Source organism: Eumetopias jubatus, unplaced genomic scaffold, assembly GCF_037043125.1.
Source record: "Eumetopias jubatus isolate StellerSeaLion01/CBP00866 unplaced genomic scaffold, mEumJub1_p1.0 scaffold_7, whole genome shotgun sequence".
NCBI lineage: Eukaryota > Metazoa > Chordata > Mammalia > Carnivora > Otariidae > Eumetopias > Eumetopias jubatus.
Window position 1 is genome coordinate 113822866 of NW_028274813.1, and position 142782 is coordinate 113965647.

Here is a 142782-nt window from a genome sequence, read left to right on the forward strand (position 1 = left end):
GAGTATCTTACTCAGGTTTTTTCCCTACTGTGCAGTGAACATGCCTGGCAGATTCATAGCCAATGGACAACAGCTTCTAAAGCTTTTACCAATTTGAAACTGTGGACCTCCTCCCCTCCCAAGGCTTTATTGTTTGGCCCTTACATAGCATGTCCCCTGGGATGCCAAGAAAGCAAGCCAAGCCCTGGCCAGGTAGGGTTAATGCCGCAAGGAGAAGCCCCACTCTGATCTGGCTGTAATGGCAGTGAAATCCTACCTAGCCTGGGTGGCTGTCAAATCTGTCTCCATCTCCCTCCCTACTACCACAGTCCCATGGTCCCATTGATGAAGGATAGTTGGAAGGCAGGTAGGCAGGGACAAGCCCCCTGCCCCCCAAGAGGAAACCATCCTTGAAAGGATCTTACACCACCCTGGAAGGAGCCCTCCACCCTTTCCCATGTGATAGGTAGATGACAAAAACCTGATTGGATGACAGGCGCAGGGAAGGTTCATCAGATGAAAACAGCCCCCGCTAACAAGCCCATAAAACCCCCTAGACTTAGAAACTCCAGTGGCAACTCTCTTGGGTCCTGTCCCTCTTTGGGAGCTTTGTACTGTCTCTCAATAAAGCTGCTTTTCTGCCCACCACTCTGCCTGATCTACCTCTTCATTCTTCAAAGTGGCGTGACCAAGAACCACCGCACTGAAGAAAAAGAAATCCTGTAACACCATCTCTTACCTCCTTGTATCCTCGGGGATCCAGTCAGGCCCCTTCCAATCCACCACCCACTTACACACTTACAGATGCCAATCAGACTGGGGCACTCCCTGGCTCCCACCGGCCTCCCACTTACTTCAGGGAGGCTTCCAGGACCTGGCTCCAACAGGGTACTCCAGCCCCACCTGCCTCTCGCCAGGTATCCTTCAGATGCTTATGGCTGCTGCAACACCAGGCACAGCAACACCTCTCTGCGCTCTGCCGGGAACTGCCTGTCCAGTCCTGTTCTGCTGGCTTCTGATCCTCGGGGAACCACCTCCATCAGCACCTCTGGGTGCATTAAGTGCCCCTTCTCAGAGCTCTCACCTTCTCCCACTATCATTGCATTGTGTTGTAACTTTCTTTACTTTCTTGCCACTAACTGGGACATCCTTGAGCAGGAACAATGTCCGATTCTACTGTGATCTCCCACCCCCCACCACCCCGCCCCACCGTGTGCCTAGACTAGGATCTGGCACAACAACGGCCCCGCTAGAGATCCACTGCCCATCTGACCACGAGCTCCGGCCTTGGATTATATATACATTTATATTCCCAAATGGATTTTGATCGTGTGACCTGACAATTTTGTGAGTGTGAGCCTTCACTGCCACCCCTAGCCTGCAAGTGCCCCAAGACAGGGCCCAGAAAGCTCTTGGATAGAGGTCACTATTGGAATGATGGGGTCTCACAGAGCAGCTTCTGCTCCCTCCCATTCTGCCCGTAGTCAGTGAGCCATCTCTGAGGTGCTCCCGTAGCCACCACCCCACCTCACTTATTCCAACACATCTCAGGTTCCCACCTCAGTCTTGGGGGTGGGGGTGGATAGGGATATCGGTCACCTTCCTTTGGAGCCTGCTCCTGGGTCAGTAGGGCCAGAGGATCAGTAAGGCAAGGGTAGGGTGCTCATGGGTGCTGGATTCCACTGGCACCATGAGCACCTATCAAAAACCTGGGCACTCAACCTGTTGGGGTGAAGTGGGGGTGCAGAAAGGAAAGTGTTTCATAACCTGCCTTCTGGCATGGGAGGTGGAAGCTCAGCCCATCAGGGCAGGTTAATGCTCTGAAGGTGGGGAAACAAGCCCTTCTCCTCCCCATACTGCAGGATCAATTTCTAGGCAGGAAAGGGACTTAATCTGTTCCCTACCATCAAGAAAAGAAAGCCTCTGCAGCCTCCCCTGACAAGCTGCTGCTTGCATGGTCCTGCTGACAGGGCAATCAGGACTTCAGATCCTGGTTCTGGAAAGTTGGCCCTTTTCCAGAACCAAGATCAGTCTTCTGTAAGCATCTACCATGCAGGACCTCTTCCGAGTTTTATCATTTGCTTCAGATGCACAAGCCCAGGACCAATCCAGGGCACCTTAGCTGTCAGGATAGTGCGTTTTTCTGGCGCCTGGGTGGCACAGTCATTAAGCGTCTGCCTTCGGCTCAGGTCATGATCCTGGGGTTCTGGAATCGAGACCCGCATCAGGCTCCCTGCTCAGCGGGAAGCCTGCTTCTCCCTCTCCCACTCCCCCTGCTTGTGTTCCCTCTCTCGCTGTGTCTCTGTCAAATAAAGAAAATCTTTAAAAAAAGGATAGTGCAGGGGTGCCTGGGTGGCTCAGTCGTTAAGCGTCTGCCTTCGGCTCAGGTCATGATCCCAGGGTCCTGGGATCGAGCCCCGCATCAGGCTCCCTGCTCCACAGGAAGCCTGCTTCTCCCTCTCCCACTCCCCCTGCTCGTGTTTCCTCTCTCACGGTCTCTCTCTGTCAAATAAATATTTTTTTTTTTTTAAAAAAGGATAGTGCATTTTTTCCAACCTTCTTGGACCACCTGTGAGAGTCGGACAAGCACACATAAACCCCTTGGCCCTTCGCAGGGACTCATCAAGAACAAGAAATTGGGGAGGGCAAACAGTGCCAGAGTCTGGATGACAGGGCTCACTAATCCAAAGCTCAAGGGGATATGGGTAGGGGAGAACTCCCTAAAGAGCCCCTCCTGTCAGCTGCCGAAACTCACCTCTTGTCGCTGGAAGGATTTATTTCAGGGTTCTGCTAGCAAAGTGACTTACATTCTTTCCCATCTCCTTTCAGAGGTGCTGTTGAGTTGCACGTGGTAGGGTGAGATCCTGGGGCTAGGTGCCCCCCTGGCTCCCCCCCACCCTTACCCGCTAGAGTCCTTCTAGCACACAGCACTCCTCCCCCACCCCCAGCCCCAGCTGACTTGGACAAAGAGGCTTATGAGGCTGTTATCTCTCAACAGACAGCTGTGCAGGGCCGGAGGCTGCAGCTTATCAGAGAGTCTGCAGTGATTCACAGCCCAAGTTCCAGCTTCTCTGCTGAATAGTAATTTCCAGCAGTGGATTTGTGCTCAATCTCTCTCCTCCCCCTCTCCCAAGGGTGTGCTGTCCTTTCTGAGAGAGAGCAGTGAAGGGGAGATCCTATGGATGATGAGGGGTTTTGTGCCAGCTTTCTGGATACGGCTGTCAATTGGCAGGAGGCTGCAGGTTTAGGGAGCCCAGTGGGGTGTGCCTCCCTTGGCAGTGACCCCCAGGAGAGTTCATTGGTGCATGCCTTCCTTCCCTCCCAGAAAAGCAATGTGCTCCTCCCTTTCCCTCAGTGGTAATGCACCAGGGGACAAAGGCCCCCTCTGGCCACAAGCCCCTGAGGCCAGAGCCAGACAGGGAAGGCTGGGAGAGGGAGAAGCCAGGGACTGGGCAATGTGCCTCTGGTTCCAGTTGGAAGCTGTCCGGTCTCTGTGCCTGACCCTGAAGATTCCAAAGGCCAAGGACTCCAGGCTGGAGGGGACTGAGACACAAGGGGGCAGGCCAAAGCAGTTTCCACATAGGTTAAGTGCTAAGGAAGAAACCTGGGGCCAGAGCCATTTTTGTGTGTTTTACTGGAAGCAGGACTCCAGCTCTGAGACTCAGGGGAGAAGGCAAAGAGCGTTCTGGGTCTCTCCTTCTGGGCCAGTGCGGAAGGGACTGTCCCTGCACCACGATCTCAGGATGCTCCTTAACAGCACGATAAGGAAAACTAGAAAGGAAGTGGTCTCCCGGGGTGAGAGGCAGAATAGAACACCCCCCTCCCCAACTCAGACTCCCTTGCCTTCAAACAGTCTGTTTCTCACCCCTTGCCCTCAGCCGCCAATAGTGGAGGTGATTCCAGGAGCTCTCCTCCGGTTACACACTGGGGGGGAGGTGCTCCCCTCATGAATACTGGATGCCTTTAACCCTTGGGGGTCCTGAGCAAGGCTCAAGAGTCCTACTGCCAACCACTCCCTCCCTGAAGAAGGTTCCAGTATGGCTCAGAAAAGCTGAAGGTGGAGTTCTGCGTCTTCAGGCAACACAAGTGGTGGAATGAAGCTTCCCTGGGGTCACTCTCTTGTTGCGTTGGGGTCCATGCTGACCATCTGAGGAGCTATGTCCAGAGCACCGAGGCGTGAAAGGCTGGAGATGTGTCTCAAGGTCGAGGCGCCGGGGGTGAGATCCAGAGCGTCTACGTGGCCCAGACCCACGAGCTCTCAGGCCATCCGCTCCTCTTCCGCAGCGCTTGGCCCAGGCTGTAACCGCTTCGCAGAGCCTTCTCCAGTCGCGGGTTCCCCTAGGCTCCTCTTGGATGTCGGTGCAGTTGGCTGGGACGAGGGTCCAGGATGGGAGTTCGGGGGCTGGTAACCGGGTTGGCACGGATCCAGTGCATCCTTGGAAAGTAGGATGGCGAGGCTGGGCACGTTCTTAAGTACACTGAGACTGGCGGCCGGCTCGCCAGGCTTCTGACCCGGTGTGGGCCCCGGCGGTAGGCTCTGCCACACTTCGCGCACGCTCCGGTAGCGCAGCCGCGTGACCTGATGCAGGCCCGCCAGGCGGCGCTTGAGGATCTCCGCGCACGTGACGGTTTTGGTGGTGGCCCGACCGCAGCCGCTGAAGACGATGGCGCGCGTGGCTGGCTGCGCCATGCTGGCGGTAGCGAAAGCCAGCAGGTTCCGGATCTTGCTGCCCTCTTTGACTCGCATGTGCACAGCGCCCGGCGCAAGGTCCGCGAAGGGACTGGAGCCCGGGCCGCCCCCCTCGGCCCCACCCCCCACCGGCGCCTCCTCCGAGCGCACCTTACGGAAGTTCTCCATGCGCCGTCGTTGCCCGGCCCGCGGGGACGCGGGCTTCGCATGGGGCCGCCTTAGCCCTGGGGCTGCATGGCCGCCGGTCGCGCCTGGCAAGGGCGGGCAGGGGTAAGGGTGCGGGAGCGGCGTGGACGCTGGCGGGCTGGGACGGCGCGATCCTCCGCTCCGACTTCACTCCAGTGGGCGCTGCTCTACGCAGCGCTCTCGGCGCCGGGTGCTCCGCGCCTTTAGCGGAGGCCCCGCCTGGGAGCCTGGGAGCCCCCGCCCCTACCGCCAGGCTCCGCCCCTAACTCGGCTCGGCCCGCCCGCGCCCTGCCTTCGGCCGCCTACAGGATCCAGTCCCGAGTCTAGACACAGGGGCAAGGGAGCGGTGCGCACAGGGGGTGACCTGCCGGGAGAAGTTCCTCCTTAATTGCTATCTGCCTTCCCTGAGCCAATCCTCATAAACGGGCGACCTAAATAAAAACTGTGTTTGCGATGCAAAAGCCGCTTCAAGCCGGGTCCTCGAGCCCTTGCGCGTTCCAACGGAAGGCCGCCCCTTGTCCCCTCCCAAGGAGGGCTTTCCGAGAGGCCTGCTGGAGCCTCTTTCCCTCACTCCTCAGGGGAACCCTCCCACTCCGTCCCTCCCGCGCCCGAGCCGCTCTTCTCGCCTCAAGGACAGCCTGTGCACGGTCAGCAGAGTGCGGAGGCGCTGGCTGCCGCTGCGCTCCGCGCTGCCCTCGGACGACTACGTCGCGGCGTGGTCCTCGCAGGGCGGCGGGAGACTGAGGCCTCAGCTCGCCGCGCCTGACCGGAGCTGGAGGCTCCCGGACCCCCGTACACTCCTGGGCCAGGCTGTCCCTGAGGCGAATGGAAAGAGAACAAGGAGAACCCTTCCCAAGGGGAGTTAAGCTCCCTCCACCCATGGAGTGGCCACTATTAGAGCTGCATGCTTTAGGGTAAGCCAGGCACTGTCCCCTGGTAACGCGGATCCCCCTTCTTCCCAGGTGGAACTCGTTGTCAGTCAGCCTTGGCCCCCTGAGACCCAGTGAGGTAAAAAGGAGGCTGGATGAAGGCAGGTTCTGAGGGGGAGAAGGGAGGAAGGTGGTAAATTGAAGCCTCGGGGGCGTTATGAAGCTACTGGGAACGCCACCGGACTGGGAGGGTGGCCCGGACATCCTGCGGAGAGAGGTGGACGGTGAGGGTGAGGCTGGGGTTGAAGGGCTGATGATGGGAGGGAAGTTAGAAGGAGCTGGACCCTCCCAGAACTGCCCTAGGGCTTCGCCCTTCACCCTTCCACGCCCCTCGCGCAAGCGCACGGTCAGACAGACGGAGCGGTGCAGACTTGATCCGGGTGGGGGTGCCTAGCACCTGGCGGGGCGGGGAGGTGCAGGGAGAGCTGCAGGGCGCGGGAAACCTGAAAGTACGGGCGGCCTGACAGTGCCTGGGGGGAGCTGGGTCCCAGTCCTGAGACGGGGCTGCCGGGGTGCCCCTCTCCCTTCTCCCAGCTGTTGTGGCCTCCTCGGCATCTTGTTTGTCCTAGCTCTCGGCCCCTGCTGTTCAGAACCCCGGCTAACCCCATTACCGCCCTTTGGGAGGAGCTGGTGGACTTTGCGCCCCAACGTCTGAGTGACCGACTCGGTCCGGGATCTCCTGCCCGCACGCTAGGCTCAGGGGCCCTCGGGGTCCTGTTCCGTTTGGATCCGGGACTTCGGCTCTGCCCCAGCTCCCGCGGGCCTCACGAGGAACAGCCACAGTAGCGGAGGCACAGCGGCCTTGAGAGAACACAAAGACTGACTGCAGCGCGTGGCGGGGCGCAGGGAACCTCACATTCCGTAAGACCGAGATAGTTGTGGGACTTAAAGGGCAGCAGTTTCGGCTAGGCCTGGGAAAAAGTCCTGGAGCGGGTGGGATCTACGTTAGAACGGGTTGGTTAGGGAAGAAGCGAGCTCTCCACCAGCAGGAGTATGCAAGCCTAGGCCGAACCTTCACTTGGCAGGGATATAGGCCGGGTATGCAATTTGGTGGAAGGGGCCTGGGAGCTCCCGGTTTGCGTCCGGTTAGCACGCGGCTGTTCTGCGGCCGCCTGGGTTGGCTCTCGAAGCACCCCCCTCCCGCCCCTTCTCCTACCTCCAGCTGTAGAACACTCGGATTCACTTCGCTCCCCAGGGAAGGGAGAGCGCGGAAAAGGCCCAAATTCCCTCCCGGCCCCCCTGCCCTTCCCCGCTCCCTCTGCAGCACTTAAAATGTAAATGTACATCGTGATTAGCCGCCGGGTCGCTAATTACCGCTGAAGCCATTCATTACCCTGTCAGCGCGCGTCCCAGCCTGCCGGCTGTGCGCTCCAGCTGGGCAGTGGGGGTAGAGGGAGGGCGGGAAGGTTCGAGGAGTGGGGCAACTGTGAGTAAGGATGAGGAGATTGGCTGGGAGGAAGCGGGGGCGGAAGAGGGGCTAGTGGGGGTGAAAAAACGGGTGGGCGGTGATGTACCGGGGCGAGGCAGGAAGGAGGGAGAAATGCGCAGGCAGCTAGGATTGGGGACGGAGCGAGGATACTCGCGGGGGAGGGGAGGGGCGAGGTGAGAGAGCAAACAGGGACAAGGAGGGGGGCGAAGGGAGAATACGCGGGGAGGCGGCTAGGAACCCCAGAGAAGGGGCGAACGCGGTTGGGAGGGGAGTAGAGGGCTCGACTCTGGGAAGGTGGGCAAGTACATTTGCGTCTGGGTGGCGCAGACCCCGCGACGGTTAGAAACGTGGAAAGACAGTCAAGGCTTTCTGTTAAAAGAGCTGGGTAGGGCCACAAGTATTTTTTTTTTTTAAGGCGCGCAGGTGGGGGGAGGATCTATTTCCATATGTGTGCGTTTGTAGATGTAAATGTATTTTTAAAATATCTTTAAGAAAAGAGCATACTGCATCTGTTACCTCTGAGGCAGCATCCAGTTTTTGTGAGCCTCTTTAAGAAAAGAACTACTGAATACAGAATTAAGCACAGAGCCTTGGAACAGCCTGTGTACATGAGGTACTGACCTTGGAGCCTGAACTTCATTACCGCCTTTTCGCTTCTATGTGACCTTTTGCAATTTACTTAGTTCCTGTGCCTTGGTTTTCTCAGCTGTGAAATGGGGCTGACATAGGAACCGGTCTCCTAAACTGGTTGTGAGACACATAGCAGTCTTAGAAACTTGGCTGGCAAATTCTCAGGAAATGTTGGCTAATATTTTTCACATATTATTGGAGATTTTAAAAGATTTTGAAGGGAGGTGAGGGGGAAAGAAAGCTAGTGAAAGGAAAGGAAAATGGGCAAAGCCTTGGCAAAAGCAGTTTTCCCAATATGTTAGGGACTAGTTAGTGGCAGCTTAGACTCCTTTCACTCTCAGAGGAGGTGGTAGGGTGGCTGGGCTGGAGCACCAGTCCCTCAAATGATTTGAGCTGCCTATTAAAAGTATGAGTTGATTTTGGGGAGAGCAGGGGTTCCTACAGTGGGGAAGATATATTGGTTATCTATTGCTGCATAAAAAATTATCCCCCAAAGTCAGCAGGTTGAAACAAAAAATTCATATCTTACAGTTTCTGAGGGCTACAGACCCAAGAGCAGCTTATAAGGGTGGTTCTAGCTCAGGGCCTTTCCTGAGGGTGCAGCCAAGATGTCTGCTGGGTCTGGCGGATCTGCTCCCCTTCTTACTCACATGTTGGTTAGAGACCTCAGTTCCTTATCACATTGGATGTTTCCATAGATGTGTTCATGACATAACAGTGGGCTTCCCCCAGAGCAAGTGATGAGAAAGAGAGAAAGAGAAAATGAGCAGGAAGCCACAATACATTTTGTAGTCCATCTTCCTCTGAAGAGGAATTAAGTTCTACTTCTTGAAGGGAGCAGTGTCAAAAAATTTGTAGATATTTCAAAACCACAGCAGAAGGGGAGTATTTGGGAGGCAAATTTAGGAGGAGAGGCAATCAGGAATCAACATATTGAAGCAAATATGTGGAAAGACCTTGAATCAGGAAAGCCAAATTTATTTCCTGGCATACAGAGAGCACTTAATAAATGTTTTTGTTGTTGTTGTTGTTTTTTAAGATTATTTATTTGAGAGAGAGCATGCATGCTAGGGTGTGAGGTGGGGGGGTAGGGAGTGGGGCAGAGACAGAGAATCCCTAAGCAGACTCCGCCCTGAGCACAGGGCCCAAAGCAGGGCTCCATCTCAAGATCATGAGATCATGACCTGAGCTAAAACCAAGAGCTGGACGCTTAACCCACTGAGCCACCCAGAAGCGCCAATAAATATTTGCTAAACAGCTGCATGAATGACAACTGTTCTAAGATTGTTTTCAAGTCCTTGGTCATTGAGCATAAGTGCAGTCACCAATTTACAGGGCTTTCTTGAAGGCTGAGTAGGGTTATAGCTATCAGAGCTCCTTGTAAATTTAACACTGCTAGGCAATGAAGCTTGGTGGGGGAACATGGCCTGGGAGAGAGCAAGAGCTCAGTCATGGAGGAGTCCCTGCCCAGGCCTGACATCTCTTCTCGCAGACTGAGTCCCAGGCCCTAGGGAGGTGCTCTGATTCTAGCTCCCCATCTCTGTCCCCACCAGCCCAGCCTCCTCACCATGTCTCACTTCCAGTTACTCCTTTTGCCAGGAGCCAGCCAGGACAGGACCCATGAGTCCTAACACCAGCCAAGCTTCAGCCTTGAGGCGGCTCCTTCTCCTGTGCTGGCTCTGGCCCCAGAGATGGAAAATAGGGGTTTGCAGTGTAGACCCAGTGGGCCAGCAACCTTGCATGAAATTCAAGTGCTTTCCTACCATCAGCCCAAGTCACCTGAGTCCCAAGAGGAAGAAGAGGAGAGGGGATATGTGGGGCCTAGAATGAGTGAGGAGACAGAACTGTAAGAGGGGGAAGGAGAAGCAAAAAGCCATCAGAGCTCCTCCTCCATCTCCGCAAGAAATGGGTGTTGCCACAACCCCCCATCTTCCGGCCAGACACCAGAGACAGGTGTAGTAAAAAGCTACTCACCTGGGCAAAGTTAGAGTTCCCAGGAGAGTTCTGGTCCCCAAAAGACTTTCTAAGAGCCTTCTGTGATTCCTGAAATTTCCTATTGCTTCCACTTTTGGATCAGCTTTGCACTCAGAAGATAAGATTATACTTCTAAATCTAAGGTGGGATTTGACCTAAAACCAAAGAAACAGGATGTTTGAGAACTTTGGGGTGGGAGGAAGGTATAGAGCTGATAAGGAGAGGGAATAGTTATCAATTATAGCTGGCATTTACTTAGCACTTACTATGTGCCAAGCATTGCACTCACCATGTACTAACTCATTCATACAAACACTATTTAATAGCTGCCACCCATTTCGTAAGTAAGGTAGAGCCAGATCCAAAGTCAGATAGCCTGTCTTCAGCATCTGTTCTTTTTTTTTTTTTCTTTAAGTGAGAGAGAGGAGCGCGCATGCAAGCCTGGGGGGTGCAGAGGGAGAGAGAGAATCTTAAGCAGGCACTATGCTTAGCACGAGCCCCATGCAGGGCTCAATCTCACAACCCTGAGATCATGAGTAAGCTGAATCAAGAGTTGGATGCTCAACCAACTGAGCCACCCAGGTGCACCCCAAATCTGTTCTTAATCCTGGCACTAGCCCCCCTAGAGGAGGAAGGGGCAGCAGGGTGAAAGGCATCAGCTATAGGCCTCTCTAGTTATCTGGAACAAAGGTCCTGGGACTCCAGGGTAGAGTTCGGCTCTGCCAGTGCTTACCTGGGATAGGGGGCACCAGGGCTGCACTGACCTGGGGCAGAGTGCTTAGTTTATGCCTTCCCAGAATTAAAACTATCCTTCAGGGGTGTCCTGAGTTTTTTGACAAGTTATAAAATGCTTGCCCATCCAACACCCAGAAGCAGCTAGTGGGGTGGTTAAGAATATGGACTCTGGAGCCCATGGCCTGACTTTGCATCCTAGCTCTGCCACTTGCTACCTGTGCCCTTGGTCAAGCTTTGGAACTGCTCTGTGCCTCAGTTTCCTCTCCTGTTAAATGGAAATGGTGATGTAAGTGCTTACCTCCTGGTTATCCCCCCCAGTACTGCCATGGGATCATCACTCCCACTTTTCGGAGACAAGCTTGCCCTTGCCCATTCAGCTACTGAGCAATAAAGCTTGTGGGCAAACAGAGGGTGGGGTAAAAAAAAAAAATAGGCAGAACAGAATGTTAACCTCCTTGAGGCCACCAGAGCTGTTGGGCCCCAGCTGTTTGTTGACAGGCAGGGATGCAGGCCCAGTGGTTTTATTTTGCTCGTGTGTGATTTAACAGTTTTGGCTTTGTTTCAGTGGGAGTGGCTATATCAGCTTTTCTGAATGTTACATATAGCGACAGTCTTTCTCCCATCACATCCTGTTGGAGTCAGGCTTATGAAGAACTGTGTCATTTTGTTCCTGTAGAGCCACATAGGGCCTGGAGCACTGGGAAGCAGCCAGGAAACAGTTCTCTCTTCCCTGGATCACCTCTCTTCCTGGCAATTGCCCCTTCCCTACCTCTCTATGGTGGTGAGACTAGAAACAGGTCTTTTTACATAACACCCCTATCACCCCATCCCCCATCCTACCAGTCCAGAACAGAGCCCCCATATCAAGCTGGATGAATTGGGGCTCCTTCCAGTTCAGGTTGCTACTTGGTCAAATCCCGTTTATGGCCATGAGAATTCCCTGTTACCACCAGGTAATTCATTATGTCTTTCCTTCTTTTGAGGAAAAGATGAAGTTAACCAAGTGTGCCTGCCATCTATTGTTCTGAAGTAAGTCACAAGGTACACTGTACATACTGTCCCAGAAGATAAATTGTATATATTTCAACAAGGGAAAGAACATGTTTTGTTTGCAGAATTTCTGGGAGGACTCTCTGCCTAGAAATTATGTGTATTTGCTGATTAAAGATCTTCCTGGTGAACCTGCCTTGGAATAGGTAATAGAGTTATGAGTGGATGTCACGAGCCCCCATCATTCCTGCCTCCAGGAGAAGTCATGGAGAGAGGCAGATCTCTGAAGTAGTTATCTTTTTTTTTTTTAAGATTTATTTATTTGACACACAGAGAGAGAGCACACAAGCAGGGGGAGCGGCAGGCAGAGGGAGAAGCAGGTTTCCTGCTGAGCAAGGAGCCTGATGTGAGGCTTGATCCCAGGACCCTGGGATCAGGACCTGAGTTTTGAAGGCAGACGCCCAACTGACTGAGCCATCCAGGCACCCCAGTAGTTGTCTTTTGTGCCCACATATCTTCATTGTGGGTTGGGGATGCACACCTTTCAGATTCTGCCCTGAAGTCCAGCTGTTTTCAAGAAAACATGTTAAAACATTTCATAGTTTTGCATGACAGTTTCATGTTTTAAAATGTTAACCTGTTTCAGGTCCCTACTGCTGGGTAACAAATCACCTTTAAAACGTCATGGCTGGGGGCACCTGGGTGGCTCAGTCGTTAGGCATCTGCCTTCAGCTTGGGTCATGATCCCGGGGTCCTGGGATCGAGCCCCTCGTCGGGCTCCCTGCTCGGCAGGAAGCCTGCTTCTCCCTCTCCTGCTCCCCCTGCTTGTGTTCCCTCTCTCACTGTGTCTCTCTCTGTCAAATAAATAAATGGAATCTTAAAAAAAAAAATTCATGGCTGGGAGTGCCTGGGTGACTCAGTTGGTTAAGTGTCTGCCTTCGGCTCAGGTAATGATCCTGGGGTCCTGGGATCGAGCCCCACATCAGGTTCTCTGCTCAGCGGGGAGCCTGCTTCTCCTTCTCCTGCTCCCCATGCTTGTGTTCTCTCTGTCAGATAAATAAAATCTTTAAAAAACAACAACAAAAAAACACATCATGGCTACAAGTAATAGTTTGTTATTTCCAATGCCTCTGTAGTTTGGCTGGACTCTGCTGGGCAGTTCTTCCATACCACATGGTGTTGGCTGGGGTCACTCCTTTGCATTCAGCTGGGAGCTTGACTAGGGCAGGAACACTCAAGGTGGCTCCATTTACATGTCTGGTGCTTGAGCTGGGCTGGTTGGAACAGCTGGTGCTGCTGGCTGCGCTTTTTTCCACAAACTTATTTCTTGAGTGACTTGATCCCCAAAAGATGAAAATGGGGGCTGCGATGCCTCAGAAGGCTTAGGTCTTAAAGTCACACATTATTACTTCCCCTGCATTCTGTTGGTCAAACCAAGATAAATATCCAGTCCAGATTCTAGTAGGAGGGAAATAAGCTGCACCTCTTGGTGGAAGGTCTGACCTGTATATACAGGCATGGGAGTCTTTATAGAGTTGGTAACCATTCTATGGATAGTCTACCACATCAACTAAGTCATGCTTTAAAACACACATATCTTCAGGTGGCTTAGGGTTGCAGTTTCTACTTGAAACTTTTAAGGAATTCACCTGGAAATCCTTTATGACCAGGACTTTTTTATGGCAGGAGGAAAGGGTGGGGCATAGCCAGGGAAGCAGACCCTGGGCTTTCTCTTGTGTTTATGTGGTCTGTGTTCATTGGAGAAGAACGTCAAGAACTAGGCACTGCCCCTGCCAGACTATTATCACTTCCTTTTTTTTTTTTTTAAGATTTTATTTATTTATTTGACAGAGAGAGAGAGAGCGCAAGCATGGGGAGCAGGAGAGGGAGAAGCAGGCTCCCCGATGAGCAGGGAGCCCGATGCGGGGCTCAATCAACCCCAGGTCTCTGGGATCATGACCTGAGCTAAAGGCAGACGCTTAACCATCTGAGCCACCCAGGCGCTCTTTATTACTTCCTTCTTATTAACTTGCTTTTGGGACTGCTTCCATCCATCAGCCTGAACCCCAAAGCTGCCCAGTCATAACCTGGAGGGAAGAAGGCGGAGTGATTGCTGAGATCTTTTTTGATGCCTTAGTGGGATCACCACCTTTGACTTTAGCCTAATAAATCATTGCAGGATTTTAATCAGGCCTATATTGATTAGATTAGTACTTTGGAAAGGTCACATAGAATGCCAAGAGAACTCTGTTCTAGTTACCAATTGCCGCATAACAAATTATTCAAAATTCAGTAATGTAAAACAATCATTTGTTATGCTTACAGATTCTGTAGGTTCGGAATTTAAGCAGGGCATTTCGAGGATGGCTTGTCTCTTTTTCCATGAGACAAGCTGGAGAACTTGAAGGCTGGGGACTGAAAGTTTATTCACTTGCTTGTCTCTTGGTTCTTGCTGGCTGTCAGCTGAAAGCCTCAGATCTCCATGTGGCCCTCTCCATGTGGTCTTTCTGCTTGGATTAGTTTGGGCATCCTCACAGCATGGTGACTGGATTCCAGGGTGAGCACCCAATGACAGAGAGAGAACCAGGCATAAACCAGATTATGCTTTATGACCTAGCCTTGGGTGTCACAGTGTCACTTCCGCCACATTCTGTTTATCAAGGAAGTCACTAAGCCCTTGCCCAAGTTCAAGGGGAAAGGAAGTACACTTCTTGATGGGGAATGGCAACATTCTGGGAGAGCATGTGGGGCTAGAAATATTGCTGTGACCATATTTGGGGAATATAACCTGCTGCAGCCTCAAAGAGAGACATGGATTCAGTGAAATTATCACTACCCCTTGAAAGTATACCCAGAATCTGAGCACCCCTCCCTTCTCTGGCCTCATCTCTCACTCTTCTCAGTGCTTCCATTCAAGCCTCACCAGCTTCCTCGCTTTTCCTCAAACACGGTGAACATACCTGTGCCTCCTTCGGCCTGGAAGGCGCATCCCCCCGACTCTGTCTCATAGTCTTCAGGCTCTGCTCAAATGTCACCTTTTCCAAGAGACCTCCCTGACCACCCTAAAATAACACTCCTCCCTCTTCAATCTCTGTTCCCTTTTCTGGTTTTATTTTTCTTCATGGCAGTTATTATCACCTGACATAACCATATTTGTTTATTGTTTACTTTTCTTCTCATTAGAATATAGGCTCTGTGAGGGCAGGGACTTTGTTCTATTCCCAGCTGCATCTCCAGCACCCAAGAACAGTGTCTGATACTCAGTGCACAGTATTTGTTGAATGAATGAATGATGGGCTTCTTTGAGTGTGAAAAGTCAGCATCCCACTCCCAGGACATAGTCTAGAACAGTGAGTGGTTCTTAAAGTGGGATTCAGGGATCTTCGGAGGTCCCTAAGACCCTTTCTTAGTGGGGGTGGGGGCTGTGAGGTCAAAATTGTTTTTATAACAATAGTAAGACATTATTTGCCTTTTTCATTCTTATTATTTCATGAAGGTACAGTGGAATTTTCCAAGGGTTTCATGATATGTGTTATTACAACAGATTAAATGCAGAAGCGGGCACCAGGGTGGCTCAGTTGGTTGAGTCCAACTCTTGATTTTGGTTCAGGTCATGATCTCAAGGTTGTGAGATCAAGCCCTTGTTGGGCTCAGCACTGGATGTGGAGACTGCTTGAGATTCTCTCTCTCCCTTTGCCTCTGCCCCACCCCCCCCCACCAAAATTAAAAAATAAATTCAGAAGCAGATATGGGACTTAAGCTGTCTTCTGTTAATCCAGATATTAAAGAGATCTGCAAAATTGTAAAGCAATGCCACATTTCTCACTACTTTTTTTGTGTTTGTTTTGGAAAATGTAATTATTTTAAGTAAAGATTTTTTTTTACATTAGCATGTAATGAATTTATGTTTATTATTATTATTTAGAGAGAGTGAATGAGCAAGGTGGAGAGGAGCAGAGGGAGAGGGAGGGAGAGAGGGAGAGAGAAGCAGACTCCCCACTGAGCATGGAGCCCCACATGGGGCTCGATCTAATGACCCTGAGATCATGACCTGAGCTGAAATCAAGAGTTAGTCGCCTAACCAACTGAGCCACCCAGGTGCCCCTATTATTGTTATTTTAAATGAAATTGTAGAGAAATATTTTAATTTATAATATAGTAAATATTGGGAAATAGCTCATGTTTACAAAGTTCTATGGTGTTATGAATAATTTAAAAAAATGTAAAATCGTTTTCAGACTAAAATGTTTAAGAGAGTAGAAAGTGGAGGCTAAACCATTCTTCATGCTATGGAATTGGGGATTTTGGAGCTGATCATCAGCAGTTCCAGAGAGAGGTGAGGGTTGGGAAGAGGCGAGGGACCTGGACCCAGGGAAGAGTTGAAGTGTGCAAAGGAGCCCAGCATCCAGTGGCCCATGCACCCTTGGAAGACAAGGCCAGGGCAATAAGTCTCTGAGTTTGGTGATAACCAAAAATGTTCTAGGGACATTCATGTATGATATTTTTTGTTGTTGTTAAAGATTTTATTTATTTATTTATTTATTCATTCATTCATTCATTCATTCATTGGGAAACAAAGTACAAGTTGGGGGAGGGACAGAGGGAGAGGGAGAAATCCGATCTCAAACAGACTCTACACTGAGCATGGAGCCCAATGTGGGGCTGGAACTCATGACCATGAGATCATGACCTGAGCCGAAATCAAGAGTCAGATGCTTAACCGACTGAACCACCCAGGTGCCCTGGGATAGTCATGTATGATAGTAACTACTTATTGTTTTAATCAGCCCGAAAAGATTTAATTTTTTTGGAGGAATATGCATAACCATGTTTTTATTTTCATAGTAAGTTGCATATAAAAACAAAAGAGTAAAGCAGCCAAATCCTTGAAATCAAAAGTGAAAAGCATAATACTAGTGCTGGAAGCAGCTCATACTGGTCCATGAGAGTCAATTATTAAATTTTTCATTTTGTAGTCTGGTTGTTAAACTACAACCATTATTAAAAATTTAATTATATCAGCTTATAATTAAGTATGCTGCATTAAAAGAAAAGTAATAGTCAACTCATCATTCAAAACTCATCACGTTATAATAACTTTATGGCATTTTACTATTCATGCTCTTGAATTAATTTAGGCTTCTTGTAGTTGTGTGGTGGTAATACTATGTAAGGGTGTGCTGTGGGACATCTTTGCCCCATGCAGCATTCAGTAACATCACATTGGTAGCTTGAAATCAGCCATGGTGGAAGTACTTACATCACAGAAATTAGCAAACACTACAGATACAGAGCTTGATTTATTGTTATTTATTTTTTAATTATCTATGCTCATTCATCAATTGTAACTGTAGGCTATGCAGGCAAGAGTAAAGGAAAAACTGATGAAAGCATTCTTTGAGAATCAACTGGCTATATGGAACTGACAATAAACTGTATTGTATATTTTATTATGTATACGTTGTGTGTTACACATCCTTTATATCAGTAAAACTTCTAATAAGCATATATATATGTACATTTTTTCCCCGAAGAGCCAGTTGTAGCCAAACACACTACTCAACCAAGTTCCCTTGTCCCTGAGACTGGCAGTGGGGTGATGGTGTGTAACACAGATGTAGGTCTGTTCCCTCACCCCTGGCCCTGAAGTCATTCTGATGGGGAGACAGATACCTAGTTAACAACATACCATGGTGTGGCAGGAAAGGAAGGCATTGAGGCATCTAGTCCAGGGAGGTATCCAGAGGATCTGAGACTCATGTGGGCACTCAAAGGATGAGTAGGAATCAGCTAGCCAAAGGAACACCATGAGCAATGCCCAGCTGTTGACAGGAACGATAGGGACAGAGGATGGGAAGTTGAGGGACCCGGGGTGTGCTGTGCCTGCAGTTAGTGGGAGCAGGTTTGGATGGACACTTTTGTTCTAGCTCAACAAGTAGTAAGCAATGGGTGTTGCATGTTCGGAGCTGCTGGCTAGGCTATGAGAGGTGGTGGTGATGAAGATGAGCTGTGTAGGCCAACGGGCTACACAGCAGCACCCAGACTTCTAGCTGCCCCAGAACAACCTAGCTGGTGGAAAATTAGCTCCTGCAAATATTAGCCGTGGCAGGCGTGGCTGCCCCCAAGTGGTCTGTTGTAGGCACTGCTGATAGAAGGGAAGCACTGCGGAGTGGCCATCGACAGGGCTTGTTACACAGGCGAGAGGTTGGGGGTTGGGAATTGTACTTGTTTCCTAGACTCAAGCTGTTCCAGTGATCCCGATCTTTTAAAGCTAACAATACTGAGTTATAATTTACAAACAATAGAGGACACAGATCTGAAGTTTTCAGTTTAATAAGTTTTGATAATTTTATATAACTTGTAACTACCACCCAAAACAAGATCTAGAGTATTTCTATCACCTCAGAAATTTTTCTTCTGTCCCCTTTTAGTAAGTCTGCCCACCCGCCTGCCCAACCCCCAATCAGCAACCCCTATACTTGTTTGTATCACATTAATTTTCCTGTTGTTAAACTTCATATAAGTGGAATCATATAGTATGGTTTTGTTTTTGTTTTTGTTTGGTCTGGCTTGTTTTGCTTAATATAATGTATTTTAGATTCATCTATATTGTTGCATGTATTCATTGCTCATTCATTTTTCTCCTTGAGTCATATTATATTGTATGAATATATAATAATTTGTTTATCCATCTCTTGTTGATGGCTGTTTCCAGTTTTTAGCTACTATGAATGAAGTTGCAACAAATTTGCTCTTTTGTGAACCTATGTTTTTATTTCTCTTGGGTTTATACCTTGCTAGGTCAAACAGTAACTCTATGTTTAACTTTTTGAAGAACTGCCAAACTATTTTCCAAAGTGGCCACACTATTTTACAATCCTATCAGCAGTGTATGAGGGTTTCAATTTCTCCATGTCCCTGTCAATACTGAGTATCTCTTTTTGGTTATGAACATTCTAGTGGATATGTAATGGTGTTTCACTGTGGGTTTGATTTGCATTTCCCTGATGACTAATGATGGTGAGCATGTTTTCGTGTGCTTATCAGGCATCTATATATCTTCTTAGGAGAAATTTTCCTTTCCTTTTCTTTTCTTTTTCCCTCCCTCCCTTCCTCCCTCCTTCCCTCCCTCCCTCCCTCCCTCCCTTCCTTCCTTCCAAGTAAGCTCTATGCCCAATGTGGGGCTTTAACTCATGACTCTAAGATCAAGAGTCGTATGCTCCACCGACTGAGCCAGCCAGGCGCCCCTCGTTTGGAGAAATTTCTACTCAGATCCTTTGCCCATTTTATTATTTTTTTATTTTTTGGCTTTTTTTTTAATTTAAATTATGCTTAGTAAACATACATGGCAATATTGGTTCCTGGAGTAGAATTCAGTGATTCAAATATTGGCTTTTAAAAAAATTATTAATACGGAGTCAACTGCTTCCTTATTGGAGATCTCTAGTCAAAGGTGAGCTCAAATTTGAGGTGGGTGCTCCAGGTAAGGCCCCTTTCTCCCTAGACCATGCCTCTACTCTTGAGGGTGTTTTCAAGAGAGGTGTGTGCCTGAGAATCTTTGGTCCTAATTCTTTGCTCCTTCCTCTAACCACACCCTTTGCCAGGTAACGTGGCTAAATGCAGATGCAGGACCCTGCCCTTTGATTTGGGGCTCAGACATGGTACTTGTTTTGGCCCAAGGGTGTGTGGGCAGAAGCCGACCTTTTTCTACTGTGCCACTTCCAAGCCTAGGTTGTAAGGTGGCTTGGGTGTTTTGCTTGCCCTCTTGTGCCCCTGCGGTCATCATGAAAAGAACACACCTGGCTAGCCAACTGGTGAAAGATGGATGAGAGACACTGCAAACAGTGTAGAACAGACCCATACCTGACCTTCAGCCTGGAGCTGCCCATCTATGCCCGTCATAGCTCAGCTGAGCCAGGCCAGGATCCCTTTGCCCATTTTATTTTATTTATTTTATTTTTTTAAGATTTTATTTATTTGACAGAGAGAGCACAAGCAGAGGGAGAGAGAGGGAGAAGCAGGCTCCCTGCTGAGCAAGGAGCCCGATTTGGTACTCGATCCCAGGACCCTGGGACCATGACCCGGGTCGAAGGCAGCCGCTTAACCGACTGAGCCACCCAGGCGTCCCCCTCTTTGCCCATTTTATTTATTTATTTATTTTTAAATGTTTTATTTATTTATTCATGAGAGTCAGAGAGAGAGAGAGAGAGAGAGGCAGAGGCAGAGAGAGAAGCAGGTTCCCCGCCTAGCAGGGAGCCTGATGCGGGGCTCGATCGCAGGACCCTGGGATCATGACCTGAGCTGAAGGCAGACACTTAACTATCTGAGCCACCCAGGCGCCCCTCTTTGCCCATTTTAAAAGTGAGTTATTCTTCATTGTATTATTGAGTTTTGTGAATTCTTCACATATTCTACTTGCAAGTCTTCTATCAGATATGTGATTTGTCAATACTTTCTCCCATTCTGTGGGTTGCCTTGGTGGAGTTTCCAGTCTGATTGGGGAGAAAAGACGAACACAGGGAAATGGGTGGTAGGGAGGAGGTGTGGAGGGGAGAGGCACTGTATGGGGAGGCCTAGGGTGAACTCTCTGAGTTTCAGGGTTGTCCACCTGAGTAGTAAGTGGACTGGATGAGCTGCTCTGACATTGCCATGGTTCTGCAGGCAGGAATGTATGTCATTGTATATGCAGTGCTATGTGATCAGGCATATATGCTAAGTGTCAGGGACCTGGCATCTTACAAGACCGGGAGCATGGAGTGGGATGGAGGGAGCAGGAGGTTCTTTCTTAAGAAAGGAGATTCCAATTGCAAACTTCCACAGGACTAATGGGTTACCTTGGAGGCAGCATGATGTGGCTTGAAAGCCAGATGGATTTGGGTTTAGATCTTGGTTGTAGTAGATGCTACTACATAGTGCTCTCTCCATTCTTCCTTAACCATTCCTGATGACTTCTGCAAGCCCCTGGGATTTTCTGCCTGAGGGCTTTCTCTGCTCAGAAGGCACACAGGAAAGTCTGAAAGTGCCAGGAGCAGCTCTCAACCCTTAGTTTCCTCATTTGTTTGGTGGGACAGCTGTGTTGCACTCTGCACTGTGTCCCAGGGGTCCCCAGTAGGATGCCCTCCCCCCACCATTGTCCACAGTGGTAACCTGCTCATTATTGCACCCCAAATTGTTTTCCATTCATTTATTTGTTTCAATTTCCTCCACTCCTCTACTAGTGCTTCCTGAGATGATTTCTCAAAAAGACCATTTGTACTCACATCCTTATTCCAGTGTCTGCTTCTGGGGAAACCCAACCTAAAAATACTGGTTCTTCCATTTCTTAGATACATCCATTTCATTTCCTTGGGCAGAGCACTTTACCTTTTGAACCTCCCTTTCCTCGTGTACAAATTGGGGATAATAACACAACTTCATGGAATAGTCATGGGGCTTAGCATCTTACTCAGACATATTAAGGGTTTAGTAAATGCTAGAAAAATCTTCTTTTATTTTCAGTTGCTTACTGGCCTATAACATAGAGACTATCCCAGAGACCCTTTGGTGGACATGCCTCATTCAACCATAGCTAGGCAAGAAAAGACAAGCAGCCTGGAGCTGGTCCTATGAGTGACTGGATTCTCGCTCCCAGTTACTTGCTGTCTCCCTGCAATTAGACATCCCCACTGTTTGTCATGCCTTGCATCCTCTAGAGAGAGCATGTCTTCTGTCTTTCATATATTAGCCATATGACATGCTTTGGTGAGTAGCATGTGACATTCGCCACATGTGAGAAGAAGTTCTAAATATATTATTGCATGGTTTGTCTAAGGCTTTTTCATTCCTGCCCTTAACCATGAGAAAGACATGTTCCCAGGGCTTAGCATACAGTATAAACAAGCACTTATTAACTGTGTAAGAGGCACTGTCCTTGTGTTACATGTGTCTACATGTGTTAATTCATTTCATTGTCACAGAAAACCTAGATACAGGTCGTGTTATCACCACCCTTGTTTTATATATGTGGAAAACTAAGGTTCAGTAAGAATGAGTACCTTGATCAAATTAACACAGCTGGGGAAAGGCAGGCAGTCTGCTTTCTAGGTCCATATTATTATTTTTTTCTAGGTCCATATCCTTAACCACTGCATTATGCTCTTTCTCATTGTAGGTGATCAGCAAATGCTTGTTGTCTAAAAGTTTGTTTAAATGATTGTCATCACTGACAACATTGTTCCTTTCCATTTACCCACACTCTGAAGGTGTAATCTACTGGACAAAGATGGGCTTATGACTTTGGACCTGGATACTTTTCCTGCCTTCGTTGTTGGACAAATAAGAGGCCCTTCTGATTCACCTGACTGGGGAAAAGTCATCTGAGGTCATCAGATGGAAACCCAAACATTTCTCCTGTAGGATCCACATGAACCACAAGATATCTTCTGTGAATTCTATGTGGATCCCAGACCTTGTAAACTTCAATGTGGACCTCAGACCCCTCTTCTAAAGGCTCATGTAAACTCCTATATCTTTCCCGAGGCTCACATGGACTCCCAACATCTCTCCTGGAGGAGCCATGTTTGACAACGTCCTCAGGTTCCCATTCCTCCTCTTATTGGGTCCTCCCCAGAGCTCTGTAAATCAGCTAAAGCTTGCATTATAGCAGGGACAGAGAACAGTGACCATGTGAGTGAACCAGGGACAGGACTAACAGCAGAACCCAGGGTCCTGCCCTGTAGCACATGATTCTCCCCTCCTGATTGGCTTGGTAGCTAGATTATACTTCCTACTCAAACTTCCATAACCCCTGAGACTCCCTTCCTTGTCTTCCCTCTCCTTCACTATTTCTGGTCTGCCTTTCTTCCCTCCCACCCCCTTTCCATCCCAGCTGTGGTAGTGCAGCCCCACTCCCAGCAGGCTAGAGCCAGACAATGGGCCCTTATTCTGGGCAAAGAATTCCCTCAGTGTCTCCCACCCACTAAGGCCCCCTTCCAGGCCCAGGATGGTGTGAGTGGAGGGCACTGTGGAGGGCAGGAGCCATTGGCTGGGAGGACAGAGGGTGGCCCTGGTTGTTGAGATCCCACAGGAGGTTTGCAATGTCAACACCGTTCACAATAAAAGCTTGTCTTTCACTCCCAGCCCCATCTTTCCAAGTGGGTCTCTTAACTGTCATTAGTTCCAGGTTTTTAAATATTTACCCTGGTCTCTACTCTCTTTAGGTGTTCATCTCTGCCTATCACAATCTCTTTCATTCTTTTTTCTGTGTCTCTCTAAACTTGTCTTTCTATTCCTTTGTGTAGTTTGCCTGTCCCTATTTCTCATCTCTTTCTCACTTCATCATGTTTCTTTTTCTCTCTCTCCTATTTCCCCATGTCTTTTTTCTTTCCAAATCTTGATCTCTCCGTGTCTCTCTATCTCTGTCTCTCCGTGTTTCTATGTCTCTGTGTTCGTGGCTCTCCTCTCGTCTTTCTATGTCCATCTTTCCATGGATCTTTGTGTCCATTCTCCTTATGTCTTATCTCTGTTTCATCTATGATTTTCCATCCTCTATCCTCTCTCTGTTACTTCGGGCCTGTGGATCTGAAGGACCTTCATCAGGTATCCTGCTCACAGAGCTCTTTCTCTCTCTTTCTTTCTGGTACGGTCCCAGCAGCCCCTAGGATCGGCATTATTCTCCCCATTTACAGATTTGGAAGCTGAGGCTCTGGCTACTGGTACCAGGCTCCCATCTCTGGGTCTTTTTCTCCACGTTCTAGTTCTCTGTGTACTCTTGTCCTCTCCGTGCCCACCAACCACCTGATCGGGCTGTGTCTGGGAACTTAGCACCTCGGACAGTTCCTGTAAGGTGAGGGGTGGCCAGGCCTTCCTTCTCGCGAGCGCAGGAGGAGCGGCCCTAGAGGTGGCGCGGGAGTCTCGCGAGAGCGGCTGCTGCTGCGGGCGCGGGCGGCGCGGGCGCGTGAGGAGCCGGCCCGAGGAGCGCGCGCGCGCTCCCTGCCCCCAGCCCCGGAGCGGCTCGCGGCAGGCTCCGCGCCGCATCTCTGGGTGAAGCGCAGCGCAGCGCGGCGGCCTTTCGGCAACCGAGCGGCAGCGGCGGGTGAGTCCTGGGCCTGAAGACCGGGAGAAGGGCTTTCGAGGGAAGCTGGGCGCAGGGCGAGATGTGGTCACCCACTCTCCAGCTTTGTGCCCCCTACGCTTCACCTTTACATGCAGGGGCAGGCCGAGCTGCTGGAGAGGTGCGGAGTCGAGGTGACCTTCCCAATTTGGGGCGGGAGAAGATCGTCGCACGTGCCCCCAGGTCCCCCAACCCCCACCATCCCCATTCCTGGCTCCCGCAGAGGGAACCCGGGTCTTGGGTGACGTCAGACCCCTGGATTCTGGAGCCTGGGCCTTGGGCCCTCCTTCCCCCCAGCCCCACCTGGTGTTCCCTGGAAACCAGCCTCCTCCTCCTGGGGATGGCGCACGCGACTGGTGGCGGGATGACAGTGGCCTCCTTTGGGTCCTTCCTCACAAGAGGTGCCTGCAGGTGGACCCAGGCTGTGTCCCCCGTCGCCTCCCTTGGTTTGCCGACCTTTAGTCGGCGGGGGATGGGTGCACTGGCTTGACGGAGCCTGGGCTCCCCTAGGGTTTTGGGGTGGTGAGTTGGGAGTGCCGGATGTAGCTCGTTCCAATATTGGCAGGAGGTGGCTATGAGGATGGGGGAGAGGTGTTTGGGAATCTATCCCTGTCCCTGCCTCGAGGAGCTCCTGGCCTGGGGGTTGGGGAAACCAAGTAGAGACTCCTACTGAGAATTCACCATCTCTGGCGGATCAAACCGGTAATGCCTCAGCTGCGGGATGGGGAGATCAGCTAGGGCCTGGCAGACTTTCCCAGGGAGAGAAGGAGAAAGGGAGGCAAGAGCCAGTGAATAGACTTTCTGGGGGAGGGGAGATTTGGATGGGGGAGAGTCAAGAGGGCATTCCCTGGGAGTGGTATGGGAAAAGAGGTGGGAATTAAGCACAGCTGTTGGGGAGGCGCGCCTGTGACCCAGCCATGTGACTGTGCCCATGGGGTAGGGGAAGTCTGGAGAATTTTGCAGCCTGTGTTTTGCCTGCTCTACCTGCACAGGCGCAGGGGGAGATGGTTCTTGCAGGGGCATGACCGACAAGAGATTTTGCTTGGGGCTACACAAATCTTACTAGTTTAGATCTGACCTGGGCTTACTTGGTGGGCCTGGAGGCAAAGTCCCTAGAGCTGAGAGAGGGTGTCTCTGGTGAATGGGTCACAGAAAGAGGGTCTTAGGTGTAAGAAACCCTGTGGAGAGTTAGTGGGGTCCTGGGAGGAGAGCTCTGGATAGGGGCCTCTGAACAAGTTGATTCCCCTCTTGGGCGGCTCTTTGCCAGCACCTTTCTCTGGGGACGAAATAATAGGACTAAGTACTGTCCTCCCTTAAGGAAGCTGCTTGTTCTAGTTTAGAGTGTCCCTCCCAGTTCTTTCTTTTCCTTTCCTCCCTCCTCCCTTTGCGTCCCTGCCCCCTCCCCACAGCATTTCCTCTACAGGCTGCACTTCCTTCGCTGCTGACAGCCTGGAATCTCTGAAGGCTGCCTGGAGGAAGTTTGGTACACGCAGGGTTGACAGAAGTTGTGGGATTAGCCTGACTGGGGGAGGGCAGCAGGTGCTCCACTCGCACCCCCTGGGAGGGTTTTCCAGTCTTAAGCAAGAACAGGGATTGACTGTGCTCTTTGCCCTGCCCTGTGCTGGGTCCCTCCTGGAAGTCTCATCCATCAGGGAGTGAGGAGAAGATTGGATGAGAATGAGTGAGCACTTGCTGCCCAATAACTGGTTCAGAATTTAAGCAGTGGGATGTATGGCATGGTTGTCTGGAAAGGCTTCCCAGAAGAGGTGGGATGTGAGCAAATAGTAGGACTTAGAGTTGACAGGGTTTAGGGGCACTGGAAATCGAGGGGGTGGCTAGACATGATCTCCTGCATGAAACTGGGTTGTGTGGGAAGCAGATCAGCCAGTGGTAGAGAAGCAAAGGTGGTGGTTTGGGAAGTTTGTAGCTGATTGACACAAGGCCTTGAATGCCAGGCTCAGAATCAGCAGGGGTGCTGAAGAGTCATCATAAGACAGTGATAGCAATGCAAGGAGAGTGCTGTTTTCTGAGGATGATTCATAGTTCTGGGACTCCAGGACTGGGGATGTGTGGCTTGGGGTGGGATAAGGGGACCAGAGGTAGAGCAAGAGTGGGGAACTTCCATCTTAGCAGCCTTACTTTGTGCTCTGGCTTCTCCTGCACTGAGTCATCCATGCTTTGCTACACTGATTTCTCTGTAACCGTGGGCACACCTTTTGGAGACAGCATGGGAGCAGGATGGGGGTCAGGCTGGAGCAGGGTTAGAGTCTCCTCCTTTGAGTCTTCCACAATCTAAGTTATTATCTGCAATCCCCCTCCCCCCGTCCCTCCTTATTTTCATGGAGGATTTTATTTTATTTTATTTTAAAGATTTTATTTATTTGACAGAGAGAAAGACAGCCAGAGAGAGGGAACACAAGCAGGGGCAGTGGGAGAGGGAGAAGCAGGCTTCCCACGGAGCAGGGAGCCTGATGCGGGGCTCGATCCCAGGACCTTGGGATCATGACCTGAGCCGAAGGCAGATGCTTAACGACTGAGTCATCCAGGCACCCCTCATGGAGGATTTTAGTGCTGGACCACGGTCTTTCAATTCATTGCCTCCCTTTACCACCCTTTCTCCCAGCCACATTTGAGTCTGGTCATCACTGGCATGTGACTGCCTCTGAAATCTTAAACTCCAGTATTCTCTGAACACAGTCCAACTTCTGTTTTATCTGCTTTGTGACCTCAAGGAGACCTCTAGTTCTCTGGCCCCTCCATTTCCTCTGTCCCATGAGCATGCCACTTTCCTTGTCCTTCCTGGACCCCATGGTGCAGGATTTTAACCATTCTCTGGCTCATGCCCTCAACAGCCATACCACTTTGCCTGTGTGTCCCACTCCAGCAGCAGACCCCTCATTTCTGGATTCTACACTCAGAATGCAGAAGTTTCTGGGGGCTATCACATACCAGGGCAGTCTGGTTCTACGTCTGTGCCTGGTCTCCGGCTTCAGCTGTTCTTCTATCACTTGTAGAAACCCTTGCCCTCTTCCCATCAGCTCCCCATTCCATTTTGTGGGAGAAGTATCTCAAAGTGGACTACTCTCCCAAAGCTCTTTACTCCCAGGGAGGGGGGGTTGGGTGGGCGTGTGGGAAGTGAAATTACACCCAGGTTTCCCCTTTTCTTAAATTCGATTTCCTAAATCACAGTGGAAGGAGGGCTCCAGTCTAATGTGCCTACTCTGTGCTATGGATGCCAGCCCTTCCTGTCTCCCAGGGTCCCGGGGCCCATCAGCTGTTTCGCCTCTATTGTAGCTTCACTCTCCACTGTTTTCCCTAATGCCTTCCTCCCATTTCTAAATATATACATATATATTCAAGGATTCTACCTCAATAAACTTTTCTAACCCTATGTCCTCCTCCAGCTACTGCTGTTTTAAACCTATTGCTTTGTCCTACTGCAAAAGTGATATGAGACCATTGTAGAAATTTTAGAAAATAAAGATAAAAGGAAAGAAAACAAATAACTTACAATCTCATTATCCAGAGATGACTACTATTCATCTTTTGGTACATGGTGTTTCAGTGTTGTCACTGATATTCTGTGTGTGTGTGTGTGTGTGTGTGTGTGTATTAAAATTTCAGCCAATTTTTTTTTTGAAAGATGAGTCTGCTAGACTTGTCCCTTCTTCCTCTCCCTCTTGTTTTCATTTCTTGGCAGCTGGCCTCTACCCCACCACTTCTTGAAGCTGTGCCCTCGGAATTGCCAGATCAGCCCGTGACACACCTGGCCACTTCACAGCCCTGATGGTGTCGATCCAGTTGATCAGTCACTAAAAATATTGAGATAACCTGAATCACTGGCATGAAAAAATTTTCGAGAGATATTGTTGAGTGGAAAAAAACACGTTATAAAACAGCATGTATAAAACGATCTCATTTTTGATGTGCCTGGGTGGCTCAGTTGGACTTCATGCTTCTCCCCTTTTTAGGGGCTCGCTTCATCGGTTAACCTCTGTTTCTGTTGTAATCGCACCTTTTCCCTGGATCTTTCCCACCTCTAGCTTATTTCCATCTTAAACAAACAACCATCAACTGTAGCCCTCCCTGGACCCATATCCCACCTAGGTAGTATCTGTCTCTGTTGTCTTCCTAGGCAGGCTTCTTCAAAGAGCTGTCTGCACCTGCTCTCAGCTTGCATGTTCAACTAGCTCTAATTTGACTTCTACTCCGGCTCCCCCTCCCCCGCCCCCACTCTGTGGCCATCAGAACCATTCTTGCTGCGGTCGCAGATGACTGACTGGTTGTTCTTGAGTGTTACACACACTTCAGTGTTCAGCCCTTCTTATGCCAGACCTCTCCGTGGCATCTGTCATATTTGTCCATTGGCCACTCCTGGCTTTGGAGACTCCATGCTCTCCTGGTTTTCCTCCTGCCTCGGTGGCTGCTCCTTCCCATTCTTTGCCAGCCCATCCTCTTCTGCCTGGTTTGTTTGTTTTGTATTTTTGAACAGGTAGTACATTTACATGATTTTTTTAAATTCAGGAAGACGTTCCAAGTTTCACTGATTCTAAGATCACCATTTTGATATTTCTGAAAACGTTTTAATATGTGTCTTAAAAATCTTTGGCATCTGAACAAATAACAAGTTGGCAGTGTATTTTCTTTCTTTTGGTAAATAAGATAATGATATATCTTAAAATTGATGGTGTCTTGGATTAGCTGGTATAAAGATACATGGTAAAAATTATTCCTCCCTCCTGCTCCATATCTATTCAGTTCTTCTGTCCCTCGGGGAGCCACAATTACTGCTTTTTAAGTAACCTAAGAATTGTTCCACCCACTGAGCCAGGCAGGTGCCTGTGGATGTTGGCATTTTTTAACAGCCCAGGCCAGTTTAGTTTTTATTTATTTTTATTAATTATTATTTTATTTTTAATAGTCACTCATTTTCTTTATAGATTTGTTTATTTTTTTAAAGATTCCATTCATTTATTTATTTTGAGAGAGAGAATGAGAGAGAGAAGAGAGCATGAGGGGCGGAGGGTCAGAGGGAGAAGCAGACTCCCCACTGAGCAGGGAGCCCGATGTGGGACTCGGTCCCGGGACTCCAGGATCATGACCTGAGCCGAAGGCAGTCGCTTAACCAACTGAGCCCCCCAGGCGCCCTAGATTTATTTATTTTAGAGAGAGAGCACGCTCACATGAGCAGGGGGAGGGGCAGAGGGAGAGGAAGACAAGCAGACTCCCTGTTGAGTGGGGAGCGTGTCGTGGGGCTTGATCCCAGGACCCTATCCCAGGACCCTGAGGTCATGACCTGAGCTGAAATCAAGAGTCGGAGGCTTAACTGACTCAACCACCCAGGCGCCCCAGGCCAGTTTAGTTTTTAGAATGCTCCACAACTTGGATTTTTCTCCTTGTTTCTCATGATTGGATTCAAGTTAAACATTTTGGGGCAGGAATACTACGTAGGTGATGTTGTGTCCTTGTTGGTGCATCATGCTGGGAGGCCATAATGTCTGTCTGTCCCGTTATCGGTAATGTTAAGTTTGATCACTTGGTTAAGGTTGTATCTGCCAGGCTTCTTCACAGTAAAAGTGCCTGTCCCCCTCTGTAGTTAGCAAGTCATCTTTGGACTGGTACGTTGAGACTGTGACTCTCCTCCGCACAGCCTCTGGTCCAGTGGTTTTGGCAGCCATTGATGATCCTTGCCTGAATCAGCAGTTACATTTGTGACTATGGAACTGGGAGATTTTTTAATTCTATCACTCCTACATTTATGGCTACCTTTCTTCTAGAAAGACGAGCTCTTCCCTCTCTTTTTAAAAATAAGAGTGTTCCTTTGGAACTCATTGATTTTTTTTTTTTCACAAAATAGTGATACTTATTTTTGACTTTTACATTTTATTTTTTATTTTATTTTTTTTTAAAGATTTTATTTTTTTTGTCAGAGAGAGCACAAGCAGGGGGAGCGGCAGTCAGAACAGCTAGAGGGAGAAGCAGGCTCTCCGCCCAGCAAGGAGCCTGATGCGGGACTCGATCCCAGGACCCTGGTATCGTGACCCAAGCCGAAGGCAGACGCTCAACCAAATGAGCCACACAGGCGTCCCTGACTTTTACATTTTAAATAGCACTTATTATTCATCTTATTAAGAAAGTCATGTATATTCATTGTAGAGAATTAGGAAAATACAGAGGAGGATAAAGGAGCAGATTAAAATCACCTGTGATCCCTGCCGTCAAATGAAAATTCCTGAGAGCATTTTGGTGTATCATGGATTATTGTTTAACATTCAGGATGTCATATGTTACTGTCATTCATATTTTTGAGACTCTTAATTGTCTCAGATTTGGCTGGTGGTAGCTCCTTCAAACTGGTGTCCTTTTGACGTGCGTCCATTTGTTGAATACCTGCTTATTTCTGGTACCACAAGATGTTCTAGGCTATCCTGGTATTTCCTTGTCCTGGCTTGAGACCAGCCATAGATGTTTTTTAAGCCATGGGTTCATACTGACTCCTCCATTTCAAATCCAACAGCGCAGGGCTCTTATCATCCCACGTTGCATATTCTCTCCCCATATTTTAACAGTGAGAACCCAGGTCCCAACAATAAACCGTACACTGCTATGTCCTCTCCTATGGGACACATGACAGAGTTTCAGCGTCACCACACTATATAAACCTGCTTATATTTAAGCTTTCTTTCCAGTTATTTTTATCCTTGAGATATATCCTTTTAAGAGAACACAGAGTGCTCTGATCAAGTTACTTGGCCAGTTCTTTTTTCTATGTGGTCATGTTATCAATGTCCTGTACAGTTAGTGTCATTTGCTTTTGTTTATTTCAATTTTAGGGTTTGCTTTTCTTTCTGGTGTAAGTTCTTGAGTATGTAAGATATTATATGTACAAAAGTGTGTGTAAATCTTTACCCAGGGAAGTCTCACTAGTCATTGTAGCCCTTCTATCACGTAGGTGACCATTTTATAGTGTCTGGTTTACTTTTCCTGCGTTTCTTTTGCAAACATAAGCAAATTCGTATGCAGGTTCTTCTCCCCCCACTTTTTTTTACATAAAAAGTAGCATACTATTTATACTTTGCTTTTTTTCCATTTAATCATTCCACAGCAATTAATAGAGATCCTCTTCATTCTTTTTTACATCTATGTAGTACTCCATTGAATGATATACCATAGTTTATTCAAACAGTTGCATTTAGGTTACTAACAACATTTTGCTATTTGCAAAATAGTATCACGTTGAATGACATGTATTTATTGTTTCTTATTTGTGGGTAAAAAAGTAGAAGTAGGATTGTTGGGTCAAAAGGAAAAAATATTTTTATTCTCCTCTCCTCTCCTCTCCTTTTTTTTATTTTTACTATGAAAGATTGCATACTGTTTTGACTGTTCTATGTCTTTTGTTGCCTATTGTCTAGGTTGTTCTATATCTATGTAGTTTTTTCATTGACTAGTAATCGTGGAGATCTTTCCACAGCAGAGAGCATTTTAAAAACTGCAGAACAGCCCATTGTATGACTGTACTGTTTATTTCATCATCCCCAATTGATGTGTAGATTTTTCCAGTCTTTCGGTGTTACAAACAACGCTACAATTAATGCAGCTGTGTAAGGGGATCATTTCATGTAGGTTTCTACCATGCCTGTCTTTTCCCCTTTTGTGGTAGATGTTGTTGGGTTTTTATATCTACATTTGATTTCATATCACAAAGGGGCCATAAAAGATTACAACTGCCCAAATCTTTAGTAGGATCCAGAGAAATTTGACTGGGAGGGTTTTGTTTTTGTTTTTTTAATGCAAACTTTAAAAAAAAAGATTTTATTTATTTTGTTTGTGTGAGAGAGAGAGAGCACGTGTGTGAGAGAGCATGCATGAGCCCAAGCCAGGGTGGGGGTGGACAGAGGGAGAAGCAGACTCCCTACTCAGCAGGGAGCCTGATGTGGGACTTTCTGGGATCATGACCTGAGCTGAAGGCAGTTGCTTAACCAACTGAGCCACCCAGGTGCCCTTAAAGCGAACTTTAATTGAAGTATAACACACAAGAAAGTGCACAAATTGTAATCTCATGCTTGATGAATTTGCACAAAGTTGACACTGTGTAACCAGCTCCCAGACCCAGGAATAGACCATTACCAATACCTCAGCTTCTGCTCCCTGCTTCCTCAAAGTTAACACTATCTTGACTTTAATTTTTTTTTTTGCTACCCCGCATATTGACTTTTAATACCTTGCTATGTATAATGCATATTTTCATGATAGCCACCCTTCCCTTTTAGAGTATGCACTGCACAGGTTTCATGCAGAGGGCAGGAACCACATCTGTCTTTTTTTTTTTTTAAGATTTTATTTATTTGACAGAGAGAGACACAGTGAGAGAGGGAACACAAGCAGGGGGAGTGGCAGAGGGAGAAACAGGCTTCCCACTGAGCAGGGAGCCCAATGCGGGACTCGATCCCAGGACCCCAGGATCATGACCTGAGCCGAAGGCAGACGCTCAACGACTGAGCCACCCCGGCGCCCTGGAAACCACATCTGTCTTACTTACGCTGCCTCCCCAGTGCCTGACACATTACACATCCCCAACAAATGACTGAAGGCAAAGGCCAGCGAGAGGGGAGGCCAGCCTGTGACTGATGCTAGGTCTGTCATGTTCAGGGTCAAGGTTCTCTTTCAGGGGTCTCTAGTCTCCTTAGGCCTTCTCTGTCACTTGCCTTTGCCTCATGGGGTCCCTTCCCAGGTTCCTTCCCCACCCTTGGATAGGGTTTTCTGAAGATAGACGCTGTGCCTTGAGGTAAACGGCGGGAGGTCCTAGAAGGAGGTACCCGGTGGAGCTGTCTCCACTGGGCTCATCCCACTGTGGGCGTTAGAACCAGTTTCTGCCCCAGGGAGCTTCCAGCCCTGCAGGGGCTGAGAGAGGGTCTGGGTTGCACCGGGCCTGATCCTTATCCTGCTCGGGCTTTTCTTTCCTTCCAGGTCAGGACAAAGAGGCGTGGGCAGGCCGCTGGGCCGGCTGGTGCCATCCGTGCCATCATGGCAGGTAAGGACAGTGTCATGTGGATAGGACATGCAAGCAAGCAGAGGGTGGGTGGCCCCCTTCCTAGTTTCCTTATCCCCTTTAGTTTTTGGAGGTCACGTTTGTTCTGTCCTCCTGCCCCCAGGCTTTCCCCGGTCCCCCACTGAGCCCTGTCTATCCAAGACCCTCAGCCTGACACTGTCTAGCTCTCTGTCAGGTCTCTGACTGTGGGAACCAGAGGTTGAGCATCCTGATGCCCTGGTCCTGCTGGCCACCTGACTGATAAGCAGTGCAGGTGGCTCAATCCCTGTCTCCTCTGTCCCCATTGCTCTTTAATACTCTGAGACCCTTTCCTTCAGATTTCTGAGTTGTTGGTTTCCAAAGGCTCAGGTACAGAATGCCAGAGCTGGAGGGACCTTTAGAGACTATCTAGCTCAAGCCCCACGCCACCGGCTGAACGGATAACATGAATATTGGAGTGGACACGGGAACCCCTGTCTCCAGGCTCACCCATCCTGCTTCATCTGCCTGGAACTGGACAGCATTTATTATTTTTCCTCTGAGAGACTGCAACACTGCTTCAGGGCCTTTGGTTACTTTGGGAACCTCAGAGCAGACTTGAGGAAGCAGGGATGGCTGGGTGGGGTTAGCAGTGCAGCCTGTGACCTCGGGCTGGGGGCAGCTGAAACCAGGGCAAGAGAATCATACTGGGTTGTCGGGGAGGGGAACATTCAAGGTGATGCCATGCCATATGCTTCACCCACAGAGAAAGTGAACAACTTCCCACCGTTGCCCAAATTCATCCCCCTGAAGCCATGTTTCTACCAAGACTTTGAGGCAGACATTCCTCCCCAGCATCTCAGCATGACCAAGCGCCTCTACTACCTCTGGATGTGTGAGTGCTATGTGTTGGGGGTGGGCCATGGCGGGCTGGGAGAGGAGGAAGGAAGGCTGGTAGGTGCTGGGCATCAGGGTGGGGGGCCTGTAGGCCTGGCTGCCCCTCAGCCACACTTGCAGTATCTGCATGGGCCATCTCCCAGCAGCCTCCTCTCATGGGCTGATCCCCAATCTGGGCCCCAGTTTCCCTCATCCCCCACCCTCTACTTTCCATTCACAGAGCATCTGGATGAGGGTCTCTGTCCACAGGATCATTTCTCTTTTCTTGTTCTCCCTTCCCCTTCCCACTGGGGTGGTTTTCCAGGGAGCCTCTGGTGGCTGCCAGGACCTCGGGATTCTGGATTCATAGAGGAATCCTTGTCTCAAAGCCACATTTGTCTTGCTTTCTTTGTAAAACTGCTCAGAGAAAAGAGCATTAACTGGAAGTTGGGAGATATAGGATCAAACTGGGTTGGTTGTCCTACTTCCCAAGCAGCAGGTTCCTCACTTATAGAAAGAGAATGTTGGCTTAGTGATCACTATGGTTCCAAGGAGTTCTGTGTTGTGTGGTCTGTACTTCTCTAAGAATCTAGAGTTCTAATGTTCTACAATGTTGAGGTCCAGAGTGTCAAGGTCCTAGTAGCTGATGGTCGGTGGCAGGTTGGCAGGAAAGTGTCATCGTAGAGAGATGTGACTTGGTTGCGCCCAGGCTAGTCAAAGGTACCTCTTAGTAGTGTACAGGGAGGGCAGGCTGGCTTTCCCGTGCTGGGTATCAGCCTCAAGGACTCTTAGACCTGCAGTGTAACCACAGCCAGGGTCTGTCACAGATGATGTTGCCTTGAGACAGCCCACACTTAGCTGCTGACTTGGGGAGGTGATTGCTTGTGCCCAGAAGGAGGTAAAGGATGCTGTCTTTGCAGGTTCTTCATGGGGTGGTAGAAAGAGTGTGGGGGTAGACAGACTCTGTTTCAAGTCCTGGCTTGGCCTTTGAGTGGAGAAGGCATCTTTCCCCATGTAACGTGAGGGAAGGAAGAGATGGGGGCAGGTGCAGGTAGGTCTATAGATTTTGGGGAAGAGAATGAGGAGGTCGCCTCTGATGGCTTCTGTTTTTTCCCATCAAATGTGTTGTAGAAGTGGGGATGGGAGCTTTGAGGAAGGAAAGTGGGATTAGAATGAGAGCACCTTTGTGGACAGAGGGTGAGGACACTATCCAAAGACATGTGACCCCCTAAGATTTCTGGGCCATGCACAGGATCCATTCGATGTTGGCTGAATTGATAGTCCTACCGGGCTTTTCTGTAGGCTCCTTCTTTCCTAGAAATGTTCAGCTCAGGTACAGATGGGAGTTCTGTTCACCCAGGGGGAGTGTGAGCAGAAGATGAGGCAGGGGAGAGCATTAGAAAACATGTAATGATTTATGGAATCTAAGCTGGACAGGAAGAGAAGTGGAGATGGAAAAAAACTGAGTGGCCATGTTAATAGATGTCTGTTCCAAACAGGGGGTAGAATAATTACAATAGAAGCACTAGAACCAGTGAGCTGGAAAGAGATGGGACTGGAAGGAGAGATATAAACCAATATAAAAACAGGTTAATGTCTGTTCTATGTAAAGAGCAAATAAAATCAGTTCTGGGAGTTCCAGAGCTCTGGGACATTGGAGGGCAATAAACAGAGATGGAGGAAATGCAGCTGAAGTGCAGAGGAAGAAATGCTCACCCCCCCCTTTTTTTTTTTAAAGATTTTATTCATTTATTTGAGAGAGAGAGAATGAGAGATAGAGAGCACGAGAGGGAAGAGGGTCAGAGGGAGAAGCAGACTCCCTGCTGAGCAGGGAGCCCGATGCGGGACTTGATCCTGGGACTCCAGGATCATAACCTGAGCCGAAGGCAGTCGCCCAACCAACTGAGCCACCCAGGCACCCAGAAATGCTCACCCTTGTTATGAGGGGCTCTGAGATGGTTGTACCTGCACAGGTGACAGCATTGTCCCATCAGACTTGGGAGCACCCCATCTGTCCCAGGGCTCTGGGAACTCTGCCCCTGAGAAGATCTCATCCAGGAGCTGGATTTAAGGGCTATAAATACCTTCCTAAGTCCTCACTAGGCACCTGCCAGATGCTTTGCTCCCAAGGAAATGCATATGACCCTTGAGATGCTTAAGGGCTCTATTCAGAAGCCACGAGCAGATGCCTGGTTGTTTGAGGCCAAGATTGAGCCCCCCTGCCTTTGTTTACTCAGCAGGTCTTTGTGGAGCCTTAAAGGGACTCAACCTAATGTTTGAGGAAGGGAGCATCCTGATGTCAGAAGCCCTGGGTGTGTGTTAGTGCCAGCACAAGTCTTTGAGGTTTCTGCTGGCTGTGACTCGGTGATCCTGTGATTCTGAGTTCAACTAGAGTATGTGGGCACAGAGAGGTGGGAGCCGGGTTCTGCTCTTGGGGAGCTTCTAGTGTGGTTGATGGGCTGGGATTTGTACTTGGGGAACCATGCATGAGTGCAGCCCAGGTCTGCAGGAGGTCAGAGGGATGGGACATGAATAAGGCTGCAGTAGTGAAGGAAGGCTTTGTGGAGGAAGCGACATGGTAGTTGTGTAACAAATGAATTAGATAAAGACTGAAATCCCGGCCATTGTTTCCTGCCCCATTTAAGAGCAGGGCAGATGGTACAGTGGCTTGAAGAGATGTTTCTACAAGGCCTTTTACTTTCCACTTTTCGTGCCCCTTGCAAGAGAAGATATAAGGGTTTCTTGTGCCTTGGGCTTGGTGATTGCTGTGAGTCTGGGAGGGCCAGGGGCTGAGGCCATTCTTATAAGGAGAAGAGCATTTCTACCACCTGGAGGCTTTGGGGCCCTTTGGTGGGGCTTGTTGGACTGAGATTCTGGGTTCCTGCTCTGGAGACTCTCTTGTTCTCTAGATTTCTTAGATCCCTTGGAGTGGGTGTGGGGAGGGGAATTGGTCTAAGCTCCCAGCTTTCTTTCTTACAGTCTGTACTCCTTCTGTGTGTGTATGTATGTGTGTCTCATGTATCTGTGTGTGTGTGTGTGTGTGTATTCACTGATGTGGGTTCTGGGTGCAAATATCTGTAACTGTGGTTTTCATGTATGTTTGTGTGTATCTACCTCTCTGTGCATTGTGCTGTTTGCATGTGTTTGATTGTGTGTCTGTTGAATTATGGGTGTGTGTGTCCATGTCTGGGTGGTCACATGTCTCTGCATGGGCCTGGGTGTCTGTGTGCATGTCTGGTGTTTGTCTCTCTGCGTGCATGTGCTCCTGGGTCTGCAGTGAACAGCGTCACGCTGGCCGTGAACCTGGTGGGCTGTCTCGCGTGGCTGATCGGAGGCGGGGGAGCCACCAACTTTGGCCTCGCCTTTCTCTGGCTCATCCTCTTCACACCCTGCTCCTACGTCTGCTGGTTTCGGCCCATTTACAAGGCCTTCAAGTAAGTGGTTGCTGCTGACCCCAGCTCCTAACCTTGTCTCTTTGCCCATCTGCCCTGTTTCTTCTCTATTTTCTCACTTTTTTTTTGACCACCCCCCAAACTCACTTTCACTTGCTCACCCTCAGCTCAGACTGCCAGGTAGGAGGTGGGCTTCCTGCGAATTCAGTGCTGGGGATGAGAGAGCTGGGAGTCAGAGCCTTGGTTCCCTCCTTCCTCACTCCTCCCTTCCTTTCTCACTTCCTTGGGTGGGCATAACAGAGATGAGGCTTATCTTAGTTCTGCCTTCCCCAGGCAGCTGTATGTCAGATTTGCCAGTGGGGCCACCTGTCTCAGTGGAGCTGCCTATCTTTGCACCTGTGGGGCTACCTGATTTGGTACCAAGTGGACCATTTATCCATGTGCTAATGGAACTAGTCATCCATGTACTACTGACACTGTGTGCTAATGATGTCATCCAACTCTGTGCTAAAGGGACCACTCATCCATGTACGAGTGGGGCTAACTGTCTTGGGGCCAATGGGTGTCTACCTTGTGTAAAATGGATTTTCAATTTTGGTGCTAATGGAACTACTCATCCCTGTACCAACAAGGCTATCTATCTTGGTGCCAATGGAGATTCTATCTCAGTGCTAACGGGGCCTCAAATGTCTTTGCCAACCAAATCATCCATCTGTATGCCAGTTAGGCTACTGTTTGGTGTCAGTAGGGTTCCATTCTTATACCAATGGGACTTTATGTCTCTTTGTTTATGGGAATGTCCATCCATGTACTGGTGGAGCTAGATATCTTGGTGCCAGTAAGGTTGTCCATCCCCTTGACAATGGGGTCATTTATTCTTGTCGTAATTGACCCAACTATTTCTATGCTTCGGGGCCAACCATCCATGTACTGTCCATGTGAGTGGTCCATTTATGAGGAGATCTCTTCCTATGTAATGTTGCTCACACAAGACTAACACATGGAAACTTGCAAAGATTCATGTAAACACTTCCATTTTTGCCTCTCAATTAAGGCCTTTAAGTGTCTCCTGTCCATTGCTTACTCATTTAATCTTGGAAGGGCTGGGGGCTCCTGAAGACAGGGGAAGCGTTCGCCCTCTGCCCAGGTGATGAGAGTCATTTCCTCTGCTACAGGACTGACAGCTCCTTCAGCTTCATGGCATTCTTCTTCACCTTCATGGCCCAGCTGGTCATCAGCATCATCCAGGCCGTGGGCATCCCAGGCTGGGGCGTCTGGTAAGAGATTGGGGTGTCTGGGATGGACCCAGGGCTGGCATGGGTGGCACCTTGGGTATGTCCTTTGTTTATGTCTGTGTGTTAGCTGCTTGGCCTGCAAGAGGATCCAGGGTAGGGTAGTAGACACAGGCACAGCAGCAGAGGGGAAGGAGAACCTTGCAGTAGTTTTGGGGGGCTTCCGGGGGTGTCAAGCATCATGGGAGAACCCAAGGGAAGGAAGCCTTATGTCTGAGGAGCTTGTCTCCTGAGCCATGGGAAAGGATTCTTCTGAACCACTGCCACAGGCCAGTTGGCTCATCTCTTTGCATCCGATGATATGGCCCTTCCCCGGGACAATGAGATGGCTCCTGGCTGTGGTGGGGGGGCTCCCGGTTACCCCTCAACATGCCGGCAGCCCCACAGCTGGCCTCTTCCTGCAGCGGCTGGATCGCTACCATCTCCTTCTTCGGAACAAACGTTGGCTCAGCAGTGGTGATGCTCATTCCCACCATTATGTTCACGGTTGTGGCTGTGTTTTCCTTCATCGCCCTCAGCATGGTATGTGCAAGGTTGAGAGGGTGGCTTCGGGAAGGGGCTACGATCTGTAACAACCCCTCCTCCAAGTTACAGGAGGACCCGGAGGTCTTCCAAGGGACTCACTCTAGAATGGCTTGGTGGACTTTGCTCCTAATACACAGGCGGGTGTGGGAGGGAGGATTGGCACTTACAGGGACTTGTCTCTGGTGTCCAGGTCTTTCCTGGATGGGCTTGTCCTTCCCTTTGATTAATCCTTCCTTGTGCTTCTCCTCCTACAGGTTCATAAATTCTACCGGGGCAGTGGGGGGAGTTTCAGCAAAGCTCAGGAGGAGTGGACCACAGGGGCATGGAAGAACCCACACGTGCAGCAGGCGGCCCAGAATGCAGCCATGGGGGCGGCCCAGGGTGCCATGAATCAGCCGCAGACTCAGTATTCCGCCACCCCCAACTACACATACTCCAATGAGATGTGAGCCAGCCAAGCCTACCAGGAGGGCAGGGCTGGGGGTCCGTGGGACAGGGACTCAAGCCACATTGTCTGTTGTGGTGACCAAGCAGGGTTCCTTCCTCCCTTTTCTCCTCCCCAACTTTGTACAAAGAATCAGAGTTATATATATATATATATATATATATAATTGTGTGTGTGTGTATATATATATATATATGTATATGTATATGTCTTCCCCCTTCCCCCGCTCCTTCGGATTCTGCTCTCAGTACTCTGAGAGCTGTGGGCTGCACGTGGAGCTGTCCCGTGCGCTGGTAGCTATGTCCGTGTCCCCTTGTGAATAGTATGCAGTGGAGGTCTCTGTTGTTGTGGTGCTAGATGTATGTTTAGAACTAAACCAGCCCCCACCCTCCACCAGGGTGCCCCCTCTGACCTTGGCCCAGGGACTCCTCATGGACCAGGGGGAGGCATAGCAGAAAGCCTGGCCCCCTCCCCAGGGTTATGAACTGAAACTGTCTCCACTTTTGGTCTCACTGGGAAGCAACAGTATTTAGCACTCATGGGGGTGGTAGGTAGGAGGGTGGGGACAGGCCAGGGATCTTCCTTTGCTCCTTCTGATCTGGTTTCCTCCCCCTCCTTCCCCTCCCTCTTCTCCTCTTGGTGTCAGATTCCCTGTGGCTTCTTTTCTTGCCCAGGGTCTCTCTCTTCCCCGTGTGGCTTTTCTTTGTCTTCCCCAAGGCTGAGTGTCCCAGTTGTATATGCTTCTGAGACTGAGCCCATTCTCAGATCAAGGAAGTAGACAGGAGCTGAGCCTTAGGTGTGATGTGGGAGGGCACACAGCTAGAGATGCACAGCCCATCTCGGTACCCGACTCCCAGGGAGTGGAAATGCAGGGTCATCTCAGAGCTTGGCCTGCAGGGGAAGGGGGGCTCCTCTCTTTTCTGTCCTGCTTCCCCTCCTCTTCCCAGAGCCCCCTTGAATCCCTCTGCCGATGTTCCTCCCCATACCCTCAGCTGCTAGCCTACCCGCATCCCATGCTAGGTGGCATCTGCCATCTGTGAGGGCTGATTCCACTGCCTTCTCTGAAGAGCTGGGTGGTGTCCACGTAATTTTCAGGTATAAAGGTACAGCTCGAGCAGAGAGTATGTAAATAATTATTTGTCCCTGAGTGAGATCTGACTGGCCCAAGCCCACTGGGCAAGTACTGGGTATCTCTGAATGACCGACCTCTGGATTCCTGAGAGCAGATAGCTGTTCTGCTTGGGTCTGGTGGAGGGGCAGGCTCAGAGGGCTGGGCCTGGAGGGAAGATTGGGGGAGAAGGCAGGCAGGGCCCAGGGAGAGGAGAGCCTACCTCCTCCCACCCTAGCTTGCTTTTGGTCACAGAACAGTTCTGGGCACTTGAACTCGGCCCAGGAAGAAGCACATGCCCAATCCTATCCATAAGCACAATGGCTGGAATGGGATTTCAGGTTAGGTGGGGTGGGAGGGGAAGCCTCTGACTTTTTTTTTCCCCAAATCAAGATTACCTACTCCCATCTGCCTATTAGACTTGGTTTTTGGCCCTTCCTCACCCTGTCAGAACCCCCTTTCCCCTGCAGGATAGTGATTTAAGGCCTGTGGGGCTGTTCTGTTCCAAGCATTGTGAAAATGTCACTGGTAGAAGTCCTGGCTCTTTCTGAGGCCCGGAGGGAGTGGATTCTCACCCAAGGAGCAGTTGCCTGTTTTTCATCTTCCCTTCTGCCTGGGCTATTTGGCCTGAAAATTTTGGCCAACCTCGCTTGGTCACTCTGGGCTGGCTCCAGCTTGGAACCTAACACCTGGGCTTCCAGGTGCCATCTTGAGCTTTGAGCTCCAGGCACTTCATTTTCCTGTAAGGGGAGCCAAGTCCTCTGAAAAGTTCTCTTCCTAATGGTCCCTTACACTTGGGCCAGAGTGTGATTGACTCTCTGCTCTACCACTTTCTCTCCAGAAAGCAGTTATCTCAGCCTCTAGTACCTAAAAAGAGACCCTAGGTCTAGGTTTTCTTTACCTTTCCTTTCCCCTACCCTAGACCTCTGGCTCCCTTTCTCATAGTGTGTCTGGTAGCTCCAGGAGGCCTAGTGGTAGTGCTCACTCACTCCTGTTGGATGCCACCTGTAGTCAGTTTCCTGTCCTACCTGCCTCTCTTTCCTGGCCTAGACCTATATGGCCATGCCCTAGCTCTGCTCTTGGGAAGGCCTGATACCTGTATGTGACCCAGCTTGTCCAGGCCCTGGGATGCTGCATCTCCAGGCAACTATGCACTTTCCTAGGGAGGGAACCAGTATGAGAAGTGGGGGCTGGGCATGAATTCATCTCCGCTGGATGGTCTGTCTTGGGGGTGTGGTGGAGGAAGGCCCAGGTCACTTTTGGGAATCCTCAGGTCTGGCCAGCCAGTGACCTGTTTTCGCATTTTGCTGGTGCCTCCTGCTCCCCCTTGTTTCTAGGAGACACAGACCATTGTCCAACTGGCAGTTGACCTGCCTGAGCTAATGTCTGTCTGTGGTAACTGAGTGAACCTTAATAAAGGGGAACATTTGGCCCTGTGTGTCCTGCTGCGTCATGTGTCTTCATGTGGGCCTGTGTGGAGCCTCACTGTGGGCTGTGGGGCTTGGAGGTAGGGTAGGGTGGGTCAAGTGGGTCTGTGGCCTGTCATTCCCCGGCGCCAAAAGTCACACACCTCTGTGTGATTCCTTCTGAGGCAGCCTTGAGTCGGCCTCCTGCCACAAAGGCTCCTGTCTGTTAGGAGTTCTGAGTTGCCTGAGGAGGAAGTAGAAGGCTGGATTAATGGGTGAGGGGTGGTTTGGTCCAGATGGTCGCTGCAGGCAAGGGCAAGAGTAGAACACAGAAGGCCCCCACCTCAGCTCTCATTGATGGAGACTGGCAGCAGATTCAGCAGCCTCAACAAACACAGGGCTTGTGGGGGTCTCGATGCTGGAGAATGAAGAAGGCAGCGAAGTGTACCCAATATGCTTTCTCCTGCTGCTTTCCTTTTGCCAATTCTGTGCCCTCCATTTGTATTGCTGTGCTGACCCTTTAAGCTTCTGGTCATCCCTCAAGATTTCAGCTTGAGTGACTCCTCTGAGAGGGCTTCCCTGCCTCTCGTTTGGTCCCTCTGCTCCCTCATGGAGGATCTATTCTGTAATTTCCTGTCCCCCCGGCCAGGCTGAAGAGCAGGGAGGAGTCTGATTTAGCTCCGTATCCTGTGCATTTAAAACATAGGAGTGGCTCGGCAAATGTTCAGTATAAAGTGTCCCAATGATGGGCATTGTGTATGTGTGGGATGAGGGTGTGGGGTGAGGAGGTGAGACAATTAGGCTAGACCCAGAAGAGGGCACCAGCACTAAGAACGGCAGGATTCTCCCGAGTGGACTACAACTACCAGGAGGCAGATACGTAGACTACAGCTCCCAGAAGGCTGCGCGACATGTAGGCAGCCGGGCGCCCTCGTGAGACTACGTGCTAGGCGGAAACGGCGGAAACAGCGGAAGGGGCGGCTGAGATATCGCGATATTTGGGGCTGCCCGAGACGCGCCAGGCGTGGGTGAGGAGTCTAGGGGACTTTGGAGGCTGTGTCCTCTTGGCCCGGCGGTAGGGAGGCCCTGGGAGCTTCGCCGACTGTCGGTCCGCGACTATTTATGCGTGACCTCACTTTGGCCCGCGCGCGCGTGTGTATGTGTGTGAAGGTTGTGGGTCCGTGGGGGTGTGTGACCTCAGTTTCCTATCAGTGCCCGTGAAGCTCAGCTCGCCGCTGTGGGTTGGCGGCTGTGTCTGTGTGGGGACTGTTGCGCCTTTGGGACTGTACTCACCTGTGTGCCGGCGCATTTAGGACCGCTTCCTCGCTCGAGTCTGGAGTGGGGGATTTGTATCTGTGTGTTCCCACCCCTGCTTTGTGCTGCCCTGCGATTGTTCAGTGCCTTTTTAAACTAGTTTAAAAGGTGGCCCCATCAGTTCCCCTTATTTTAAAAACGGTAAAATAGAAAAAAGAAAGCCTTGGTATGTTGGAATTGTATCCTCTAGATCCGCCTAAAAGTGCTGATGGTTTTTAAAAATTAGAATGAGGCTAAATTTTACCAGAGAAAAACTTTCTCTTGTCCTTTAGAGGCCTGTACCAGGCGATAAACAGGAGAGATTGCTATAGTCGGAGAATTGGTGAATGTTTTGGGAGTCGGGTGTTTTCCCCACGTTTCTCGCAGTGGCTGTAACTACCTTGAAGTAGCCAGTGTGTGTGCATGTGTGTGTGTGAATATGATACTTAGTTAACATTTTATATGGTATATATTAGTATATAATATATAATATACAATATATAATACAAATATGTATAAAATATGTATAATATATGTATATATCCCCAACATGTGGGCTTGAGGAGGAGTGCCTAAGCTGCATTGCAGAAGCTGCAGAGTCAAGCATGCCTGCCTCTAGCGAGAGAGGAGCAGTTTTAGCAGAATGCCAAGGTCTTGAGCTCTCTCCTGAGTTCCTTGCCTTACCTTGGGGACAGGGATTTAAAGTACCCCGTGGCCTTTTAATGTCTTTGGATTTGGGGGCAGGGTGACATTTTGGGGAGCTAGAAGTTCCTCATTATTAGGAGGGCAGAATAGAGTGTGTTGACTGGTGGAAGATAGGGCCAGTGCAAAAGCCTGGGCCAGGAGTGAGGGGCTTTAACGTTAGGCTAAAGATTATAAGCTCTTATTGGATCCTGGATCCCTGTTCCCCCACCCCCCCATGTTTGGTTCTGCTTTGTCCTAGGCCCCAGGCCCTCACTGTTCCTGTGTTGGGCAGTGTTTGTACTGTCTGGCCCTTTTTTAACCCTGGTTCTGTGTGGCTTCACACATGCCCCTATTGTGACTGGCAGGTATTCCTGAAACCTTTACTTAACTTTGCCCTAATTAAGCTCATCAGAGGAGGTTTACACATCGCAAGCTTGCCACAAGCAAGCTCTGGCTCTGCCTTTTTTTTTTTTTTTGAGCGCACACGCATGAGCAGGCAGGGGAGGGACAGAGGGAGAGAGAATCTTAAGCAGTTTATGCTCACGTGTAGCATGATGTGGGACTCGACGTGGGGCTCGATCTCGCGACCCTGAGATCATGACCTGAGCCAAAACCAAGAGTCCCACACTTAACCTACTGAGCCACCCAGGAACCACTGTCTGGTCCTGTCTTTATAAGGAGTAGAGAACCTGCCATTTTTCTGGCTGTGACTTACCTGCATGACTGGTGTCCTGGGAGCTTAAGGCTCAGTAATCATAGCCTTCAGCCCTTATAACCTCTCTGCATGCTAACTCTTCCTGCTGCTAAAGAGTTCTCCAGCAAAGCCCAGAAAAATCAGGCACTATCTACAGCACCTTGGCTGTGCAAGTAGGCGGTTCTAACAGGAACGGCCTAGAGTAACAGACTTAACTGGTTTGGGATTTGATCTTTTTTGAACGTAAACATAAAGAACTGCCAGCTATCACACTTCACAAGACTGTTAGGTTGAACCAATTTGACCTTGCTTTCAAATGTTTGTTAGATTACCCACTTTTTGTTACTCAAGTACCTATGTCCCCCACCCCCAACACCCAACCCACACTCACTTTTCTCTAAAGGTAGGTAGGCTTTGGTCCTTAGCAAGTCTTGCTCATCAGGCTAAGTTGTAAATCTTGGGCTATATCACCTACTGTGGGGAAGTAATTGCCCTAGGTTTTTATTTATTTATTTATTTATTTATTTAATCGAGCGCCCGAACAGGGGTAGGAGCAGAGGGAGAGGATGAGAGAATCCTCAAGCAGACTCCCTGCTGAGTGTGGAGCCCGACTTGGGGCTCGATCCCAGGACCCTGAGATCATGCCCTGAGCTGAAATCAAGAGTTGGCTGCTTAACCAACTGAGCCACCCAGGCCGCCCCGTGCCCTCAGTTTAACTGATTGCTTTCAGTAACCAGTTCCTTAGGAATGATATCAGCTTGATGTAGAGGAGATTTAGGGCCTGCAGAGATGAAGTTCAGCCTCTGGTTTGGCAGGAATCTCCCTGTCCTGGCACCAGTTAGCTGGGGTGGGATAGGGTCAGGGTTTGAGCTCTGGTAGGTAGGTTTCCCTGGAGAATCAAGAATATGCCTCCCTCACCTACTGAAGGTGCTAATCAGCATACTGATCTGGGAAGGGGCTGACTGGTAGGCCCTCTAGATCCTGCCAGTTGCCAACAGGGCTCACCAAGCCCTGGAGTAGACTCATTTGTGCTCTGGGCAAGCATGGCCCTGGCTGAGGCCCTGATGTAGAGCAGAGACTGAAACGGAGCTGGCAAACAGAACTTTGGGGGAGTCTTGCTTTAGGGAACTGGTCTGTGCTTAACTCCTGCTGATTGTTTCCTGGGTCTGGGCATCTAGGATCTTTCCGGGTAGGAGTGGGAAAATAGATCCAAATAGGATCCTCAGCTCATGTGGATGTGTGCCTGAGTCTTGAAGGCAAATACTGGGCAGAGAGGCCCTCGGAAACCAAGGAGCCTCTGGAGTGAAGAGGAAGCCCTTATGGGTGTGCAGCCACGGACGTAGCCACTGGGTGATTCACAGATAACTTCCTCCTTGGGGTTTGCCTTGGTTTCCCCTCCCACTGCTGATTCTGCCCATTTTGAGTGCATCTTCCAGGACTCTTGTACAGAGAGCTCTTAACTGGTGTCTTTCATACATTGACTCAGAGGTTTCTACTGGAAGGAGCTTCAGAGATCACCTGGTCCTACCTCTGTATTTTTCAGATGAAGAGACAGGTCCAGGGAGGGAAGTACCCTGGGCCAAGGTCACACACCAGCTCAGGAACACAACCATGGACAGGGCCCAGGGCTCCTGATGTACCAGCCAGGCTTCTGTGCCAGTGTCTTGTGCCCCACACCTCACCCTGCTTCAGAAGGTACAGTTTATTATTCCTCCAGCAGAGGTTTAGGACCCACCAGGTGCCTGGCTCTTGGTGATCGGACCTGGTCACACATTCAGGGAGCTTGCTGGTGGCAGTGGTGGTGGTGGGGAGGTGGAGAGGGAGAGGCAAGGAAACAGGAACAGTGGAATCACTTATTACCAGACAGTTGCATCCCAGAGAAGGGCCCATCTCAGATGATTTTAGGTGTGACTCTTCACAACTCATATACAGATACCCCAAAGACAGTGGCATGTCTTGCACAATTCTTTGCCCAGTGCTAGATGTCATTAGTCCTCAGTGATTGTTGCTGATGGAGTAGGTACGTTTTGCTGACCCAGCTTGCAGAGTGTAGGTTTTGGTGTGTCCGTCAGCTATATTATCTCGGGCACTCACTCCTAGCAACATCTGAGGGCCAGAGGAAGAAACCAAGCATCTGGTCCCATGGGGGTGTCCAACATCCCCTTTAATGCTTGTTCCTTCCTGGGCTTGGATTTGCAGAGTGGTGTCCAGTTTGATCTAAAGGGACGGTGACAGAGAGGCAAATGTTTCCACTCCCTGGATCACCCAAGTCCTGTTGCCTAGGGTTTACCACCTCTCAGGTGTCCCTGAACCCGTGCCATCCTGCTACTCCTTTCAGTCAGTCCAGCCTCCTCCCATCTCCACCTCCAGGGCCCCGTCCATACTTGGCACAAGGACTATCTTTCTAAAATGAAAACTCACCTTGGCCTTCACCGCTCTTGACAGTGCCTTTGACCCGATTGCAACCTTACCTCCTGCCACCCCCTACCTCCCATCACCCTTTAGCCTCACTCCTAAGCTGCTCCTTGTTCCCCAAACCTGCCACCCTCAGGCCTCTTCACCTTGGTGGGATTATTCCTTCTTGCATGGTTATTTCCTTCTTTCTCTGGGAAGCGTACTGGTCCTTCAGGACTCAAATTGAATGTCCTTGTTTGGGTCTCTGACTTCCTCAGACAGTTACTCCTGGGCAGCCAAGGCCCCTGGTATGGACCTTCCTCACAGCACTGGGCCATATTACATGGTACCTGACCTCATCAAATCGTGTGCCCCCAGCCGCTGGGACTGCTCACCCCTCAGTAACCCGAGTATCTGGCCCAGGGTACTCAAGACAGTTTGGTCGAACGTATGAATGAAGTGGGTGCCCCTTACTCTGCTTTTTGATTTTAAGTCCTGACAGAGCTGTGTGGAGGCCGTCCTGGCAGGCTCCCGGGATTCGAAGCCATTAGACCCCACATGGAATCCAGTGCCTCAAGTCCAGCTGCTGCACCCTTGGTGAAGAGACAGTTCCATGTTCTCGTGGGTGTCACTGGGAGTGTTGCAGCCCTGAAGTTGCCTCTTCTGGTGTCTAGGCTTTTGGACATTCCTGGTGTGAGTATGCTTTTTAGACAGCGTAGCAGTCTGATGGTGGAGAGCTGCCATTCCTGGGGCTGGCCCATTTTTATGCAGTGCATGGGGTTTTTTGTTAATGGTGGTGTTTGTGGAAGCCCTCTGTGTGCATTAGTGTGTAGGGGAGGCAGGAGACAGTCCAGTATAACCGGAAACTAGATGAGAGGGTGTGGACAGTGTGAGGGGAGACTGGGAAAGGAACGCTTGGCTGAATAGAGGGTTTGGGTTCCCATATGCTGATCCTGGTTCCCCAAGGTGCTGGTGTGGGAGGAGGGCTGGCTGGAGAAATGCAGTACAGTTGCGGTCTCCCCTTGCTGCCTTGGGCACCCCACCCCCGTTTCATCTTGAACACTGCGGCTCTCTTCTCCCTCCTTGTTAGACACCGTGGCTGTCCTGTCGGTCCAGATGCACTGGGATGTCAGGGGTACCCCATTGCCTGCGGCTCTGGTTTCAAACTGCTCCTTCAGGTGTTCAGAGATGCCCAGGGTCCTCCACAGTGTATACATCAAAATGTACCTCCATTTTGATCAATTTTATATATTTGTATATATTTTTATATAGTAGGGTCCTGGAGCAAATTCTTCTTTGGGAAAAGTTCAAGGCTTTAAACAATGTGAAATCCAGCAGGTATTGACCTCATTTCCTTGTCTGGTCTCTAAGGTCTGTTGAACTCTCACTGCCTACACTCCAATGGCCTTTGCTTTGGCCTGGTCCCTGCCAGGCTGTGCTGCCCTCCTATTCCTCTGCCTCTCTAAATTCTGCCCAAACACTTTATAAGAAAGCCTTCCTGGCCTGCTTCAGCCCATGTGGCATTGTTCCCTTCCTTTTAAAACTCATTTGATGAGGGGCACCTGGCTGGCTCAGTTGGAAGAGCATGCGACTCTTGATCTCCAGGTTGTGAGTTCGAGTCCCACATTGGGCATAGAATTTACTTAAATAAAATACCTAAAAAAAAGAAAACAAAACTCATTTGTTGTATTATTATTTTTAAAGATTTTATTTACTTATTCCAGAGAGAGAGAGAGCACAGAGGGAGAAGCAGGCTCCCCACTGAGCAGAGAGCCTGATGTAGGACTCGATCCCAGGACCCTGAGATCATGACCTGAGCCAAAAGCAGACACTTGACTGAGCCACCCAGGTGCCCTCATTTGATGTATTAAAGAAAAACCTGAGATGGGCAGTAAAGTGGTAAAAACAGGTTTTATTAAGAAAAACTACCACAATAAGGGAAAAGAGACCTCAGCAGAGAACTGGGCTTGATTCCAAATACAACAGGGAAAAGTGGGGGTTTGTAGGCAAGGAGCAGGTGGAGGGCGGTGGATGGAAAATTACTAAGAGGAAATACCAGGACTAAGGGGGGTTCTGGCTAAACTGTCCTGACAGGATTCTTAGTGCAGGCCAGCCAAGGTGATCAATCATCATGTGAGGGTTGTTGAGGGATGAGGAGCCTGATGAGATATCCAGGCTGATCAGATATCGAGAGTGGGGGATTCTGGCTAAACCCACTTAACAGGAGCTTAAGGACCAGGCCCCAGGATAGGCTTAGTCAAAAAAGTGGCGCAGAGGAGCCTGAGTAGAGTTTGGTCTGGGAGAGAATCTTGACCAAGCTGTGGGGAATCTTAGGCTGTCTTTGACATTGCTCATGTTGTTGCACGTTCCTTTTGTTGGGTTCGCCGCTGGGGCCCAGGCTGTGCTTTTTCCCTGTATCTATGCGTACCTTTCGCAGTGGCACAGGTGCATGTACCCAGTGTGTCCAGCAGGGGGCGGTGCTCACTTGCAGATGATCATGTCAGGACTGAAGGCAGGGGTGAGAAATCTTTTTTTTCCCCCTTACTTTCCACAAACTTTCTACCCAGAAAGTCACCCCCTCACCCGACCCCTCGTGCTGGGACAAGCGGTGAAGCAGGCAGCCAGAGATGCCAGTCAGGCTAGAAGGGGGAAGGGAGGTGAGTCTCGTGGCTGCTGGGCACTGGTGCTGCTGGGCAGTACTACCTGTGGCCTGCCCCACCTGTGGCCTGCCCCTTCTCCCCCGTAGGCCCAGAACCCTTGGGAGGAGCTGGCTCACTAGACCCATGAGGGCGGGAGGCCTGGAGGCCTGGAGGCCTGGAAGGGGTTTTTGCAGCAGTGACAGCCTCTGTCCCCTCGGGAGGCAGGGAGCCATGCAGTTCCCTTTTCCCATAGCAGAGCAAGTGGATTTCCGGACTGGGGAAGGGGGGGCAGGGCGTCCTATCCCAGGAAACAGATGGGCAGCCTCAGAGCTGGGGGAAATGGCAACTCCCCCGCTTCCTGCCGTCCCGTGCAGCCAGCATTTACAGGGGTGTGAGGAAAGGGTTGCGTGAAGTAGGGAGGCTCTCCAACCCACCCCAGGCCCTGGCCCTCTGACGGGGACAGGCCTTGTCTGGAATAGGAACTTGGTTCTCTCTTGCTGGCTGGAGCCCATCTGAAAGTTAGGCAGCCAGAAGGGCACTGACCTAGGATGGAGGACTTGGAGCCTGCCTTTCTCATTTAAAATAAAGTGGATTACAACCACCCATTCCCTCAGGCTCTTGTCAAGGCTTGGGGAGGGGACACCAATGAAAGTTTGTCGTCCTGTGCCAGGAGCTGTGCTTAGCTAACAGTGTTTGTTTCCTGTCCTTCACCCTCTCCTTTCCCCTTGTCATGTCCTTTGGGCCAGCCACGTGGTGGGGTTGTTGGGGTTGGCGAGACAGCCCGTGTGGGAAGAGCTGTGGGATCCACAGTCCAGCTGCTCCCGTGGAGGGGCCCGCTGCCCTCTCACTTCTTGGCCAGCTCATCCTGTAGGTAGAACAGCTCTCCGAGGAGCCTGGGTTTCCTTGGTGGAGTCCTTGTGAGACAACCAGAGGGGGACCCTTGCTTGGCCCGATGCGTGGCCTCCCCACACTCCCTGATGGTACTGATCTCCCCATTGCCCTCTTTCTGGGTCACCCCCAGGAGCAGTCTGTCCCTTGGAATGGTCCTTCTCAGCTGCTTGCCTACATCATGGATTCACATGCTCAGGGCTTTCCTGAGCTCCTGAGGCATTTCTAGATTTTGGCCAGCAGACAAGCAGCTGAAGTGTGGGCTGCGGGGAGCTGGGTGATTCTACAGATCTGGCTCATAACTGCAGGTGTACCTCATTTTATTGTGCTTTGCAGATACTGAGTTTTCTTACAAATTGAAGATTTGTGCCAACCCTGCATTGAGCAAGTCTATCGGTGCCATTTTTCCAACAGCCTTTGCTCACTTTGTGTCACCTTTTGGTAATTCTCATAATATTTCAAACTTTTTGATTATTGTATTTGTTATGGTGATCTGTGATCAGCGATTACAACTTGCTGAAGGTTCAGATGATGATTAGCCTTTTTTTAGCAATAAACTATTTATTAAATATTTATTTTTATTTATTTTAGAGAGTGGGGGAGGGACAGAGGAAGAGAGAGTCTCAAGACCACGGGGCTGGATCTCACAACCCTGAGATCATGACCAAGAGTTGGATGCTCAGCTGACTGCACCACCCAGGCGCCCCACAATAAACCACTTTTAATTGAGGTATTGTTAGAAGTGGGGGAGGGAGAGTAAGGTATCCTCCAGCCTGAGAAGGCACTTTGAGACTGAAAAATGAGCCACTCCATTCCATTAGAGACACTTATTCAGGGGAACTTGCCGATGGGTGGGAGGGCAGGCAGGTTGGGTGGATGACGGTCCAGGCGCTGCGCAGCTATGCTCTGCCAAGTCCACACCTCAGTCTACAGCTTTTAGAGACTGAAGGGCATTGTGATGAGGTCAACGAGTCGTTCTCTAACGTGGTGTCTGTGTACCACTTCAGGGAAGGTCAGAACAACCCTTCCCACATTCTGGTCAGGGCAGACATTAACCACCACAAGGCCTGAAACACACAGTCTGGAGGGAGGTCATTGCTCGGGCACGAACAAGATGGAGAGTCCAGTATGGGGTCGGTGTTGTCTGCACTCCTCCAGGCACGCGTCTTGCTTTTTTTTAGACATAATGCTATTGCACACATAAGAGACTACAGTGTGGTGTAAACGTGACTTTTATATGTGCTGGGAAACCAAAAAACTTGCTTGGCTAGTTTTATTGAGATATTTGCTTTATTGCAGTGTTCTGGAACCAGACTCGCAATGTCCCAAGGTGGGCCTCTATTCCTGACTCACAAGTGTTGTCCAGGCACCCCAGGAGAGCCACTGGCTAGAGCCTGGCCAGGGAGACTGTGGAGGGGGGCAGGAGAGGGGTGGATTTGGCCTCACCTCACACACCAGCAGTCAGGCAGAGTGCCACTGCCAAGAATCCTGGGATGCTTTCTGTGGTGGTGGGGAGTTGGATAGTGGGGGCTGGCTGTACCTCAAGAGAGGCAGCTAAGCCTAGACGATTTCTCATGCTGGGATTCTGGGCAGTTCAGGTCTTCTTTATGGCCTCGGTGTTCTTAGCCCTGCAATGAAGAGGGGGGGAGGCAGGTACTAAAATGAGGTCTTCAGGGCCTCTTCTGGTACTAGTCGAAGATTCTAGAGGTGAAGGCATAAAGGGATAGGACCCAAGGGCGGCCCGAGAGGAGGTCCTGGGATGCGCGAGCTTCGGGGTGTTTGCAGTTCCACAATTATCATGTAACTGGGTGGAAGTTCTGTCTGAGCACCCCCTCACTTGGATGGAGGAGACAGACGGCTCTCTAGCTTTTGCCCCGGCAGGCATCAGCAGGGCTGCAGCCAGCGGGGCATTTCGAAAGGTGGAGGTCTCCCATTTGGGGAGCTGGCAGGACAAGTTTAAGTTTCTTTCTTTTCTTTTCTTTTCTTTCAGATTTTATGTATTTATTTGACAGAGACAGCCAAAGAGGGAACACAAGCAGGGGAAGTGGGAGAGGGAGAAGAGCAGGGAGCCTGATGTGGGGCTCGATCCCGGGACCCTGGGATCATGACCCGAGGCAAAGGCAGACGCCTAACGACTGAGCCACCCAGGCGCCCCATTTTCTGTCTTTTTTAAAAGATTTATTTGAGAGAGAGAGTGAGCAAGAGAGGAGCGAGCACAAGCCGGGGGAGGGAGGACCAGAGGGAGAGGGAGAAACAGACGCCCCGCTGAGCAGGGAGCCTGATGGCCTTGATCCCAGGATCCTGGGATCATGACCTGAGCCGAAGGCAGATGCTTAACAGACTGAGCCACCCAGGCGCCCCAAAGGTTAAATTTCTAGAATGCCTGTCAGGACATTGACCACTGTCGAGGGTGGGGGAAAGATGGTCCCACTCTCATGCACTATGAAGTAAATTCTGCTTCTCTGGAGGACCATTTGGCAATGTCTGGAGAGACAGAGTGTTCATAGCCCTTATTCACCCATAGGATTGAATCCTGTAGGGTATAGAGATTCACTGTATGTACAAGGATGTTCATTAAAGCATTGTTTATCATTTCAAAACAAAACCAAAACTGGAAACAAAACGTCCGAGGATAAAGAGCGCTCTGGTGCAGTTTGGGTCCAGCCTCGAGATGAATTAAGGCAGCGGTTCAGAAGAATGGCTGGATCTCCATGTTGATGCGGGACAGTCCTCAAGATGTAGATGAAATGAGCCTGGTACAGGAGTTGGTGAATTAGGGCCCACAGGCCAAATCTGGTCTTGTTAACCTCTTTTTGTATGGTCTGTGAGCTAAAAATGGTTATTACGTTTTTAAGTGGTTGAAAAATTAAAAACAATATTTTGAGACACATAAAATTACGTGAAAATTCAAACTTCTGTGTCCGTAACATTTTATTGGAACACAGCCACACCGTCATCTAAGTATTGCCTATGACTGCAGCCTCGCTACTACAGAGTTGAGTAGTTGTGACAAAACTGAAAATAGTATCAGGCCCTTTAGAGAAAAAGTTTGCTGACCACTGGAATATTGTATGGTTCCTTTTATATGTTCACATATCTGAGTTACCACCTGCAAATTTTCCTCTGGAGGTAGTCACCTTTGTGCAGAAATGCGGGCAGGAAGGGAGGCTTGCATTTTGTATCATTCTGTTCAAACTTCATTTTTTAACCTCTGTGTATATTTATTTTTAAAGTCAGTGGGACTCTTGGTGGGAAAATTATGGAACATTCTTTGCAACTTTATGCTTTTTTTAATGCTCGCTGAGAAAAGGAAGTGGGAGAAACGAGGCCTGGTTTGAGGTTTTCCTTTCTTTCGGCGGGGGGGGCGGGTTACCTGCCTGCCCTGTGGTCCTGTTGTGGAAACTGGTCTGTCCAGCTGTACTGCTCTCAGGCATTTATTTAGGTTTCTGCTGGTTTGGCCGGCCCCTTCTGCCCTGGTCAGTTCCTCCAGGGAGTGAGCACTGCGGTCTGCCTTTCGAGTTCCTTTCTTGAGAATTTTCTCTAGCTGGGGAAGGGCACAGAGGGACTGGCAGCTTGGTCCTGCTTGAATGGCAGGAAGGGCTCTTGAGACCAGAACACCAGCTCCCCCAGGAGGCCCAACTGGGAGGCTGATGGAGAATGGCTTTCCCCAGAGAGCCTGGTGGGAAAGGGCAAGAGGGCTGGGATGGCATAGTGAGCTGGATGGGCCCCTGAAGGCCATGTGGTTTAAATGGCTCATGGCTCAGAGGAGGAAACCAGGACCAGAGAGGAAGAGGGATTTGCCCAAGACCTGCCCCCCCCCCCATCCCCTAGCCAGTGAGCTGGCAGAACTGGTGCTTGGGGCCAGGTTTCTTGACTCCTTTCAGCAAGTGAACTTGAGGAGCTCAGATCTTGAGCATAGGCATTCTGTGCTCAAGCTAACCATGGCTGTGAGGATGAGAATTCCCAGGACATTGTGGACTCTTACCTGGCCTGCCTTGCTTCATGGTCAAGGTCATATATACCGCACCTACTTGTTAGACTGAGTCTTTGCTGAGGGCAGAGCCCGTATCTTACCAGCTGCGGCCACCATGTATATGTAGGCTCAATAAATGTTTGACAAGTCAAGATATCGGGCACCTGGGTGGCTCAGTCGGTTAAGCATCTGCCGTTGGCTAAGGTCATGGTCTCAGGGTCCTGGGATCGAGTCCCATGTGGGGCTCCCTGCTCAACGAGGGTCTGCTCTCCCCTTCCCTTTATCCACCCCGCCCCCACTTGTGCTCTCTCTCAAATAAATAAAATCTTTTCAAAAAAAGTCAAGACATCATTATGAGCTGGAACATTATGAGTTGGGACAGCCACCCAGCCAACCGGAACACCCTCAGGGATTTGGTAATGAGGCCACCTCCTCCACAGCTCCCCACCCTATGTGCTGACTGCCCTGGCACCAAGAGTACTTTTTCCTAGAGTATGCCCACCACCCCCACGCTCAGATTCGTGTCAGCTTCTTGGCTGGTTCCCAGGCTCTGGGCACAACCAGTGTCAACACTGGTCAGCTTAGTGTCAGGGGCCTCTGCTGGGTGTGCCAGCCCAGAGGCCCGAGCCACCAAAGCGCAGGGTTTCTTGCCCTGTGGCAGCGTAAGGCATGGCGGATGCTTCCTCTTTAGAATCCTCAGCAGCCTCCTGTGAAGCTATCATCGCCTGCCCTACTAGGAACACCTGCTCTTTTCGAGCTACTTGGCTGGGGGTTCCGGCTGGATTTCTCCTTTACTTGTATATGCCAGAGCTGTGCTATCTAGTACAGTGGCCACTAGCCACATTTAAATTTAAATTATTAAAATTAAATTAAACCAAAACTTCAGTTCCTCAGTCACACTAGCCACACCTCAAGGGTTCAGTAGCCCGCATGTGGCAAGGGGCTGCTCTGCTGAACGGCACAGGTGTGACATGTTTCTGTCACTGGAGCGCTCTGTTGGATGGTCCTGTAGAGAACTGGTTCTCACCTCGGGCAGCTTTGCCTCCCAGGGGACACTGGACTATGTTCGGGGACCTTTTTGGTCGTCAAACTTGGGCAGGGCGTGCTACTGGCTCCTGATGATAGTAAATAGTGGCCAGAGATAGGGTGGGAGGGGGAAATGCAGGCCATGGGATTTGTCTCAGCCTATGGCTGTGAAAGTGCTTCTCCCCAAGTCCCTTTGGTAGTCTGCCCCGGAGGCAGCCTGGGCCAGACTAGGCCTAAAAGAAGATGTGGAGGTATCACTCCTAAATCTGTTTCCATTTCCCCCCTCCCTGACTCTCCAGCTAATGTACCTTCAGTAGAGAAAAGGAAACTAAATTTACCAATTGGTTTCAGGAAGGAACCTCTATAAATGCCAGGCAAAATGCAGACAGTTTATAATAAGGTCTGGCCAAGCCTTGGTCACATCACACAGAGAAGTTCAGGTTTTGTTTTGTTTGAAGATTTTATTTATTTATTGACAGAGAGAGACACAGCGAGAGAGGGAACACAAGCAGGGGGAGTGGGAGAGGGAGAAGCAGGCTTCCCGCGGAGCAAGGAGCCCAAAGTGGGGCTCGATCTCAGGACCCTGGGATCATGACCTGAGCCGAAGGCAGACGCTTAACAACTGAGCCACCCAGATGCCCTGAGAAGTTCAGGTTTTAAATATTAGATATAAAAACCCCTGGCAGGGGCCTCACCAGGGGACCAAGCTCTGGCTGCCTTTCAGGAACTCTCCAGTGTGTGGGAGATTGTTTTAATCCTAGCTCTGCTTCTACCAGGACCCACGAGGGGTATAAGAAAGCCAGCGCGGGTTCCTGTCCTTAAGAGTTTTCTGCCCTGCCAGGGCTCCTCGACATTTGCTAGGGGAAAGGTCAGGGTGAATGAGTGAGTAGTCTTGAGTTATTTAGTATCTCAGAAGGTATAGCACAACATGTCCTTTTTTTTTTTTAAGGATTTTATTTATTTATTTGAGAGAGAGCACTTGAGAGAGAGCACAAGAGGGAAGCGGGTCAGAGGGAGAAGCAGACCCCCTGTCGAGCAGGGAGCCCGACGCGGGACTCGATCCCGGGACTCCAGGATCACGACCTGAGCCGAAGGCAGTTGCTCAACCGACTGAGCCACCCGGGCACCCTTCTTTTTTTTTTTTTTTTTTAAGTGTGCAGACCTAGGGCCTAGTCCTTGGCTGCCAGGACATTTGGCAGAGTGAATGAAAATGAAAGGACAAAGCCCATAGGGCTGATGAATTAGATCAAGTGACATCCCTCTAAAACCAGAAAAACAGGCTCGGGCCTGCTGGACAGCATGAGGGTCAAGGAGAGGCAGCTGCTTCAGTGGGGTCAGGGGACGGGCATCGGGAAGGATCGGCTCATCACATACTCTTAACATTACTCTTGAGGTAAAGATCCCGGCCCCAGGAAGCTCCCTAACAGTGACTGTGTAACCTGGGAGGCTAGCCGCAGAAGGATGGACTTCGAGACTGGGGGAGGAGCTCAGAGGGAAGAGTTCAAGCAGGGGCCCAGGGCAGGAGGCTTCACCTGGATCCCTGGTTCAAACTCCCTAGGGGCCAGGCGAGGCTCAGGCCAAGAGCTGAGAGGGAGGAGGGAGCCCCAAAACAGGGCCATTACAAAACTGGGAATGTTTCTGACTAGCCCTAGGCACAGTCCTTACTTTTGAGAACTGACAGGCAGTTTGGGAGTTAGGGAAAGTAGGGGAACTAGATCTTCAGGAAGTAGCTTTCTAGATTTCAGAATAGAGGATGAACTGGGATGTTCTTTTTTATTTTTTTCTGCCCCTACCCTGAACTAGGATATTCTTCTTTTTTTTTAAAGATTTTATTTATCTATTTGATAGAGCACAAGCAGGGGGAGCAGGAGGGGGAGGGAGAAGCAGGCTCCCTGCTGAGCAAGGAGCCTGACTGGGAGCTCAATCCCAGGACCCTGAGGTCATGACTGAAGCCGAAGGCAGACGCTTAACCGACTGAGCCACCCAGGCGCCCCTGAACTGGGATATTCTTTTTTTTTTTTTTTTAAAGATTTTATTTATTTATTTGAGAGAGAATGAGAGAGAGAGAGAGCATGAGAGGAGGGAGGGTCAGAGGGGGAAGCAGACTCCCCGCTGAGCGGGGAGCCCGATGCAGGACTCGATCCCGGGACTCCAGGATCATGACCTGAGCCGAAGGCAGTCGCTCAACCAACTGAGCCACCCAGGCGCCCCTGAACTGGGATATTCTTAAGTGGCACATTGTTCAGGGTGGTTGGGAAGCTCTTAGAGATGAAAGACAGTGGTCCCCATGAGGAAAAGAAGGCAGTATCCAGAAACCAGTATGTCTACCTGGGAAGCTGTCTGTTGAAGGAGATTGGAAAACAGTTAAATGGAAAGGAGGACGTGTAACCAAAGATGGAGGTAAGAGCGTGGCCCAGAGGCCACCAGAGTGAGCTGAACCTTGCCCTGAAACTCAGGACGACCAACAGCGCCATTACATATATTTGGGAAAGGAACAGGGAAACATGGCCTGGTCTTGGAGGCCAGTGGTACAATATTAGGAGGGAACAGAAAGAAACCAGAGAGACTCTTGTGTCCCATTTTGTTTCCATCTTTTGAGCTTGAAAAAGCAGGACAAATGGTGATAGAAGGGACTTGAACCCAAGTTGGGTGATTCATCCCCTGGGCAAATTTCTGTCTGGCTGGCGGCCTACAGGACGGGTGGGAAACAGCAGAGGTCCTGGGGGCTAGAGATGACTAATGTCTAGATGAGGTCTGCAGACACTTAGAAAAGCTCTCAGAAAGTGGTTGTCACTGGGGCTTGATCAGGCTCATTGGGAACAAGGCCTAACAATTTCAGTTTATTTTTTTGGACCTCAAAGTACTTCTGGATTGAGGTGAGGCCTTTAATAGAGTCTTAGGACATCCCCCTGGACCACCTGACAGTGATGTCAGCATGTTTATAAACAGTGAAAGATCCCACTTTGAAAGGACTCGTTCTTGATTCCTCCCACCTCCCACCCCTACCCCGTGGACCTTAGGGAAGAGCTCTGCTCTTGACCTTGTTCTGTTCATGATTTGGTTCCTGTCTTGGGGTGGGGGTAGGGGGCTCCTGATGGTGGTGCTGGCTAAGAGCAGGACTGAGATCTGAGGAACTGTCTGTGGGCCACCTCTGGAAAGTGGAATTTACCAGGGCAATGTGACAGACTGCATTTGGGACCAGAACAGTAGTTGTGCAGGTACAGGCTGGGGTTTGTGGCTTAGCAGCAACATGGTGAGAAAAACTCTCTTGAGCTTGCTGATTGCAAACCACATATATGTCAGCAGGAGGATGTGGCTTCAGGAAGAGGTGCTGTGGGCTCAGGCTCCACAGACAGACACTCAGTGGGTGCCAGGGACGTGATGCTCCGGGTCCCCTGAGCCTGACCCAACGACAGCAGGCAGGCAGAAGAGAAGCCTCCTGTCTCTGAGTTCTTCAGTTCTGGGAGATTCCATTCCATTTCTTTCATGATTTTTCTCACCTCCATTTTTCTGCTTTCTGCAACTCAGGCAGATTTTGGACCTCTTGAATTGATCTTCTGATTTTCTCATCTGTTTTTCTAACATTATCCATCTTTTTTATCTTTCTTTTTTCTGCAAGATTTTTTCTACACTTATTCTGAGTTTTTTATTTCACTGTTTATAATTTTAATGTCCAAGAGTTCTTTTTTATTCCCTGAATGTTCATAAAAAAACAAGAGCATCTTTTTTTTTTTTAAAGATTTTACTTATTTATTTGAGAGAGAGAGAATGAGAGATAGAAAGCACGAGAGGGAAGAGGGTCAGAGGGAGAAGCAGACTCTCCGCTGAGCAGGGAGCCCGATGTGGGACTTGATCCCGGGACTCCAGGATCATGACCTGAGCCGAAGGCAGTCGCTTAATCAACTGAGCCACCCAGGCGCCCGCATCTTATCTCATCTAATCTGCTAATGCTTCCTTCTAGTTCCATTTTCCAGAAATGTGTGGCCATGTCTTACCTGCTGGTTTCTGGGGTTGGTTGGTTGGTTTTTGTTTTCACTTTATTTGATTTTTTTGGTCCTCTTCTCTCCGTTCTTGGTTCATATCATTAAAAAAAAAAATCCCTTTTATTTCAGTGGGATTTTGGGGGGCAGCAGAGTTTGAATGTACCTTATTTAACTGAAAGTTTATCCTTTTACTTAACATTTATATATCCTTTTTTTAAAAATATTTATTTATTTGAGAGAGTGTGAGCGGGGGGAGGGACAGAGGCAGAGGGAGAAGCCGGCTGCCCACTGAGCAGGGAGCCTGATGTGCGGCCCAATCCCAGGACCCCGAGATCACGACCTGAGCCAAAGGCAGACGCTTAACTGACTCAGCCACCCAGGCGCTCTACCTTTTTTTTTTCTTAATGTTTTTAAGTAATCTTTACACCCAACTTGGGGCTTGAACTCACAACCCCCAAGTCACAGGCTCCACCAACTGACCAGCCAGGTGCCCCAATATATCCTTTTGTTTTAAAAGTGTCTTTTCAGACACATTTTGATGTGATAGAGGGTTTTAAAAATCCAGTATGAGAGTCTGAATTTTGATCAGGGAATTTAGCTCATTATCTATTGCTCTAATTACTATTATATTAGGACTTAACTTCTGCCATCTTACTCAGTGCTTTCTACTTGTCATGTGTCCTCTCTGCTTTTCTTCCCTTTCTGATCCTTCATTGTGTGGCTTGAGTTTTCTGCTGGTTTGAACGTGACCTGTTCTTCTGGTTAGCTCTAACTTACCGTTCCCCTGCCTTTCCTTGCCACTGCCCTGTATCTTGAGAGTCTCGGCACCGTCCTGCCTCACTCTGCTGTCTCCCTGCTTGTGCTGGTCCCGGGTCGGCTCCAGGCCTTGGTGCCGCGGAGAGAAGGCGGCCCTGTTCCTCCGCCATCTTGTTCAGAGCTGCCGTGGAGGGAGCACCGGTGCTCAGTGGGAGTTTGGCTGAGGTCTTGTGCGAGTTTTGGGGATGGTAGATTCTAAGGGAGAGTGAGGGAGAGTGGACATGTCTGAGAGCTCTCTAGTAGAGCTAGAAATAGCAGACCTTCTGAAGTACCCGAATTTTGCTTCTCTGGGACGTCTGCTTCCGGTCCCAGCTTTGCTCTTACGTGTTGTGTGGAATGCTGTCGCTGCCACAGGATAGGCAGGAAACAGATGAGGAGGGGGGCCTCAGTGAGACGGTAGGGATGGATGGGGCCTCTGTGAGTGGGCATGGGCACGCTCCATCCCAAGAGGCAGCCGTGACGCAGCACCACCATTATCAAGTAGGAATGTGGGCCCCAGAGTGCCAGAGCTTTTAGTTTTTCAAGAGAAGCCAAGAAATTGGATTTTCTATGTGAAATCTCCCGATCTGTATATATTGGCTCAAAAATGTTTATAACCTCATGCAGGCCAAGTGGCATGTCTGCAGGCTGCATCTGGCCCGCATGCCACATGGGATTCCTGTTCTAGCCAGTTGATGATTCTGTCCTCATCACCCTTGACTCTTCTGTCTCCTGGATACATGTCCCCTAGAGATGTGATTTTCTACACCCTTCCCTCCCAGCCACTTCTTTGGAGCTCGTTTACTCTGCCAGCGTGTTGGTTTAACACCTCATTTTACAAAGGATGGCAACTGGGTCTAGTGCTGCCCACACGACTAACCATTCCCCTGTTTGCATTATGAATTACTTGTGGATGAGGAGTGTGAAGGTAAACTTCATTCTTGCCCCACGAGTGTAGGGCACAGAGGTTTGTTTTTTTTTTTTTCCTGGAGTCTGTCTGCAACCAGAGCCCACAAGGGCTTGTTCCTAGAAGTACGAGAGAGGACTCTGCCTTGTTTTCTCGCTGGGGCATGGATGCAGCCACATCGTGCCAGGCCCCAGCTCCCCAGCGCCTTGGCCTGCAGAGGGCAGGGTTGCGGTATGGATTAGAGCTCTTTGGGGTGGCCCCTCTTACCCTGCATTCCTTCCTGTCTGCCTCTCGGCCCGAGTGGCAGGAGCCTGCAGCTTTATATGCACTGGGCAGTTGGTGACTCATTCCTCAACAACCCCTCAGATGGGGAAGTGAAACGGCCACATCTGGTGGGGCCTGACCTTTGGGTGACATCGGAAGTAGCTATGCAAACATGGGGCTCACTGCCGAGGAGGGAGAAGTCTTTTCCACAGCCAGGCTGTGAAGAAAGCACTTGCCTGGCCTGGCCCCGTGCGGCCTCCAGGCCGGTGGCTCTGGTAACAGTTTCCTTTCCCTCTCCCTCTCCACCTCCATTGTTTTCTCGGTGACAGCTGGAAGTAGCAGTGGTCACAACCGAGAGAGCCAAACATTTCTACAGCCCCCAGGACATTCCTGTCACTCTCTACAGCGACGCTGATGAATGGGAGGTCAGTGCACAGGGGCCCCAGGGCTGAGTTCCATCGTGTTTCTATCAACAGGACAGCAGTGTCCTCCCTGCTGCCCGTGGTCCTGGAGGCCAGAGCAGTCAGGCTAGGCTCAAGTCAGTGGTCAAGGCCCTCTGGGCAGAGGTGATGAGGAAAACATCTGTGTAGCTTCTGGCCTGCAGGAGGCCCGAAGTCTCCTCCCACCCCAGGCAGAGCTCGGCCCTGGCCCCGTGCCTCAGGTTGAGTGTCCTTGCACTTATCTGGGCTGATGAAACCACAGAGGAGCTCCGTTCCCAGCACCCTTGTCCACGTGGCTCCCAGTGTCAGGGCTGTGGAGGGCACCTCGCTTCCCACGGCCGCTGGGCTCTGCGTCTGGTCTCCCGCAGCGGGGCAAGCACCGGCCGATTCACCAGACATCGAGTGTGGGCCTCACAGGGGTGCCCTGCCAGGCATTTCGAAACATTCTCAGCCTAGAACATTTCTGACTGGCCTGTCTTCTCCACCCCACCCCCTCCATTCTCGCCGCCCCAGAGCCCTTCCACGGGCTTGGACAACCCAAGCATCCGCCTCAAGCAGACAGGCCAGGAGTTCCGTGCCAGATGTCAGTCCTCTTGAAAACCAAACCATAAAGGGAATAGCTTGGAGAGACAAGGGGTGTTTGTTTCCTCAGGCCTGGTTTCTCTCAGGCTGTCGGCTCCACAGCTGGTGCTCACCAGCTTAGCTGTGAGAGGGAACAGTAGTGGACTTGGACAGGGCTTGCTCAGGTGGTCTCCCTCGGTTTCTGACTTACGTATACCTCCCGCCGCAATGAGAGAGTAGCCAGCTTAACGACTGCATTTCCTTCCCTCTGCCAGATGTGGAAGTGCCGATCCGACCCAGTTCTCCACATTGACCTGCGGAGGTGGGCCGACCTCATGTTGGTGGCTCCTCTTGATGCCAACACCTTGGGGAAGGTGGCCAGTGGCATATGTGACAACTTGCTTGTGAGTGACTCTACCCTCCTCCCTCCCTGGGCCTCACTCCTGGTTTGCTGAGCTGCAGACTGCCTTTGTACGGGGTTCTTGCCTTGGAATTCTTTTTATGGTGGGCTGATTTGCCTGGAACAGTGTCCCCCTGGACCCCCTCCCCTCCAACTGGTGTCACCTATGTTCCGGCCAGTGGACAGATGGATGGATTCAGCTTGTGTGTGCTCTCTTGAGGGCGTCCACCTCTCACCTGCCCTCCTGATGCTCAGCTCTTCTCCCTTTGTCCCTCATTCATGGGCTGCCCTTGATGTGCTCTTCTGTTGGTCTCCCTGCCCAGCCCCACTGCCTGCCCCCCTTAGCCCTGCCTTCTCCCCAGGATCTGGGTATCCACATGGGTGATCTGATAAGAGTGTTTACTTCCTCATGGATCTCTTGTGCACACTTATCTCTCCTGTAGCATTGGCCACAAGGCAGAAATGCGGTTTTCCTGTGTGTTAGGGAAAGCTTAGAGGGGAAGGGAGGAGAAAGACAATGAGAGGTGCCAGCCGATGGCTGGTAGAGGAGAGGAACAGAAGTCCAGATGCACAAAGTGGGGATTGTCCTCGGCCTAAGGGACCTCCAGGGAGCTGTTGTCCTAAAAGGCCTTGTTTATATGATCCTCCTGGGAAGAGCTAGGTGTGTCATCTCTCTCCTCCCTCCTTCTCCATTATTACCCCACGTCCCTCATTCATTGAACATTCCCCTAACATGAACTGAGCCCCATGCTGAGAGACACACAGAATACGGAGAGCTCATAGTCTGGAAGGAGAGGGTTGTTGGTTACCCACACAGGTGAGAAGGAAGTATGCTCTGGTGTCTGGTGTGTGGTACAGTCTTCAGTGACCCCAGTTGGTCCTTTGACAGTGGACAGTGCTGGGCATATAGTAAGTGTTCAATAAATACTGTATGTATGAGGTCATTAGTCACTCTCCTTTGGCAAAGAGCAAGGAGATTTTCAGAGTTTAATAGGACGAAGAAGTAAATAATGAAGCTGGGTCAAAATGTTGGTGGGTCAGATAGGAGGTTAGTCTCCTTGCAGGCTTATTGATGGGTGCGTAAGGCACTCCTCGAAGAATCCACTAGTGATTGAAGCATCATTTGAATAAGAACACAGGGTGACCAGAAGAAGAGTGACACACAGATGATGTAGCCAGGAGCAGGGGTAGGGGGGTACGGAGAAGGGTGAGCCTGGGGGTGGTGTTATTCAGAAAGCTTCCCAGTGAGGCTGGTGTGTGGCTGACCGGGCAGTTGGAGCAGGTGAGGCTCCAGGCTACTTTCATCCCTGTAGGCCTGAGTGGTGTGTGACCCGCACCATCTCAGCAGATTTCGAGGCTTCCCACTGGCTGGTCAGCACCAGCTGATGTGATGAAGCACACTGACCTCTAGGAGGTATGCCCCAGGCTGGGCTGGCTCTCGGACGGCTCCTTTCTTCCCCTGCAAAACTCTGCTTCCCTTTTTCCTTCAGAGCTGCCCTCACTCCGTGAAATCTTCAGGGTTCCCTCCTCCTGAATTGGCTGAACAGTGGAATATGTTCCTAGGACCAGTCCCCAGGCCATTTGCCTCAAAAGGTTTCACTTGAAGGCACAGATATTTCAAGGAATTACAAATCTCATAGTTTATTTTATTTTAGAGAGAGTGAGCAAGAGAGAGCAGGGGCGAAGGGAGGGCAGAGGCAGAGGGAGAAGCAGACTCTCCGCTGAATGGGAGCCCAACATGGGGCTCGATCCTGGGATTCTAGGATCATGACCTGAGCTGAAGGCAGACGCTTAACCCACTGAGCCACCCAGGCGCCCCTCTCCTAAAGTTTAAATTGTCATCATCCTTGCTCTGTGGCTCTGTACTCACTTAAAAGATGTTTTGTCCTTTTATCCCTGAAAACGTCGCCCTGCTGCCCCCTTCCTTCAGATCTCCCTTTCCAGTGTCTAGAACCTGGGGTGCTAGAAGAGCAGCGTGCTAGGTGTGAACCTATGCGCCAGGCCTCTGGGCCCTTGGCCTGGGTGAGGTGCACCACCATCTGCCCTCTAGCCCACTCGGGCCCTCGCCCCTTCTTTGTGCTAAATAGCCAAGCAGAGGGGCGCCTGGCTGGCTCCGTTGGTAGAGCATGCAACTCTTGATCTCGGAGTCGTGAGTTTGAGCCCCAGGTTGGGTGTGGAGATTACTTAAAAAAAAAAAAAAAATAGCCAAACACAACCAGAAAGAGGAGTGACTTCCTTGGGGCGCCAGTCTAGCTGGGAGCTGGTCTCCTGATCTATATCTAGGCCTTCTCGCTGCCCAGGCAGCTTCCCAGGGGCAGAGCTTGAGGTACTGAACAGAGCACTGACCAAACAGCTGTGACTGTGGGAACTGAGGCCTCCTCTCATCCCTCCTGCTGCCAGAAGGTTCAGAGGAGCTGTGGTTTGTCTGTGAAGGGCTGAGCTGCGAGGTGAGGTGGGAAGAGCCTAGAGAGGCATGGGACATGGAGGTATTGGGTTTGTCTTCTGGTTGTTGGTGCGCTGTGCTTTGAAGATGCTTAGAAACCCCAAGCCAGCGCCCACCACACTCCACACGCCATCAGGGGGCTGCTTCTAGGTATGTTCGTGACTCTTACAGAAGTGGCAGGTGGCACGGGGCCAAGAGGAAGTGTGACTGAAACTGTCCATTCCGCCTGGTTGCCACATTGAGAGGACTCGGTGGGAAACAGACGCTGGTGTCTGGGACTACACAAGCAGCCAGGTCCTGAGGCAGCGGGCCGTCCCACTTCCTTCCTGTCCCCAGGAGAGGGCAGGGGCACCCAGAGCTCCAGGCACCGGCTCGAGCCTGCTCACGGCATTGTTTCCGAACTCCCCCCTCTCTTCCCACACGGGCTGCACTTCAGGGACGGGATGTGCTGACCGTTGTCTCCCCAAGGGGCGCACGGCTGGGAAGGAGGTGCCAGAGCAGTCGGGGAACCTCGGGGCTTATTTCTCCCCCCTGCAGCCCCTGGCCCGGGGAGCCTGTGCCTGTATTAGTACTAGGAGCTACTGTTTCGGGAGCCTGTCCTTGATGCCACACCCTGTGTGAAGAGCTGTAAGCATTTCCGGCCTCTGTCCTCGGAACCATCCAGTGAGGGGGTCTTTTGCAAAGAGGAAGCTAAGACTCCTGACATTAAATTACTCCTCCAAGTTCTCCCGGCTTGAAGTAAGAGTAGATAGCACAGTCGGGACTTGAACCCAGGTCTATGTGATTTTGCAACCCACTGAGCGGGTGGGTCCCTTTCACAGTTCCTCTGGTGTGTGACTTGGTGGGATGGCCTGGAACTTGGGAGGTAGTGAGGCTGTGTGGGACGGTGGAAGACCCTACGGGGCGGCGTGCAGGGCTTCATGCCCTGGATCATTGTCTCCATGGGAGCTTGGGGAATGCAGCTTTCCCATGTGACATGGACAGCACCTTCTTTATAGGGTTGCAGTGAGGTGCGTGGGATACTGCAGGGGAGAGGGTTTTTGTTATGTGGAACGTGTTCTCGTGCCAAGCTTTAGCCGGCCTCAAAGTAGAGCCGGGGTTGGGTGGATGGGCCCCACCCAGTGAGTGGTCTGGGCCTTTGCTTTGGGGGTAACTGCTCCCCTGGCTGGCTTCTTTCTGTGAGGTGTGTCCCACAGTGGAGAAGCCTTGTGCTTTGGCTCAGAGAGCCTGTTCTGCACAGGAGTGGGGGTCTGGGTGGAGATGGTGGGGCCATTGTGAGTGTTGGGGGAGGACCTCCTGTGTGTCAGGCCCTGTGGGGAGGTGGAGAGACTGAGGAGACACGAGATGGGGGGACACGGACAAGTTGCACCCAGTCATCCCAAGCCCTCTGGCTGTGACCCAGAGGACAGTGGGTAGGATTTGGGAGCGCTGGAGAGGGGTGGCAGGCAGAGCGGCAGGCACCCACTTGCCCCACTGGGCCCTTCTTCACAGACCTGTGTCATCCGAGCCTGGGACTGCCGCAAGCCCCTGCTCTTCTGCCCAGCAATGAACACCGTCATGTGGGAGCATCCCATCACGGCGCAGCAGGTGGGCCAGCTCAAGGCCTTCGGCTATGTTGAGATACCTTGTGTGGCCAAGAAGTTGGTGTGTGGAGACCAAGGTGGGCATCTGGCCAGGCTCATAGGCCATCCCCACAGCCCAGAGTCACAGCAGGGCTCAGCTCCAGGGTCAGATCTGGGTCCACATCCCAGCCTGTTGTGACCTCAGGCAAAACTGTTCTCTGGGCTCGGTTTTCTCGTCTGGGAAATGGAAGTCTTAATTCCTCTCAGACTTGGTAGGATTAAACGAGATAGTATATGTCAAGTGCCTGGTGTCCCTGGCAGGCAGCCCGAGTACACAATGGTTACTGTGACTGTTCCTGGGGCCTGACCTGGGGATGCCTCGGAAGGGATTTGATGGGTCTGGCTCCTGCAGACATGGTCCTGGCCTTCCAGGCATTGGGCTTTCGGTGGAGCACTCGGGAGCACTGAGCAGGGTGGGTGGGGGCTGGGCCCCTGCCTCAGTCTGCAGGCTACAGCAGAACCTTGCTCCCTAGGTCTAGGGGCCATGGCCGAGGTGGGCACCATTGTGGACAAAGTGGAAGAAATCCTCTTCCGGCATGGTGGCTCTCAGCAGAGTTGAACCCAGGATTTCTGTCACGTGTGTCTCTCTGCACTCAGCGTGTTTTCAGGCCAAGTCTATGAAGAAGGTGGATGTTGGCAAAATACGGTGAAGACTTCTGCGTTTACTGGGGAGGAGTCTGGCCTGGGCCGGGGGCCTGACTTGCCTCAGGTTCAATTAGACCAAAGGCCCAGGTCCTGACTTCTTTCCAGCTAAGAGATGCCTGCTTTCCAGAACCCTCCTCCCCTTTCCCTGGGATTAGCACAGCAGGCTCCTGTATGTCCCTGTGCTCTGGGAGGGGGACTGAGGGATGACGGAGAAACCTTGGTTCTCCCTGGTGCCTGGGAGCTGCTTCAGCTCCTTGGTGGGCTGCCCAGGCACCATGCAGAGTCAGAGAAGCCTGTGATTAGCAAGACGCTGAGATTCTCCGTAGACCATAGGGTGAGATCGGGGGTAATGGGGAATAAAGAAGAGTGACCTGTAGGAGTCCGTGTCCTTCCTTTACTTCTGTCTGTGGTCTCAGAGATCAGGGGCATTGCTTGGTGTGGTTGGCCAAGGGTCGGGGCTGACAACTGACCTGCGTGTCTTCCTGCCAGTCTCATGTGGTGGTTAAGACAGACCCTAGTTCAAATCTCAGCTCTGCCATGTGCTAGCAAGGCTAGCATTCCTGGACCATGGCTCAGGGCTCTCAGCCTTTCTGACTCTCGCTTTCCTCATCTCGATAATCCTGCCCTCACGGAGTTGTTGAGAGAATTAAATGAGGTTATGTGTGCAAGGTACCTGCCTCCCTGCCTCTTACATAGTAATAAATGTCAACTAAAGGGAAGTTAAAGCTAGATATGTATTCATACCAGTGAGCTTTGCTAACATTTACTGAAATAGACCCTCTCATTGTGGGAAAAGTAAAATCCCCAGCCCTAAGCTGACGTGGCCTCTATGCAAATGACAGGCACACAGCCAGCCAGCCAGCAGGGTCGGAACCTAGGTCCCTTGCTTCCCAATGTCCTCATCAGCTTTGCTGCACCTGAGACCGGGACCTGGGTGTCTGTGCCTCCCCTCCGACCCCACCCAACGGCACACAGGAATTCAGGAAGTGGACTCCAGAGAGAGACGTGTTCTGCCCTAGAAAACCCCACCACCCTGCCTTTGACCTAATTGCTGTTTGGTGGCTGCAGTGGGGAGGGGCTGGTGTGCCTATTTGGAGCTGAGGTTGGGGCTGGCTTCCTGCCTTCCAGGCCAGGGGTGTGTGGGCACTCCCCGCATGCCCTTGGACCGCTGAGGGTAGAGGTTACCTTTGAGGGGCACCAGTAAGCCTGCTGGCTGGGACCACAGCTTCCAGGCCTCCAAGAGCCTTTATTTCTATAGCACTTAATCTAGCAACCCTTTGGGATACGTTGCCTTAGGGCAATAAAGGAAATCTACCTCAAACGGTAGCATCACAGACCAACCTCTGACAGGTTTGAGGGTTGGCGGATGGGGAGGGCCTGGATCATTGAAATCCAGAGACAATCCCAAAGTTGCACTTACGTGGTTTCCAACGTCCCTCCTTGTGTCCGCGTTGCCCTTTCTTTCCCTCAGCAACCTGCTAATGAGTAGTGAGGCTCTCCAATTTTAATAGAAACTGCTACCATTTACTGAGTGCTTACTGTATGCAAGACCTTGTGCTGGGCACTTTAAGAGAGACAGCTGCCCAGCAGACCTGCTACACAATGCTGGTTCTCGAAGTCCACAGGAGTAGAGAGGTTGATAGGACTCTACCCAATACCTCAGCAAACAGCTGTGGCTCCTCAGAGTGGGCCTGAGGAGCTTGTTGGCTGGAAGGAGAGATGTCCCCCATGGTTGTGGGTCAGCTAGAGGCTCCATCCCTGGGGTCCACCACTCCATCACTGCAATCCTGCATCCCTGTTGCCCATTTTGAGTGGGGGCCTGGATGAATGGGCTGGCGCTGTGGCTGAAGAGCCGAGGTGTCCCCTGAGCCCCTGAGGTTGGAGTAAAGAGGAGAGGGCAGTTGGCGTCAGGCTGTACCCACCTGGCCCCAACTGCAGGGGGAGGGGAGTGGCAGCAACAGCTCGCCCCACCAAGAGTCAAAACTCTGAAAGTGGTCAGCATCGAAGTTAGAAGTATTTCTCAGAGAAGATGCCAGTCTCTCTCTCTCTCTCTCTTTTTTTTTTAAGGATTTTATTTATTTGACACAGAGATCACAAGTTGGGGTGGGGGTGGGCAGAGGGAGAGGGAGAAGCAGGCTCCTGGCTGAGCAGGGAGCTCGATCCCAGGACTCTGGGATCATGACCTGAGCCAAAGGCAGACACTTAACCAACTGAGCCACCCAGGCGCCCATCTCATTATTTTTATCAAATTCTGGAAGTTTCACAAAATTGAACATTTGGGTCTGAAATTCACACTCTTGTTCGGCAGCCTGGAGCCTCTCTGGGCTGCTGTGGCTACTGCTGGGTGAGAGGTGCATGTCTCCAAGCCAGGGCCCACCCCCACACTGGCTGTGTCTAGCTCTTCTGTGACCCTCAGATTTCTCCCCACTGCCTCAGGGCAAGGCCCTGACTCCTGGGCAGTACACATCTTGGCCTTCTGTGAGCTGGCCCCTCCTACCTTTCCAGCTCCACCCCTATTACACGTCCCCATGCAAGGCTCCCCATCTTCTTGCCAGACTGGACAGCCTTGACAAAGCCCTGTTGCTTCTTACCTTTGCACTTGCTGTCACTTCACCCGGCTGACTCCAGTTCCTATGGCTGACTCCGACTCATGCCTCTGACATACCTGGGTGCCACCTCTTCTGGAAAGCCTTCCCTGGCTGACTCAGGCTAGATCAGGTGGTCCTTGCCCAGGTTCCCATTGTGCCCCCTCTTATTTATTATAACAGAATTGCAATTGTCTGTTTACTTTGTAAACAGGGATCTCCTGGAGGGCAGGAGTTGTCCTGTCCTCACAAAGCCTGGTATGTCATTCCAAGCTTGTACTGACAAAAAAAGGTGTGTGTGTATGTGGTGGAGAGAGGAGGGGCAGTCCTGCTCCTTTCTGAGCAAGACACACAACCTCGGAGCCATAAAAGCAAAGACTGATAAATTTGCCTACAGAAAAATAAACAATTCCGCCTAGCAATAGCCCAAAGGCACAGTCAGAGACAAACATAAATGGGAAATTATCTGCAGCTCATATAACAAAGGACTAATTCCCCTAATATATAAAGAGCTATACATTGATTCAAAAAAGACCAAGAATACAAAAGGTGAGCAGAGGATAAAGAAAATGGAGTTGACATGTTTATGTGCATGCGCACGCGTGCACACACACACACACACACACACTCCACATGGCTCTTAAACATAAAAAGCTACTCAACCACATTCATGGGGAGAGTGACACAAAGCAAACTGCACCTCAGCGGAGGTTTTTGTCTGTTAGCTCGGTGGGGGCAAGGGTACGGGCACCTGCTACCTGGACAGCAGGACTGCAGGTTTGATACAACCTCGCTGGAGAACGATCTGGAAATATCTATCAAAATTATGTATGTACTTTACCCTTTCACACAGCAATTCTACTTCCAGGGATTCGTCCCACAGATACACTCGCATAGAGGACATTATGTCTGAATAAGGCTGTTCATTGCGGCATTGTACGTGCTGGTAAAAGGCTGGGAACACCCTCGCTATGTCACAACCAGGGACTGGTTGCATCAGTTAGGGTCGCTCCTACACCCGGACACTACGCAGCCACAAGATGAGCGTGAGGAAGCCCTTTAGGTGCCCGTGTGGGATGCAGTCTGAGATAACGCTGCTGAACAGAAAATGCGAGACACAGAACAATGTCTATTGCATGCTAGCTTGTGTGCAAAACGAGTGAGGGGCGGAAAAGAGGATGTGTTCCCATTGGCTTGTAGGTGCATCGAATACCTATTGAAAAATAAACAAGAAACCAGTCCATTGTTTGCCACTTGGCAGCAGAACTGGGTGGTTGAGAAAGGTGGGAGACCAACTTCATTTTAAGTTGTGAGGCAGATGAGTATAGTATCTACCACAATGGCAGTAAATACACACATTTTAAAAAAGGTTCCTTCTGTCCTTTATCCAGAAGTTCCTAAAAATGACCTGGCAGAGAACATGCAAAAGTCTTGGCAGGGGCATCTGGAGATTTCCATCAAGGCCTTTGGAGTGGAAATGGGTCTGTTTTTCTTGTCATGAGCTAATAGAGGAGGAGGACTTTTGAGTACCCCTGGGTGCTACTTAGAAGCCTTTGAGGCCCCTGATCTCAAGCAGCTTACGGTCTTATGGGAAGAAGACTCAAGGCCTTAAAACAATCAAATGACTGTGAGAATCAAGTGTGAGACTGTGTGGTACAGACTCAGTGCATGGCTCAGAATTGAGAATAGTAAGGGTGGGCCTGTTGGCGCAGAGCTCACACCGATGCTTCCTGGAGGACCAGGGAAGTGAAAAGTGGATGGGAAGGCTGAAGATGTGCTACCCTGTGCTTGATGTGGGACACCTGGGTAGGAACTAGACCCTGGAGGGGCTAGGGACCTGGGGAGCTTCTGCAGGGGAGCGAGGTGAGCGTGGAGTGTGGTAGAGGTCAGCTCTGTGGTTCTCGGGACAGATTGGACTATTGAGACGCTGGAGTTGGGTAGAAAGCCAGATGCTAAGCGGGGGAAGTGAGGCTGTGCTGAAGGCCTTGGCCAGACCTGTGGTTCTGGAGAAGAAGGGAGTGCAAAAGTGAGTGACGATGTGACGAAAACCCAGCATGATTAGAAAGCGTAAGAACCACTGTCCTGTGGCTAGAGGGTGGGGGGCCGGGGGGGGGCACTTAGTGACAATTGTGTGTGTGTTGCTGCAAGATTTATTAACAGTCCCCAGTGCCACCCACTAGAAAGAATTCTGCTTTGCTTACCACAGTTTTTTTCTCTCAGGATTGTTTAGTCTGCCTTCATGGTTCCTGGGCATTCTGTGGTGTGGAAGTAGAAAAAACAGACTGAGCTAACGGAACTGGGGAGATGGGAAGAAAGGGGAAGGGAGTCTTACTTTTTGTATTGTGTCTCCTTTGTGTGGTAAATTCTGGTCCTGGGCGAAGGGGGAGAGAAATTAAAGCAAGGAGCAGAGAGACTCGATGACCTCCATAATGAAGAGCTGAGAGAGGCCTGAGTGGGGCGGGGGAAGGGGGTGCAGCAGAGCCAGGCGGGTGGGCCAGGAGTTGGGGTACAGTCTGGGAGTTGGCTTCACAGTCTTTGAGCTGCTGGGGGTTCAAAAGATGGAGGTGGGGGCTAAAGGGGTGCTTGAGGAATGTTGCTGAGGGTTGTGAGTTGGACACACGTTAAGGTTCTTCAAGAGCCCCAAGTAAGGATTGGGGTTCCTTTTAAATTCCTTGGCAGCGTGTGCTTCTCTGAGTGTGACTGTGCAGGACCGAGCCCCCCGGAGCCCTAATGACATTCGGGTTACGTACCTGGCTTAGGTGCTCCCTGTACCGCTACATGTCCTCGATCCCATTCCACCCTCCTGACGCCACAGCTGGGCGATGGAGTCAGCTAGTATATCTAATCCGTCTCGCAGATGGGAAAGTGAGGGTCCGCCTGCCCGGGAGCCACCTCCATGCTGGCTTTGCCCCAGAACCAGAGCTCCACCCTCATGAGCATTTACTGCGCTGGGGTCCTCTGAAACGCTCCGTCTCCCACACATCGCGACTACCACCAGATACCTGTTTCTTTTAGTCCCAGTTTAGCAGCTGCCTCATTACCTTTTTCGTCCCATAGCTTCCTTCATACATACATTGCGGTTTCTAGGGCAGCACAAAAATCTGAAATGTCACGCAAATGCCTCTGAACAAAGAGGCCTGGAATCCGATCCCAGTGACTGACACGTTGTTTACACCAAGAGCTTCCTGATGGAACCAAATCTACAATAGTGAAGGCAGGTTTGGTACTACCTGGGGCAAGGCAAGGATCGGGCCAGAAGAACTGCCAGTTGTCTAATAGCAAAGGAATGTCAGGAGTGGGTGGGTGTGAGGGCAAGAGGCACAGGAGATCGGGACTTTGGGGCCTTTGGAGGACATGCTGCTAATCCAGCTATGATCTGAGAGCATGTTTCTCCCTTGCTGCAACTGGCTGGTCTCATGGTGGCTTTATCTGCTGAAGTTACATGGTTACCCTTTGCCTGTTGACCCAGATAGCAGGTCCCCTGGGATTGGAGGCCCAACAAACTCCCTTTTGGGCCTCTGGATTCCTGGAAAAGCGGGGAGAGTTCAAAGGTGCCGTCACTGCCTGTGGCTGAGGGCTGAGGGTTTCCGGCTGTAGCAGTGGGCTTGGAAGCAACCAGCACGGGCATACATGCAGGGAGGAGAGGCTGGGGTGCCCCCCAGAGCCTGCAGTGGAGTTTGGGAGTGGAGGTGAAGATCATTTCTTGCTCTCCAGAAAAAGCACAGCTTGGCAGCTCATATGTTACCTGCAACTTCTAAAAATCACTCTCTCGTTAGGGGAGAAGTTGAGCTCCGGACCTCCACTCTTGGGAAATTGGCATGATGGGAACCGGGGAGAGAAGGCCCTAGAAGGGAACTCATGCTTCTACCCAGCACCTGGGGTATGCTTTGCCTACCTTATTTCCTTCTCCTCACCATCCTTCAGGGTAGGCATTGCTATCCCATTAAAATCAAGAACCTGAGGCTCAGAGAGACCTACAAACCAAGACCAGGCCTCTTGGAGGGGAGAGCAGAAATGGGAGGTGCTCCTCGTAGAGGATGGGCCTGCATTGAGAATAAGAAGAGGGGCAGGTAAGCTGACCATGTATTTTGTCATCCAGAGTGAGCACTTCTGAGAGTAAAAAGGGGCAATAAACACATCAGGACCACAGGCATCAACTGGGACTGACCTGGGTAAACCAGGGTGCGTGGTCACCCTACACGCAGAGGAGCAGAGGGGAGTACTGCTCAGAAGTAACCACCCCCATTTATACTGTAACCCTCATGGCAATCCCTAAGGTGGCTATTATCCCCATTGGGCAAATGAGCACACTGAGGCTTGACTTCTTCAAGGACCCACGGCTTTGAAGTGGGAAAGCACGGGTCGGCTCCAAGCCCTTGCTGCCTCTCAGGCCCAGAGCCTTTGGAGGATGACCAGAGGACGAGACCAGCTGGAGAAACAGCAGGTGAATGAGGGTCTGGTGGGGGGCTGGGACGGGGTGGAGGCCCCAAAGCCGCCTTCAGCATTCCCTGATCGTCCTGGACCTCCAGGGGGACAGTGGCCAAGGCAGGGAATTTCTGGGGGAAAAAGTCTTCACCGAGTTGCCCCATTTCTATGATTGGTGAACAGGAACACTGAGAAATCTCCCGGCATGCCTCCTGGAGCCAGGACTGGCCCCTCAGGGCTACAGATCCTGCCAGGGCTCCAGCTCTGTCCTTCTGGGACTCCCGGAGAGACTGTGGTGGTCTGGGATGCAGGAAATCTCTAGGTTACGGGCAGAAGGTGGGCCAGATCATGCGTGGGTGGAGGGTTTGTGAGCCTCCCGGTTAGTTCCTCCTATATTCACCAGCCCGGCTGGCCTTCCAGGAGTGGGTCAGCAGCAGACATGGAGGGCCCGGTGCAAAGGTCAGATGGCCTTTGCGGGCCCCTCGGCATATTGCATCACAGGTGGGTGGGCAGGGTTGGCCGCGGGTCATCCAGGTGGGCCAAACGCACCATCTGGTAGCACCCACGCCTAGGCAGGGTGCAGGCTGGCAGGGCTGACAAGGGAAGGGAAGTCCTTTCCCTTAGGGAGGACCAGTCTGTCTGGGGTGCCTCACACAAGTGCAATGCCTGAGGCCTCTGCAAGCCAATGTTGTGTCATCAAAGGCTGATCGTGTTTCTTCATTCATTTAAAATTAAAGAAAAAAAATGAATAGACTTTACTTTTTAGGTTCACAGCAAAATTGAGTAGAAAGTATAGTGAGTTCCCGGATACCCGAACCCCAACACATGCACAGCCTCCTCCTATTCGTTCATCTCTCAAACTCTGTGTCCAGACACTGTCCTGGACCAAGACCCAGCCCGGACCTCAAGGCACTTCCGGTTTCGTGAAGTAGACAGACAGCAGACAGACCACCCAGGGAGAGGGTAAGGGGTGGGGATAAGTAATCCAAGGGTGGCAAGGGGACTCTGCAGGACAACCCACCTGGCCTGCAGGGGCGCTCTGACGAATGAGCTCTGTAAGGAGGCTCTCCGCGGGCTTAGTTCTAAGAGAGGGGTAAGCATTAGCAAAGAGGGCAGGGAGGGCAGGGGTGGGGTGCAGTGTGTGCAGAGGCCTGGGGCCAGCTGGCACACCTGACCCAGGCTCTGGGGTTGCCTTTGAGGTTGGGTGTGGTAGGTGGAGGCAGGGGGAATCCCATCCTGAGGGCCTAAAAGTAAGGGGTTTGGTTTGAGAAGAAAGGGTCCCGGCGGGGTGGGAGCAGGCAGGAGGGGCTTACTGGTATGGGGGGGCAGCAACGACCCTTGAAAGAGTCTGTGAAAACTCAGCTACTGGACTGTGCAACTTGTGGCTTTAAATGTGTTCTGAAGATGTTTCAGGGGTTCCCAGTGATGCCTCAAGTGCCAGCCCCTTGAGGGCAGAGTCATCCTTCTGATGGCTCATGGGCCGAGGCCCCCTTCCCTTCTGCCCAGAAAGAGCCTTGACCAACAGTCTCATCTCCCAGAGAAGCAGGTAAGACCCACCAGGCACAAGTCTGGATCATGTCAGTTTTTCCCCGTTTGTTTATCCCTGGTGGTGGTTCTAGGAAAGGGGCATGAGAAAAAGGAAAACCTCTTTCTAACAGAGTGAGCCAACAAGGCAGCAGAGGGCAAGGACTTGGACCCCTCTCCCCAGCAAGCCTGAGGCACAGCCAGAGTTGCCTGGCCCCCAGAGTCCCCTGCCAGGGGCATCGGCCAGGCCCACAGTAGGTGAGGGTGCCCCGTGCAGCCAGGGCTCCGCCTCTGCTTGCTTGGTCAGCAAATGGAGACAGTCCGGTGTGCCCTTTCCCTGTGCTTCTGAAAGAGAGGTGAGGATGAAGGGGCTCTGAGGCCATCTGAGAGCGAAGATGGTCCTGAACCAGAGTAGAGAATTCCCAGAACAATTCTCCCCACGAGGGCAGCCTCTTCCCTGCCGCCCCTGCTTCGGGCCTGCAGCAGAGGACCTCTGCACGGGGCATGAGGACGTACCTGTGGGAGGTCCAAGGCTGTGAACACACCCCTCTCACCAGCATCCTGGCAAGGAGACTCATGTTCTGAGCATCGTGTGTCAGTTTCTTTGCGTCGATGACTATTTCATCTGTCATCCTCCTGGTGAGTAAACTGAGGCTCAGACGTGAAGTGACTCACCAAAGGCATAATCTGGTCAGTGGCCGTGCTGGAATACAGGCCCAGGTCTCCCTGTGTCTAAAGCCCACCCTCTACCTTGCATCCTCTTGCTCCATCTGGGCAGGATGGAGTGGCACGGCAACGGAGGGGCTCGGCCTGATCAAATAAAATAACACCGTGCCTCATTCATTCATTTGCCTCATCCCTCTTTATTGTACCTACACCTCCTGCCAGGCCCTGTGCTCGGTGTTGGGGATGGGCTACTGTGAGGAGCAGAAGCAGGTATGCTCCCTGCCCTCAGGGGCTAGCTATCTAGTGGGAGAGACAGACCTTTATCAGATAAGGAAGAGGAAACACTCTGATAAGCACCATGAAAGAAAAGTACAGAATGCTACGAGAGTGGTAACCACAGGGCCTAATTTCGGGAGGGTGGAAGGGGGGGTTTCAGGGAAGACTTCCTGGAGGAAACGAGCAGAAGAAAAATGAATGACCAGTAGTTAGCTGGGAAGGTGAACCAGAACATTCCAGGCCAAAGTTATTGCATGTGCAGAGGTAGGAAGGAGAGGGCTAGCTGGGAAACTGAAAGAAGGGCCATGAATAGGGCAGAGGGTAGTGGGTAAAGGTGGATAGGATGGGTGGAGGCCAGGGTCAGGGCGCAGGGGCACAGCAAGTAGCTGTGGGAAACTGAGGCAGGTGCCTGTGAAATGAGAGCTTCCTCTCTTTGCTGTGAGCTAAATGAGAACACAAAACAAATCATGTAGCTTCCCCAAAAGTTTGGGCTGCATTAATAGTGGCATAGCATGCACATCAAAGGAGGTGATTGTTCCTCTTTTTGGCCCAGACTGCACCTGAAGGGTTGTGATCCTTTCAGAGCCCTCGCTGTCCAATACCTGCAGGAAAAGAGCCAGCACACTGAACAGGTGCACAAAAACGGCTGGATGTGCAGAGAAAAGCAGCCCCAGGGGACAGGAGAGTGTGCTAGACCACCAAATTATCTCCCTGAGACAAAGTTCAACCCCACAGAGAGAAAAACATCTTGGCACTTAGGGTTTATGAAAAATGGAGTGAGCTACTGTGAGGCACTCAGCCTCCTGTTCTGGGGGATCAGAGATGTGGAGAGGGACCCTGCTTAGCTTAATGGGTGGCCTAGATTCAGTTCTTAGCACTGATTCTGCACATACTGTCTGCCCTCTCCCTTCCACCTCTGAGTTGGAGACCCACCACACATGTCCCCAGAACCCAGGGTCTTGGGCCAAGATGTTGGTGGGCTGACCTTAGCTAGCCTCGGGTGGGCTCTGGGTTTGTTTTGTTTAGATTGCTTTGGGGAAACCAGGCCCTGGGGATGGTGGTGGTCCTAGGCCTGTGGGCTGGCTGCTGGTTGCTACCTGAAGTCGTTTCCCAGGGCACCTCTTCCAGAATCCTGAATATTTTCTGGCACCTTGGACATTCCAGCTGTCTGTCATGTGGTCCCCACTCAATCAGAATCTAAGAGAAGCCAACAAATCCCTCCCCTGCTTCCCCACCAACTGTGTGCATACTGAGACTTCCCAGAACTCCCTGTTTCCCTAAAGAGAGGGCTGCTGTGGCTCTCCTACCCCAGAACTCTCACTCTTGATCCCCTCTGTCTCTGACTTTCTGTTAGTTCCCAGGCCTTGGTCTTCTTTCTTGACAGGAGCTCCAACCTATGCCCTTAGCTCCTTCCCATTGCCACCACAGCCTCCAGACCTGTTCTTCCCCATGGCCCTGCCACCTGCCTTCTCTTCCCCACTTGGCCTGTCTACTCTCTGCTGAGTTCTGGGGTTGGGACCAATTGCAATTTTTTGTAATTGAAGTATATATGTCTTAAGTGTACAGCTTGATGATTGTTGCATGTGCATACACCTGTGTAACTACCACCCACATCAAGCTAGAGAACACTTCCGGGTCCATCCTTTTAAAATAGATCCATCCTCTAAGCTCCTACTGCATTATTATTGGACACTTGGCAAGTGTTGCCTTTTATTCCAACTAACTGGAGGACAGGAATGCATCCTATTTACTGTTTTTGCCTCATCCTGCCTGGCCTAGCACAGAGCAGTGCCCATAGGAGGTGCCCCTTGAGGCCCATTAGATGGACAGTTGTAGAGTTTGCCAAATATGTCTCAGACTATGTGCCCAATTGTCCCTCAGAAATGTGGGAGAGGTGACAGAGATAAAGGATGGGGTCACTAGAGTGCAGGAGAATCCCTGAGCACTGAGTATGCTGGTTCTGTTCAGCTGACCTGCCACCCCCTGGATGATGTGTACAGGTGTGGAGGCACACATTCACAACAGAGGGCTCAGGTGTGTGGAACTCCTTGTATGCAATGCCCTTCCCGGAGGGCACTGGCTATAGTATGGAGCTAGTCAAGCTCCCAACCTGGGCCCAGAGAACTGGTTTGAGCCCTCACCATGCCTGGTTCAGAGAGCTGAAGTAATAGGGCCAGACCCAACTCAGAGGAGACTTTGAATGCCTGGTGCAGAATGCCCTGAGGGAGGTCAGAGGGCACAGATTCTCACTTGGAGGCCACGACCACCCCTGCTCGCTGCCCTTCCCTGGGAGAGCCTGTCCCTTCCCTCCTCTTAGTTCATAACCTTGCTTGGGAGCCTGGACCCACAAGAAAATAGAACCTTGAAGTCTGGGCTTGAGCAGCAAAATGGGAACAGCAGGAAGGAGTTGGAGGGAAGTGGGGAGGCAGGGCGGCATGTGTATGTGGTACATGAAGTCCAACAGCTGTCCTGGAGAACCGTGTCTCCAGGCTGTTGAGACTTGAAGATGTGCTCTTTGTTATAACTCTCCAGTTCTTTGGGGAGCAGAGAGGGACCTCTTTTCTGGGGTCCAGACACCAATTGTCATTGAGGGTCTTCCCCTTGGGTGGGCTCTGTTCCAATTTCCTCTCATCTTTTTGACTGTAGTAAATACAGGTCTCACATAAGGCTGAGGGACACTGGGTGAATCTTGGCTTTTACATCATATCTGTTACTTCAGGGCTCAGTGCAGGGCTTGCATCCCAGGTCCACCTGACACCAAAATTTGTCTTATTAACCACTCTGCTTAAGGCAGCATGATGGCAAAGTCTTTTTTTTTTTTTTAAGATTTTATTTATTTATTTATTTGAGAGAGCAAGAATGAGGGAGAGAGAGCACATGAGAGGGGGGAGGGTCAGAGGGAGAAGCAGACTCCCCGCTGAGCAGGGAGCCCGACGTGGGACTCGATCCTGGGACTCCAGGATCATGACCTGAGCAGAAGGCAGTCGCTCAACCAACTGAGCCACCCAGACGCCCCATGATGGTAAAGTCTTATTATCAGGGATGGCCTGTCCCTCCATAATTGGTAGAGGTGTGATCATGAGCATATGTTAGATAGGAAAAGAGGGAGAAAAGGAGGAGAAGAGCAAATCAGTGCTCAGTGCAGATGATAAGGATTGACTAAAGGACCTTAGATCAATTTATGAATGGGAAAGCCTGGGACCTGCAAGGGTGTATTATTATCCTTATTTTACTAAAAGAGAAACCGATGCTCATGGGATTTACTCAATCAGTGTCAAGAAGCAGGAAGATGTAGAGGTGTGACTAACTGCAAAACTAGCTTTCTCTCCTCCATGGAAAGTGATCTTCAGGTGCCATGAACATACCTTCAGGTTGGGATGTCTAGCTCCAAAACAAAGAGCCAATCTCCAGACATTTGAGGGGAGCTTTCAACATGTAAGAAAGGCCAAAACAACAGAAAAAAGGAACTCAGAAACAAAGATGCTGCAAAGAGCAGAAGAAAACCTCAAAGAAACTATCATTGATAATCTCAGAGAGACTGGAAGAAATATTGCATCCTGAGGTGGTGCAGTCGGTTAAGTGTCTGACTCTGGGTTTCGGCTCAGGTCATGATCTCAGGGTCCTGGGATCGAGCCCCGCGTCAGGCTCTGCACTCAGCTTGGAGTCTGCTTGAGATTCTCTCTCTCCCTCTCCCTCTGCCCCTCCCACTTTTGCTGTCTCTCTCTCTCTTCTAAAATAAATAAATACAATCTTTAAAAAAAATATTGCATCCTGAAACAAGAACAAGATGCCACAAAAGGGGAACAGAGAACAAGTAAGTGATAAAAAAGATAGTCAAGGAAATCTTTCAGAAAGTTAAACAGAAAGAAACAGAGATAGATAATAGAATATAAGAGATAAGAAAATTAGATCAATCTGAGATTGACCATCTGACTGATTCTATTTCCTGAAAGAGAGGACAGAAACAACTGTTGGGGTGGGGGAAGATATATATATCTTATATGTAGAGATAGATACCAAATATCTATATTTATATACCATCAAAACCCACAATAAACATTTTCGGATTGAGTCCACTGACTCTCCAGCACAATAAATGAAAACAAAACAAAGCCAAACCTCTCACCAATCTTAGAACACCAGGATTTAAGAAATCTTAGGGACATGATTTCTGGAATGGTGACAAGCACTCTGCAGATCCTCTCCCTGATAAAACAACCATAACTGATGAAACTTAATTAAAAAATTAAATTCTCTAGAAACTATCTTAAAGGCATACAGCAAAAAAGAAACATTTATTCAAGAAAACCTACTAAAACTTGGTAAGAAGTGTAAGAGACTGGCATTTGAGTTATGACTTGCTTCCTTCCTCTCCCCTTCTAGTTCATTGTAAGAGAAGGTCCATCCTAAGCAGGAACAGCCAAGAACACAGTGTTCTTGTTACCCTTGGCTCCCAGTTGAGGGCTACTGTATCTCCCTGGGGGTGACAGACCACCAGCATTTCTATTTACCTCACACCTGTGTTGCAGAAGTTTTATTCCAGAAAAGAGTAGCTGAGAGGACTGGGACTTTCTTCCTCAACACATCCCCAACTCATAGGGTGGAACATTTACCCCAAGGATGGCAGGCTGAGAATATGGAGGCCCTGATCTTCACCCTGGTTCACTCATAGAATGGGGTTTCCACAATAGGAGAGGTCAGTTTAGAAAACCAGAGGCTACTGCACCAACCCAGTACCCTTATAAAGTAGGGGTGTTACGCCAAGACACACACTTCAGAGCAGTGGCATAGAGGTTTTGTAGAGGGAGGGAGGAAGGCCTTAAGAACAGAACTCTGATTCTCTCCCCAAGGGAACTGACTTTATTTGGAATAGAGTGTGGGGAAATTCAAGCCTGCGGGTGCTGCCAAAAACAATGGAGATATTGGTGGTAAGCAATAAAGAGAAAGCTGGTAGCTCCATGAGAAAAACAAACTATTTAACCAGCTAGAAGTTTGCCAGAGAGAAGCAAGGAAAGAGACCCTTGAGAAGAGCCCTTCCGGGTTCAGAACAAATCTCAAATCTCTACCCTTAAAGATTGCCCCTGCAAAGGGGCTTAATTTAATTGGATTAGACTATGAAGCAATTTATGCCATAAGGCATTGTTGAAAACAATAGAGTAATCAGTCAGCAATTAGTGGAGACTAATGGCTAGGTGTGATACCAATAGAGACAGCTTAACAGAAAAGTCAAGGAAAGAGACTAAGAAAGCCCTCTTAAAACCACTGTCATCCCAAGGTGACAGTGCGCATGCCCAAGGCTGTGCCTTTTAGGAGTGACATCAGACCATGCACACTGCAAAAGAAATATTTTTCAAAATAATCCAGCCAAATCATAAATAAATAAACAAGCAAACTGCAAGAGGAAACTGTGTTGGAGTCGAAGCTAGTATCCAGTTGCTGCAATATATTATCTAAAATGTTAATATATTTTTATATTACAAATATATCATACATTTATGTTACTATATAGTAAATAAAAAATAAAGTACAGTTTTCAACAAAAATTATGAGACATCCAAAGAAACAGCAAAGTGTGACCAATACACAAGAAAAAAAGAGCAAACAACAAAGCTGCCTCTTAGAGGGTCCAATGTCAGACATAGCACACAAAGACTTCACAGGAGTCATTATAAATTATGTTCAAAGAACCAAAGGAAACCATGTATACAGAAGTAAAAGAAGGTATGATGACAATACCTCATCAAATAGATAATATCAATAAAGAAATAGACATTTTAAGAAAGGACCAAATGGAAATTCTGAAGTTGAAAAACATAAGAACTGAAATGAAAAATCCATTAGAGAGGCTCAATAGTAGATTTGAGCTGGCAGAAGAAAGAATCAGCAAACTTGAAGATAGATTGATAGAGAACATGCAATCTGAAATAGAGAAAAAAGGCTTAAGAAAAACAAACATAGCTTTAGAGAAAAGTGGGATACTGTTAAGTGCAACAACATAAGCATAATAGGAGTATTAGAAAGAGGAGAAAAAGAACAGAACATGAAAAATATTTGAAGAAATAGGACTTCCCAAATTTGATGAAAAACATTAATCTACACATCTAAGATGCTTAATGAATTCCAAGTAGGATAAACATGAAGAGATCCACACACATCCATTGTAGTAACTTTTTGAAAGTTAAGAACAAAGAAAATCTTGAAAACAGCAAGAGAAAAATAACTTGTCATGTCCAAGGAAACCCTAATAAAAATAACAGCTGCCTTCTCAACAGAAACAATAGAGGCCAGAAGGCAGAGGTATGACATATTCAAAATGCTAAAAGAAAAAAAAAAAAAAGACCTGTTAACCAAGAATTTTATATTCAGCAAAACTAGCTTTCAAAAATGAAAGTGAAATAAAGACATTCCCAAATAAGAATTGAGAGAATTTGTTGCTAACAGACCTATCTTATAAGATATACTAAAGGAAGTTCTTTCAGCCCAAAAACAAGTGAACCCAGAAAGTAATTTGAAACCATATGAAAAATCGGAGTGCTGGTAAAGGTAATTATATAATTGTAAAGGACAGCCTAAATGTATATTTCTTCTTTCTTCTCTTAAATGATTTAAAAACAATTGTATAGAACAATATGTCTATGATTGTATTGTTGGGTCTATAACATATAGAAATGAAAAAAATTTGACAATAACAGCAGAAAGGAGGTGGGTGGAAACAAAGCTGTACTGGAGTAAGAAAATGACAACAGGTTGTAACTTGGATCCACAGGAACAAATGAAGAGATCAAAATTGGTAAATAACAAACTCTATAAATATATACTTGTTCTCCTTCTCTCAGCTTCTTTAAAAGACATACAAATATATAAATGTAATAATCTCAACAATGTAGTGATGAATTTGTAACTACGTAGACATTTTTAAACACATAATTTACAAACATATTAACATATACATAACAACAATATATATAATATATAATAGCACAAGGAAAGGAGAACAAAGCTGTATAGGAGTAGTGTTCTTATATCTCACTGTAATTAAGGTAGAACAAATTTGAAATAGATTCTGATAAGTTAAGATGTATATGAAGATCCTAGAGCAACTACTCAGAAAGTAACTAAAAATATAGTAAAAATATAGTGAAAATGATTAAAGAAATTAAAATGTTACAATAGAAAGTATTCATTTATGTAAAACAAAGTATTAAAGGAGGAAGAGAGAAATAAAAATGATGTTAAATGTATAGAAAACAAAAAGTAAAATACTAGACATAAATCCAACTATGTCAATACTACACTAAATGTGTCAGCTATAATCAAAATTCTAAAAAAGTCATTGAATTGTATATCTAAAAAGGCATTAAACTGATTTTTGAAAAATTACACTAACTGTGAGTGAATTACACAATCGGATCAAAAGGCAGAGATGATCATACTGGTCTAAAAAAGCAAGCTCCACCGAACTCTATTCTGTCTATAAGAGACACACTTCAGAATCAAAGGTACTAACAGATTGAAAGTAAAAATATAGATAAAGATCCCATGTAAAACAACAGCAAACAGCGGGAGTGGCCATGCTAATAGACAAAATAGACTTCAAAACAAAACATGTAACTAGATATTTTATAGTGATAAAAGGGCCAATCCATCAGGAAAACATAACAGTTACAAACATATATGCACCTGGAAACAGAGCACCAACATACATTAAGCAAACACTAACAGAATCGAAGGGATAAATAGACAACTCAGCAATAATAGTTGGAGACTTCAATATCCCACTCTATAATGGGTAGAACAATTAGGCAGAAGATCAACAAGGAAATAAGAGTTGAACAACATTATAAACTCCATAGATCTAACAGATGTTTAGGGAACTGTCCACCAAACAGCAGAATATATATTCTTCTCAAATGCATATGGAACATTCTCTGATATAAACCATATGCTAGGCCATAAAACAAGCCTCAATAATTGTAAAAAGATTAAAATCATAAAATGTGTGTTCTCTGACCATGATAGAATACAATTGGAAATCAATGGCAGAAAGAAATTTGAGCATTTCACAAATATGTGGAAAATAAGAACATACTCCTGAAAAACCCCCCTATGAACCAAATAAGAAATCACAAGGGAAATTAGAAAATTCTTTAACGTGAATAAAAATGAAGACATAACTATCAAAACTGGGATTCAGCTAGGCAATTCTTCAAAGAGAAATTTATAGCTTTAAATGCCTATGTTAACAAGAGGGGCATCTAGGTGGCTCAGTCAATTAAGCATCCGACTCTTGATTTCAGCTCAGGTCATGATCTCAGGGTCATGAGTTCAAGCCCCAGACCAGCTCCACACTGAGTGTGGAGCCTGCTTAAGATTCTCTCTCTCCTCCCCACCTCCCCTACCACCCCTTACCCCTGTGCACTCTCTCTCTAAAAATAAATAAAAACAAACAACAAAAAAGATCACAAATCCATAACCTCACTTTCTACTTTAAAACACTAGAAAAAGGAGAACAAACTAAACATAAAGAGAACAGATGGAAGGAAATAATATAGAGTGGAAATTAATGGAATAAAGAGTAGAAAAACAAAGAGAAAACCAATGAAATAAAAAGTCAGTTCTTTGAAAAGACCAACATAATTGAACAAACTTTTAGCTAGCCTGACCTACATATTGTATGTAGAAAGAATACTCAAAATTCTAAAATCAGGTATAAAAGAGAAAACATCAGTACTGGCCTTGGAAACATAAAAAGGATTATAAGTGAATATTATGAACAACTGTATGCCAATAAATTAGATAACTTAGATGAAATGGAAAAACTATCAGAAAGACAAAAATGACTGAAACTGATTCAAGAAGAAATAGAAAATATGAATAGATTTGAATCAATAATTTTAAAACTTCCCACAAGAAGAGCCCAGGCCCAGATTTCACTGATGTATTCTACCAAGCATTTGAAGAAGAATTAACACCAGTTTTTCACAAACTCTTACAAAAAATAGAAGAGGGAAAACTTCCTAACTCATTGTATGAAGCCAGTCTTACCCTGATACCAAAACCAAGGACATTATGAGAAAATAAAATTACAAACTAATATCTCTTTGAATACAGATGCAAAAAATCAACATCAAAATACTAGCAAACTAAATCTAGAAACACGGAAAGAGTCTAGATTCTTTTGTAGATTCTTTAAAAAAAAAATCTAGAAACACCATGACCAAGTGGAATTTTTCCTGGAATGCAAGATTTGCTCAACATATAAAAAACAACAAAATACACCATATTAATAGAATAAAGAACAAAAACCACACAATCATTTCAATAGATGCAGAAAAAACATTTGACAAAATCCAACACCCTTTCATGATTAAAAAAACAGTAAACTGGGAGAGGGAACTGCCTCAACCCGATTTAGGGCATCTATGAATGCTAACATCATACTTAATGGTAAATGTCTGAAAACTTTCCCTTATGATCAGGAACAAAACAAGGATGTTCACTCTCAGCACTTCTATTCAACATGGTACTGAAGGTTTTCCCAGGGCAATTAGCCAAGAAAATGAAATATAAGACACTGAAATTGGAAAGGAATTTCTATTTGCAGAGGACATGATCTTGAATATTGAAAATTCTAAGGAATCCACCAAAAAACTGCTAGAACTAATAAACAAGTTCAGTAAGTTTGCAGAGTATTATAACAATACACAAAAATCAACCGTCTTTTTACACATTAACAATGAAAAATGTAAAAGTGAAATTAAGAAAACAATTTTATTTACTATAGCATTAAAAAGAGTAAAATATTTAGGAGTCTCTTTCCACCATCTTTCTGTGTTGCTATAATGGTGTGCATGAATGTCCTGGCAGATGCTCTCAAGAGCATTAACAATGCTGAAAAGAGAGGCAAACGCCGGATTCTTATTAGGCCGTGCTCCAAAGTCATCATCTGGTTTCTAACTGTGATGATGAAGCATGGTTACATTGGCAAATTTAGAAATCACTGATGATCACAGAGCAAGGGAAGATTGTTGTGAACCTCACGGGCAGGTTAAACAAGGTTTCTAGCTTTCATATTTACAAGGAGACTGACATCCTGTGGTCCAACATAGATGAGGGGAAAACAGGCCCAGAAATGAGCTGTGGTTAGTGGCAGGGGCCAGATTGATTGTGTGGAGTGATCAGACCCAGATCTGATGTACAACTGAAAGATCTAGAAAAATGGCAGAATAATTTGCTCCTGGCCCTCCAGTTTGGTTTCATTGTATTGACAACCTCAGCTTGCATCATGGACCATGAAGAAGCAAGACGAAAATACACAGGAGGGAAAATCCTGGGATTCTTTTTCTAGGGATGTAATACATATGTGTAAATAAAATGCCTCAATGGACCAAAAAAAAAATATTTAGGAGTACATTTTTATTTTTATTATTATTATTTTTAAAGATTTTATTTATTTATTTGAGAGAGAGACACAGCGAGAGAGGGAACACAAGCAGGGGGAGAGGGAGAGGGAGAAGCAGGCTTCCCGTGGAGCAGGGAACCCGATGCTGGGCTCAGGGCTCGATCCCAGGACCCTGGGATCATGACCTGAGCCAAAGGCAGACGCTTAATGACTGAGCCACCCAGGCCCCCCTATTTTTATTATTATTTTTTAAGATTTTAAAAATTTATTTATTTTAAAGAGAGAGAGAGTGGGTGGAGGAGCAAAGGGAGAGGGATAAGCAGACTCTGTCCTGAGTGTGGAGTCCAGTGTAGGGCTTGGTCCCACAACCCTGAGATCATAACCTGAGCAGAAATTAGGATTCAGGGCGCCTGGGTGGCTCAGTCGTTAAGCGTCTGCCTTCGGCTCAGGTCATGATCCCAGGGTCCTGGGATCGAGTCCCACATCGGGCTCCCCGCTCCGCGGGAAGCCTGCTTCTCCCTCTCCAGCTCCCCCTGCTTGTGTTCCTGCTCTCGCTGTGTCTCTCTCTGTCAAATAAATAAAATCTTAAAAAAAAAAAAGAAATTATGAGTCAGATGCCTATCCGACTGAACCACTCAGGCACCTCTTTAAGAGTAAATTTTTAAAAAGAAGTGCAGATTGTATACTCTGAAAACGCAAACATTGCTGAAAGAAATTAAAGATGATCTTAGGAGTGCCTGGCTGGTTCAGTCAGTGGAGTGTGCAACTCTTAATCTCCGGGTTGTGAGTTTGAGCCCCATGTTCAGTGTAGAGATTAATTAAAAATAAAATCTTAAAAAAAAAAATAAAGATGACCTAAATAAATAGAAAAACATCTTGTGTTTGTGAATTCAAAGACTTAATATTAATTAAGATAGCAATATTCCCCAAACTGATCTTCAGGTTTAATACAGTTGGCAACTTTGAAGAAATTGACAAGTTCATTATAAAATTCATATGGAAATTCAAGGAATCCAGAGTGGCCAAATCATCTTGAAAAAGGAGCAAGCTTGGAAGAATCACATTTCCTGATTTCAAAACTTACCACAAGTCAATGGTAATCAAGATAATGTGGTACTGACACAAGAATAGACATATGGATAAATGCAATAGAATTGAGAGTCCAGTAATAAATCCATATGTCCAGGATTTTCCAAAGGGGTGCCAAGAGCAATCAATGGGGAAAGAATAGTCTTTTCAACAAATGGTTCTGAGAATCTGGGTATCCACACATGAAGAATGGAGCTGAATCCTTATCTCAAACCCTATACAAAAATTAACTCAAAATGGGTCAAAGACCTAAATATAAGAGCTAAAACTAAAAAACCTGTAGCAGAAAATATAAGGTAAATCTTCATGACCACGAATTTGGTATTGTTAGATATGACACTAAAAACATGAGCAACAAAACAAAAAATATATATTTTAGACCATCAAAATTAAATCCTTTTTGCTTCGAAGGGCCATTTTCTGTTGGTTTCAGTCTATCAGTAGTGATACTATTGACTAGAAAGGCCCAAGGCACTTACCTGAGCCGATACTACTGTACTGACCCTCCCATAGACATTTTTCCATCTGGAGCCAGTGTTGAGGCTGGACTGGCCTTTGTGGGTCTTATGATATTGAGATGTACCTCAGCAATAACGATCAGAGAACTTTGAAAAAAACAAGGTTTATAACTTACAGGTTTTTGAGGGTACATGGCCTCCCTGAAGGTCACACAGCAAGGCTGCAGGTAGAGAGAGAAAGAGAGAGAGAGAGAGAGAGAGAATGTGCAGAACTGGGGTTCTGCCCTTGGGGTTGAGAGTGGGTGCCTAGGGTTTCATGGGTTCACTTTTTTTCCTTTAATTTTTTAAAACTTTATTTTTTTGACACAGAGAGAGAGGGAGAGAGAGAGCACAAGCAGGGGGAGCAGCAGGCAGAGGGAGAGGGAGAAGCAGGCTCCCCTCAGAGCAGGGAACTTGATGAGGGCTCAATCCCAGGACCCCGGGATCATGACCCAAGCCAAAGGCAGCCCTTTAATGGACTGAGCCACCCAGGTGTCCCTACTCAGGACTTTCTGAAAGGGAAACTTCACAGGTAGGGGTGCCCTGGCTCCTTATCTAGTTGTTTTTTGTTTTTGTTTTTTAAGATTTTACTAATTTATTTGAGAGAGAGAGTGTGTGCGTGAGCATGCACACAAGCAGGGAGAGGGGCAGAGGGAGAAACAGGCTCCCCGCTGGGAAGGGAGCCCAACTCCAGGCTTGATTCCAGGTCCCTGGGATCATGACCTGAGCAGAAGGCAGATGTTTAATTGACAGAGCCCCCCAGGCGCCTCTCCATATCTAGTTGTTTAGCTAGTAGCTGCATCATACCGCTGGCAATGTGTTTATTCAAGATGGATGTCTTTGAAATGGATGCCTCAGCCATCGAAAGCTTAATGTCATAGAATTATATTACAATAAAAAAAAGCTTAATATCAGGCATTTATGCTACAAGGACACTATATTAATTTTCCAGGGCTGCTATAAAAAAAGTATCTCAAACTAGGTGGCTTAAAACAAGAGAAATTTATCGTCTTGTGGTTCTGGAGTCTGGAAGTCTAAAATCAAGGTGTTGACAGAGCCATTCCCTCTGAAACCTATAGAAGAGAATCCTTCCTTGTCATTTCCTAGCTTCTAGTTGTCAATCTTTTGCATTCCTTGGCTTGCAACTGCAGAATTCCAATCTCTGCCTCTGTCATAACCTGGTATTCTCTGGCATCACAGTGACTGGTAATGGATATAGTGTGTATCTTTGGATTCCATGTATGTCTTTACATCATCTTATAAGGACACCACTCATATTGGATTAAGGCCCACTCTATTCCAGTCTGATCTTGGCTTAACTAATTACATCTACCATGACTCTTTCCAAATAAGGTCACCACATTCTGAGATGCTGGGGGGTTAGGATTTCAACATATCTTTTTGGGAACACAATTTAACCCATAACATAAACTGTCAAGAAAGTGAAAAGATAGTCTATAGAATGGGACAAAGTACTTAAAAGGTATGTATCTAATAAGGGACGTGTATCTAGAATATATAAAGAACTCTTTCAACCCAATAATAAAAAGACAAATTTAATCCAGTTAAAAATGAGCAAATGATACGAATAGACATTTCTCCAAATAAGATATACAAATAGCCAATAAGTGCATGAAGACATGCTCAACATCACTAACCATTAGGAAAATGCAAATCAAGGGGTGCCTGGGTGGCTCAGTCGTTAAACATCTGCCTTCGGCTTGGGTCGTGATCCCAGAGTCTTGGGATCAAGCCCCGCATCGGGCTCCCTGCTCCGCTGGAAGCCTGCTTCTCCCTCTCCCACTCCCCCTGCTTGTGTTCCTGCTCTCACTGTCTCTCTCTCTGTCAAATAAATAAATAAAATCTTAAAAATAAAAAGGAAAATGCAAATCAAAACCACAATGAGATACCACTTCATATCCACTATAATAAAAAGGACAAGTATTGGCAATGCTTTTGGAGAAATTTGAACCCTCATATATTGCTGCTGAGAATGTAAAATTACACACTTGCTTTGAAAAACAGTTTGGCTGCTCCTCCAAAGGTGAAACATAGAGTTACCACATATGACAGCAATTTTACTCCTAGGTATATGCCCAAGAGCAATGAAAACATATGTCCACATAAAAACTTGTACAAGAATGCTCATAGCAGCTCTATTTATAATAGTCAAAAAGTTAAAAAACCCAGTTCATCAAATGACAGATGGGTAAATAAAATGTGATATATCCATACAATACAATATTATTCAGCCACAAAATGGAATGAAGTACCAATACATAATACATGGTGAATGAACCTTGAAAACGTGCTAAGTGAAAGTAACCAGTCACAAAAAACCACATATTATATGATTTCATTTATATATATGTCCAGAATAGACAAATCTATATATAGAGAAAGTAGATTAGAGGTTACCTAAGGTTGAGTGATTTGGGGGGAGGTGGAAAGTGACTGGTAAATAGATACAGTTTCTTTTTTTTAATTGTTATGTTAATCACCATATATTACATCATTTGTTTTTGATGTTTTGTTCCATGAGTCATTGTTTGTGCATAACACCCAGTGCTCCACGCAGAACGTGCCCTCTTTAATACCCATCACCAGGCTAACCCATCCCCCCACGCTCCTCCCCTCTAGAACCCTCAGTTTGTTTTTCAGAGTCCATCATCTCTCATGGTTCGTCTCCCCCTCTGACTTACTCCCCTTCATTCTTCCTCTCCTGCTATCTTCTTCTTTTTCTTTTTTTCTTAAAATATGTTGCGTTATTTGTTTCAGAAGTACAGATCTGTGATTCAACAGTCTTGCACAATTCACAGCGCTCACCGTAGCACATACCCTCCCCAATGTCTATCACCCAGCCACCCCATCCCTTCCACCCTCAACCACTCCAGTAACACTCAGTTTGTTCCTGAGATTAAGAATTCCTCATATCAGTGAGGTCATATGATACATGTCTTTCTCTGATTGACTTATTTCGCTAAGCATAACACCCTCCAGTTCCATCCACGTCGTTGCAAATGGCAAGATCTCATTCCTTTTGATGGCTGCATAATATTCCATTGTGTATATATACCACTGCTTCTTTATCTATTCATCTGTCGATGGACATCTTGGCTCTTTCCACAGTTTGGCTATTGTGGACATTTCTGCTATAAACATTGGGGTGCACGTACCCCTTCGGGTCCCTACATTTGTATCTTTGGGGTAAATACCCAGTAGTGCAATTGCTGGATCGAATGGTAGCTCTAATTTCAACTGTTTGAGGAACCTCCATACTGTTTTCCAGAGTGGTTGCACCAGCTTGCATTCCCACCAACAGTGTAGGAGGGTTCCTCTTTCTCCATATCCCCGCCAACATCTGTCGTTCCCTGACTTGTTAATTTTAGCCATTCTGACTGGTGTGAGGTGGTATCTCATTGAGGTTTTGATTTGGATTTCCCTGATGCCGAGCGATGTTGAGCACTTTTTCATGTGCCTGTTGGCCATTTGGATGTCTTCTTTGGAAAAATGTCTGTTCATGTCTTCTGCCCATTTCTTGATTGGATTAGTTGTTCTTTGGGTGTTGAGTTTGATAAGTTCTTTATAGATTTTGGATACTAGCCCTTTATCTGATATGTCATTTGCAAATATTGTCTCCCATTCTGTCCGTTGTCTTTTGGTTTTGTGGACTGTTTCTTTTGCTGTGCAAAAGCTTTTGATCTTGATGAAATCCCAATAGTTCATTTTTGCCCTTGCTTCCCTTGCCTTTGGCGATGTTTCTAGGAAGAAGTTGCTGCGGCTGAGGTCGAAGAGGTTGCTACCTGTGTTCTCCTTTAGGATTTTGATGGACTCCTGTCTCACGTTTAGGTCTTTCAACCATTTGGAGTCTATTTTTGTGTGTGGTGTAAGGAAATGGTCCAGTTTCATTCTTCTGCATGTGGCTGTCCAATTTTCCCAGCACCATTTGTTGAAGAGACTGTCTTTTTTCCATTGGACATTCTTTCCTGCTTTGTCAAAGATGTGTTGACCATAGAGTTGAGGGTCCATTTCTGGGCTCTTGGTTCTGTTCCATTGATCTATGTGTCTGTTTTTGTGCCAGTACCATCCTGTCTTGATGATGACAGCTTTGTAATAGAGCTGGAAGTCCGGAATTGTGATGCCGCCAGCTTTGCTTTTCTTTTTCAACATTCCTCTGGCTATTCGGGGTCTCTTCTGGTTCCATACAAATTTTAGGATTATTTGTTCCATTTCTTTGAAAAAAGTGGATGGTATTTTGATGGGGATTGCATTGAATGTGTAGATTGCTCTAGGTAGCATTGACATCTTCACAATGTTGGTTCTCCCAACCCATGAGCATGGAACGTTTTTCCATTTCTTTGTGTCTTCTTCAATTTCTTTCCTGAGTATTTTATAGTTTTCTGAGTACAGATCCTTTGCCTCTTTGGTTAAATTTATTCCTAGGTATCTTATGGTTTTGGGTGCTGTTGTGAATGGGATAGACTCCTTGATTTGTCTTTCTTCTGTCTTGTTGTTGGTGTATAGGAATGCCACTGATTTCTGTGCATTGATTTTATAGCCTGCTACTTGACTGAATTCCTGTATGAGTTCTAGCAGTTTTGGGGTGGAGTCTTTTGGGTTTTCCACATACAGTATCATATCATCTGCAAAGAGTGAGAGTTTGACTTCCTCTTTGCCGATTTGGATGCCTTTGATTTCTTTTTGTTGTCTGATTGCTGTGGCTAGGACTTCTAATACTATGTTGAATAACAGTGGTGAGAGTGGACATCCCTGCCGCGTTCCTGACCTTAGGGGAAAAGCTCTCAGCTTTTCCCCATTGAGAATGATATTCGCTGTAGGTTTTTCGTAGATGGCTTTTATGATATTGAGGTATGTACCCTCTATCCCTATACTCTGAAGAGTTTTGATCAAGAAAGGATGCTGTACTTTGTCAAATGCTTTTTCTGCATCTATTGAGAGGATCATATGATTCTTGTTCTTTCTTTTGTTAATGTATTGTATCACGTTGATTGATTTGCGGATGTTGAACCAGCCTTGCAGCCCAGGGATAAATCCCACTTGGTTGTGGTGAATAATCCTTTTAATGTACTGTTGGATCCTATTGGCTATTATTTTGGTGAGAATTTTTGCATCCATGTTCATCAAGGATATTGGTCTGTAATTCTCCTTTTTGATGGGGTCTTTGTCTGGTTTTGGGATCAAGGTAATGGTGGCCTCATAAAATGAATTTGGAAGTTTTCCTTCCATTTCTATTTTCTGGAACAGTTTCAGGAGAATAGGGATTAATTCTTCTTTAAATGTCTGATAGAATTCCCCTGGGAAGCCATCTGGCCCTGGGCTTTTATTTGTTGGGAGATTTTTGATGACTGCTTCAATTTCCTTAGGGGTTATAGGTCTGTTCAGGTTTTCTATTTCTTCCTGGTTCAATTTTGGTAGTTGATACATCTCTAGGAATGCACCCATTTCTTCCAGGTTATCTAATTTGCTGGCATAGAGTTGCTCATAATATGTTCTTATAATTGTTTGTATTTCTTTGGTGTTGGTTGTGATCTCTCTTTCATTCATGATTTTGTTGATTTGGGTCATTTCTCTTTTCTTTTTGATCAGTCTGGCCAGGGGTTTATCAATCTTGTTAATTCTTTCAAAGAACCAGCTCCTAGTTTCATGGATCTGTTCTACTGTTCTTTTGGTTTCTAGTTCATTGATTTCTGCTCTGATCTTTATTATTTCTCTTCTCCTGCTGGGTTTAGGCTTTATTTGCTGTTCTTTCTCTAGGTCCTTTAGGTGTAGGGTTAGGTTGTGTATTTGAGACCTTTCTTGTTTCTTGAGAAAGGCTTGTATTGCTATATACTTTCCTCTCAGGACTGCCTTTGCTGTATCCCAAAGATTTTGGACAGTTGTGTTTTCATTTTCATTGATTTCCATGAATTTTTTAATTCTTCTTTAATTTCCTGGTTGACCCATTCATTCTTTAGTAGGATGCTCTTTAGCCTCCATGTATTTGAGTTCTTTCCGACTTTCTTCTTGTGATTGAGTTCTAGTTTCAAAGCATTGTGGTCTGAAAATATGCAGGGAATGATCCCAATCTTTTGGTACCGGTTGAGACCTGATTTGTGACCTAGGATGTGATCAATTCTGGAGAATGTTCCATGGGCACTAGAGAAGAATGTGTATTCCGTTGCTTTGGGATGGAATGTTCTGAATATGTCTGTGAAGTCCATTTGGTCCAGTGTGTCATTTAAAGTCTTTATTTCCTTGTTGATCTTTTGCTTAGATGATCTGTCCATTTCAGTCAGGGGGGTGTTAAAGTCCCCCACTATTATTGTACTGTTGTCAATGTGTTTCTTTGCTTTTGTTATTAATTGCCTTATATAATTGGCTGCTCCCATGTTCGGGGCATAGATATTTACAATTGTTAGATCTTCTTGTTGGATGGACCCTTTAAGTAGGATATAGTGTCCTTCCTCATCTCTTATTACAGTCTTTGTTTTAAAATCTAGTTTGTCTGATATAAGGATTGCCACCACAGCTTTCTTTTGGTGTCCATTAGCATGGTAAATTGTTTTCCACCCCCTCACTTTCAATCTGGGGGTGTCTTTGGGTCTAAAATGAGTCTCTTGCAGACAGCATATTGATGGGTCTTGTTTTTTAATCCAATCTGATAGCCTGTGTCTTTTGATTGGGGCATTTAGCCCATTTACATTCAGGGTAACTATTGAAAGGTATGAATTTAGTGCCATTGTATTGCCTGTAAGGTGACTGTTACTGTATGTTGTCTGTGTTCCTTTCTGATCTTTGCTGCTTTTAGGCTCTCTCTTTGCTTAGAGGACCCCTTTCAATATTTCTTGGAGGGCTGGTTTCGTGTTTGCAAATTCCTTTAGTTTTTGTTTGTTCTGGAAGCTTTTTATCTCTCCTTCTATTTTCAATGACAGCCTAGCTGGATATAGTATTCTTGGCTGCATATTTTTCTCGTTTAGTGCTCTGAAGATATCTTGCCAGTCCTTTCTGGCCTGCCAGGTCTCTGTGGATAGGTCTATTGCCAATCTAATATTTTTACCATTGTAGGTTACATATCTCTTCTCCCGAGCTGCTTTCAGGATTTTCTCTTTGTCTCTGAGACTCGTAAGTTTTACTATTAGATGTCGGGGTGTTGACCTATTATTATTGATTTTGAGAGGGGTTCTCTGTGCCTCCTGCATTTTGATGCCTGTTTCCTTCCTCACATTAGGGAAGTTCTCTGCTATTATTTGCTCCATTATACCTTCTGCCCCCCTCTCTCTTTCTTCTTCTTCTGGGATCCCAATTATTCTAATGTTGTTTCGTCTTATCGTATCACTTATCTCTCGAATTCTGCCCTCGTGATCCTGTAGTTGTTTCTCCCTCTTTTTCTCAGCCTCTTTATTTTCCATCATTTGGTCTTCTATATCACTGATTCTCTCTTCTGCCTCATTTATCCTAGCAGTTAGTGCCCCCATTTTTGATTGCACCTCATCAATAGCCTTTTTGATTTCGACTTGGTTAGATTTTAGTTCTTTTATTTCTCCAGAAAGGGTTTCTCTAATAACTTTCACGCTTTTTTGAAGCCCAGCTAGTATCTTTAAAGTCATGATTCTGAACTCTAGGTCCGACATCGTACTAATGTCCGTATTGAGTAGGTCCCTGGCTGACGGTACTACCTCTTATTCTTTTTGCTGAGGTGATTTTTTTCGTCCTGTCATTTTGTCCAGAGGAGAATAGATGAATGAGAGAACAAAATGCTAACAGGTTTACAACGTCCCCAGCAAATATACTGTATACAAATCAGAAAAGACCTGAAACCAGGGGAAAAGAAAGGGAAAGAAAGAAAAAAGAAAGAAAAAAAAAGAAAAAAAGATAAAAACAAAAACAGAACAATACAAAAAAAGCAGAATATGATCAAATATGATCAGGCTAGTGCATAGATCAGTGCCACACACTAGATTTTGGGCGTATTTTGGTCTGTTAGAAAAAAGTGCCTCCTAAAATTTTAAAGGAAGAAAGACATATATGTACAAAATAAGGGCTGATACAATGAAGGGATAGAAGATGACTGTAAAGATGAAAATTATAAAAGATTTTATAAAAGGACTTGATAAGATAAGAAGTTGTTTGAAAAAAGAAAGAAGAAGATTTAAGAAAAAAAAAAGGAAAAAAAGGAGAGAATGTGATCAGGCAGGAGACTAGAACAGAGCCATACACTAGTGATTTAGGGTATATTTTGATCTGTTAGAAGAAACTGTATCTCAAAATTTTAAAGAGAGAACAACTTATATATATATATATACCAAAAATAAGGGTAACTACTATGAAGGGATAAAATATGACTCTAAAAATGAAAAATAAAAAATGTTTTTTTTTAAAAAAAGAGATTGATAAGATGTTGGTTGAAAAAGGGAAAAAGAAAAATAAAAAAAACAAAACAGTTAACAAAAATTAACTTTGATGAACTAATGAATTATGGTTAAAAAAAAAGCCATGAATTCTATGTGCAGTATTCCCCTAGCGCTGGAGTTCTCCCGTTCTCCTTGATCGGTAAACTTGGTCTTGGCTTGCCGGCTGTTCGTGCTGATCTTCTGGGGGAGGGGCCTGTTGCTGTGGTTTCCAAATGTCTTTGCCGGAGGCTGAATTGCCCCGCCCTTGTCGGTCCGGGCTAAGCAAGCTGCTCGGGTTTGATCTCAGGAGCTTTTGTTCCCTGCAAACTCTCAGTACAGCTTTGGAGGACCAGGGCAAAAATGGTGGCCTCCCAATCTCCACCCGGAGGAGCTGAGAACTCGGGGCCCCGCTCCTCAGTGCGCCCACAGAGAAAAGCAGTCACTCCCTTGTCCCCGGTCTCCGGCCACACTCCGTGCTCACCCGGCCTGTGACCAAGAGTTTCTGTCTCTGGCACCCGACCCCGTGTGGAGTCTCCAAACCCAGCAGATCTCTGCGGTGTGCTCCCGCGCCGCTCCTCCCCGGGAAGGAAGCGGAGTCTCCCCGGCTCTGCCACCTGTTGGGTCCTTGCTGGAGGAGCAGTGGCCCGACTGGGCCGCGGATCACAGTTTATGGCAACCCCGAGCTGAGAGCCCGCGCCTCAGCTCCGTCTCTGCAACCGGCTTCTCCGCTCTGATACCTGGGAGCTCTGGCGCACTCAGGCACCCCCGGTCTTTCTGTGACCCCAAGGATCCTGAGACCACACTGTCCCGGGATGATTCCACCCCCTGCTTAGCCACTGCAGCTACGTCCCTCAGCGGAGCCGACTTCTAACAGTTCCGATTTTGTGCTCTGCGGCTCTAGCACTTGCCAAAAGCGGCCAGCGGAGGCCCCTCCCCCGCCGTCTATCCTCCCGAATATCGCCTCGGATTCACTTCTCCGCACGTCCTACCTTCCAGTAAGTGGTCGCTTCTCTGTTCAGAGAGTTGTTGCTACTCTCCTCTTTGATCTCCTGTTGAGTTCGTAGGTGTTCAGAATGGTTTGATCCCTATTCAGCTGAATTCCTGAGACCAGACGAAATCCAGGTCTCCTACTCCTCTGCCATCTTGCTCCCGCCTCTCAAATATTTTTTCAGATACAGTTTCTTTATGGGTACTGAAAATATTCTAAAACCAATTGTGTTGATAGTTGTACAACTTTATGAATACCTTAAAAACCATTAAATTGTATAATTTAAATGAGTGAATTTTATGGTATGCAAATTGTATCTCAATAAAGTTATTTTTAAAAAATGGAAAGTAGATCCTAGAAAAGTCCAGAAAGTGACATCAGATCTTATACAAATGATCAGGAATCAGACCAGCATCAAACCCCTCAATAGCAACATAGAAGCTAGAAGTCCGTGAAACAATGCCTTAAAGATGCTGAGGGAAAATAATTTTCAAGTGAGACTTCTATACCCAGCCAAAGTATCATTACAGCGTGAGAGTAGAATATAGATATTTTCAGAAATGCAAGGTTTGAAAAAATTATCTTCCAAGCAAAACTCCCTCAGGAAGCTATTAGAGAATGTGCATAAATGAAGAACAAGAAATGGAATCCAGAAAACCCAGGGATCCATTAAGGAAAGAGAAGAAAAAAATTTCAGGATATGGCAAAGAAAAATTCCAGGATGACAGTTGTGTAGCTGATCTAGAGAGCCTTTAGTTCAGGTGGAGGCAGGAGAACCAAAGGCTCCAGGAGGGGTGTATCAGAGGAGAGAAGAAAAAAAAAATGTATATATATATATATATATATATATATATATATATATATATATTTTAAAGGAACTGGAACTGATAGTGAAAATGTGTATTGACAGTCGTTTTGTAGGGCTTTTGCAGGATGTGGGAAGGTTTAACTATGAGTCAAAAATATATATATAAGCAAATGAAAAACAAAATGAGTCAATTAACTCTGAAGGGGAAAAGAAGTTTTACAAAGAAAGGAAAGGTAGTTATGGCGTATCAGTTGGTTCAGCAGTGATAAAGAAAATTTTCAAAATTTAATGTTTGTGGGCACTGCCCCTGGGCTCCCAGAGAAGCTGTACTTTAACATTTACCAAGGTCAAAAATGACTCAGCAAAACCTCCAAGCATGGGCTCTGTATCTGTCCTGAGCACCACTCTGTACATCTCCTTCATTAAAGAAAATAACCAAAAAGGATCATTCTGAACACAAAATAAGAACAAGGAATCAATCTCTCTGGCCCCCATAAGATTAAAGTCATATAGCCCTGCATATACTAAGAATTTAAGATAAGGTCTGCAACTTTTGGAAACGTCCTTTGTCTCTTCATGTAAAAAATTATAACCCTAGGGCGCCTGGGTGGCTCAGTTGGTTGAGCAACTGCCTTCGGCTCGGGTCATGGTCCTGGAGTCCCGGAATCGAGTCCCACATCGGGCTTCCTGCTCAACAGGGAGTCTGCTTCTCCCTCTGACCCTCTTCCCTCTCGTGCTCTCTGTCTCTCATTCTCTCTCTCAAATAAATAAATAAAATCTTTAAAAAAATTATAACCCTACACCAAATGTTCCTTTGCTGGAGCACTCTCTGTTTTGTGAAGATTGTGTATCCTGGGCAGGTGTTCTAACTTGGGATCCAATGAAACTCTCTTCCTTTTGTTTTTTAGAAATTCTAAAAGATTTGTTCATAGGGTACCTGGGTGGCTCAGTCGGTTAGGCATCTGCCTTCAGCTCAGGTCATGTCCCAAGGTCCTGGGATTGAACCCCTCATTGGGCTCCCTGCTCAGCTTCTCCCTCTCCCTCTGCCCCTCCTGCTCATGCTCTCTCTTTCTCTCAAATAAATAAACAAAATCTTAAAAAAAAAAAAAAGCTTTGTTCATTTTGTGTCGACAGCAATGAACACTACTTACTGATTGAGAATATAACTAAGAAATGTGGTATTGTGATATTGAAAGGAGAGGTGGAAGAGTGTAAGTGAACTTCACTTGTCATGGTAGGAAGGCCAAAGAGACAATATCTAAATCAAATCTCTCTGGAGATAGCAATAGTAGGAATAAATACTTTATTGCAGAGCTAAAAACCAGAGGAAATAACCAAATGAGTTGGGGTAGTTGCTTTGGGAGAGCAGAATGGAGTGGGGTAGGAAAGTGCTATTTTTGTTACAGCCCTTTACTACAGTTTGATTCTGTAAATGTTTTGATTGTATTACTTTGGGAAAATAAAAATTAATTAAAAGATGTATGAGGAGAAACCATGACAACAATAAGGGTCTTCCCTTCTGAGAGTTTCCTGTCCTCTGAAGCAATTCCCCTTTTAAGACCGAGCAAACAGTTTTGTCTAGTTTTTCAGTTATGCTGTAAGGTGCATTCTCACCTTCATGAATGTTCCTGGGAGGTAGGCCTTGATAGGGTTCTTGTGAGGGTCAGGTGCTTTGCAAAATAGGAAGTTGCATGTTGTTCAGATGATTGATATGAGGCATGACAGAAGGAAATAGCCTCATTTTACAAACACAAAAATAGAGACCCCCCTCCCCTTACACAGCCAGGTAGTGGCAGAGCTGGAGGTCTGACCCCCGTCCTGTTTCCCCTCAGCTGACATCAGGCCCAGCCAAGTCTTAGCACTCATGTTTCCTCCTCTGCCCTCTCCCCCAGCTGGCAGCCCCTTGCCTTCAGGCACTGTCTACAACTTTTCTGGCTCTGAGCCCCACCTGGAGTGTGATCCTTAATGTGAGGGCACTTGATGCCATCGCAGGCTGAGCCCTGATCCTGGTCATAGACAGTCGTAATGCTGGTTGCAGACTGAGCCCTCACCCCTTGCTACTAGTTTCCTTAATAGTGTTTACAACTGAACATGAGTTGGGCCTGGCCTAGAAGACATGGAGAGTTGGGTTCCATCCCTCTCCTGTGCTGTCTCAGGGGCAGAGTTGGTACAGCTGTGGCCTGGCTAAACTCTCTAACATAGTTTCCCTCCATCCTGGACTAGGCTGAAAGCCACAGTCTGTGCCCAGTCCATTTCTGCCCCCTCCCGCTGCTCCTCCTTGTGCAGATGGAAGATTGTGGGGCCCATGGTACACTCTGTGATGAGTCATCCTGCTCAAAACCAAGGAGTCTGGTATGGAAAGCACTTTTTATGGCTTCTCTGCTCCAAGAGAATAACCTCACCAATCAAAATGTTCAAGTACAACCTTGAACTGGCTGTTTCCCACCTCGGACTCTTTACTCCTGTCCCTCACCATGTCAGCATTTCTCCAACATGATTTCCAGGAGTTGCCACAAGGCTGGCTTGTTTCAGCTGCTGCCCTGCTCTTAATGATGGACACCTTCTCTAGGTAGTCCACTAGGGTCAGTTGGGAGAGAAGGCTGAGGGCCCAGGAGAGGTCCCAGAGAGAGGTCCCAGAGCTGGGCTTCTTTCTGTCCCCTCCTTCTGTTTCCTTGGGCCTTCTCCAAGAGTCCTCTGCTGGCCTTGAGGGCCTTGTGTTCTGCTCCTCTGCCCAAGGCTGATCTTTAGGACCAAGAATCCACACTTCAAGGGCCCCCACTCTGCTCCCAAGTCACTGTGGGATCTTAGGAAAGTACCTCTGCTGAAGACCTCATTTCTCTCACTTTGTCTGGTGTGGGGGCAGGTAAGTGTCTTACAGCTTCCTGACCGCCTTGACATTTTATGACTCAGTGGTATCTCAAGACCATGATCCTGTGCCTGCTCCCTGCTGGTCCCTTGTCTTCTCCCCACCAGGTGGCCTGGACCAGATCCAGCATCTGCCACTGCCCCACGCTGACTTTCCTCCTCTCCTGGGCACCAATTCTTTCCTTGAAGGGGAATATGGGCATTGCATCTCTGTGCCTACTGTCCTGGATTTTAGTGGGCTTTTAAGGAATGCTAAATGAATGAATGAATGCATGAATGAATGAACTACTTTGAAAGAAAGCCCTAAAACATTTTAGCCTCATTCTGTCCATCTATTTAATGGGTATATCTTCTACACTCATGCTGTGAAAGGCAAAACTCATTAAAAACACCACAGCCCATGAATGTATGAGGCCCCATCAGTTCTTACAGTTGACACCTGAGGTTAGGGCTAGGGCACTGAGGGGTGGGGTGGGGAATGGGGGCTAGGTGGAGTGGGCTTGGCAGTTTGTGGTTGCTGCTTCAGGGGAAACCGCAGCTGCCTCCTCCTCAGGGTGGTCAGTGAGGCCCAGGGGAAGGAAGGATCATTTGCAGGGTGAGTCCTGGCCACTGAATCACCTCCCAGAGGAAAACCACAGCTTCAAGAGCCCCAAGGCTTAAGGATAGGTGGCAGGTGAGCTGGGCGAGAGCCAGCACTCAGGAAGTGAGCAATTGGACAGGCTCCTCACCTCAAGAGCCATCCGTGTCCCATCTGGCAGGGCAGAACCTATTGTATGCCTTAAGAAAGGATGGCTCAGTCACAGATCTCTGTGTAACAGAGCAAGAACAAGACCTTGGGAAAAGAACCACTGTTCTCTGGTCTCCTCCTCCCTGATCCCCCAGGAAAATGGGGACAATTCTTGAATTTGAGAAAATTTATCTAAGATATCCTCACCTGAAGACTCACAGTCTGCAACTTTGCTTATATAATAGTTTTACCATCATCATTACAGTCTAGAGAGCCACTGCCTGCCACATTGCACTCATCCACTGATTCCTGTAATAACTGTGAAATGTCTTCCTCTGTCCATTTTCTTCTCCTTCTTCTTTTAGGAAAATGAAATATTCTGAATTCTCATCTGCGTGCAATGGAAGCTACCCCCCCAAAAAAAAACCCCAAAAAACAAAGATACTGTCTCCAGACTTCTTTTACACCTTCTTAAAAGATGATCTAATGCTTTGGAGCAAGCAGTAAGAAAACTGAAGGATGGTGGAGTAGTAAAGATTCATTATCACTATTGAATCAAGCTTCCAGGCAACTCCATCATTCTTCTGTTTTCTTATTATTTGAGTCTCTCTCTCTTTTTTTAAAAGCATGATTGGGAATAACTGAGGAGTAATGATGAAATAGTTCTTAGGAGGATGAAATAGCAAAATAGGATGAAATAGCAAAATGTTTTAAGATCTAGGAAAATAAGATCACTCAAGTTCAATGATATGTTTTATTTACTTTTAATGGTGATAAAATTAGATTTAGATTTAGCCAGCTAGACTCAGTTTAGATGATCCCAATTTTGTTGGCAACATCCAAAGCATCATAGTCAGGGAGCCAGTCAAATATATGCCTTCTCTCTCCATCCGGCCTGATCAGGGTGTTGACCTTGGCCACATCAGCTCCTTCACAGCCTGTTTGACTTGGTGTTTGTTGGCCTTGACATCCACAATGAACACAAGTGCATTGTTGTCTTCTATTTTCTTCATGGCTGTCTCAGTAGGCAGGGGGAATTTGATGGCATAGTGGTCAAGCTAGTTTCTCATGGGGGTGCTCTTTCTAGTATATTTGGGCTGCCTTCAGAGACAGTGTCTTGGGCCATCAGAAGGTAGGTAATGTGTGGATCTTCTTGTGTGTGTGTGTGTGTGTGTGTGTGTGTGTGTGTGTGTGTGTGTGTGATTGTGGACACCTTTCAGCATCACTTTCTTGGCCTTCAAAGCCTTTGCTTTGGCTTTGGCTTTGGGAGAGGCAGTGGTTTCCTTCTTCACCCTCAGTGCCATCTTCATGAAAGGACAATATGTTTTAGATTTATAAAGGATCCAATGGGTTGATATGGTGATTCTGAGATAGAATAAGCTCGTTCTATTAAAAAAATAATTGAAGTTTCACTTTGGTTTTTGGATGACCTCTGTGAAAGAATAAAGTTATAAAATATCAATCTTTATGAATAGTTAGAACACAAAAAAGAAACTTAAAAATTAAAATTGGGTCTAATGGACCCTGATGGTATACTGTGAGTTAAAATAAAATTCCCCAAAGGGGATTTAGCTGAAGGTCCACCTCTTCTTGCACCCAAATAAGGAAGAATAAGTAGAAACTGTAAATTTGACATAAAATGAGACCCCATGAAAATGAATGACAAATGACATGCAAAAAGATGCAAATAAATGAGGACAGTGGTGAGGGCCCTGGTGTTTCTAGTAGACAAGAGATACTGAGTTCCTCTGGGTGGAGGATAGTTCCAAGAAAGCTGTCTCATCCTCCTACCAGGGACTCCCTTTGACCCCTCTGGCTGAGAGACCCAGGCTCAAAGGCTGTTCTTGCTTCCTTACTCCCTCTTCCAGCCATCCACAGAGGCCCCAGTGGCTCACAGGAGCCCTAGGGCTTGATACTCTAGGCTCTTGCCTCTGCCCTGATGCTCCATTCTCCTTGCTTCATGGACCCTGGAACTGGAGTGTGGCCCTGGGTGTAGGGCACTATGGGGTCAGGAGAGGGAGGCATGGTTTATGTTCTTAGGGCACTTCCTGACCTCCTTCAGGGTTTCTCTTCTTCTGTCACACCCTCCACCCCCCATATGTTCAGCTTTCTCTTCCTCATATCTTCCACAAATTCATTGTTTCTACTTCATCTTTTAGCTTGCTGGGCATGACCTCTGAGTTCAGACATAGCTTCGTGGCCTCTTTGATACTCACCATTTCAACTTACTCAGCCTTAACTTCTTAAATCCCAAAGGGAGGAACTTCCTGCCATGGCAGAGGTCAATGGTTTTAGGGTTGAATCTTCTTCGGTAAACAACTATAAATCCCAAGCAAAAAATATATAACAACAGTTTGCAGGCACTCAACAGCAGCCCATGTAGGCTGGCTATGATATTTGATGGACAGAGAGCACACAAGGTAAGCTCTACATTTACCCAGCTTTCCCCCTGAGGCTATTTCCCCAAATGAGGTGTAGGGCCAAATGAGGTACAGGGAGTTGGACCAAGCAGGAAGTGAGTATCTCACTGGGGGGGGGGGGGGATATATATATATTCATTCATTCATTCATTTATATACACACATACATACAATTGGATCTGGATTACAGGATACAAAAATCTTTGTAAAAATCCCCTTTAGTTCCTTGGCCAACTCCTAACTTGCACGTGTTCAAGGTGAGGTTTTAAAAGTTCGGCAGAGAACAGCCATTGAGAAGCTGGAAAGCTGGGAAGACATCAGAGGCCAAACAGTCCTGGGGAGATTTTAAAATTCAGGCCCAGGCAAAGGGGAGTGATCTTGGTGAATATACCAGAGCTTCAGTTAGTCTCTCCAAAAGGCTATATACCTTAAGAGTAAAGGGTAAACTCTACAAGAAAAGGCAAAACTGAAATGACCACCTTAAGAAAGCCTAAAACCAAGTCTCTACAGGTGAAGGTGAGCCACTGGTAATTTTTGTGTGTGTGTATGTGTGTGTGTGTGAAGATTTTATTTATTTATTTATTTATTTGTCAGGGAGAGAGAGAGAGCATGCACAAGCAGGGGAAGCAGCCAGCAGAGGGAGAGGGAGAAGCAGGCTCCTCACTGAGCCCAGAGCCATGCATGGGACTCTATCCCAGGACCCTGGGATCATGACCTGAGCTGAAGGCAGATGCTTAGCCAACTGAGCCACCCAGGCATCCCTGACCCACTGGTAATTTAAATGCTTAAAGAACACAACCTAATACTTGTCAGAAGAAGATAATAAGATTCACAGATTCTAAAGTGTAGCAAGTACAATCAAGAATTACTAAATATATGACAATGGAATACTATGCAGCCATCAAAAAGAATGAAATCTTGCCATTTGCAATGATGTGGATGGAACTGGAGGGTATTATGCTGAACGAAATAAGTCAATCAGAGAAACACATGTATCATATGACCTCACTGATATGAGGAATTCTTAATCTCAGGAAACAAACTGAGGGTTGCTGGAGTGGTGGGGGTGGGAGGGATGGGGTGGCTGGGTGATAGACATTGGGGAGGGTATGTGCTATGGTAAGTGCTGTGAATTGTGCAAGACTGTTGAATCACAGATCTCTGTACCTCTGAAGCAAATAATACATTATATGTTAAAAGAAAGAAAAAGAAGAAGATAGCAGGAGGGGAAGAATGAAGGGGGGGAAATCAGAGGGGGAGACGAACCATGAGAGACGATGGACTCAAACAAACTGAGGGTTCTAGAGGGGAGGGGGGTGGGAGGATGGGTTAGCCTGGTGATGGGTATTAAAGAGGGCACAATCTGCATGGAGCACTGGGTGTTATACGCAAACAATGAATCATGGAACACTACATCAAAAACTAATGAGGTAATGTATGGTGATTAACATAATAAAAACAGAATTACTAGATATATGAAGAAGTAGGAAAAAGTGACACAAAATTAAAAGATAAAAGAGGTAATAGATTGAGAGACGTTCTAGATACTGGATTAGCAAACAAGGGCTTTAAAATAAGTAAGATTAATGTGTTGAAGAGAATAGAACAAAAGATGGGTAAAATGGGTGAAAAGACAGTATTTTTTTTAAGAGAGGGAGGGGGGATGGGCAGAGGGAGAGAGAATTTTAAGCAGACTCCATGCCCAGTGCAGAGCATGATGTAAGGTTCGATTTCATTACTCTGAGATCATGACCTGAGCTGAAATCAAGAGTTGGACACTAACTGACTGAGCCACCCAGGTGCTCCAAGACTGTGTAAACAGAAACTCTGAATCTATAAAAATGAAAAATTGGAGCTTAAGGCTGCAAAATAGGATATCTGAAATTAAAAACTCACTGGGGGGCATCTGAGTAGCTCAGTTGGTTAAGGGGCTGACTCTTGGTTTGGGCTCAGGTCAGGATCTCAGGTCCTGGGATCAAGTCCCATGTCAGGCACCACACTCAGTGGGGAGTCTGTTTGAGGATTCTCTCTCCCTCTCCCTCTGCTCCTCCCCACTGCTCGTGCCCTGTCTCTAAAATAAATAAATAAATAAATAAATAAATAAATAAATAAATAAATAAATGTTTTTTAATAATAATTATTATTTTATAAGATTTTATTTACTTATTTGACAGAGAGGAAGAGCACACGCAGAGAGGGTGACAGGCAGAGGGAGAGGGAGAGGTAGGCTCCCCGCTGAGCAGGGAGCCCAATGTGGGGCTCGATGTGGGGCTTGATAATATGATCCTGGGATCACAACCTGAGCAAAAGGCAGGTGCTTAACTGACTGAGCCATGCAGGCGTCCCTAAAAAAATTATTGTAAAAAAAAAAAAAGACCACATTGGATGGGTTTAACAGAAGACTGTACACAGCAGACAGGATTAGTGACCAGTCAATAGAAATTATCCAAATTGAAATAAAGGAATAAACAGAACTGAGCATAAGAGATGTGTAGGACATGTTCAAAAGGTCTAACATGTTTTTTTTTAATATGATTTTTTAATTTTTATTTTTTTGACACAGAGAGAGACAGCGAGAGAGGGAACACAAGCAGGGTGAGTGGGAGAGGGAGAAGCAGGCTTCCCGCTGAGCAGGGAGCCCAATGCAGGGCTCAATCCCAGGACCCTGGGACCATGACCTGAGCCGAAGTCAGACGCACAATGACTGAGCCTCCCAGGCGCCCCTAACACGTGTTTTGAATCTCACAAGGAGAAAAGAAAAAGAATAGGACAGAAGAAATATTTGAAGACGTAATGACAGAGTTTTCCAAATGTGATGAAAGACATCAAGCCACAGATTCAAGAATATCAATGAGCTCCAAGTGGGATAAGTATAAAGAAAACTATACATAGGCCCATCACAGTTAAGTTTTTGAAAATTCAGACACCAGAAAATCTTAAAAGCAACCATATTTTTAAGCAGAGAGAGACAGAATAGAAACAATACGGTTAATGGCTGACTATGGAAACCAGAAGACAATAAAATGACATCTTTAAAGAGCTAAAAGAAAAAAACCCTGTCAACTTAGAATTCTATGGCCAGCAAAATATCCTTCAAAAATGAAAGCAAAATAAATGTGTTTGGATGACAAAAATTGAAAGAATTTGGCTTGTCAGTAATAGACAAGTGTACTACAGGAAATTCTTAGGGAGTTCCATAGGCTGAAAGAAAATGATCTCTGATGGAATTGCAGAAAGGAATGAAGAGCATGGTAAAGGGTAAGCACGTATATAATTATAAGTTAGTATTGACTATGTACAATAACAACAATATCTCATAATAATTTAACATAAAAATATACAACAATAGTACCAAAGATGGAAGGGGACTAAATGGACTTAAGTGTTCTAAGGTTATTGCATTAAGTACCAACTGAAAAAGTATTAATTTAAAGTAAATTGAAATAAGGGGATGCCTGGCTGGCTCAGTTGGTGGAGTGTGTTAATCTTGATCTCAGGGTCATGAGTTTGAACCCCATGTTGGGTGTAGAGATTACTTAAAAATAAACTTTAAAAAAGTTAAAAAAATAAACTGAAATAAGATGCATATTGCAATCTCTACGATGATCACTAAAATGATAATAGAAGAAGATACAATTAAAAAGCTAATAGTCAAGGGGCACCTGCATGGCTCAGTCAGCTAAGTCTCTGACTCAGGATCTCAGCTCAGGTCTTGATCTCAGGGGTTGTGAGTTTAAGCTCTGCTGGGCATGGAGCTGAGTTAGAATTTTTTTTTAAATTAAAAAAACCCCGATATTCCAACAAAATGGAATAAAACAACAACAACAACAACAACAACTTGACTAACCCGAAAGAAAGTGAAAAAGGAATAAAAGTACAAAGAATAAGTAGAAAACAAATAGCAAGATAAACCCAATTGTATCAGTAGTTACAATGAATGTAAATAGTGTAAATATGCCATTAAAGGACAAGGATTATCAGATTTGATAAAAAAAATTCATCCCTGCTGTTGACAAAAAGCTCACTTTAAATAGAAAAACACAGAAAATCAAAGTGAAAGGTGATAGAGCAGTATGTCTTCAAACATTAACCAAAGAAAGATGATACGGATATATTAATATCAGAAATATAGACTTTGGGGTGCCTGGGTGGCTCAGTTGGTTGGGCATCCGACTCTTTTTTTTTTTTACGATTTTATTTATTTATTTGACAGAAAGACAGTGAGAGAGGGAACACAAGCAGAGGGAGTGGGAGAGGGAGAAGCAGGCTTCCTGCAGAGCAGGGAGCCCGATGCGGGGCTCGATCCCAGGACCCTGGGATCATGACCTGAGTCGAAGGCAGACATTTAACAACTGAGCCACCCAGGCGCCCCCTGACTCTTGATTTCAGTTCAGGTCGTGATCTCAGGATTGTGGGATCAAGCCCTGTTTTGGGCTCCATGCTCAGTGGGGAGTCTGTTTAGGATTCTCTCTCTCCCTCTCCCTCTGACTCCCCCCCCCCCCCGGGCTCTCTCTCTCTCTCTCTCAAATAAATAAATAAATCCTAAAAAAAGAAATATGGACTTTAAGAAGTATTATGAGGAAAAGAGGAATATTTCATATAATAAAATTCCTAAGGGACTATCTATTTGGCCCACTTGTACAACCAGACAGAGATTCTAAGTTACCATCAGCTGTGAATTGGCTGCACTTATCCATCCCCAGGATGTACTGGGGCTGGGAGAAGTGCCCTTTCAGCTGCTCTGAGGGGGAATGTATGGGTCACTTGCCACCCTGGTCACTCTGGTTTGCTCCCACCCATCCCATGTTTGATGTCTAAAATGGTACCCAGATATGTTTCCCTCATTGTAGGTAGGCTCTCAGCTGTTAGGGACTCAGCCTGAATCTGGGGTGCATAAACACTCCAAGCTTGGCTCTGAGCTACAGTCCAGCCAGGATTCCCATCCCAGGACCTGTGGCCTTAGAGTGGCGGTTGACAGTCCTCTCTGGAAAGTCCCATCTCATTGGCCTTGACCACCATTCCCATGGACAGTGACCATGTGTACTCCTGAGTGGTGGCTCAGGCTATTCCCTCACCCTAGTGGATAGGCAGGTCTTTGCCACCTGCTTGTTGGGAAGATTGTGTAGGACAGGACCTGCAACTCCCCAACAGAGCCACAGTTCCTGGCTGATATACCTTAGCACATCATCATTGGAAAATGATCACCACAATAAGTCTAGTTAACATCCATCATCATACAGAGTTACAAATTTTTTTCTTGGGGTGAGAACTCTTAAGATCTGTTATAGCAACTTTCAAATATACAAAACAGTATTATTAACTATAGTCACCATGCTGTACATGTCCCCGGGTCTTATTTATAACTGGAAGTTTGTACCTTTTGACTCTCTTTGCCCATTTTGCCCACCCCCCAGTCCCTGCCTCTTGTAACCACCAATCTGTTCTCTATATCTATGAGCTTGATTTTTCTGTTTGTTTTTGTTTTAGATTCCACATATAGTGAGATCATATGGTGTGTGTTTTTCTCTGTCTGACTGATTTCACTTAGGAAAATGTCCTCAAGTTTCATCCATATTGTAGAAAATGGCAAGCTTTCATTCTTTTTTATGGCTAGATAATATTCCATTGTACATATACACCATATCTTCTTTATCCATTAATCCACTGATGGACACTTAGGTTGCTTTCATGTCTTGGCTGTTGTTAATAATTCTGCAATGCACATGGGGTTGCATATATCTTTTTGAGTTAATGTTTTTGTTTTCTTCAGATAAGTACCCAGAAGCGGAATTCCTGGGTCAAATGGTAGTTCTATTTTTAATTTTTTGAGGAACTTCCACACTACCTTCCATTGCGGCTGCACCAATTTACATTCCCACCAACAGTGCACAAGGGCTCACTTTTTTCTTTTCTTTTCTTTTTAAAGATTTTATTTATTTGACAGAGAGAGAGACAGTGAGAGAGGGAACACAAGCAGGGGGAGTGGGAGAGGGAGAAGCAGGCTTCCCGCTGAGCAGGGAGCCTGATGTGGGGCTGGTTCCCAGGACCCTGGGATCATGACCTGAGCCGAAGGCAGACGCTTAACGACTGAGCCACCCAGGCGCCCCAGGCTCACTTTTTTCCGTATCATTGCCAACACTTGTTATTTCTTGTCTTTTTGATAATAGCCATTCTAACAGATGTGAAGTGATATCTCATTGTGGTTTTGATTTGCATTTCTCTGATGATGAGTGATGTTGAGCACCTTTTCATATACCTGTTGGCCAGCTGTATGTCTTCTTTGGAAAAATATTCAGATCCTGAATAGATCTATTTATAAATAGTCTAAGAAACCATATTTCTGTTTTGTTGTGGTTGGGTTTTTCTATTTTTGGGGGGATTTTTCTTTTTTTTTTTTACTTTTTAAATTATAGAATATATCATGTATACAAAAGAGTATGCCTTATATAACATATATGTATAGTTTAAATAATAACAAAATTAACTCCCACATACCTATTACCCAACTAAAAAATAAAACATTCCCAGTTCCCTGAAGCCTCTTCTGTCTCCTCCCAAATTATATCTCTTCTTTCCACTCCAGAGGTTACTACTATCCTTAATAGTTCAGTGTAAATGAAGGCCCTGTGGGGAGCAGTAAGGAGACTTATCTGCCCCCTACAGCCAGGACATTAGCAATGGAGGTGCAGTGGGAGCCAGAACTCCCATGCCCTTCCCTCAGTAACAAGTAGTACTCCTAGTTCAAGAGTCAGTGGAGACTATTATAAACTGGATTGTTGCCCCTCCCTGCACAGTGGCAAGTTGAAGCCCTAATCCCCCAATATGACTGTACTTGGAGACAGGCATTTAAGGAGGTCATTAAAGTTAAATGAGGTCATAAGGGGACCCTAATCCAATAGGACTGGTGTGTCCTTACAAGAAGAAAAAGAAACACTAGGTTGTGTCCACAGAGAAAAGACCATGTGAGCACACAGTGAGAAGGTAGGTTGTCTTCAAGCCAAGGAGAAAGGTCTCACCAAGGAACCAACCCTGCCAACACCTTAATCTTGGACTTCCTGCATCCGAACTGTGAGAAAATAAATTTATATTGTTTAAACCACCCATTCTGTGGTATTCTTCCTAGCTGACTAATAGAGAGGCTGAGTGAGGAACTTGGACCTCTACTCCCCACCTTGCAGTAATGAGGTGGCATCTCTCTTTCTCTTCTGGAGCAGTTGTCAAAATGGATGGTTTAAATAAGTTCCAGAGTCTCATAATATAATACCTAAAATGCCCAGGTTTCAATAGAAGATTATTTGTCATACCAAAAATCAGGAAAGTCTCACACTGAAAAAAGACAGTGAATAGATGCTAATGTCAAGAAGACAGAAGTGTTAACAATTATCTAAGGAAGGTTTTTGTTAGTTTGTTTTTGTTTTTCTGAAATTTTTTACATTTAAATTTAAATTCCAGCATAGTTAACATACAGTGTTATATTAGCTGCAGGTGTAAAATATAGTGATTCAACAATTCTATACATTACCCAGTGCTCATCATGATACGTGTACTCTTAATCCCCTTCACCTCTTTCACCCATCCCCCACCCAATTCCTCTCTGTTAACCATATGTTCTCTATAGTTAAGAGTGTTTTTGTTTGTTTTATCTCCCCCCCTTTTGTTTATTTATTTTGTTTCTTAAGTTCTACATATGAGTAAAATCATATGATGTTGGTCTTTCTCTGACTGACTCATTTCCCTCTAGCTTTATAGTCTCTAGCTCTATCCATGTTGTTGCAAATGACAAGATCTCATCCTTTATTATGACTGAATAATATTCCTGTGTGTGTGTGTGTGTGTGTGTGTGTGTGTGTGTGTGTGTGTGTGTGTGTGTACGTACTACATCTTTATCCATTCACCCACTGATGGACACACCACACTTTCGTCTTGTGGCTATTGTAAATAATGGTGTAAGGGCACAGGGCTGGCTCAGTCTGGAGAGCATGTGACTCTTGATCTCATGGTTGTGAGTTTGAGCCCCACATTGGGTACAGAGATTAGTTAAATAAATAAATAAATAAATAAATAAATAAATAAATAAGTAAAAATAATAATGCTGTAATAAACACAGGGGTGCATATATCCTTTTGAATTAGTGTTTTTATATCTTTTGGGTAAATGCCCAGTACTGTGATTACTGGGTCATAGGATATTTCTATGTTTTTTTGAAGAACCTCCATACTGTCTTCCACAGTGGCTGCACCAGTTTGCATTCCCATCAATAATGCATGGGGGTTCTTTTTTCTCCACATCCTCACCAACCCTTGTTGTTTCTTGTGTTTTTGATTTTAGCCATTCTGACAGGTGTGAGGTGATATTTCATTGTAGTTTTGATTTGCATTTCCCTGATGATGAGGGATGTTGAGCATCTTTTCATGTGTCTATTGGCCATCTGGATGTCTTCTTTGGAGAAATGTCTGTTCATGTCTTCTGCCCATTTTTAAACTGGATTATTTGTTTTTGTTTGTTTGTTTGGTGTTGAGTTTTATAAGTTCTTTATATATTTTGGATACTAACCCTTTATTGGATGTGTCATTTGCAAATATCTTCTCCTATTTGGTAGTTTGTCTTTTAGTTTTGTTGATTGTTTCCTTTGCTGTGCAGAAGTTTTTTTATTTTGATGTAGTCCCAATAGTTTATTTTTCTTTTGTTTCCTTTGCCCCAGGAGACATATCTAGAAAACATTGCTATGGCTGATGTCAGAGAAATTACTGCCTGTGCTCTCTTCTATGGATTTTTATTGTTTCAGGTCTCACAAGTAGGTCCTTAATCTATTTTGAATTTATTTTTGTGTATGGTGTGGGAAAGCAGTCTAGTTTCATTCTTTTGCATGTAGCTGTCCAGTTTTCCCAGTACCATTCGTTAAAGAGACTGTCTTTTTCTCACAACATATTCTTGCTTCCCTTGTCAAATATTACTTGACCATATAATTGTGGGTTTGTTTCTGGGCTTCCTATCCTGTTCCATTGATTTATGTGTCATTTTTGTGCCAACACCATACTATTTTTTGATTATATAACTTTGTAGTATAACTTGAAACCTGGAATTGTGATTTCTCCAGCTTTGCTTTTGTCTTTTTTTTTTTTTTTAAGATTTTACTTATTTATTTGACAGAGAGAGACACAGCGAGAGAGGGAACACAGCAGGGAGAGTGGGAGAGGGAGAAGCAGGCTTCCCGCGGAGCCGGGAGCCCGATGTGGGGCTCGATCCCAGGACCCCGAGACCATGACCTGAGCCAAAGGCAGACACTTAATGACTGAGCTACCCAGGCACCCCTGCTTTTCATTTTCAAGATTGCTTTGGCTACTTGGGGTCTTTTGTGGTTCCATGCAAATTTTAGAATTGTTTGTTCTAGTTCTGTGAAAAATGCTGTTGGTGTTTTGATAGATTGCATCAAATCTGTAGATTGCTTTGGGTAGTATGGACATTTTGAGAATATTTGTTTTTCTAATCCATGAGCATGGAATGTTTGTGTTATCTTTAATTTCTCTTATCAATGTTTTATAGTTTGCAGAGTACAGGTCTTTCACCTCTTTGGTTAGGTTTATTCCTGGGTATCTCATTGTTTTTGGTACAACTGTAAATGGAATTATTTTCTTAATTTCTCTTTCTGCTTCTTCATTATTAGTGTGTAGAAATGCAGTGGATTTCTGTACATTGATTTTGTATTGTGTAACATTACTGAATTCATTTATCAGTTCTAGTAGTTTCTGGTGGAGTCTTCAGGATTTTCTATATATAATATCATGTCATCTGCAAATACTGAAAATTTTACTTCCTCCTTACAAATTTGGATGCTTGTTTTTCTTCTTTAAGATTTTATTTACTTATTTGTCAGAGAGAGAGAGAGCGCGAGCACAAGCAGAGGGAGTGGCAGACAGAGGGAGAAACAGGATCCCCGCTGAGAAAGGAACCTGATGCAGAACTTGATCCCAGGACCCCGGGATCATGACCCAAGCCAAAGGCAGATGCTTTTAACCAACTGAGGCACCTAGGCATCCCTGGATGTTTTTTATTCCTTTTTCTTGTCTGATTACTGTGGCTAAGATTTACAGTACTATGTTAGTAAAAGTGGTGAGAATGGACATCCTTGTCTTATTCCTGACCCTAGAGGAAAGCTCTCAGTTTTTCACCATTGAGTATGATGTTAGCTGTCAGTTTTTCATAGATGGCCTTTATTATGTTAAGGCATGTTCCCTCTAAAACTACTTTGTTGAGGGTTTTTATCAATGAATGGATGGTGTACTTTGTCAAATGCTTTTTCTGCATCTACTGAAATGATCATATGCCTTTTCTCTTTTCTCTTGTTGATGTGATGTATCATGTTGATTGATTTGCAAATATTGATCCACCCTTGCATCCTGGGAAGTGAAAAATCACTTACTTGATCATGGTAAGTGATTTTTTAAAAATTTTTATTTATTTATTTATTTGACAGAGAGAGGCAGAGAGCACAAGCAGGAGGAGCGGCAGGCAGAGGGAGAGGGAGAAGCAGACTCCCTGCTGAGCAGGGAGCCCAATGTAGGGCTCAATCCGAGGACCCTGGGATCATGTCCTGAGCTGAAGGCAGATGCTTAACTGACTGAGCCACCAGGCACCCTGGTAAGTGATTTTTTAATGTATTGTTGGATTTGGTTTGGTAATATTTTGTCAAAGATTTTTGCATCTATATTTATCAGAGATATTGGCCTGTAGTTCTCTTTTTTTGTGGTGTCTTTATCTGGTTTTGGTATCAGGGTAATGCTGGCCTTTATCTGGTTTTGGTATCAAGGTAAAGCTTTCCTTCCTTTTCTATTTTTTGGAATAGTTTGAGGAAAAATAGGTATTAACTCTTCTTTAAATGTTTGGTAGCATTTGCCTGTGAAGGCATCTGGTCCTGGATTTTTGTTGTTGAGGTTTTTAAATTACTAATTCAATTTCATTTCTGGTAATCAGTCTGTTCAAATTTTCTATTTCTTCCTGGTTCAGTTTTGGGAAGTTACAAGTTTCTGGGAATTTATCAATTTTTTCCAGGTTTTCCAATTTGTTGGCATATAATTTTTCATAACATTCTCTTACAATCTTTTGTATTTCTATGGTGTCAGTCGTTATTTCTCTTCTTTCATTTCTGATTTTGTTTATTTGAGTCCTCTCTCCTCTGTTTTTGATGAGTCTGGCTAAAGGTTAATCAATTTTGTTGATCTTTTCAAAGAACCATCTCCTGGTTTCATTGATCTGTTTTAGTGTGTGTGTGTGTTTTAGTTTCTATTTCATTTATTTCTGCTCTAATCTTTATTATTTCCTTTCTTCTTCTGATTTGGGGTTTTGTTTGTTATTCTTTTTCTAGCTCCTTTAGGTGTAATGTAAAGTTGTTTATATCGAGATTTTTTCTTGCTTCTTGAGGTAGGTAGGCCTGTATTGCTCTAAACTTCTCTCTTGGAACAACTTTTGCTGCATCCTAATGATTTTGGACCATTGTGTTTTCACTTTCTCTATGTATTTTTTAATTTCCTATCTGAGGAATGTTTTAAAGAAACCATCATAAAATGCCTTAACAAGCAATTGCAAACACACTAGAAACATGAAAAAAGAGAAACTCTCAGCAAAGAAATAGAAGATATAAAGAAGAACCAAATGGAAATTTTAGAACTAAAAAATATAATAACCAAAATAAAAACTCAGCAGATGTGCTCAGCAGCAGAACAGAGTGGGACAGAAGAATCTGTGAACTGGAAGATAGAACAATAGAGATCCTAATCTGAACAACTTTGGTCTGAGAAAATAGACCAAAAATAAAAGTAAACAAATTCTCAGGAACCTGTAGGACTATAACAAAAGATCTAATATTCATGTCGTCATCTAAGAAGGAGAGAAGAGCATGTGGGATGGGATATACTGTGGTGACCATCTTTGGAAAATATAATTGGCCTTATCCATGTTGATGCATGGAACTATAGCTTTTTATTTCACTACAATATTCCATTGTATGATTGAGCCCCAATTTATTCATTTTACTATCGTGGGCATTTGGGTTGTTTCTTTTGTTTTTTCCTTTGCTATTATAAACAGTGCTCTATGAATATTCTGGTCATGTCTTCAGAAGTAGAATTGCTGGGTCATCAGGTATGTGAATGTTCACCTTCACCAAATAATGCAAACTTGTTCTTCAAAGTGAGTGTACTAGTTTCTAGTCCCACAGCACTTTAATAGTTACATTTCACCAGGATTTTGTCAATCTTTTCATTTTTTTCCCCACATCAGTGGGCATAAAATGGTAATTTATGATTTTATTTGCATTTCCTTTTTTATTTACAAGGTTGAGTATATTTTCATAAATTTAATGGGCCATTTGTGTTTTCTCTTCTGTGAAATGCCTGCTCATATTTTTGAAAAATGTTCTATTGGATTGATTGTCTTCCTAATTGATTTATAGGATCTGACTACCAAATTTTAAAAAATTTTATGTGTGTAAAATTTTTGTTAGGATTCAGTTCGAATAGCAATAAAGCCATAAATCAATTGGGAAGAAATAACAACTTTATAGTATTGAAACTTTCTATCAGTGAACATGGTGATGCTCTCCATTTGGTTTTCTTACTGTCTTCCAATAAGGTGCTATAATTTTCCACATAAAGGTTTTGCACATCTTTTGTCAGATTTATTTTCTTTCTTTCTTTTTTTTTTTAAAGATTTTATTTATTTGACAGAGAGAGACACAGCAAGAGAGGGTACACAAGCTGGGGGAGTGGGAGACGGAGAAGCAGGCTTCCCACTGAGCAGGGAGCCCAATGTGGGGCTCGATCCCAGGACCCTGGGATCCATGCCCTGAGCCGAAGGCAGACGCTCAATGACTGAGCCACCCAGGCGTCCCTGTTAGATTTATTTTCAACTACCTTATATTTTTCATTGCTATTGTAAATTTTTAACTGCATTTTCTAACTTTATTGATGATGTTTATAAATTCATTAGACTTCTATTTATTAGACATTGAATTTATATCTTCTCTCAGGTTCTGGATTGCCTTTTCATTTTGTAGAGTGTCTTGAAGATCACTGGTTTTAAGCATTTTGATTATGATGTCCCTTGGTATAATTTTCTTCATGTTTTTTCTATTTGGGGTTCACTGAGGTTTTTTGCAATTATTGGTAATTTTCATAAATTTGGGAGTTTCATGCTGTCATTATTTCTCCAAACCATATGCTGTGTCTCCCTCTCTCTTCTCTTCTTCTGGAAACTCAATTACATGTATATTGGGTCTTCTATCTTTTTTCTGTCTTAATTTTGAATAGTTTCTACTACTATGTTTTCAAATTCACTAATCATTCTTCATTGTCTAGTCTGCTGCTAATTCTATCAAGTATATTTTTAATCTCACATATTCTATTTTTCTTATCCAGTAATTAAATTTGGGTTTTTGGAAATAGATTTCATGTCTCCTACTATGCTCAGGCTTTGTCTACTTTCTGGAAGATATGGAATATATTTATAATTGTTGTTTTAATGTTCTTGTCTACTAATTCTATCATCTGTGTGGTTTCTGGGTCTGTCTCTACTGACTTCTTTTTCTCATTATGGGTCATATTTTCCTACTTCTTCATATACTTGGTAATTTTTTTTCTTGAGAGTATGTCAAGTTTATTAGCTTGTTAGCAAGGTGACCAAAGTATGCTGCTTCAGAGAGGGTGTGAGAAGGAGGGGTGAAATAGTATGGATACAGATGCTTGCCTAAGCAGAACATTGCATATACAGGAAAGGGGGCAACTCTCTTGGCAAGATCGTAGCAACATTAAATCTATATCATTTTATCAGTTGTCACGGAAAACCGTCTGTGTCAGGTGGCCTTAGGTGCCTGTCATCAGTAGCAGAAGACATAACGGAGACACATTGTGTGTGAATTGGAACCACAAGGCTCATCCCCCCAGGAGTGTCTCACGGGCGGATTAGCAGAAGGCAGGAAGCTGTGTCACCTCAGACCAGCAGCTGGCCTCTGCTACAGGAGGGAATTGGAAACAGGTGCTAACCCCACTGCTTTTTCTCAGCCTCAGAGAGGCAACACACTGCAGGTTACCTACCCCTTAGTTCGTGGACAAGCAGGTGTTTCTGTGCAATTTCATTTCTTAGCGGGAATTCTTAGCGGTGCGTCCATCAGCACCTGCGCATTTGTCAGGCCTCTGACCCACCTCTGCAGCCACTTCTGCCGGCTTCACCTCTACGTGGCTCTCTCGCTGGCACCCCTCTGTGCTCCATTATCACTTTCAGGATGACGGCATTAACTCCTGCTCCGGGTCTGTCTCCAGCCCAGATTCACTGTTTCTCCTGGCGTGTCCTTACCGCGTTCTCCGCGGCATATGGTTCCTTGGCGCCAGACCCCTTGCTTTTCCTTGCGTGGTCCCATCTGCCTGCCCTTAGGCCCGGCTCGGACGTAAGCCTCTTTGGGGGTCGGGGGTGTCTGTGGATTCCTGGGCGGGCTCCTCTCGAGTGCTGTGCCAGTGTCACCTTCTCTGTGCCACCCCCAGACACACTTTGTGTCACCCTTGTTACAAGTTAGAATGCTGGGGACCCGTAGCGGGGCAGGCTCTGTGGCACAGTACCTGCCCATTTTTTATTTAGTAGTTGGACAAGGGCAGAGGGAGAAAAGCTTTTACTATATTACATGACCAGCTTCTCTTTTGAACTCGTCAGGATAGTAGGATTTGATGAGCATGTGTGGGATGTTTTATTACTATTCCTAAGGATGCCTTTTCTGTTGGCAATAATACCATTGGACGAACCTTGATGGGCTCTGCCTTTTTCTTGTTCAGGCCTACTATTTCTTCTCTTACTACATGAGCCCCTCTCTCTCCTTTTCTCCCTCTATCCATCCCTTCCTTTCTCCTTCCCTTTTTTTTCTATTTCTGCTGCTACTCCTTAGTTCAGGTCCCTTCTGCTCACAGCTTCTGACTGGTGGCCCGTGCACTCCAGCTTGCCTGCTGAATTTCTGATGACCTTTCTAGAGTATCATTGCTAGTGATGTCTGCAGTATGGCCTTGCTGTGACCATGCCATGGGATTTCTCAGTGCGTTCCAGCCTGACTTCTGTTCCTGCCAGCCTGTCTCCTCCCATTCTCCACAGGAGCCAGGCTCTTTCTCTACTTCTCACCATTACTAAGTTGTCCTTCTAGATCTGCCCACACAAAAGTCTTCTATGAACCCCACAGTGCCTGTGGTCAAACATGGTAGTCCCCAGGGTTCTCCAGGTTGTTCTTCCTCTTCCTCTTCCTCTTCGTTTTTGTTTTTTGTTTTTTATAGGGCCGCCTGGGTGGCTCAGTCATTAAAGGTCTGCCTTTGGCTCAGTCATGATCCCAGGGTCCTGGGATTGAGCCCCACATCAGGCTCTCTGCTCAGCGGGAAGCCTGCTTCACCCTCTCCCACTCCCCCTGCTTGTGTTACCTCTCTCATTATAGCTCTCTGTCAAATAAATAAATAAAATCTTAAAAAAATATATTTATTTTAGAGAAAGGAGGGGAGGGGCAGAGGGAAAGGGAGAGAATCTCTAGCAAGCTTCCTACTGAGCAAGGAGCCCCACACTCTGCTCATATCATGACCCTGAGATCATGACCTGAGCCCAAATCAAGAGTTGGATGCTTAATGGATTCAGCCACCCAAGTGCCCCGCCCCTCTTCTTTTTTAAAAATTGTGGTAAAATACACATAATATTTACCAACTTCATCATTTTTAAGTGTACAGTTCAGCGATATTCAATACATCCACATTGTGCAGCCATCACCCCCACAATTCTTTCCATCTTGTAAAACTGGAAGTCTGTATCCATTAACCAGTAACAACCCATTCTCCCCTCTCCCCAGACCCTGGCAACCACCATCCTACTTTCTGTCTTTATGATTTTCATGACACTCAGTTCATCATACCAGTGGAATCATACAGTATTTATTCTTTTGTGACTGGCTTGCTTCACTTAGCATAATATCCTTGAGGCTCATACTTGTAGCATGTGTCAGAATTTCCTTCCTTTTTAAGGCTGAATAATATTTCATAGTATTTATATACCACCTTTTGTTGGTCCATCCATCTGTTGATGGACACTTGGGTTACTTCCATGTTTCACCTATTATAAATAATGCTGCTTGAACATGGGGCTCAGATACCTCTTTGAGACCCTACTTTCAATTCTTTTGGGTATATACAGAGCAGAGTTGCTGGACCATATGGTAATTCTATTTTTAATTTTTTCAGGAACCATACTGCTTTCCACAGGAGCTGTACCATTTTCCATTCCCATCAACAGTGCATGAAGGGGGGGCGCCTGGGTGGCTCAGATGGTTGAGCATCTGCCTTTGGCTCAGGTCATGATCCCGGGGTCCTGAGATTGAGCCCCACATCGGGCTCCTGGCTCAGCGGGGAGTCTGCTTCTCCCTCTGCCTCTCTCCCTGCTCATGCTCTCTCTCTCTCTCTATCTCTGTGTCTCAAATGAATAAATAAAATCTTAAACAAACAAACAAACAAACAAAAAACAGTGCACGAAGGTTCCAATTTCTCCACAGCTTTGCCAACACTTATTTTCTGGGTTTTTGATAGTAGCTATCCTAATGGGTGTGAGGTGATATCTCCATGTAGTTTCAGTTTGCGTTTCCCTGATGATCAGTGACGTTGAACATCTTTCCATGTACTTGGTCAATCATATATGTTCCTTGGAGCAATGTCTATTCAAGTTCTTTGCCCATTTTTTAATTTGGTTCTTCCTAGTTGTTGTTGAGTTTCGGGAGTTCTCTATATATTTTGGATATTAATCCCTGTTTGGGTATATGATCTGCAACTATTTTCTCCTGTTCTGTGAGCTGACCTTTTACTGTGTGGATATCTTTTAATGCATAAAATCTTTTAATTTTCATGAAGTCCAATTCATCTATTTTTTTCTTTTCTTGCCTTTTGTGTCATATCTAAGAAATCATTGCTAAATCCAATGTCATGAAGCTTCTGTCCTAGGATCTCTTCTGAGTTTGACTGTTTTAGGTCTTATGTTAAGGTCCTTTCTTGATCCATTTTGAATTATTTTTTGTATACAGTGTCAAATAAGGGTCCATCTTCATTCTTTGGCGTATGGATACCCAATTTTTCCAGCACCACTTATTGAAAAGACTATCCTTTTTCCCATTGAATGGTCTTGGTACCCTTGTCAAAAATCATTTGACCCCATGTGTGAGGGTTTATTTCTGGGCTCTCTCTTCTATTCATTGATCTATATCTCTTTATGCCATTAACCACAGTGCTTTGATTACTGTAGCTTTGTAGTAAGTTTTGAAATCAGGAAACATGAGTCCTCCAGTTTTGATCTTCTTTTTCAAGATTATTTTGCTTATTTGGGGTCCCTTAGAATTCCCCTTATTTGGGGAATTTTAGGATGAGTTTCCCTATTTCTGCCAAAAAAAGAGATTGAAATTTTGATAGAATTGCACTGACTCTGTAGATCACTTTTGACATTTTAATAGTATTAACTCTTCCAATTCGTGAACGTGGGATATGTTTCCAAGTACTTGACTTCTTTAATTTCTTTTGGCATTGTTTTGTAGTTTTCACTGTACAAGTCTTTCACCTCCTTGATTAGGCTAATTTTTTTTAAAGATTTATTTATTTATTTGACAGAGAGAGACACACACAGTGAGAGAGGGAACACAGCAGTGGGAGTGGGAGAGGGAGAAGCAGGCTTCCCGTGGAGCAGGGGGCCTGATACAGGGCTCGATCCCAGGACCGTGGGATCACGACCTGAGCCAAAGGCAGACGCCCAACGACTGAGCCACCCAGGCGCCCTGATTAGGCTAATTCTTAACATTTTAATGCTTTTAATGGTATTGTAAATGGAACTGTTTTTATAATTTCATTTTCAGATTGTGCATTATTTGTGTATAGAAATGCAACTGATTTTTGTGTGCTGACTGTATCCTGCTACTTTGCTGGATTCATTTGTTTTAACAGTTTATTTTTGTGGAATTTTAGGGTTTTCAAAATAAAAGATTATATTATCTATAGAATCTGTAGACAAAGATCGTTGTAATTCTTCCTTTCTGATTTAGATGCCATTTATTTATTTTTCTTGTTTAATCGCTCTGGGTAGAACTCCAGTATTTTTTTCTTAAAGATTTTTAAAAAAATTTAGTTATTTAAGAGAGAGAGAGAGAGACCACATGCATGGGTGCGTGCACGCACGAGTTAACAAGTGGTGGGGAAGGGCAGTGGGAGAGGGATAAGCAGACTCCCTGCTGAGGAGAGAGCCCAGTGTGGGGGCTCGATCCCAGGACCCCAGGATCATGACCTGAGCTGAAAGCAGACGCTTAACTAACTGAGCCACCCAGGTGCCCCACCTTGCTTTGTTTCTGATCTTAGAGGAAATGCTTTCAGTCTTTCACCATTGAATATGATGTTCACTGTGGCTTTTTCATACATGGCTTTTATTATGTAAATATACTTTCCTTTTATTCCTAGTTTGTTGAGGGATTTTATCATGAAAGGGTGTTGAATTTTCTCAAATACTTCTTTTCATCAATCGAGATTATCATGTGGGTTTTTCTTCTTCATTCTGTTAATGTGGAGTATCACACTGATTGATTTTTGTATGTTGTATCATCCTTACATTCCAGGAATAAATCCCACTTGATCTTGTGTATAATCCTTTTAATATGCTGCTGAATTCTGTTTGCTAATATTTTGTTGAGGATTTTTCATCAATATTCATAAGGGATATTGGTCTGTAGCTATCTGCTCTTGTAGTGTCTTTGTGTGGTGTTAGTATCAGGGTTATGCTGGTCTTATAAATGAGTTAGGAAGTGTTTCCTACTCTGTAATTTTTGGGAAAAATCTGAGAAGGATTGGTATTAGTTCTTCTTTTAATATTTCATAGAATTAACCAGTGAAAGCATCAGGTCCAGGGCTTTTCTTTGTTGGAAGATTTTTGATTCCTGATTCAATCTTCTTATTAGTCCTAGGTCTATTCAGATTTTCTTTCTTTTTTTTTTTTTTAAGATTTTATTCATTTATTTGACAGAGACACAGTGAGAGAGGGAACACAAGCAGGGGGAGTGAGAAAGGGAGAAGCAGTCTTCCCACTGAGCAGGGAGCCCGATGCTGGGCTCGATCCCAGGACCCTGGGATCATGACCTGAGCCAAAGGCAGGCCCTTAATGACTGAGCCACCGAGGTGCCCCTGGATTTTCTTTTTTTTTATGATTTGGTCTTGGTAGGTTTTTTGTGTCTAGAATTTTTCCATTTCACCTAGGTTATCCAACTTGTTGGTGTATGATAATCATAGTACTCTCTTATAATCCTTTATATTTCTGTAGAATTGTTAAGAATGTCCCCACTTCCATTTTTTATTTTAATTAATTTGAGTGTTCTTTTTTTCTTAGTCTATTTAGCTAAAAGTTTGTCAGTTTTGTTTTTATCGAAGAACTAACTTTTGGTTTCATTGTTTTTCTCTTCTCTATTTTGTTTACTTTGGATTTAATCTTTTTTTTTAAAGATTTTTGTTTATTTGGGTGCCTAGGTGGCTCAATTGGTTAAGCATCTGCCTTTGGCTCAGGTCATGATCCCAGGGTCCTAGAATCGAGCCCCGCATAGGGCTCCCTGCTCAGTGGGGAGCCCACTTCTCCCTCTCCCTGCCCCCCTTTTTAAAAAAGATTTTATTTATTTATCTGAGAGTGAGAGAGAGCACATGCACAAGCAGGGGAGGAGCAGAGGGAGAGGGAGATGCAGACTATATATATATATGTGTGTATACACTGTCCTTCTTTATCTTTTATAACCTGCTTTTTTAAAAAAACATTTTAGCTATTTTAGTGAGAGAGCGAGAAAGTGAGAGGAGGGGCCACAGGAGAGGGAGAGAAGCAGATTCCCCACTGAGTGGGGAGTCTGACATGGGCTTGATCCCATGAGCCTGAAATCATGAGCTGAGCTGAAATCAAGATCAGGGTGCTCAACCAACTGAGCCCACCCAGGTGCCCCTCTTATAACCTGTTTTTGATTTAAAGTCTATTTTAGTTAATAGTTTTTTTATTTAAAGTCTGATATCAGTATAGCCATCCCTATTCTTTTTTGGTTACTATTTTCATGGAACATCTTTTTTTATCCTTTTGATATCAACCTGCTGTGTCTTTGGATATCAGGTGAGTCTCTTACAGAAAGCACATAATTGGATCATGTGTTTTTATCCATTTTTCTAATCTCTGTCTTTTGTTTGAAGAGTTTAATCCATTTGCATTTAGAGTAATTACTGATAAGTAGGGACTTACTTCTGTCATTGTGCTATTTGTTTTCTACATGACTTATAGCCTTTTTGTCACTCATTTCTTGCTAACTTACTATCTTCTTTTGTGTTTATTTGGAGGGGTTTTTTTTGTAGTGAAGTATCTAAATTCCTTTCTCATTTCCTTTTGTGTGTATTCTATGGCTATTTTCTTTGTGCTTACCATGGGAATTATACCTAGCATCTTACAGTTGTAACACTCTAATTTGAATTTATACTGACATACAAAAACTCTCTCTATATACAGGTCCTTACCCATTTCTTTCAGTTGTTGATATCACACAATTATATCTTTATACATTGTATATCCCCAAACATAAGTTAATAGTTCTTTAAAATGCATTAGTGTTAGGGTGCTTGGGTAGTTCAGTCGGTTAAGTGAATTTGGCTCAGGTCATGATCTCAGGGTCCTGAGATTGAGTCCCATGTCCGGCTCTACACTCAATGGGGAGTCTGCTTGTCCCTCTTCCTCTGCCCCTGCTCATTCCTTCTCTTAATAAATACATACATACATACATACATACATACATACATACTTACGTGTTAATTGTGTAGACAACAAGATTTGGAGTTAAAAACCAAAGTTACATTAATACTAGCTTTTACTCTAATAATTTTGTTTAAACATACCAGTCTCTTAAATCATGTAGAAAATGAAAGGTGCAGCCATAAGCCATTGTTACAATAACACTAGCTTTTTTTTTTTTGCATTTATTCTGCAGAATTTACTCCCGGACCATAAGTTTTTGTTTCTTCAGTTTCTTCTGGGATATCTTTTTCTTCTGTGCAACCTCCTCTTCTGGTTTAGGAACAATCTGCTCTTTTTCAGTAAGGATCATCTCAAAGTGGCAGGGAGAGCTCATGTATGGGTTAATCCAACCATGAGCCTTGTACATTCTATGCTGCATCTTGGAAGCTTTGTTCACCTGGATGTGCTCAATGACCAGAGAATCAACATCCAAACCCTTAAGTTCAGCATTACTCTCTGCATTTTTAAGCATGTGCAGTAAAAATTCATCACTCTTCTTGGGCCACTGACCCTGTGTCCAGCCCCACTGTTTGGCCTGGGCACACCTACAGACTCCACCATTGTAGTGACAGAATGGCACACAGTGCTTCTGTAAAGTGATGTCTTTCAGGTACTTGGTGGCTTTTCGGATATGCATACCCTTGATGGCCTGGGCAGTTTCTCGTGTGTTCTTAAAGTGAACACAAAGATTTGAAACTCTTGATTTACATGATTTCGTAGGGTTTTCTGGGTCAAGTGAATAGCGAACCATTTTCAGAGGTCACCTCAGGCTACTTAGGGGAAGAGAACACTAGCTTTTATAATTGCCCATTTACCTTTATTGAGATCTTTATTTCTCTAATGGCTTTGAGTTTAATGTCCTTTCATTTCACCTTGTAGGATTACCTTAAACATTTTTTGCAGGACAGGTCTAGTGGTCACAAACTTCTTCAGCCTTTTTTAAGATCTGAGAATGTCTTAATTTCAGCTTTCTTGGAGTTTGTTGAGCTTCTTGGATGTTTATATTCATATCTTTCATCAAATTTGGGAAGTTTTCAGCCATTATTTCTTTAAATATTCTCTGTTCCCTTTTCTCTTTATGGTATTCTGGTATTCTCACAAATTACATATTGGTCTGACTGATGATGTCCTGCAGGTCTCTTAGGCTCTGTTCACCTTTTTTCAATCTTTTTTCTTTATGTTCCTTAAATTCAAAAATTTCCATTATCCTGTCTTCAAGTTCACTGATTCTTTCTTTTGCCTGCTCGATCCATTTTTTAATTCCTCTAGTGAATTTTTCATTTTGGTTATTGTACTTTATAGCTTCAAAATTTCTTTTTGGTTCATTTTTAGGTTTCCTGTCCCTTTATTGATATTTCCACTTTGTTCACATATCATTTTCTTGACTTTCTTGACATCTTCCTTTATTTCTTTTGAGCATCTTTAATAAAATTGATTTAAGGGCACCTGGGTGGCTCAGTCGGTTAAGCTTCTGCCTTTGGCTCAGGTCATGACCCCAGAATCCTGGGATCGAGCCCCACGTCTGGCTCTCTGCTCAGTGGGGGGCCTGCTTCTCCCTCCCAAACTGCCTGCTGCTCCCCCTGATTGTGCTCTCTCTCTCTCTCTGTGTGTGTTAAATAAATAAATAAATATATATATAAATAAGTAAATAAATAGGACCATTATGTCCTTTTCAGGGATAGTTTCTGTGGGTATTTTTGCTTTTGCTTTTGTTTTTTGTTTGTTTGTTTTGCCTTTGAATGCTCCATACTTTCCTATTTTTCTTTTGTGTTTTTATATACCTTGTCATTTTTGGCTGGACACTGGACATTTTAATCTACTAATGTGGTAACTCTGGAAATCTGATTCTCCCCTTTCCCCAGGGTTTGCTATTCTTTGGTTATTATTTATTTATTTATTTATTTATATTGTTGTATGCTGTCCCTGTGCTGAGGGTCAGCCTGAGGTGTAAACTTAAGGTTTCTTAGGTCTTTTCTGAGCCTTTCTCTGGGCATGCATGGTTGCTTTCTTTAAAAAAAAAATTACATATATATTTCTTATATATTATATATTAAGATTTATTCATTTATTTTATTTTTTTTTTTAAGATTTATTTATTTGACAGAGAGAGACACAGAGGAGAGGGAACACAAGAAGAGGGAGTAGGAGAGGGAGAAGCAGACTTCCCACTGAGCAGGGAGCCCAATGCGGGGCTCGATTCCAGGATCCTGTGATCATGACGTGAGCAGAAGGCAGATGCTTAACAACTGAGCCACCCAGGCACCCCTTATTCATTTATTTTAGAAAGACAGAGACAGAGTGCAGAGAGGTGGGACAGAGGGAGAAAGAGAGGGAGAGAAAATATCAAGCAGACTCCATGCTGAGTGCAGAGCCTGATCCAGGGCTCAATCTCATGACCCTGAGCTCATGACCTGAGCCAAAATCAAGAGTCAGATGCTTAACCAACTGAAGCACCCAGGAGCCCCTATATTATTATTATTATTATTTTTTTTTTTTTAAATAGCTTACACACCCAGCATGGAGCTCAAAGTGGGGCTTGAGCCCACAACACTGAGATCAAGACCTGAGCTGAGATCAAGAGTCAGACACTTAACCAACTGAGCTACTCAGGCACCCCTGCATGGTTACTTGCTAATTTTCCCTCTATATGCAGTTGTTTTTGAATGTCCTGGTCTTTAATGTCTGGTTTTCAGAAGAGGAAAAACAAAAAATAAAGGAGGGAATAATAGTGTGCTAATCCTTTAAATTTCTTGGAAGTCACTTGAGCCAGAGGGGGAGGTGCAAATACAATGGCTGCCCTCCTGTCTGCACCTCGATGATAACAAGCGGCAATCAGCAATCAGAACAGAGATCCCTGACATTGGAGGACAGGGTCCTTTTTGTGTTCTCTAGCTCCTCCTTTAAGCTATGTGCTAGCTACTCCCAGGATATGTGTACAGCTGCTGCCATGTGGTTGGAGGTGGAGGATGGCTAGCTGCTACAGTGACAAGAGCTGAAATTGAAATTAACCACAATTTACTATCCAAGTCTTACCCTGGAAGCTGGAAGTCTTCAACAGACTTCAGAGCTCTAAAATAGTTCTATCAAACAGATTGTGCCAGTGCAATTATTGTCTAGATGAGTAGACAAATTCCTAGTGCTTCTTACTTTTCTTACATCTTCCCAGAATACTCCTCTATACCTGGCAATTTTTTATTGGATGTCAGACGTTGTTATTTTAAGTTGTTGGGTTCTGGAGTTTTTTTGTGTTCTTTTCATTTTGAGCTTTGATCTTGGAAGCAGTTAAGTTACTTGGAAACAATCTTGACTCTTGAGACTTACTTGTAGGCTTTTTTACCTGTGTGCAGAATAGTCTCTAATCTAGAGCTCACTTGGCAATACTCTTCTGAGACCTCTGTGTGATGCCTGGTTTGTCAGGAGGACTTTCCAGTCTGCTGGTGGGAACATGAACTATTCCCATTCTGTGAGAATTGGGATATTCTCAGTAAAATTTGCAGTATTTTAAAATTTCACTCTGTAACATAAGAATTCCAGATGCTCTCCACTCTCCATTTTTCTTTTAGCCATTCTAATAGATGTGTAATGGAATCACATTGTGATTTAAATTTTCATTTCCCTAATGACTGATGATATTGAGCATTTAAAATGTGCTTAATGGGGTGCCTGGGTGGCTCAGTCAGTTAAGCGTCTGCCTTTGGCTCAGGTCATGAACCCCGGGTGCTGGGACTGAGTCCCTCATCGGGCTCCCTGCTCAGCAGAGAGCCTGCTTCTCTCTCTCCCTCTGCTGCTCCTCCTGCTTGTGTGGTCTCTCTTTCTGTGTCAAATAAATAAATAAAATCTTAAAAAAATAAAATGAAATGAGCTTATTGCCATGCATATTGTCTCTGAGGAGGTTTCTGTTAAAATATTTTCCCAATTTTTAAAACTAGGTTTTTTTGGGGCTTATGATTGAGGATTTTATAAAGCAGTATCGAAGTATAATTTACATGACATAAAATTAACTCATTGTAAGTGTAAAGTTGTACAACTATCAGCACAATACAGTTTTAGGACATTTTTATCACCCCAAAAACTTCCCTTGTGCATATTTGCTCTCAATCTCTGCTCCCTCCCCAAAGCCCATGCAACTACTAATCTGTTTTATGTATTTATAGAGTTGTATTATTTGAATTTTATATAAATGAAATGAAACAATTTGTAATATTTTCTAATACAGATTTCTCCCACTTACTTTAATGTTTTTGAGATTCTTTGATGTTATAGCATCTACCAATAGTTAATTTCCTTTTTATTGCTGAATAATATTACGTTACAAGGATTTATCACATTTTGTTTATCCACTCACCAGTTGATGAACATTTGGATTGTGACCAGTTTTCAGTTATTATGAACAATGCTACTATGAATGTTCACATATAAGTCTTTGATTGAACATATGTTTTGATTTCTCTTGGGTAGATAACTAAGAGTGGTTTTGCTTGATTGTATAGTAAGTACATGTTTAACTTTCTAAGAAACTTTCTTCAGTGAAATATTTATTTAACTTTTTGCCCCCCCCCCTTTTTTTTAATAAGCATCACGCTGGGCACCAATGTGGGGCTTGAACTCACAACCCTGAGATCAAGACCTGAGCTGGGGTCAAGAATCAGATGCTTAACCGACTGAGCCACCCAGGCACCCAAACCTTTTGCCCATTTTTATACTGGTTCATTATTGTTGAATTGTGGAGCTCTTTATGTGCTCTGGATTCAAGTCCCTTAGCAGATATATGATTTGCAAGTAATTTCTCCCGTTCTCTGGTTTATCTTTTCAATTTCTTGGTAGTATCCTTCGAGGCCAAGACTTTTAAAAAAATTGTTTTTAAGTAAGCTCTATGCCCAACATGGGGCTTGAACTCATGAACCCGAGATCAAGAATCACATGCTCTACTAACTGAGGTGCCTCCAAGAGTTTTTAATTTTGAAGTACTGTTTCTCTATTTCTTCTTTTGTTGCTTGTGCTTTTGCTTTTTCATCTAAAAAGGATTTGCCGGGGCACCTGGGTGGCTCAGTTGTTAAGCTTCTGCCTTTGGCTCAGGTCATGATCCCAGGGTCCTGCAATCGAGCCCCACATCGGGCTCTCTGCTCAGTGGGAAGCCTGCTTCTCCCCCTCCCTCTCCCCCTGCTTGTGTTCCCTCTCTCACTCTGTCTCTTTCTGTCAAATAAATAAATAAAATCTTTAAAAATAATAATAATAATAAAAATGATTTGCCTAAGCTAAGGTCATAAAAGTTTATGCTTATGTTTTCTTCTAAGGGTTTTATAGTTTTAGCTATTATAGCTAGGTATGCTAGCTCCATTTGGAGCTAGTTTTGTGTGTGATGTAAGGAAGGGATTAACTTCATTCTTTTGCATATAGATATCCAAATTGTCCTAGCATCATTTGTTGAAAAGACTCTTTTTCCTTGTTGAATTGTCTTGTCATCCATATTGAAAATTAATTGATTATAATGTAAGGGTTTATTTCTGGACTCTCAATTATATTCCATTGATTTATATGTCTGACCTTATGACAGTACTACACAGTCTTGGTTACTGTAGCTTTGTAGAAAGTTTTGAAATCAGGAATCGTGAGTTCTCCAACCTTGTTCTTTTTTTCTAGATTGTTTTGGCTATTGTGGATTTCTTGAATTTCTATATGGATTTAAGAATCAGTTTTTCAGTTTCTGCAAACAAAAGATAGCTGGGAGTTTGATAGAGACTCCACTGAATCTGTAGATCAATTTGGAGATTATTGGCATCTCAACAATATTAAGTCTTTGAATCCATGAAGATGGGTTATCTTTCTATTTATTCATGTCTTTAATTTCTTTCAGTGATGTTTCTTTAATTTTTTCAATGATGGCTTGTAGTTTTCAGCATACATCTTACACTTCTCTTTTTTAAATTTTATTATGTTATGTTAGTCACCATTCATTACATCATTAGTTTTTGATGTAGTGTTCCATGATTCATTGTTTGCATATAACACCCAGTGCTCCATTCGATACATGCCCTCCTTAATACCCATCACCGGGCTAACCCATCCCCTCACCCCCCTCCCTTCTAAAACCCTCTGTTTGTTGCTCAGAGTCCATAGTCTCTCATGGTTCATCTCCCCCTCCGATTCCCCCCCTTCCTTTTTACCTTCCTACTATCTTCTTCCTTCTCCTCCTTCTCCTTCTCTTCTCCTCCTCCTCCTTTCTTCTTTTTACATATAATGTATTATTTGTTTCAGAGGTACAGGTCTGTGATTCATCAGTCTTACACAATTCACAGTGCTCACCATAGCACATACCCTCCCCAATGTCTATCACCCAGCCACCCCTTCCCTCCCACCCCCCACCACTCTAGCAACCCTCAGTTTGTTTCCTGAGATTAAGAATTCCTCATATCAGTGAGATCATATGATATATGTCTTTCTCTGATTGACTTATTTCGCTCTGCATAACACCCTCCAGTTCCATCCACGTCGTTGCAAATGGCAAGATTTTGTTCCTTTTGATGGATGCATAATATTCCGTTGTATATATACCATATCTTCTTTATCCATTCATCTGTTGATGGACATATAGGCTCTTTCCACAATAGCCAAACTATGGAAAGAGCGAAGATATCCATTGTGGACATTGCTGCTATAAACATAGGGGTGCACATACCCCTTCGGATCCCTACATTGGTATCTTTGGGGTGAATAACCAGTAGGGCTATTGCTGGGTCATATGGTAGCTTATTTTCAACTTTTTGAGGAACCTCCATACTGTTTTCCAGAGTGGCTGCACCAGCTTGCATTCCCACCAAAAGTGTAGGAGGGTTCCGCTTTCTCCACATCCTCACCAACATCTGTTGTTTCCTGACTTGTTAATTTTAGCCATTCTGACTAGTGTGAGGGGGTATCTCACTGAGGTTTTGATTTGGGTTTCCCTTTTTCATGTGTCTGTTGGCCATTTGGATGTCTTCTTTGCAGAAATGTCAGCTCATGACTTCTGCCCATTTCTTGATTGGATTAGTTGTTCTTTGGGTGTTGAGTTTGATAAGTTCTTTATAGATTTTGGATACTAGCCCTTTATCTGACATGTCATTTACAAATATCTTCTCCCATTCTGTCGTTTGTCTTTTGGTTTTGTTGACTGTTTCCTTTGCTGTGCAAAAACTTTTTATCTTGATGAAGTCCCAATAGTTCATTTTTGCCCTTGCTTCCCTTGCCTTTGGTGATGTTTCTAGGAAGAAGTTGCTGTGGCAGAGGTCGAAGAGGTTGCTGCCTGTGTTCTCCTCAAGGATGTTGACAGATTCCTGTCTCACATTTAGGTCTTTCATCCATTTTGAGTCTATTTTTGTATGTGGTATAAGGAAATGGTCCAGTTTCATCCTTCTGCATGTGACTGTCCAATTTTCCCAACACCATTTGTTAAAGAGACTTGTCTTCTTTCCATTGGACATTCTTTCCAGCTTTGCCGAATATTAGTTGACCATAGAGCTGAGGGTCCATTTCTGGGCTCTCTATTCCATTGATCAATGTGTCTGTTTTTGTGCCAGTACCATACTGTCTTGATGATGACAACTTTGTAATAGAGCTTGAAGTCCGTAATTGTGATGTCACCAGTTTTGCTTTTCTTTTTTAACATTCCTCTGGCTATTCAAGGTCTTTTCTGGTTCCATACAAATTTTAGGATTATTTGCTCCATTTCTTTGAAAAAAGTTGATGGTATTTTGACAGGGATTGCATTAAATGTGTATATTGCTCTAGGTAGCATTGACATCTTCACAATATTTGTTCTTCCAATCCATGAGCATGGAACATTTTTCCATTTGTTTGTGTCTTCCTCAATTTCTTTCATGAGTATCCTATAGTTCTCTAAGTACAGATTCTTTTCCTCTTTGGTTAGATTTATTCCTAGGTATCTTATGGTTTTGGGTGCAATTGTAAATGGGATCGACTCCTTAATTTCTCTTTCTTCTGTCTTATTGTTGGTGTATAGGAATGCAACTGATTTCTGTGCATTGATTTTATATCCTGACACTTTACTGAATTCCTCTAAGAGTTCTAGCAGTTTTAGGGTGGAGCCTTTTGGGTTTTCCACATAAAGTATCATATCATCTGCAAAGAGTGAGAGTTTGACTTCTTTGCTGATTCGGATGCGTTTTATTTCTTTTTGTTGTCTGATTGCGGTGGCTAGGACTTCTAGTACTATGTTGAATACCAGTGGTGATAGTGGACATCCCTGCCATGTTCCTGGCCTTAGGGGAAAACTCTCAGTTCCTCCCCATTGCGAATGATATTTGCTGTGGGTTTTTCATAGATGGCTTTTATGATATTGAGGTATGTACCCTCTATCCCTACACTCTGAAGAGTTTTAATCAAGAAAGGATGCTGTACTTTGTCAAATGCTTTTTCTGCATCTATTGAGAGGATCATATGGTTCTTGTTCTTTCATTGACTAATGTATTGTATCACATTGATTGATATGTGGATGTTGAATGACACTTGTGGCCTAAGAATAAATCCCACTTGGTCATAGTGAATAATCCTCTTCATGTACTGTTGGATTCTATTGCTAGTATTTTGGTGAGAATTTTTGCATCCATGTTCATCGGGGATATTGGTCTGTAATTCTCCTTTTTGATGGGGTCTTTGATTTTGGGATCAAGGTAATGCTGGCCTCATAAAATGAGTTTGGAAGTTTTCCTTCCATTTCTATTTTTTGGAACAGTTTCAGAAGAATAGGTATTAATTCTTCTTTAAATGTTTGGTAGAATTCCCCTGGGAAGCCATCTGGCCCTGGGCTCTTGTTTTTTGGGAGATTTTTGATAACTGCTTCAATTTCCTTAGTGGTTATGAGTCTGTTCAGGTTTTCTATTTCTTCCTGGTTTGGTTTTGGTGGTTTATACATCTCTAGGAATGCATCCATTTCTTCCAGATTATCTAATTTGCTGGCGTATAGTTGCTCATGATATGTTCTTATAATTGTATTTCTTTGGTGTTGGTTGTGATCTCTCCTCTTTCATTCATGATTTTATTTATTTGGGTCATTTCTCTCTTCTTTTTGATAAGTTTGGCCAGGGGTTTATCAATCTTATTAATTCTTTCAAAGAATCAGCTCCTAGTTTTGTTATCTGTTCTACTGTTCTTTTGGTTTCTATTTCATTGATTTCTGCTCTGATCTTTATTATTTCTCTTTTCTTGCTGGGTTTAGGCTTTATTTGCTGTACTTTCTCAAGCTCCTTTAGGTGTAGGGTTAGGTTGTATATTTGAGACCTTTCTTGTTTCTTGAGAAAGGCTTGTATTGCTATATGCTTTCCTCTTAGGACCACCTTTGCTGCATCCCAAAGATTTTGAACAGTTGTGTTTTCATTTTCATTTGTTTCCATGAATTTTTAAAATTCTTCTTTAATTTCGTGGTTGACCCATTCATTCTTTAGTAGGATGCTCTTTAGCCTCCATGTATTGGAGTTCTTTCTGACTTTCCTCTTGTGATTGAGTTCTAGTTTCAAAGCACTGTGGTCCAAAAATATGCAGGGAATGATCCCAGTCTTTTGGTACTAGCTGAGACCTGATTTGTGACCTAGGATGTGATCTATTCTGGAGACTGTTCAATGGGCACTAGAGAAGAATGTGTATTCTGTTGCTTTGGGATGAAATGTTCTGAGAAGATCTGTGAAGTCCATTTGGTCCAGTGTGTCATTTAAAGCCTTTATTTATGGGGCACCTGGGTGACTCAGTCAGTTAAGCATCTGCCTTTGGCTCAGGTCATGATCCCAGGGTCCTGGGATCGAGCCCCACATCAGGCTCCCTGCTCTGCGGGGAGCCTGCTTTTCCCTCTCCCACTGCCCCTGCTTGTGCTCTTTCTCTCACTGTGTCTCTGGCAAATAAATAAATAAAATCTTAAAAAAAAATAAAGCCTTTATTTCTTTGTTGATCTTTTGCTTAGATGATCTGTCCATTTCAGTGAGGGGAGTGTTAAAGTCCCCTACTATTATTGTATTGTTTTCAATGTGTTTCTTTGATTTTGTTATTAACTGGCTTATATAATTGGCTGCTCCCACGTTAGGGGCATAGATATTTATAATTGTTAGATCTTCTTTTTGGATAGACCCTTTAAGTATGATATAGTGTCCTTCCTCATCTCCTATTATAGTCTTTTGTTTAAAATCTAATTTGTCCAGGGGCGCCTGGGTGGCTCAGTTGGTTAAGCGACTGCCTTCCGCTCAGGTCATGATCCTGGAGTCCTGGGATCGAGTCCCGAATCGGGCTTCCTGCTCAGCAGGGAGTCTGCTTCTCCCTCTGACCCTCCCCCCTCTCATGCTCTCTCTCTATCTCATTCTTTCTCTCAAATAAATAAATAAAATCTTAAAAAAAATAAAATCTAATTTGTCTGATATAAGGATTGCCACCCCAGCTTTCTTTTGATGTCCATTAGCATGGTAAATGGTTTTCCACCCCCTCACTTTCAATCTGGGGGTGTCTTTGGGTCTAAAATGAGTCTCTTGCAGGCAGCATATGGATAGGTCTTGTTTTTTTATCCAATTTGATACCCTGTGTCTTTTGATTGGGGCATTTAGCCCATTTACATTCAGGATAACTATTGAAAGATACGAATTTAGTGCCATTGTATTGCCTGTAAGGTGACTGTTACTGTATATTGTCTCTTCCTTTCTGGTCTATGTTAATTTTAGTCTCTCTCTTTGCTTAGAGGACCCCCTACAATATTTCTTGTAGGACTGGTTTGGTGTTTGCAAATTCTTTAAGTTTTTGTTTGTCCTGGAAACTGTTTATCTCTCCTTCTATTTTCAATGACAGCCTAGCTGGATATAGTATTCTTGGCTGCATATTTTTCTCATTTAGTGCTCTGAAGATATCATGCCAGTCCTTTCTGGCCTGCCAGGTCTCTGTGGATAGGTCTGTTGTCAATCTAATGTTTCTACCATTGTAGGTTACAGATCTCTTCTCCTGAGCTGCTTTCAGGATTTTCTCTTTGTCTCTGAGACTCATAAGTTTTCCTACTGGATGTTGGGGTGTTGACCTATTTTTACTGATTTTGGGGGGGGTTCTGTGCCTCCTGGATTTTGATGCCTGTTTCCTTCCCCAAATTAGGGAAGTTGTCTCCTATAATTTGCTCCAATATACCTTCTGCCCCTCTCTCTCTTTCTTCTTCTTCTGGGATCCCAATTATTCTAATATTGTTTCATCTTATAGTATTACTTATCTCTCGAATTTTGCCCCCATGATCCAGTAGTTGTTTATCTCTTTTTCTTAGCTTCTTTTATTATTATTGCTATTATTTTAAGATTTTATTTATTTATTTGACAGAGAGAGAGAGACAGCAAGAGAGGGAACACAAGCAGGGGGATTGGGAGAGGGAGAAGCAGGCTTCCCGCCAAGCAGGGAGCCCGACGCGGGGCTCGATCCCAGGACCCTGGGATCATGACCTGAGCTGAAGGCAGGCACTCAATGACTGAGCTACCCAGGCACCCCTCTCAGCTTCTTTATTCTCCATCATTTGGTCTTCTGCATCACTAATTCTCTCTTCTGCCTCATTTATCCTAGCAGTTAGAGCCTTCATTTTTGATTGCACCTCATTAATAGCCTTTTTTATTTTGACTTGGTTAGATTTTAGTTCTTTTATTTCTCCAGAAAGGGTTTCTCTAGTATCTTCCATGCTTTCTTCAAGCCCAGCTAGTATCTTTATAATCGTCATTCTGAACTCTAGTTCTGACATCTTACTAATGTCTGTATTGATTAGGTCCCTGGCAGTCGGTACTGCCTCTTGTTCTTTTTTTTGAGGTGTGTTTTTCCGTCTTGTCATTTTGTCCAGAGGAGAAGAGATGAATGAGAGAACAAAATGCTAACAGGGTAACAATGACCCCAGAAAAATATACACTAAACAAATCAGAAGAGAACTGTGGGGAAAAGAAAGGGAAAGAAAGAAAGAAAGAAAGAAAGAAAGAAAGAAAGAAAGAAAGAAAGAAAGAAAGAAAGAAAGAAAGAAAGAAAATATGATCAAATATGATCAGACTGGTGAATAGATCAGTGCCACACACTAGATTTTGGGTGTATTTTGGTCTGTTAGAAGACACTGCCTCCCAAAATTTTAAAGAAAGAAAAATTTGTATATGTACAAAAAATAAGGGTAAATACAATGAAGGGATGGAATATGACTGTAAAGATGAAAATTATAAAAGATTTTATAAAAGGAATTGATAAGAAGTTGATTGAAAAAAGAAAGAAGAGAAATTTAAAAAAAAAAGGGGGAGAGAATGTGATCAGGCAGAAGACTAGAACAAAGCCATACACCAGAGATTTAGGGTATATTTTGGTCTGTTAGAAGAAACTGTATCCCAGAATTTTAAGAGAGAACAACTTATATATATACAAAAAATAATGTTAACTACAATGAAGGGATAGAATATGACTCTAAAAATGAAAAATAAAAAAATTTTAAAAAAGTGATTGATAAGATGTTGGTTGAATAAGGGGAAAAGAAAAATTAAAAAATAGAGAAAAGAAATAAAAGAGAATTTTAAAAAATTAGCTTTGAAAGACTAAAGAATCATGGGAAAAAAAGCCATGAATTCTATGTGCAGTATTCCCCTAGCGCTGGAGTTCTGCCGTTCTCATTGATCGATAAACTTGGTCTTGGCTGGCTGTTTGTGGTGATCTTCTGGGGGAGGGGCCTGTTGCCATGGTTCCCAAATGTCTTTGCCAGAGGCGGAATTGCCCCGCCCTTGCTGGGTCCGGGCTAAGTAATCTGCTCAGGTTTGCTCTCGGGAGCTTTTGTTCCCTGCAAGCTTTCCATACAGCATTGGAGGATGAGAGTGAAAATGGCGGCCTCCTAATCTCCGCCCCCAGAGGAGCCGAGAACTCAGGGCCCCGCTCCTCAGTGCGCCCCCAGAGAAAAGCAGTCAGTCACTCCCGTGTCCCTGGTCTCCGGCCGCACTCTGTGCTCACCCGGCCTGTGACTGAGCGTTTCTATCTCTGGCACCCGACCCCGTGTGGAGTCTCCAAACCCAGCAGATCCCTGCGGTGCGCTCCCGCGCTGCTCCTCCCCGGGGAGGAAGGGGAGTCTCCCCGGCTCTGCCGCTTGTTGGGTCCCTGCTGGAGGAGCAGTGGCCCGAATGTCACCGATCACAGTTTATGGCAACCCGGAGCTGAGAGGCCACTCCTCGGCTCCGTCTCTGCAGCCGGCTTCCCCGCTCCGATACCTGGGAGCTCTGCCGCACTCAGGCACGCCTGGTCTTTCTGTGACCCCGAGGGTCCTGAGACCACACTGTCCCATGAGGGTTCCACCCCCCGCTTAGCCACTGGAGCGACATCCCTCAGCGGAGCCGACTTCTAAAAGTTCCGATTTTGTGCTCCGCGGCTCTAGCACTTGCCAGAAGCGGCTGACAAAGGCCCCCTCCCCCGCAGTCTATCCTCCCGAATATCGCCTCGGATTCACTTCTCCGCACGTCCTACCTTCCAGTAAGTGGTCGCTTCTCTGTTCAGAGAGTTGTTGCTACTCTCCTCTTCAATCTCCTGTTGAGTTCGTAGGTGTTCAGAATGGTTTGATCCCTATCCAGCTGAATTCCTGAGACCAGACGAAATCCAGGTCTCCTACTCCTCCGCCATCTTGCTCCTCCTCTGCATCTTACACTTCTTTTGTTAAATGTATTCCTAAATAATTTATTATTTTTATGCTATTGTATATGGGATTGTTTTCTTGATTTCATTTTTGGATTGGTCATTGCTTATGCAGTTGATATTTGTATATTGATTTTAAACTCTGTAAACTTGATGAATTTGGTTATTACTTGTATTTTTTTGTGTGTGTATGTGACTTCAATAAGATTTTCTATATACGAGATTATGTTATCTGAGAATGGAGATAAGTTTTTTTTTTTAAGATTTTATTTATTTATTTGACAGAGAGAGACACAGCAAGAGAGGGAACACAGCAGGCGGAGTGGGAGAGGGAGAAGCAGACTTCCCGCTGAGCAGGGAGCCCGATGCGGGGCTGGGATCATGACCTGAGCCGAAGGCAGATGCTTAACGACTGAGCCACCCAGGTGCCCTGGAGATAGGTTTATTTCTTACTTTCTAATATGATCTCTCTCTCTCTCTTTCTCTTTTCTGTTCTAGTTGTCCTGGCTATAATCTTCAACTCAATATTTGAATGGAAGTGGTGAAATTGAGCATCCTTGCCTTGTTCCTGATCTTAGGGGAAAAGCTTTCAGTCTTTCAGTACTAAGTATGGGTATTTCATACATGTCCTACATCAGAATGAAGGAATTCCCTTCTATTCCTAGTTTTCTAAATATTTCTTTCATGAAAGGGTTTGGATTTTGTCAAATGCTTTTTCTGCATCATTGAGATAATCATATGGTTTTCATCTTTTAGTCTATTAATATAGTGTATTACATTGATTGATTTTCATATGTTGAGCCAACCTTGCATTCTTGGGGAAAATGTCACTTGGTCATGGTGTAAAATCTTTTTCGGATGTTGCTGGATTCAGTTTGATAGAATTTTGTTGAATTTTTTACATCTATATTTATGAGAGATATTGGTCTATAGTGGTTTGTTTTCTTGTGATGTCTTTTTCTAGTTCTGGTATCAGGGTAATAGTGGCCTCATAGAATGAATTATGAAGTTTTCCTTCCTTCTCTAATTTTTCAAGGAGTTTATGGAGAATTGATGTTAATTCTTCTTCAAACATCTGATAGAATTTACCAATGGAGTCATCTGCATCAGCTTTTCTTTGTGGGAATTTTTAAAAATTATATATATTGATCTTGCATACTGTGACCCTGTTAAACGTGCTTATTAGTTCTGCTAATTTGTAGAGTACATTCCTTAGAATTATCTGCATATGGTATCATGTCCTCTCTGATTAAAGACAGTTTTACTTCTTACTTTCCAATCTACATGCCTTTAATTTTTTTTCTCCTCTTGTTGTACTGGCTGAAACCTCCAATAAAATGTTGAATAGAAATGCAGGAGAGAGATGGGGCACCTGGCTGGCTCTATCAGAATAACATGTAACTCTTGATCTTGGGGTGGTGAGTTTGAGCCCCACATGTAGAGATTACTTAAATAAATGAAACTTAAAAAAAAAATAAGTGCAGGAGAGAGACTCCTTTCCTTATTCCTGATCTTGGTGGTGGCGGTGATGGGGGCGGAACATTCAGTTTGCACTATTAAGTTAGTTGTAAGCTTGTGATGTCCCCTCTTTTATTGCTGATATTGGTAATTTGTGTATTCTTTCCTTTGTTCTTGGTCAGCCTTAGCAATTTTGCTGATCATTTTAAAGAACCAGCTTTTGGTTTCACTGGTTTTCTGTATTTATTTTTCTATTTCATAGATTTCTGCCTTTATTTTTATTATTCACGCCCCCTTCTTACTTTGTGCTTGATTCACTTTTTTTTAAAACTCTTTGAGGCAAGAGCTTACATTATCAATATCTGATTTTTCTCCCAATCTAAGTATTTAAAATTATAAATTTCTCTCTAAGCATTGCTTTAATGATACCCTATACATATTGATGTGCTGTGTTTGAATTCAATTTATTCTTTAATTTGCGTTTTAATCTCTTTTTTGACTCATGGGTTATTAAATGCCTGGTTTATTTCCAAATACTTAAAGATTTCACAATTGGCTTCTCTTTTTGATTTCTAATTTGATTCTGTTGCATATGGAGAACATACTTTGTATGATCTCAATTTTTAAAAATTTACTGAGTCTTATTTTATGACCTAGTATATTGTCTCTCCTAAAGAATGTTACATGCTTGCTTGAAAATAATGTGTTGTTCCAGTTATTGATTTGAGTTTTATATAGAAGTTAGATCAAGTTGTTTGATAGTGTTGCTCAAGTCTTCTACATCCTTAATATTTTTTTTTAATTTTTTACATCCTTAATATTTTGTAATTATGTGTTCTATCAGTTACTGAGAGAGGCTTACTGAAATGTACCTACTACTATAATAATTGAATTGTCTATTTCTCCTTTCTGTCAGTTTTTGCTTCCTAAATGTTGGGACCCTGTTATTTTTTATTTTTTTTAAAGATTTTATTTATTTATTCATGAGAGACAGAGACAGAGAGAAGCAGAGGGAGAAGCGGGCTCCCAAGGAGCAGGGAGCCCGATGTGGGACTTGATCCCAGAACCCTGGGATCATGACCTGAGCCGAAGGCAGATGCCTAACCATCTGAGCCACCCAGGCGCCCTGGGACCCTGTTATTAAGTGCATATGTATTTATTTATAATTGTTCCTGATGTAGTGATTCTTTTATCATTGTGTAGTATCTCCTTGTCTGTAGTAATGTTTCTTGTCTTAAAGTCTGATTTTGTTTGATATTAATATAAATACTCCCACTCTTTTATGGTTACTGTTGATATATCTTTTTCCATCCTTTTTACTTTCAACCTAGTTATGTCTTTGAATTAAAAATGTGCCCCTTTTAGATGGCATATAGTTGGATCCATTCTAACAATCTCTATATTTTCTTTGGAGTGTTTAGAGCATTCACATTTAATATAAGTATTGGTGTGATTTGATTTATGTCAATCCATTTTGTTATTTTCTTATGTCTCATGTCTTTTTTTGTTCTTCTGTTCTTCCTTCATTGCCTTCATTTGTATTAAACAAATATTTTTAATGTACTTTCTTAATTCCTCTGTTGATTTTTTAAACCATATTTTTAAAAAGCTATTTTCTTAGTAGTTGCTTAAGGATTAAAAATCTTAATTTATCACTATCTACTTTTATGTTCACTTAATTCTGGTAAAATATAGCAACTTTCCTCTAATACAACTCCATTTCATCTCCCCTCTTTGGGGGATATATATAATATGTATATTATATATATTTAATAGTAAATTGTATATAAACATATAAACTATATATAAACTTATAAATTGTATCTATAAATATATAAAATAAAGTTAACAATA

At 45.8% G+C, this 142782-nt stretch overlaps 3 protein-coding genes and 1 pseudogene across 5 annotated transcripts; 3 read left to right on the forward strand and 1 right to left on the reverse strand.

The window, feature by feature from the left end:
* Positions 1-2737: 2737 nt before the first annotated feature.
* Positions 2738-5045, reverse strand: RPP25 (ribonuclease P/MRP subunit p25). The gene has a single exon (XM_028100451.1). It carries the CDS (start codon positions 4835-4837, stop codon positions 4238-4240), a length of 600 nt encoding a protein of 199 aa, XP_027956252.1. The 5' UTR covers positions 4838-5045; the 3' UTR covers positions 2738-4237.
* Positions 5046-23505: 18460 nt separating this feature from the next.
* On the forward strand, positions 23506-39177 carry SCAMP5 (secretory carrier membrane protein 5). The gene is made up of 7 exons (XM_028100375.2): positions 23506-23615; positions 32604-32667; positions 33410-33538; positions 36797-36953; positions 38087-38188; positions 38608-38725; positions 38983-39177. The coding sequence occupies exons 2-7, from the start codon at positions 32661-32663 to the stop codon at positions 39175-39177; spliced, it is 708 nt and encodes a 235-aa protein (XP_027956176.2). The 5' UTR covers positions 23506-23615; positions 32604-32660.
* Positions 39178-42626: 3449 nt separating this feature from the next.
* On the forward strand, positions 42627-68010 carry PPCDC (phosphopantothenoylcysteine decarboxylase). 3 transcript variants are annotated; one of them, XM_028100245.2, is made up of 7 exons: positions 42627-42715; positions 45902-46053; positions 47246-47445; positions 61557-61652; positions 62504-62632; positions 66563-66731; positions 67167-68010. In XM_028100245.2, exons 2-7 carry the CDS (start codon positions 45993-45995, stop codon positions 67250-67252), a joined length of 741 nt encoding a protein of 246 aa, XP_027956046.1. In that variant the 5' UTR covers positions 42627-42715; positions 45902-45992; the 3' UTR covers positions 67253-68010. The 3 variants fall into 3 exon arrangements, with proteins under 3 accessions (XP_027956046.1, XP_027956047.1, XP_027956049.1); XM_028100246.2 differs by lacking the exon at positions 61557-61652; XM_028100248.2 differs by lacking the exons at positions 61557-61652; positions 62504-62632.
* Positions 68011-74787: 6777 nt separating this feature from the next.
* On the forward strand, positions 74788-87172 carry LOC148163965 (small ribosomal subunit protein uS8-like; annotated as a pseudogene).
* The last annotated feature ends 55610 nt before the right edge of the window (positions 87173-142782 follow it).

Coding starts and splice junctions, on each gene's coding strand:
- SCAMP5 (XM_028100375.2), top strand. Junction 36,954..38,086: donor CCCATTTACAAGGCCTTCAA/GTAAGTGGTTGC, acceptor CCTCTGCTACAG/GACTGACAGCTCCTTCAGCT. Junction 38,726..38,982: donor CCTTCATCGCCCTCAGCATG/GTATGTGCAAGG, acceptor CTCCTCCTACAG/GTTCATAAATTCTACCGGGG.
- RPP25 (XM_028100451.1), bottom strand. CDS start 4,837: ATGGAGAACTTCCGTAAGGTGCGCTCGGAGGAGGCGCCGGTGGGGGGT.
- PPCDC (XM_028100245.2), top strand. CDS start 45,993: ATGTACCAGCCAGGCTTCTGTGCCAGTGTCTTGTGCCCCACACCTCAC. Junction 62,633..66,562: donor GCATATGTGACAACTTGCTT/GTGAGTGACTCT, acceptor CCTTCTTCACAG/ACCTGTGTCATCCGAGCCTG. Junction 66,732..67,166: donor GTTGGTGTGTGGAGACCAAG/GTGGGCATCTGG, acceptor CTTGCTCCCTAG/GTCTAGGGGCCATGGCCGAG.